This window comes from Peromyscus californicus, unplaced genomic scaffold (assembly GCF_007827085.1).
Source record: "Peromyscus californicus insignis strain IS unplaced genomic scaffold, ASM782708v3 Scaffold_2__1_contigs__length_46816999, whole genome shotgun sequence".
NCBI lineage: Eukaryota > Metazoa > Chordata > Mammalia > Rodentia > Cricetidae > Peromyscus > Peromyscus californicus.
This window is the reverse complement of record NW_026294540.1, coordinates 9,955,815-10,098,687: the sequence shown is the minus strand read 5'-3', so window position 1 is coordinate 10,098,687 and position 142,873 is coordinate 9,955,815. Positions and strand designations below refer to the sequence as shown.

At 49.5% G+C, this 142,873-nt stretch overlaps 1 protein-coding gene and 1 long non-coding RNA gene across 3 annotated transcripts; one reads left to right on the top strand and one right to left on the bottom strand.

Moving 5' to 3' along the window:
• Positions 1-35,811: 35,811 nt before the first annotated feature.
• Tbx3 (T-box transcription factor 3) lies at positions 35,812-49,839 on the bottom strand. Of its 2 annotated transcripts, XM_052755197.1 has the most exons (8): positions 48,133-49,839; positions 46,182-46,449; positions 45,205-45,264; positions 44,783-44,929; positions 42,823-42,899; positions 41,648-41,805; positions 39,405-40,075; positions 35,812-37,916 (listed from the first exon to the last, which is right to left on the bottom strand). In XM_052755197.1, the coding sequence occupies exons 1-8, from the start codon at positions 48,519-48,521 to the stop codon at positions 37,455-37,457; spliced, it is 2,232 nt and encodes a 743-aa protein (XP_052611157.1). In that variant the 5' UTR covers positions 48,522-49,839; the 3' UTR covers positions 35,812-37,454. The 2 variants fall into 2 exon arrangements, with proteins under 2 accessions (XP_052611157.1, XP_052611156.1); XM_052755196.1 differs by lacking the exon at positions 45,205-45,264 and having other exon boundaries at positions 48,133-49,838.
• Positions 49,202-102,747, top strand: LOC128120942 (uncharacterized). Its single transcript, XR_008222016.1, has 3 exons — positions 49,202-49,307; positions 82,255-82,355; positions 102,266-102,747. It is a non-coding gene; the product is annotated as an uncharacterized LOC128120942 (long non-coding RNA).
• The last annotated feature ends 40,126 nt before the right edge of the window (positions 102,748-142,873 follow it).

Genomic DNA, 142,873 nt, shown 5'->3' with positions numbered 1-142,873 from the left:
CTTGGTATTTTTACCACTTTCTCTGACTTGTGAGCAAAAAATTTAGCCGGGCGGTGGTGGCGCAAGCCGGGCGGTGGTGGCGCACGCCTTTAATCCCAGCACTCGGGAGGCAGAGCCAGGCGGATCTCTGTGAGTTCGAGGCCAGCCTGGGCTACCAAGTGAGTCCCAGGAAAGGCACAAAGCTACACAGAGAAACCCTGTCTCGAAAAACAAAAAAAAAAAAAAAAAAAAAAAATTTAAAAAAGAAGACCGCGCCTAAACGAGGTGTGAAGGATGTCTCCACGTGTTCCCATAGCCCCATGAGAGAGCTTTTGGAATGTTCTAGGGAGGAGGATTTTCAGTGACAGTTGCCACCCCGCCTGCTCTCTATGGAAAGAAAAGAAAAACCTCTAGCCTGTTGGAGCAAGTCCTAAGTCTTTATTTAGTTCGCTTTTATAAAACGAATTTTCAGAGGCGTTGGCTTGACCTAAGGGAGGTTACTCCCGACTCTGGTGTGCAAACGCAGGGCCAGGACAGTCATTAACCGAAGCTGCTCTGCCCACCGCAGTCACTAAAACAGACAGAGATACACAGCAAACCTCTTGCCTCAACCCCCACCCCGCACATTTCCCCTGCTTCTCACACCTGCAAAATTATAACCAGGAACCATGGACTCTTAAACCACCCACACACTAAGCCAATTTCTTATGCCTACCTGTCGGACTACCACCCTGGCTCCCCCACCTCACCTTCCTGCAGGGACAGAACAGGACAGAAACTCCCTTTTGGCCATCTCATTCCAAGATATACCCTGTAGCATTAGAAAGGAAATCTGGTCTCCTAGCATCAAAACCTTTTAGTAAGGAGAATGCCACATTCCCAGTTTTATACGTGGATTTTTTTTTAAAACTTCCTTCAGTGCATATTTTTATAGAGTCAGGGTCCGGTTATATACACATCTGTGTGTATGTATACACACATATATAGAATTCACTGCAGTTATATATGTGTCTATAACATTAATTGGCATTATTATACATTTAGGTGCACAGTACGATAACCTGATACCCATACACACCATGTAAGGGTAGAGTCAGGTGAACAGGGGTTCTTTGTATTAGGAAACCTTGATTTCCTCTTTCCTGGTTATTTCAAGATTCATGATAAACTATTATAAGTTTAACACAGTGGTACAAACCTATAATTCCAGCAATCAGGAGCCTGAGGCAAGGGGATTATGAGTTCAAAGGACCAAATAAATATAGAAATAATAAAACTAAAAAGTAAATCAAAGAGAGTTTTGTTTTGTCGTTTGATTTTTTTTTCTTTTTCTTTTTCTTTTCCTGTTTTTTGAGATAGGATCTCTCTATACAGACCTGGCTGTTCTAGAACTCACTAAGTAGAGCAGGGTGGCCTTGAACTCATAGCGATCGACCTGCCTCTGCCTCCCGAGTGTTGGGATTAAAGGAGTGTGCCACCACTCCTGCCTGGGGGAGTTTTCTGTTGAAAACTTCCATTTTTATAACAAAGGATGCCGTAGGCACCATCCCTCTGTAACTGATAATACAGAAACGCCACCTGGCCACTGTCAGCAGCAACTGGCAAACCAGTTTCATGAAAACCTTAGGGTGAGTTTTGTCAGACTTCTGAAGGCCAGTAAGACAACACAATGGGTCAAGGTCCTTGCCACCAAGTCTGATGGCCTGGGGTCCATCTCTAAGACCCACAGGGCGAGGAGGAAAGAGCCAGCTCTTCCAAGATGTCCTCTGATCGCCATGTGCATGCCTCACCACACACACACACACACACACACACACACACACACACACACACACACACACAAATACAAATGAATAAGAAGCTTTGTGCACACGAGCCCAGACATGTGCAGCAATGATTAGCCCACACTAGGGGAAGTGAGAGTCACACACACACACACACACACACACACACACACACACACACACACAAATACAAATGAATAAGAAGCTTTGTGCACACGAGCCCAGACATGTGCAGCAATGATTAGCCCACACTAGGGGAAGTGAGAGTTTGCAGCAGCTGATAACCTAAGGAAGGGAGAAGGAAATGGGTAAAGAGAATGGGCTTGGCCCACGAATAATGGGCCAGCTCTTGGCTGTATAAGAGTATATCATCTTCCTCAAGGACACAGGAGAAGATCAAACTCCAGGATGCTTTGTGTGGAAGGAAAAGACTCTTCTGGTCGGGGCGGGGGGTTGGGGGTGGAGGATGTCTGTGTGTGCATGCATATGTACGTGTGTGCACATGCCTTTATGTGCACGGAAGCCAGATAGGAGCATCAGGTGTCCTGATCCATCCCTCTCTACCTTATTACTTTGAGACAGGGTCTCTTCACTGAGCCTGGAGCTAGACTAGCAAGCCTAGCGATCCTCTTGTCTCCACCCACCCACAGCACTGGGGTGACTAGCAGCACCATGCGTGACTTTTTTACATGGGTGCCTGGATCCAAACTCAGGCCTTTATGGTTGTGCATCAAGCAGGCTCCTCCCTTTGGGGGATTCTTGGTGCCGACGGTGGTGCATGTTAGGACAGGGCTATGTCACTATGAGGGCATACACCGTGGAGACCAAAAGTTCACAGTTGGACTGTTCCCGGGAGACTATGCCCGCCAGGCCCTGCAACAGATGCTCACCAACCATCTCCCCAACCTGACTCAAGGAGCCACCAGACGGAACATCCCACTGAACCTGTCCACCCACCCGCCTTTCTCTTGGCTTCCTCCTTTCCAGTTTCCCCCACTGTGGCTTGGCTTTGGCACTCGTGGGGATGAATCCTGTATTTAACAAACCTGTCATCGGACACTGCCTACCTTGATAGGCACCTGGGACATGGTGGCTATCGGAGGTCACAGAGAAAAATATGAGGTTTCGGGATATGGTGGGAGTTTCTGGGCATCGTGATGGGCGAGGCTTCTTCCTGGGCAGTGAACACAGGTGGGTGGATGGAGTGAGTGTTTATTTCAGGGGAGTCCTTTTTTTTTTTTTTCAGGCATGAAGTTTATACAGCTTCGGAGAATTATTTAGAAGGAAATAGGACCTGCAGCCTGCTGTACCTATGGCCTTACCCACCTCGCTTAGCTCTGCCCAGCTGTGTAAAGGAGAAGGCGTGCCCACCTCCTCGATGGACCCGCCCCCAACAGAGCCACCGCCCACCTTCACATCTCCCTAGTAAAAGTAAAACGTGCACAGAGACGATTATGCTGCAAAGGCCTCTGTGTCACAGGCTCACGTGGCCCCAGTAAAGGATGGAAGTAACTTTCCAGAGGCGTGGACGAGTCTGAGAAGCCAGGGAGTCTGGCAGTAAGGCCGGGGACACACACACTGTGGGGTGCTAAAGTGGAAGAGACCTCATCTGCCCAGGGTCCCTCACCTGTGGTGTGATCCTGACCCTCAGTCCTCCCCACTCAGAAACAGAACAAAGGACCAAATGTTCCCCCAAGGTTCCTCCCAACTCTCACCTTGCATTTCAGGAAATAAAACCCAACAGGGGAGGGGCAGCAAGATGGTTTGGTGAGCTAAAGGAGCTTGATGCGAGGTCTAAGGGTCCGAGTTCTGTGCCCTTGACTCACATGGTAGGAGAGAGCTGACTTCTGAAAGCTTTCCTCCAACTGCTACCCAACCTCTACACGGCTCACACACACACACACACACACACACACACACACACACACACACACACTCATGCACACACTCATGAATGCACACACATTCATGCATGCACACACACTCGTTCTCACACATACACAGGCATGCACATATGCACACACACACAAATGTGCACATACACTGACTCGCTAATAAATACATAAAAACAAAAAAACTAAGAAATTACCTCACCCCATGGAAGGCTGTTGCTCACATTTAAGGTGGATGGTCAGTGAACCTAATCTAGAAAATTCCTCACAGACAGAGACTGGTCTCCAAGATGAGTCCAGATCCAGTCACGTTTAGTGTTAGCCCATGACAAGCCATGTTCTAGCTTTAATGTGAAACCCCCCCCACCTCCCACATACCCACAGGCTCATGTGTTTGCACTGGGACGCTGTGGAACCTTCTGGAATTGGGGCAGTGCTGGAGGAAGGGGGGGTCACTGGGGTCCAAACTCAAATTGCTTCTTCAAGCGGGCACTGCCTGTTTCCCAATCCACCAAGATGTCCCAGCTCCAAGCTCCAGCCCCTTGGAAACTGACATGCCTTCCTCACCATGATGGACGGCTGCCTCTAACCCTGAACCAGAATAAACCCTCCCTTCTCTAAGCTGCTTCCAAGTCAGGCTTGTTGTCATAGCAACAAGAGTCAGCTGTAGTAGGAAGGACGGCCCCTCGAACACCTCCATGTTCCTAGTTGTGAGTTGACAACATATGAATGAGGGCATCGATAGGGACATCCAGGAACCTGGCTGCTCTTGCAGAGGACCTGAGTTCTGTTCCCAACACCCACTGGTGGCTCGGGTGATCGGCCTTGATTCCTGGGGCACAGAGACCACAGACCGCAACTCTAACTTCCCTCTCCAAACTGGCTCACCACCCCAGGACACCCGCTCTGCTTTCACACGCAGCCCTCTTCACAGTGCACATCTCCAAGAGACCGAACTTGGCTTGGTTTCCCGTCCATTTTCATCTGCTGTAACTATTTTGATTGCACAGGCGCATACTTGTCATAGCTGAGACAGAAAATAGTCAAGAAGCTAGAGAGTGGGGGAAGGTGACTCCTGGTCAGGTGTGGCACGGTGACACGGACAGGCCTGTCACCCCAGTGCTCAGAGGATGAGAAAGGCCACTGGTGGGAATTTCAGGCCAGCCTTGGGCTACATGGTGAGAACTTGTCAAGGACGGAGGGGTGGAGAGGAGTGAAGGGATAGATATCATTTTTAGAGTTCAAACCCCAGAACGCTATAAAATGGATGTCATGGTACAACCTGTGATCTCAGCACTTGGGAGGTAGAGGCAGGAGAATCAGAGCGCTCCAGATCATCCGTGGTTACACAACAAGTTTGGGGCCAGCCTGAGCTACATGAGACCGTGTCTATAGAAAGGAAACTCAGATCCCACACTCAGAGGTAAGTGTCGATAATAAAATATTTAAATCTGAATGTACCACGTGATCCTTAGTAAAGAATGCTACTCTCTTCTTACCATATTGTGTTGGGGCTGGCCTCAAACTTGGGGGTGAGCCTCCTGCCTCTGCTTCTAAGGTGATGAGACAACAGGCCTGGACACAATACTTGACTTTTACCCAAAACTTCCTTACTTAAAAGCCAGGCAGTGGTGGCGTCTTTAATTCCAGCACGTGGGAGGCAGAGTCAAACGGATCTCTGTGAGTTCGAGGCCAGCCTGATCTACAGAGCAAGATCTAGGACAAGCACCAAAACTACACAGAGAAACCTCGTCTCAAAAAACAAAAATACAAAAACACAGAAAAAAAGAGAAAAAAAGAAAAAGAAAAAAAAACAAAAAAGAAATTTCCTTACTTAAAATATTCTAACTGTATTCATAAGTCAGTAATTCAGCTGAACAAGTTTTTTATTTCCAGCCAGTATTTCTTCTTAACAGACTGATAGTTTCACTTGTCCCCACCTTCTGGGCATTGTGTTAGCATCATCGCCCTGTGAAACCTATGAATTCCTTTATGCTGCTCCTGCCTGAGCCCTGAAGGTGGGACAGGCTGGCAGGCTAGCGGGGCCTCTGTGGATGCTTAATGCCTAAGACTTTGATTCCGGCCCCACAGGGGCTCCCAGTTGTTGCTTGGGGACATTCTCACCTACTCTTCATAAACACAGGAGGTCAGAAAAGGGTCACCAGAAAGCCTGTCCCGATGATCCTGTTGGGGCTGGCTGGCTTTTTAGAAAAGAGAAGGGGTCATTAGTCACCAATAACCTACCATTTCCTGGCGATTCCCGGCAAGGCAGCCGTAGAAAAGGCCCCTGGTAGTTAATATAATGAAGAGCCTGGTGCACTCTGTGGATGTCTCATGCAGGAAGTAAACAAATAAAGCCAGGAAAGGGAGCTTTGCCCTGGCGCTCCCCCCACCCCACCCCCGTCCTGGCACTCCCCCACCCCCATTTTCCTCTCTACCGAGAAAGTGGGTGCCTAGATGCCTCGCCAGCCTTCCCCTCCACCAGAGGAGCTGTGTACCACCCCGGCTCCTGGACACTCTGACCCACTTCTCATGGTGCAGCCTGGATGGGAAGTGGAAATCAAGCCACACAATATCCATGGAGGACACCCAGAGCAACCTCTCACGTCTCCCCCTGTGTGATGCACACAGGGCTCCCTGGAGGAAACAGAATGTCAAACCCCTGCTCCCAGTGAGTCCAGTCTGCAATGGATTTTTTAACCCTGAGTGGTAGTGGCGGACCCATACTGTGTGTGTGTGTGTGTGTGTGTGTGTGTGTGTGTGTGGTGTGTGTGTGTGTGTGTGTGTGTGTATGCATGCGCGCGTACAATGTTCAGGAGTCGGTTTTTTGCCATCTTCCACCATGGGAGTCCTGGGGACTGAACTCAGGTCATTGGTTTAGTGGCAAGTGCCTTTACCCACTGAGCCAGTTCCCTGGCCTCTGATTTTTGTTTAACTTTTGGTACTTGAAACAGGGTCTCATGCAGCTCAGACTGACCTTGATTTCCCTATGAAGCCAAGGATGGCCTTGAACTTCTGATCCTCTCGCCCCTACACCCTCCCCTAGTGTTGGGATTACAGATGTGTTGCCTTCATGCTCAGTTTATATCGTGGGGTGATGAACCCAGGGCCTCCTGCGTTCTATGCAAGCTCTCTATCAATGGGAGCCGCATCCCCAGTCCCTAAACTGCCTCTCAAACACATGGCTTTGCATGTATGGACACACACACACACACACACACACACTGATGATAATAGTAATTTTTAAACTTGATATTCATCCCCTTTACTGAATCCTGGCCATGCTGTATTCCAGTGAGACCTGTGGGAATGCTGACCCCAGCAGGCCTCAGCGACCTCTGACCTCTGCTCTTGGCTTCTTTCTCCCTCAGCAGACATCTCAGACCCTTCCACAGGGACTTGGCAAACTGCCTCTTCCTAACACAGGTCACTGGGTCCTGGTCCCTGGTCGCTCTGTAGAGGGGTAGATGTCAGGCACCCGGCAGTAAATTCACACACAGAGAATAAATGAATGGACAGGAAGGACAAAGGTTCAGTGAGTGAAAACCTGCCCGTGGGTTTGTGATTGAGGGTAGTGGGTACAGGGGATGTCCTCCTCGGAACTGGAAATCTGCGAGGACAACCTTAGATGGGACAGCCTTCCAGAAGGAGTCTCAGCAAGCAGGGAATGGTGGACGTTGAGGGGACTCAAGAGAGTTATCCATAGGACAGCCAGAGAGAGAGAGACGGGGGGAGAGAGAGAGAGAGAGAGAGAAAGAGAGAGAGAGAGAGAGCTCATGGAGACAATGAACTTATGTGAGAGACTGTGTCTCACAAACCATTCTACTAACCTGTCATCCAGAAATACACCATTAGTTAGTCCCAGCACTAGAGAGGCAGAGGGTTCCAGGACAGCCTGATCTACAAAGTGAGTTTCAGTACAGATAGGAATACACAGAGAAACCCTGTCTCAAACAAACAAACAAGGGCCAGAGGGGTGGCTCAGAAATTAAGAGCACTGGCTGCTCTTCCAGAGGTCCTGAGTTCAATTCCCAGCAACCACACGGTGGTTCACAACCATCTATAATGAGATCTGGTGCCCTCTTCCGGCCTGCGGGGATACATGCAGACAGAACACTGTATACATAATAAATAAATCTTAAAAAAAAACAATGAAAGATGAATCATGAAGCAACAATACAGCTTTGTTTTTGTTTATTTATTTATTTAAGGCAGACTCTCGTGCAGCCCGAGCTTCCTCAAACCCACTGTATTATGCAGCCACTGATTAATCTGAACTCTTCCTGATCCTCCTGCCTCCACCTCCACCCGAGCGCTGGGATACCAGGTGTCCGTCACCACACCTGGTTTATGTTGTTCTCTCGAGATGGGATGCAGGGCTTGCTGCGTCCTGGGCAAGCTGTCTACGCACTGAGCTATTTCCCCGGGCCACGCAGAATTGTTTATAGCCAACAACAGCAAAAGGAAGCAACCTCCATATCCATCAGCTGGGGATTTATGAAACCAACTTTAGCCTGCACTGACGTGGAAAGATGGGTGCTATACACCGTACACTAAAAACCACAGGTTTTGAGAAAGTAAGATTATGTAACGTTTTCTATCTCTAAAGATTTAAAAAAAAAAAATTAAGGGTCTGGGCTGTAGCTTGGTGGCATCCTGCTCATCTCACACTCGTGAGGGTTCCATCCTCAGCACTTCCCCTCCCCCAAAGGAAAGTCATTAAACACAAAGACAGCCACTCACAAAGTTAGTGACCCTTGTTTCCTCTTGGGAGTGAGGTTCTAGAATGTGGGAGAAAATGTTTCTTCAGTCCTTTGTTTTACTGGGTTTTTTGTAGCAAGCCCTTGTTATTTTCCTGGTAAAACCAAGGCAAAACCAAATCTGTAATTAAGAAATAAATAAAATAAAATGAAAACACTCCAGACAGGGCATGGTGTGGGCTGAGCAGACATCTGCTCTGAGGCCAGGTGACTTCAGGTAGGAGGCAACCAGGATACCTGCAGGTAGGTCCCCCCAGCCCGTGGCTGTTGGGAAGGTGAGGGAATGTTCCATGGGCAGCAGTAGAGGACACAGCCTGAAGTCAGTGCTGACTTCCCGGCCCATCGGTGCCTCCTCACCATTGGTTTCTGGTTCCTGGTTCTCTGGATTGGGTCTCCTCTGCAGCTCACACATCAGCTTTGACAATAAAACAACTTGATCCCCTGGCACTTTAGGGCCTAAACCATTTGGGCTGCAGCCTGGCTGCCGGGTTTAAATCCTGGGAGTCTGTGAACTAGCTGTGTGATCCCCTAGGCACGTGGCTTAACCTCTCTGCACCATCTACAAGGCATAGAAGGCCATGCTAGGCACTTCTTATGGCTCTGAGGATGAGCTGCAGGGGTATCCCCCAAACCATTTAGTGACCAGTTCACGTGTTCCAGAAACTTCTCGTAGATGACTTGTAATTTTTCTAGCTTCCCTATGAAGCAGGCGTTGTTTTATTCTTGTCTTTGAAATAAAGAAATATATAGATGATAAAAAATATATGGTATATGCCGGAGTCCCCACACTTGGGAAAGCTGAGGCAGGAGGACTGTAAGTTGGAGGCTAGCCTGGGCTACATGATGGGACCGTCAAATAGAAAAATAAATAAGGGAAAGAGAAGGGGGAAGGAGAGGGAGGGACAAAAAGAGGGGGGGAATTTAAATAAGTAAGAGGAGAAAGATGTGATATCTTTGTCTTTCTTTAGCTTTTACAAAAAGAAACATTTGTATTTTTTTTTCCAAAAAATGGGTATACATTGTGTCACTGAGAGCCCGGAAGCAAAGAACATATAGGAAGGGGTTGGGGCAGAAGAGTCCCCAACATATGCCTCCAACACACATCTCACCCCAGCTGGGTCCTGTCACCCACCTTCAGTCAAGTCGCTAGGCCATCATGTCATGAGCCAACCTAGGGACAAAACCCTTGATTAGGTCAGAGCTCCCCCACCCCACCCCCGCAGCTGGATCATCTCCTGATGTGAAATCCCACTCAGGGGTATCCTCAGCTAATTCCCTATGCACCTCTCAACCTGACCACGCTGAGTGACCCAAGCTAGGTCAGTCATGGTGGGCAGAGTCCCTGCCTTACATACACAAACAAGGGAAGAGGAGTTACCACCAAGATGGCAAAAAATCCCCAAGATGATCAGTTTACAAGGACAAAAGGTTTGTTCCAAAAGGTTCCTGCTCATGATCAGATGGTATCATTGTTTTAGGGAAGAGCTCATGCTGGGAGAAAGCTGGTCACTCCATCTTGAGCCTGGGACAAAGGATAGTAGAGAGAGACAGAAGCCCACAATCATCCTCTGTGTGTGTGTGTGTGTGTGTGTGCGTGCGTGCGTGCGTGCGTGCACATGGTGTGCATGCATGTGGTGTGCATGCATGCACATGGAAGCCAGAAGTCAACCTTGGCTGTCCTTTCTCAGGCTTAGCCACTGACGGGGAGTCCTCAAGATGGAGGCTACAGACTTAGTCATTCATCTTCCTTGGGACTTATTCTTCCAGCTTCTGGTCAATGAAGGAGCATCTTGGAGTCGCCCTACACAGTAGGACTCATTTGGGTTCCCTCACTCTACTATTCCTTGGAGAGGTCTAAGATTGTGGGAACTGGCCTTGCTGAGTGTGGGAAGACATTGGCTGGAGGCCTTAGGGCTTATGGGGATTCTGTCCTCTCTCGGGACACACAGCAGTGTCCTGAGTCCCTGATATCCAAGCTGATTAACCTAGAGAAAGGTTCATGGTGGGAAAACTCAACCCTAGGCATTTCCTTCTCCAGGCCACATCCTCTCCTGAACCTTGACCATGACCTTAAAACTCCTAGGGGGGAAAATAGCCTCGTGAGATAAAACCTATTCACCAGTATTGAGAACCTGCCCTGTCCCAGTACTTAGCAGAGTCACGTCAACCTTCGCATCCTGGTATGGTGATATATTGTGTACCCTTATAAAATATGCCTGAAAATCAGAGATCAGAACAAGCCACTAGATTAAACATAGAGGCCAGGCAGTAGTGGCACACACCTTTAATCCAAGCATGAGGAAAGCAGAGATCTGTCTGGATCTCTATAAGTTCAAAGTCACCCTGGACTACATGAGATTGACTCAGTGTAGAAGAGAAAACAGCCAGGCAGTGGTGGCACACACTTTTAATCCCAGTACTGGGAAGCACACATGCCTTTAATCCCAGGAAGTGATGGCTGGGCCGAAAAAGGTCTGTAAGACGTGAGGAGACAGGAACTAAAAGCCTTTTCGGCTGAAGAGGCTCATGAGGAAGCTCATACGGCTAGAGGCCTATTGGCTGAGCTCTTTCAAACTGAGGAGTTGTTGAGGTGGTGGCTGTGGCTTGCTCTGCTTCTCTGATCTTTCAGCTTTCACTGCAAAATCTGGCTCAGGGTTATTATTATTATTATCATAAGACCATTTAAAAATTCGAACAACATCCTGGGTACTTACCTCTCCTGTTTTATGCTTGGGGAAACTGAGGTTCTAAGGCTTTCGTGGTTTAACCTGAAGAGACGGCTGAGGGGGAGCAGGGCTCTGAAACTTCTGCTCTCCGAGGTGAGAGCCTTTTTTTTTTTGAAGACTATAAAACTGATTCCTTGTAGGTAAACCAAGTAAAGAAGCAAAGGCAGAAAGATACAAAACCAAGGTGGACCAGGCTTTACCAGTCTAAAGATGAAAGCCACAATGGTGGGCCACGCCTGTCAGTCACATCAGCCCTCTTCGGAGTCAGGGGCAGGAGGATAGGGAGTTCAGGGCTATCCTTGGCCACTTAGGCAAAGTCAACCCAGCCTGGGCTGCATGAAACCTTGTCATAAACAAAGCACAGTGAAACAAAATGTTAGAACACAGACACAGTAATGATGATGGAGAATTCATTCATTAAACCAAGTGTGCTCACAAGGGAAAGGCTGAGTGAGACAGGGGATCCCTGTCAAACAGAAATGTAGGGGAAGGCAGAAAAAAAAGCAAATGCCAACCATTCAAAAAAATCCATAATTATTAATATTATGATTTTGCTGTCTCGTTATTAGTATTCTATCTCTGTGTATAATTCGTAGGCACATCGGAGAAGACCCATGATTGTAAGTGAAAAACAAACAAACAAAAACCCATCTCGAACAGTCTGGGAACGGCCAGGGCCTCCCTGGTTTCGGTCCAGGCAGCTTCTGCACTGTCCACATCACTGATCCTCAGCGGAACTTCTCTGGGTCACAGCATGTTGACATCACCGCAGCCAGCACCCCCAAACTAAAAGAAGGTAGTGTTTCCCTCCAGGACCCAGGAACACAGTCCCTTGGGTGTGAGGGCCTTCCTAGAGCCAATCACAGAAGCCAGCCACAGAAAGCTTTCGGTTGGAGCCTGCAAGATGTCTCAGCAGGGAAAGGGGCTTGGTGACAAGGTGAAGGACCGGAGTCCAATCCTCAGGACCCACACCGTGAAATGGAGAGAAGAGACTTCTGTATGAACATCGTGGTGTGTGTGCACCCACATGAATGAATGAATGAATGAATGAATGAATGAATGAATGAATGAATAAAGAAATGTAATCAAAAATTTTTTATACATTTACTGAAGGTTTGTTTTTGTGACAGGGTTTCTCTGTGTAACAGCTCTGGCTGTCCTGGAACTCACAGAGATCTACCTGTCTCTGCCCCCCAACTGCAGGGATTAAAAGTGTGAGCCACTATGCCCAGCTGAAAGAAAACTTTTAATTGGCCAAATCCCAGTCACGTGGAGGCTTTGGGGCTGTAGCCTAGATGTTGAGTGCTGGACTTGCACATGGGTGAATTTGCAGGTGTAATCTCAGTACAGCAAAAAAAAAAAAAAAAAAAAAAAACAAAAAAAAAACGGCCTGCCTCAGCAGGAACGAAGTGATACAGGTTTGTAATCCCAGCAGTTTAGAGACTGAGGCAGGAGGGCTGGAGAGAGTTCAAGATCAGGCTGGGCTAACCTAGCTCTAAGCCAATCTGGGCTCCAAAGTGAAACCCTGTCTCCAACAAACAACAATGAAACAAGTAAATAAACAACCGTAAAATATACGTTTGCTCTAGCCAGCCACGTGACCTTGAGTGACCTTGTGATTGCTGGTGTGCGGTGTCAGTGGAGGCTTCTGGAAGCAACAGGCTGATGCTGATTTCTCTTTTTCGTCCTACCCAGAGCGTGCGGAGTGACGTGGCCACGCGTGGCCACCAGGGGGCAGCAGAGCCCCGGAGGCGAACGCCCGCCTCGGCCGCTGGTGGCCGCCTGTCCTCCACGGCAGGAAATCGCAGGCGCCTCTTGGTTTAAGCAAAGCTAATTGTTCAAGAGTCCCAGACTTTGCTGGGATCAGATAAAGCTGGCTGTGTGACTTTGAACAACTCATTAACCTTTCTAAGCTCGAGCGGCTCCTCATCTTAAAACCACAGATAATGGCCACTGCCTACGCCAATGGCATTGTCATAAAAGTTAGGGGATGCCGGGTAAAGTGCTGCGTGCACAGAGGAGAGGATCGAGAGGAACCGGTGGTCAGGACCGAGGACTTGATGCTTTTCACAACAAGTTTATACAACTGAAAGCAGCAGCAACAACAAAAATCTTAGTACTTGCTCAGAGACTTAAGGAAAGTGGAGTTGTTTCTGGGGAAAATGGAACCTGGAGACCCGATGGGGGGGGACACCAACCAAATGGGGTTGTTTACACTAACGGGTCTGAACGCCAAAGAAGGCAAGCCAAGGAAGCCGGGAGACCCTGATGCACAATGTGAATGTGCTTGATGCTGGTGTGGAGAGAAAGCAATGATGTGGGGGGTGTGGGTGTGGGTGTGTACGCGTGTGTGCACATTCATGTACGTTCTTTTGTGTGTACATGTGCATTCATGTGTGAGTGTGTGCAAGTGTGCACACATGTGTGTGCATCTGAGAGTGTGCATGTGCCTGTGTGTGCACAGGGGTGTGTACTTCAGATGTGGTCATCTCTCTGGCCACCTTGTTTGAGGCAGATCCTTTCCGTTGTCAGTCACTGTGTGGCATGCCCCAGGCTAGCTGGCCTGCAAACTCCCCAGAATTCTCCCGTCTCTGCCCCCTCACCCTGGGGAACTGGGATTATGAACACACCAGGCATTGTGTGGGTTCTGGGGAATTCAAACTCAGGTCCTCACCCTTACTTTACCCACTGAACCGTCTCCACAGGCTCTGTTTGTTGTTTGGGGATGGCCTTGAACTCATGGTGCTCCTTCTTTGGCCTCCTGTATATACAGGATTACAGACAGGCACGGCCCAGCCTGGCTATGGTGGCTACTTCACAAAACTATTAGAAAGTGGATTGAGACCATCAAGGTGGGCACGCCTTTGATCCCAGGAAGAAGTTGAAGTAGGAAGCACAAAAGATCCCAAGAAAACAAAGCAATGCGAGCAGAAAGATCACTGTTGGGTCCCAGCATGGGATCTCAAATGATACTACAAAGTTAGAACAGCAAAAACAGTGAATAGGTGATTTGCCTTAACGTATGCCTGTGTATCATGTGCAGGCAGTGCCCACGGGAACCAGCAGAGGGCATCAGATCCCCTGAAACTGGAGTTAACAGACAATTGTGAGCTGCCATGTGGGTGCTGGGCATTGAACCCTGGGTCCTCTGGAAGAGCATCCAGTGCTCTTAACTCCTGAGCCATCTCTCCAGCCCCCCTTCTGTTGTTTGTTTGGTGTTGTTTGCAACAGGGTCTCATTCTGTAGGCCTGGCTGGCTTGAGCCTTGCTATATTGTAGCAACGCCTGCCTTACTACCCCTTCACCATGTTCAAGCGAGGGGCTGAGGATTTAAAAAGAGAGACAAGACAGCAGGTCATTCGTCTCAGTAGAATGCCCTTTATTGAAGGAGGGAGGAGGCCTTAAGTACAGACTTACAGCACAGTGGAAGAACCTGGGAAGGCAAAAATAAGCTACAGATGTTTTACATTCTATCATTACACCAATATGCAGGGTACACAAACAAGGAACCTCCGGTAAACTGGTAAGCTGTTTAGGAGGAAGGAAACCCGCAGGGAATTAGCATAGGGGGAACATCTGATCAAGGTCAGCAAGCAAGGCAGCAGCTACCCAAGGAACGGAGGGCCAGGGCCCAACACTATGTAGACCAGGCTAGCTTCAAACTCACAGAGATCTACCTGCCTCTGCCTGGACAGTCCTGGGATTAAAATGTATGGCACCCTTTTTCTGGCCTCCTCCAGCACCAGACACCCACGTGGTACACAGACATACATGCTGGCAGAAGGCCCATACACATAAAATAAAATAATAATTTTTAAACATTGAAGAAATAAGGCAGTACAGCAAATGAGGTGTGGAAGCTGAGGCAGGAGGATTGTAAGATTGAGCACAGCCTGGGATATATAGGAGAGGAGATGAGAACTTGTTAGAAAGCAAGACTTTGGAGGAGAAACTGAAACAGAGAAAGTACTGAAGGTCCGGAGCCCCTGAGGCTGGAGAGGTCACCTTCCAGGCCTGCAGGAAAAGGAATTTGCTCATCTCTCTAAGACCCCGAGGCCAGACGGGAACTGTTAAGCATCAAGTGCTGGGAAATCAAGCCAGGTGCCTCTGCTTCCCATGCAAATAAACAAGATTAGCATATAAAAGCCTCGGTTTCTCTCCTGCAGCGGTCATGCCCCGGGGCCTGACCCTACTAGAAATTGCTAACCACTGACATTCCAGGCTTCATGCCCTGCCCTCTGTGTGACTAGGGATAAGCTACCTACTTTCTCAGTACCTCAGTTTACTCAGGCTTAAAATGGGTGGCATTGGAATGCCTGTTTTATAAACTTGTGAGGAAGAATTTAAGACAGCCGGGTGGTGGTGGCGCACGCCTTTAATCCCAGCCCTCGGGAGGCAGAGGCTGGCGGATCTCTGTGAGTTTTGAGGCCAGCCAGCCAGGACTATGCAGAAAAACCTGGTCTAGAAAAACAACCAAAAAGGAATTTAGAATAATGTTGACAGTTTTTATTGAGTAGCATTTACAGCTGAGTGTCAAGCACCATTCGAACCTGGCTCAGCCATAGAACACTTCTCTGGAATCCTCTAGAGAAGGTCTGGGTCCGAATTTCAGGGGTAGAGCACTGGCCTTGAATTCAGCAGTGAGGCTGGGGGGGCTATGGGCATCTGAGGCCCTCTTCTTGGCCTCCATGGTCACATTCAAGCACACACACGTGCACACACACACCTCTGAGCAAATGTGTATGAGAGCACACTCTCTGTGCAAAGGGCTTCCTCCTGTTTTTGTGAAGAAAAAAAAAAAACCCTTTGAGGATCCAGGACAACCTGCTATTCTCTCCCCAGGGATAAGCAAAATCCCCAAAGGTAGGTGGCACCCCAGTTCAAGGCAATTCCTAGACCTCCCACCCCAAACCCAGCAGTTGATTCCCTGGGGTACACAGGGTGGGAACCCCAATGCTGTCACTTCAGGGTGTCTTTCTCCCTAGGGTAGCCTGAGCTACACAGGATGAGCATGCCTTTCTCTCCCTGCCTTCTGTATCTGTAAGGAGCATCTTGGGTGGCCGTACCCAGAGGGACAAGGTCTGGGTCGGGGTGAGAAGGTGTCAGTCCGCTCTCTGCCAGCAGCCTCTTGCTCGCTCACTTCCTGGTTCTGTTTCTGGTCTTTGGTAAAGGGAGCAGCAGAGACCCAAACATGTCTGTCTGGCCAGGCGGTGCCCATAGGGTGAGATTCTTCTGGAATCAGTGGTGCGAGCCCGTGAACTCTGCCTCTGGACTTAGAGCTTTTGCAAACGCAGTGATTTTTATAAATGTGAGCGCCCACTCCGGGTGAGGGCACAAAGCTAGGGAGATAAAATTCTGGACCCTGGGGCTTTGGGAGCCCACAGATCACACAAGATTCTAAGAGAACTTAATCTCCAGGTGGCAAAGACCAGAGTTTGAACTCAGCCTCCAGGAAATGCTGTGTATTCTTAGGGCGATGACTTAACCTCTCTGCGCCCGCGTTTCCTTCTGAAAGTAAATAAAGAGGAATCACAAGGGCTTAATAAGAGTAACATTAGAATAAATAAGGAAGGAAGGTGTTCTCCCACCTGACACCAATGCCGGGCTGGGGTGAGGGCACCGCCCCTTTCCACACTGGCTGTGCAAGGACCTAGTCCGTCTCTGGCAGAAGGAAGGCTCAAGGAAAGACATCACAATTAAATGGAGAGAGGGAGGGTCTCATTACTTTGACGTGGTTTTGGGTTTTTTTTTTGTTTTTTGTCTTCACCAACTGGTGGGCTGGCTCGTGACACCCCACCTTTAACCCCTGGGGTCCACCAGCCATTGTTTTAAGAGATTTCCAAGGGGTGGGATGGCTTTCCTTGGTCCAAGGTGTCATTTTGCATATCTAAGCCCAAGGCTCAAAAGGTGCCTTTCCTCACGTGACCTACTGGCCTGGGGAGCTTGCCCAACCTAAGGTCAACAAAGTGCAGCTTCGTTTCGTGGTGCCCACTCATTCATCCAAATGCAACCGTAGCCTGCAGAGGCCCTGCTTGCCTGTAATTCCAGCACGCCCGCCCAGAAGAGGGAGGCAGGAGGGTGGAAAGTTGGGGGCCAGCCTGGGCTACAGAGTAACCCACTGTCTCAAAACAACACAAACAAACCATAGTTGGTACATTTTCAAGACAAAGGGGAGGAGGGTCTCCAAAGTCAGAATGATTAGGACATAATATTGTGTGTATGTGTGTGCGTGTATGTATATATGTATGTGTATGGGTGTGTATGCATGTGTGTTGCCTAAAAATAACAACAATTGTGAAGCTGACCGATAGACATTGGGTGGGAGCCTGTCATTATGTTTGGACACGTTCCAAAATTTTATGGTCCCAGTTCCAGGTTGGCAGGCATCCTTTGAAGGGGGTTTGAATTCCTGGTTTGAAGACTCCCTCCCAGTCACTTCCTCCGATCACTCAATCTTGAGGTGGTTCGAGATCTTTGCAGACAACCCGAAGAATGAGTAAACAAATGTTTGTTTTCGCCTCTTTTAAAATTCCTGGAGGCACGAGGCAGTCAATGAATAAGTGAACAAGTCTTTGGCCCCAGTGGCCCCAAAGCGGCTGCTGGCTCCGGCAGTCTCTGTCCTTTGTTTTCCTAAGACTCTGGACTGTTGTCCTCACCGGTTAAAAAGCCATCCCGGGCCCTGCTTTCAAAGACAGCCGGGTGCATTTCAATGTCCCCTTCCCAGGCGGGGATTCCCCGACGCGGTGGCGTCTAGCAGTCCTGAAAAAGACGCGAAATCATTAGCCCTAATTAAGTCCTCCCGGGCTGGCTGGCCGGGTCGGCGACTGCATTCTCAGCCTCTTCAGAAGGAAAGAGGGTGAGGGGGTGGTGGTGGCTGGAGAAAGGGCTCCCCAGCTTTCTCCTTTGGGGTTAGTGGGAGTAAAAAGCTGGGAAACGCAATTTGGGGGCCAGGGTCTTAACCACAGGCTTGTCTCCGGTCTGCGCAGGCTTAGGAGGGGAGTTATCCCTAAAATAGGGGAACCTGGCTGAGAAGAGGGATGTTTAAAGAGTGAACATCTGCCCACTACGGTGAAAATTAAACAACCATTCACTTCCCCAGAGAGCAGGCTGAAGGAGCCACACAGGGCAACATTTTGCTAGATTTTACAGGTTTTTAAATAGGTCAAGGAGGGCATTGTAGGTATGGGGGCACGAAAAGACAACAAGTTAACATTATAAATAAAAATTCAATTACAAAATGGTGAGCAGTATGTTTTTTGTTGTTGTTTTGAGATGGAGTATCATGTAGCCCAGGCTAGCCCTGAACTCCAGTGTAGCTAAGGATGACCTTGAACTTCTGATATTCCTACCTCTGCAACCATAGTGCAGGGATCCCAGGTGTGCACCACCACACCCAGTTTTGATATTTTTATTAACAATGAAAATATAGGGAGCTGGGGGTGTGGCTCAGCGGTTAAGCACATATACAGGTCTGGCAGAGCATCTGAGTTTGATTCCCAGCACCCCCATGGTGACTCACGATGGCCTGTGACTCCAGCTCCAGGGAGATCAGATGTCTCTGGCCTGTGAGGGCACCTGCACAAAACCTCTGCACAGACTCACACATATGCATAATTTAAAACAACAAAATAAATCTTAGAATATACATATATGTGTAAAACAAAATATATACTTGGTTAGCCAGTGTCTTAGCGAATGAGGTGCTGACCAAGCCTGATGACCTGACTTCATTCCCTGAGCCCACAAGGTAGAAAGACAATGGACTCTCAGGAGCTGAGCCATCATGGGCATGCTGGAACACATACAAATGAAACAAATAAATGCAAAGATATTAAAATTAAATATAGAATTCACTTTGGTAAGGATGACAGGCAGATATATGGAGTGTTCTGCATTTTTTTGTTTGTTTTTGTTTTTAAAGAGTTTTTTTGTTCGTTTGTTTTTAGTTTTATGTGTATTGTATGTCTGTGTACCATATGAGTGCCTGGTGCCCAGGAGGCCAGAAGAGGTCTTTGGATCCCCTCAGACTGGAGTTACAGACAGTTGTGAGGCACCATGTGGGTGCTGGGAATTGAAACCCAGTCCTCTGGAAGAGCAGCCAGTGCTCTTAACCACTGAGCCATCTCTCCAGCCATGTGTTCTGTATTTTATTTTTTAAAAAGATTTATTTTAAATTAATCTTTAAATTTTTTAAATTTAAAATAAAAAAGATTCATTTTAAATAAACCTTTAAAATCTTTTAAAAATGTTTTTAAAAGATTTATTTTTTAAAAAGATTTGTTAAATATACAGTGTTCTGCCTTCACGCCAGAAGAGGGCACCAGATCCCACTACAGATAGTTGTGAGTAACCATGTAGGTGCTGAGAATTGAACTCAGGACTTTTGGAAGAGCTGTTAGTGCTCTTAACTGCTGAGCCATCTCTCCAGCCCATGTTCTGTATTTTAAATAACAGGAAACAAAATAAAATCTAGCTGGGGGTGGTAGCACAATACCTGTAATCGCAACACCTGGGAGGCTGAAATAGGCGATTACTGTGAATTTGAGGCCAACCAGGGCTGGAGTGAGTGAATGCATGGCCAGGTGTGTGAAGGGCTATTAGTACAGATAACAGCTGATCTAAGTAGGGGTAAAGATGAATAAGAAAGCACACACCTTTTATCCCAGCACTAGCCTTGAAGCAGAGTCAGGAAGATCTCCGTGAGTTTGAGGCCAGCCTGGTGAATTCCAGGACAGCCAAGGCAACACAGAGAAACCCTGTCTTGAAAAGCTAAATAAATGAATAAATAAATAAATAAATAAATAAGAAATTAAATTAATTAAAACTGGGTATAGTGGCGTACACCTTGAATCCCAGCACTTGGGAAGCAGAGGCAGGCAGATCTCTATGAGTTCAAGGCCAGCCTGGTCTATATAGAGAATTCCAGGACAGCCAGAGCTACGCTCTGGGAAGGGAGAGTCACATTTTTCCTTGTGTTTATGACCCCTGGTTGGTTGCCCATGTTCCAGTGGATGGCCTCACACCCAAGTGCACATAGGGAGCACTAGATAGACTCTGTGGTTTATTAAAAAAAAAAAAAAAAGAGGGATGGTGAGCTGAAGAGTTGGCTCAAAGGTTAAGAGCACTGGCTGCTCTTGCAGAAGACCCAGGTTCGATTCCCAGCACCCACATGGTGGCTCACAACCGGATGTAGCTCCAGTTCCTGGGGATCCAACACCCTCATCTAGCCTCTGTGTGGTGTATCACACAGGTGGTACACAAACATGCACGCAGGCAAAACACTCATGCGTGTACAGAAATCTAAAAAGAAAAATTTCAATAAGAGCCAACAGGGAAGATTCTGAATGTCAAAGTGTCTCTGTGCAGATTGCATTTTGACATAAAAAGAGTAAGATTTTTTGGCACATTCCCCCACAAGGGGGAGAGAGAGAGAGAGAGAGAGAGAGAGAGAGAGAGAGAGAGAGAGAGAGATATATATACTCAAACTACTCCCTCCACCAACTACCCACTGCCCCATCCTGCTGCTCATCTAGTTTGAGGGTCCAAGGAGAGATACTGCATCATCCCCCCACCCCACCCCCACAGTCAATGGCTTCCAAAAGGTGTTGTGTCTGATGGCACGATCAGTATTTCTGCTCGCATAGCCCTGTTTGTCCGTCCTACCAGCCATTCCTCATATCCCAGTCTGTCTTGAGATGATGGGAGTGGAGGGAACACGACTTCCCAAACAAAGTTGATGCTCTTATTTATTTAATTACAGATTTTTCTTGCTTCCTGGCCCTGCTGGCAGCTGGAGCCCGATTGTGATGGTACCCCGCTTTCCACTTACTTCAATGAATCCCTAGAATGCAGGGTCTGTCTGAAGTAGTCCACAGGCATTGACAGAGGTCCACTTGAGCCTTCCAGCAGGCACAATGGCCCTACATTCTTATCCTGTTTCTGCTGGCTGGGGCCCTCTTCTGACCCTCAGGAAAGGGTGCAATAAGTTTTACTGGAGGGTTCGGTGGCTTTGTGGTCTCCCAGAGTGAGAGAGATTTGTCCCCATCTCCTCCCCAGCTCTCAGATACTTCCTCTCAACTGTATGGACTGATGTTGGCTCCAGAAAGTTTAGAGGAGTTCAGAGTATATGGTATGAGTCCCTGGGTGGAGGAGGAAGAGTCTACCACCAAGGGACGGAAACCCATTAAGACCCCATCTCAGCCCCTATCAGGACTCCGCTCCCAGCTCCTACTGTTCAAGAACAAAGTAGGGCGAGGCATCTGCTGTCCGTTCTGGGCTCGTAAAGTGAATCCTGCCTCGGGAAGGAAGTGGATGGCTCATGTGTTTTGAAACTCAGGGGGAAGATCAAGTAGGGTCCTTGGACTATAAATGGACACTTGTTTTTCTCAGAGGACCCCATGGCTCTCAGATGATTCATAACTATGTAGTTCAAGTGGTGGGCACGCTAACCATGAGACATCTTCTAGAAAGAACAATGAAGTCTGTAAGATGCTTGGCCTTGGGATGCTATTACCAAGGGCCTTGATGACGTCACTGGGCCAAAGAGAAAATAGAGGAAGGACCCCAAGTCAGGCCCGATAGTGAAGTCTCACTATACCAGGTGGGCTTGAACTCAGAGATCTACCCACCCCTGCCTCTGCTGAGGTCACAAACATGCATAGCCACACCCAGCCAGTACTGGAGAGTGAGTCCAGTGCCTCAGTTGTGCTAGGCAATCACTATACCACTGAGGTATATTACCAGCTCATGTCTGAGCTTTTGTTTTGAGATGGGACTTTACTAACTAATGCAAGCTGGCCTTGAACTTGCTATGCTTGAGTGGCTACATTAGGATGTTTTTACCACTAGCCCTGGATACTTTGCTCATTTTCTTATTTAAAGAGTCCTTGCCCCGGCTGAGCACGGTGGCACATACCTTTGATCCTAGCAGGTAGATCTCTGAGTTCAAGGCCAGTCTGGTCTACAAAGTGAATACCAGGCCAGCTAAGGCTACCTAGTGAGCAACCTTGTCTCAAAAAAAAACCATTATAACAACAATAATGAAAGTAAATAAATACTCTCTCTTCCGGAGACTATGAACTCCATGAGCTCAAGGATGGACCTCCATTGGATCTGTTTGTGTTTGAGGTGCTGGGAATAGAACCCAGTGCCTCTCACAAGTGTTAAGCACTCTACCCCTGAGCTACATCTCTAGGCTCACCTCTGTGTTCTTTTTTTATTTCTTCCTTCTTTACTTATTTTTTTGAGACAGGGTTTCATATAGCCCAGGCTGGCCTCAAACCCAAGGTGTGTGTGTGTGTGTGTGTGTGTGTGTGTGTGTGTGTGTGTGTGTGTGTGTGTGTATGTATATCCATATATATATCCAAGGATAATCTTGAACTTCTGATCCTCCTGCCTCAACCTCCCAGTACCAGGATTACAGATATGTACCATCATACCCTGACTACATGGAGCTGCGGACCAAACCCAGGACCTCATGCAAGCTAGGCAAGCACTCTACCAAGGGAGCCACATCCTCAGTGCCCACTCCCCAGACTTTTGCCATGTGCCATAGGCTTAACACAGAAGAGAAAGTGGGTTAGTGTCAGTCAACAATGCAAGGCTGGAGATGGAGCTCAGAGGGGGCAACCTGTGCTCAGCTGGAGCCAGGCCGGTTGCTCTCTCCTAGCAGTGGAACAAAACAGCATATGACACCAGAAGTAAAAGGTAACCTACATAGTGGGTTTGGGGCTAGCCTGGGCTACATGAAACCCTAACTGAAAAAACAAAATTGCAGTGGTAAGAGGGCACAATGGATTCAGGTTGAATAGACTGTCTACCCTGTCCACAGTTTCTACACACAGGTACCACCAGGCCCAAGCCACAATTATTTGAAAAAAAAAAAAAAAACCAAACTGTCATACTGAACACAATATACTTACTTGAACAATTGATCCTTAAACAATATTTGTTCCCCTTATATACATTTGCATGTATTTTGCATGTCATTATAGAGAGATAATATATATGGAAGGATGTGTGCAGACTGTATATGAATATGCCATTCTGTGAAAGGGGCACAAGCATCTGCAGATAGGTGTCTGAGGAGGTCCTGGAACGAGTCTGTCACAGAGATAAGGGTGTGATTGTACTGTGTCACTACAATGATGTTAAGTGCAGATGCCTAGTTGGTCCTTGGCCTTGGAGGTCCTACCCAGAATAGAACATTTGTGTTGATCTGTTTGTTTTGAGATAGGGTCTCACTATGTAGCCCTATCACAGAGATCTCTCTTCCTCTTCCTCTGTCCCCCTAAACATCACTGTATTTACACTTATAAAACTGGTCCCTTAAAAGCTAGAGAGATGATTATGGGATGTCTCAGTTAGGGTTTTATTGCTGTGAAGAGACACCATGACCATGCAACTCTTATAAAGGAAAACATTTAATTGGGGCTGGCTTGCAGTTCAGAGTTTTAGTCCATTATCACCATGATGGGAAGCATGGCAGCATGCAGGCAGACATGGTGCTGGAGAGGGAGCTGAGAGTTCTACATTTGAATTGGCAGACAATAGGAAGAGAGAGACATTGGGCCTGGCTTGAGCATCTGAACCAAAACTCAATACCAGTGAAGCACTTCCTCCAACACGGCCACACCTGCTGTGGGATGTTCTGTATGGCAAATGTGTTGCTAATTAGTCAATAAATAAAACACTGATTGGCCATTGGCTAGGCAGGAAGTGTAGGCGGGACAAGGAGGAGAATAAAGCTGGGAAGTGGAAGGCTGAGTGAGGGAGACACTGCCAGCCGCCACGATGAGAAACAGCATGTGAAGATGCCGGTAAGCCACGAGCCACGTGGCAAGGTATAGATTAATGGAAATGGATTAATTTAAGCTGTAAGAACAGTTAGCAAGAAGCCTGCCATGGCCATACAGTTTGTAACCAATATAAGTCTCTGTGTTTACTTGGTTGGGTCTGAGGGGCTGTGGGACTGTCAGGTGATAGAGATTTGTCCTGACTGTGGGCCAGGCAGGAAAAATACCACTCCCTAAGCATTCAAATATGAGTCAATGGGGGCCTTTCTTACTCAAACCACCACAGGGGTTAACATCACTTGCTGCTCTTAGGGAGACCTGTGTTCTGTTGCCAGCACCAACACTGCAACTTACAACCATCTATAATTCCAGTTCCAGGGGATCCAATATTCTCTTCTGACCTCTGTGACCTCCAGACACACATGTGATTCATGAACAAAACATTTATACACATAAAATAAAACTTAAAAATCTCAAAATCTCAGAACCTCAAACCAAAGTCTGACCCCTTAGCTAAGCATGGTGCCACAGGTTTATAATCCCAACACTTAGAAGGCAGAGGCAGGAGGAGCTTTGAGTTTTGGACAAACCTGATCTACACAGTGAGACCTTATCTCAGAAACACCCTGTTAGAATTCCTAGCCACTCCCCCAGCTACATGATCTCACATGCACTGTCCAGTAGCCAGCCAGACAAGATGCTTAGTCATCCCGGGGCCTTACGTCCTACATAATCCATGCACTGCGTGATCACGTAATTTGGGAGCAGCATGATCATGCAATCTATGCGCATGCGTGGCATAGCTATGTGAGTCCATTTGCACATATGTGAGGGGAACCTATAAGAGTGGATTCCCCTTATTCCTCCCCTCTCTTCCTGCATGGTCATTCCATAGGCCTATGCACACCCCTTCTATTCCCTTCCCTTAATCAACTCTTATAGTGGGTTTTGTTGTGCCTCGTGGCTTCTCTCAAATGGTAAACAGCACCGCTTAATAAGTAACAGCGTGCCATTTAATAAGTAACACATCCCCCACCGAAAAAAAAAAGCCCAAAGATGTCAGAGGAAACCCAGAGGACCATGGAACCTTAGGAAATGAGGATGGAAATACATTTCAAGGACACATGGGACCAATGGAGGATAGAAGGACCCTAGAAAGTGACCTTGTGACCTTGAGCAGTTTGGGCATGGTGCCATCTTCATGGCAGGGATGTGGGGCTATGAGTCTCATCCTTAGCCTCTTAATGTCTCTCTTGTACTAGATTTGTTTTTGTTGATGCTGTAATGGTGACTTCTCAACTTTTAGAGGCAGAGGGGAGGGGAGAGAGCTCTGGGCTAGCCTGGGTTACATAGGGAGACTGTGACTTCCACGAGGCAAGACCAAACAAAAACCTGAGCCCCTCCCCCAGTTTTCTTCTCTTTTGCTGAGAAGTCACAGAAGACTTTTTTTTTTCAGATCCCCGTCTCAGTGTAGATCTGCTTAGTTTTAATCTCGGCATCCACACGTGCCCGTTGTCGCTTTGATATTTTGCATGTCAGGCGTGTTTTCGAAGAGCAGACACATGAGGGGCTGAGTGAACCCCCTGGATGGGGGGTTTGTGGAAGCACAAAGGTTAATGACCTTACAACACAAATTGGCTGGCTGGAGTCCGGCCTGCCTCTCTGCCCCTAGGGGCTTTGTTCTTGCCTCCTCTGCTTAGCTACCAAGACCTTGTTCTGTGGGGACAAAACAAACAGGGGCTGTCAGGACGGAATTGGTCTCTTCAGCCACACAATGAGAAGTGGGAGTGGAAACAATTACTCCCGACACAGCCCCGAGGTTTACCTAAATTATCTGGGTAATTGCCTCCATTTTCAGCTTGGATTTGGGCTCTGAAAATCCCGGGAGCTTCAAAATGATAAATAATGAGGTTCTCATTGAGGCCAAAGTCGAGAGGGAGCCAGGGGCACCGAGGGACCGAGGGGCAGGCTGGGGGAACTTGTGATGAGGTCATGCTTGGATGGGAAGGCTTGGATGATTCATGGAGCGTTCTAGCCTTGGTTTCCCTGGGTTGGTCCTCAAAGGAATGGCTGTTATTTGGAACAGGGGAGGGGAGAGGAGAGAAAGAAGGGGGGGGGGAGGAGAGAAGAGAAAGGAGATGAATGGTATCAGGGAGGAGAGGGGAGGAGAAACGGAGACAGGAAGGAATGGAGAGGATGAAGGAAGGAGGAGAGAGGGATGGAGAGGATGAAGGAAGGAGGAGAGAGGGATAGAGAAGGAGCTCTGAAGAAGTCAGCAAAAGCTCTTTGTGTGCTCTGACTTTGGGTAGGGTGAATTATAAACTTCAGAAAGGAATAAACACGACCTCCTGAATCCTCCGCTCAGCCTAAGGAAAAGTGCTCGCTCTGTTTGTACACACACACACACACACACACACACACACACACACACACACACACACATCACATACACACACATACACATACACATACACACAAACATACACACACACATACACACACACACACACACAAACAAACATACACACACACACACACACACACACACACACACCAGGAACCTCAGCCTTTGTCTCCCTGCTTTAGGCTAAACTAAGCACCTCCCTTCACTTCCATTTTCCACACTCTCTTATTAACCTTTGGCTGTGTTGTTATAAACAGGGTACAGTATGCAAATGTGTATTGTCCATTTAAAAAATTTCCCCCTGGTGGTGCACACCTTTAATCCCTGGATTTAGGAGGCAGAGGGAGGAGGGTCTCTGTGAGTCTGAGGCTAGCCTGGCCTACATAGGGAGTCCAGGACTACAAAGAGAGACTCTGCCTTACAAAGGCAAAACAAAATTAATATCCCCCATACATTGGGAAGAGTAAAGTTGAGGGTTCAGATTCACACCAGTGGCCCTTGTGCTTAGATTGAGGCCAGCTGGGCAGGAGAGAGAGAGAGAGAGAGAGAGAGAGAGAGAGAGAGAGAGAGACAGTCTCCAAAATGAAAACGCTAGAGTACAGTTTTAACTTGATCTACGGTCCCTGAATAAAAACAAAACAGTAAGAGAAGGACTGGGGACCCAGTCAGTAGAGTGCTTGCCTAGCCCTGGCCTACACAAAGCCCTGGGTTCCATCCCCAGTGTCACATAAAAACAGGGTGTGGGAGCAAATGCCTGTCATCGAGCTCTCAAGACATGGAAGCAGGAAGATCAAGAGTTCAAGGTCATCCCCAGGTACATACCAAATCTGAGGCTGGCCTCAACTATGGGAGACCTTGCCTTTAAACCAACCAAGCAACCAACCAAATATAACCTTCTTTATCGCATGTGAAAGCAAGTGGTGGGTACCCTTGGCCTGTAGGTCATGCTCTGTCCATCCTGTCAGTTCCTCCTTGTGCCCACAGGGAGGACAGCAGAGCGTGCTAGAGGGACATGTGGAGACATTTCAAATGACCTGATGGTTTGAAGCAAGAGATACATTGGGGACAGATGTGGAGGGCAGCCTTGCCCCATAGTATACACTCCTACAGGAAGCCATTACTGTTAGCACATCATGAGCAAGGCATCTCAGCTCACTCCTGAGGTTCAGCAAGAGCATTGTGGATGGCATTGATGTCCCCAAGGGGAGGTGCTTGAGGGACACAGACTAAGGCTGTGGTTCTTAACCAGGCTGATGCTTCCAACATGGTTCATGGCAACATCCAGAGACATCTTAGCTTGTCTCCTGTGGTAAAGATGCTTCTGGCATCTAGTGGACAGACGCCAGAGCTAAAGGGTGCTACCCCTCCCTGAATGCACTGACAGGGCAGCCCTGAACTCACAGAACCAGCCAGTTGACAATGTCACCAGTGCCCAAGTTTCGAAACCTAGGCTGAGGGAGCATCATCATGGGGAGTTGGGAGAAGGAAAGTGGCAATTTGGCCTGTAGAGTTTGCTTTTGAGGAATCAGGTGAAGCCGGGTGGTGGTGGCTCATGCCTTTAATCCCAGTGCTTGGGAGGCAGAGCCAGGCGGATCTCTGTGAGTTCGAGGCCAGCCTGGTCTACAGAGCGAGATCCAGGACAGGCACCAAAGCTACACAGAGAAACCCTGTCTCGAAAAACAGAAACAAAAACAAACACAAGAAAAAGAATCAGGTGAAGAGCAGTTGGGAAAGAAGGGGAAGCCTGCCTGCCCAAAGAGGCTGTGGAAGGTGACACTGTTCTATGACCACAGGAGTTTTTGAAACATGCCTTTGACTAGGGCTTTGGGATCAGTCCCACTGTTGGGAAATTGGTAGATGTGAGTTAAGGCGGATGGCAAACTTGGGGAACTCCAGAGACTAGGATTATGGAAGATGAAGTGTCGGGGATAATTAGGGCCATCCACAGGAACCTTGTGGTCCAAGGAAGGACCTCGAGATGATGATGAGGAAGCCACCTACCTGCACATCACTCATTCTACAAGACCCACATCCTCACACTGGCTCAGAAAATTCTCGGCCACCGAGTTACATCCTGGACCTTGGGCTATTTTAATTAATTAATAAAACAGTTAGCCAATCAATGAGTGAGTGTATTGTGCATGAGTATGAGCACACAAAATGGCGTGGGTATGCAGCTCAGAGGACAGCTTCCGGGTTGGTGATCTCCTTCCACCTTCTTGAGACAGAGTCTCTTTCGCTCCAGCTGTTTCTGCTTAACCGAGGACCCCAGGCTGGCTGGACTGTGAGTTTCAGGTAGTTCCGTTTCCTACCCCCACACCCCACCTCCCCACAGGAGTGCCGTGATTGCAGATACATGCGGCCTCACCCGGCTTTTAAAAACATGTCTTCTGGGGTCAAACTCAGGTTGCCAGGCTTGCTCAGCCGGTACTTCACACACTCCTCCACTTCATGGCCCAAGAGAAATTATGCAACTTACCGAAGGTACCGGGCACATGAATAAGCCAGGACTCTGGTCCTCCACATTGTAGCTTTGTGCCTTGGCCCCGTGTTCCCCCCTTCCCTTGCTTTAGCTTTGAGGAATTGGGCCTAGAATCCAGGGACCGGCTCATGCTAGGCTAGCCCTGTCTCATACACCTCCAACCTTCTCCTTTCCAGAGAATTGTTCCAGGCGGTTGAAAAACTCCTGCGCTTCTCTGATGCCACCAGCAGATGGCAGCAAAGGAGCGGCCTAGCGAAGCCCTGGGCCCCTGTCTGGCTCAGACTGGCTGCAGCTTGCTCTCTGGCTTTTTCCCAGGGGAGGAACCCAGAAACAGCGCAGGTAGAGTGAGGTTCTCGGGTCCTGTTTTGACCTGAAGGCGAATGCGCATGAAGAAATCGAGAAGCGCGGCCCGGAGACGCTCACTGCGATGCCAGCCATCTCTAACGTGATCCTGTTTAAGGACAGAGCAAAAGCCCTGTGCGCTCAGCTTCCAGGCAGGCAGACATCCATTCTTGCATTCTTGCTTGTCATGAAAAATGACATGCCTTCGAGAAAATCCTGGGGGCAGGCTTGGAGTGGACTAGAGGTTGGTGTGGAATTTGTCTTGAGGGGCTGGAATGGGGTGTCTGGTGGCAGGCTGGAGACTCTTAGGTCAAGCAGGCAGCTTCCTAGTTCACATTTCACGGATGGTCTTGTTTGTAATAAGTCTCGTGGCTGAGCAAGTAGGGTTCACTGAGGCTGGGCTCACTTATGGGGTAGTAGAGGGGCCTCCCCAGTTGCCACTAATCAGAAGGAAATAAAGAAAAATGAACGATGGCCCCTTTGCTTCTTGATCCTTCTACCAGTGTCTAGGGTGTTTCAAGTAGGTTTGCTTGGACAAAAGCGAAAAAAGACACAGGATGGGAGAAAGGTAGAAAAACGTTCCCAAGCCAATCTCCGCCTTCCAAATGAGAGGGGTCCCTGGACATGTATAGACTGGACCCATGCACAGGTCTGGGGCAGGTGCCTGCTTAGTTTCTAGGCAACCAAGGTTGAAAGGAATGACATCCTATTGACAGGGGTTCTAGCTTTTTCTCTTTCTCATTGCACAGATGATGCCCCCAGGCCCCAAAGTAACCTGCCCCCAACATGCACACAAGTATTCTCCCCCAAAAAAACAATCCCAGTACACATCTCAGTAGCAAACGTTTTGGGGGCCCACAACTCTGACACAAGAGGATTGAGATGTTGGGGTCCACCTGGGCTACGCAGGGCATGGCTGTCACAAGCAAGATGATGCCCAACAGAAAATTTGAATTTCCCCGAGGACAAGAAAAGCAGAGGAAATTTGGCTCTACCCTAATCTTGTCACTGTGATTGGACAGAAGCCAAGTCCCTCCCCCCAGATGTGACCCCAATAGTCCTCCCCCATCAAAAAGACCTCCCTTGCAGTTAGTTCCCTATGCCCTCCCTCCATCCTGGCATCTAGTAAAAAGTAATTTTGTTTTATGAAAAGTAGTTGCCTTTTATTGCCTGTGATCGCTCAGGGAGGGTGCCCCTCCCAACAGGAAATTAACCCAGAACTCATTGGGGGTGATAATGACGGCTCATAATCATTTGGCTGATAAGTTAATATAATTGATTAATCAACTAATTATACGGTGCCTGAATACACCCGGTTCGCCAGCCTTAGCTTCAAAATAGGCAAGGGTGTGGGAGGGTGAGGAGAAGGAGGAGCAGAAAGTTAAATTCAACCTAGGCAAAACCAGGGCTGTAAGGGACTCTCTCTCGAGTCTTCAAATATCCCCAGACTCATCACTTATTGTCCCCGGAGCAGAGAGTGGGCCTTTCTTTAGACTCACACATCTCTGAGAATCTGAAATTCTAGTGTCCTTTTGAAAAGCTGTGCACATCTGCAAAATACATTTTGTGTATGATTTCAGGGGATCCTTGACAGATCCCCCTAGAGAATGGCCGGAGCATTCAGCGCAGCTGGCCCTGGGGAGAATGGGATGGGATGGGCAGGTAGGGGGTTGTTTGTCCTGTGTAGTGGTGCCTGAGCTATTTGGATATGATACCGTGGTCACGGGCCTTCCAGACCTACTCTCCCCAAGGCTCTCTGTCCGGGAGGCAGCTAGAGCTACTATGGGAATGAAGAATGCCTCTTCCGGGCACAAAGAGATTGAGATTAAAAAATAAAAAGCAAAAAAAAAAAAAACAAAACAAAATGAATGTCCAAGATGCTGGTGCTGGGCGCTGAGGTAAATGACAGCCTGCAAAGGTAACAGGAAGGAGGGTCCCTCCCAAGTGTCAGTTCAGTGCCCGAAGTGTCCTTGACAGTTGGGAACTTTGGAGAGGGCAGAAAAACTCTGATGCGAAAAGAACACAAGTCTAGGTTTGGCTCTGCGGGGGAGGGGGGAGCAGACGGGGCGGGGGAGGGGGGATCAAACCAAACTACTGCTCTGGGGACCAGACAACTGGGCAATCGGGGACCAGACAACTGGGCAATCCGAAACCAGAGCCCAGGTCGCTAGCAGATAACCAAAGCGCTGGGGAATCGCATTTCTAAAGTGCCAGTACTGCACCGGGGCAGCTGGGGGGTGGGGTGGGGTGAGGTGAGGGTGGACTGGGTGTGGAAAGCAGGACCGAACCGTCTGTCAGTCGGTACCGGGTTCCAAGGACCCTTCCCAGTCCTCCTGTGTTCATCTCCTGTTCTGGAAGCTAAACCGAAGCTGGGAAACCCAGGATAAAAAGTCCTCAGTCTGGGTGCCCGGCACCTTACGCTCAGGGCTCAGAGCTCAGGCTGTATTCCCCACCAGGCAAGCAGTTTGTTTACAAAGCTAGCCAGGCTGCAGAGGACCTGGACCTGGGCTCTTTGAGTGCGTGTGGCCTATGGTTTGCCCAGGGGCTGGGCCTCTGCCCAAGATCTCTGGCTTCTCAGCAGAACCCCGGCCTCCACTCCCTTTCCTCCGCTTCCAACTGGAGTCGCATAGTTGCAAATAGAAGACCTGAAAAACTGCCTAGCAGAGGTTTCTAGAAACCGAACAGGATGAACCAGCAGAGAATAAGCACTGTCCTCTCCGAATCCCCCACCTGCAGCGTCCATCCAGCCCCTGGGCCTTTGCTCCGGGCTGGAGAGAATGATTGCAGACACTAGGGATTCCAGGGGAACTGGGGCTGGGAGCCTGGGGCACACTGATTGTCACTGACCTGGCAGGAGAAGGAAGCCAGGTTGTTAGCACTGCGCCTGCTCAGATAACCTCTCTAGCGTTTGGCTGAGGACCGATTAAGCGCGCGTGGGATTCCATCTACGTGGAATCGTAGGCCCTCACCCTAAAGTCTTCACCTGGAGGGAAGAAGTCGACATTCCAGATCAAAGCCGTGCTTTGACATCACACCACAGATTTACACCAACGTTAGCAATACTGCCCTCTGAAGAATGGAAGCGGCCAATCCCAAACACACCCACGATTTCTCCGCATCCGGGACCGCAGGTAGTTGGTGACACCTGGAATTACCAATGACGGTTGCTTTGGTTGGTTGATGTTCGGGTTCCCTCCATCCACCGGAGCTCGGGTCAACGACTTAATCATTCGGCGATGTGTCTGCTTTGTGCCACGGGGTTGGAAATCAATCGAACGCACTTTACAGGGTTAATTGCGAGAGCGACTAAGGTCACTTGATGGGGTGATTTCCTCAGAGTGCCAGGGCCCAGCGCCGCCGCAACTCCCCCCCCACCTCTGCCAGCACACGCGCGCGCGCGCCCCTTGCACGCCATCGATTTCTATCGTGGTTATTATGTGCGCTTTGAACGCCCACATCTGCAACATATATTTCTTGATTATACGCATCTTGATTATAAAACAAGCAAGTGCATTTTACATCCGGAACTGTCTTGCGAATGAAACTTCTAAATCCAAATTGGAAGAGACGTCCACAGATGGAGCACACACAAGTACACGCAAACACACACATGGTTCTCTAACACCTGCGGCTCCTAGCCGCAGAGTATCAGCACCCCGCAGCTCCTTGTGGGTACTAAGGTCTGCGGCTACATCTAAAAGAGCCCAAGCCACCACTGGGGAGGGGGACAAATACTAACCCCCTCCCCATAGCCATTCTCTTGGCTGGCTGCCAAGAGGCCAAATTTAGAAACCAGCGAGGCAGAAAGTGTGCTGATGGGAAGGTTACAAGCGTCTTGTAGAGCCCCAAGGAGCCTGTCTCTTGGCTTAGGGGAAAAGTCGTAACTAGGGTTTTCCTTGAATGGAATTTTTTGAAAGGCCTACACATATTTCGGGCGTATGAAAAGGTGGGTCTCAGGACAGTTCCGGTTCAGAAACAGACTCCGTGCGAGCCTACACACCGGTGCAAACACCCCTCACTACTTGAGGACAACTTAGACACGGGAGCTTGGGGGGCGGGGGGAGATGCAGCAAGGTCCCGACCCCTGCCTGTGCCCAAGCACGCCCTTCGGCCCCTGCAATTAGCGCCGAGAGGTCAGGAAGAACTCGGACGCCTCTACCCGCAGCTCAAAGACCAGCAAAGGTGACCCCGGCCCCTCCCGTCGGGTCTCAGACGCCAGCGCAGCCTGGAGCCGATCTTCCCTACGGGCGGGCGGGCGGGCGCCCAGAGGGCTCCGGCCAGTTCCCGCGTTCATCACCGTACACCCACCGATCTGCAAGTTGCTCAGCCCTTCAGGCCGCAACAGCTGACCACTGCCGGGGGCCAAGAGGGCCTGGTGGTTCCAGGAGCTCTGGCCTTCCTTTGTCCCTGCAGACGCGACCAGGAGAAAAAAAAAAAAAAAAAAAAAAAAAAAGAACACCCCCAAATTAGGAGTTTATACATCTCCGCAAAGGGAAGTTGGTTCGAGTTGTGTCTATGTGGGTAGAGTTCGGGGTGGGTGTGGGGTTTCTTTTTTATCTGCTGCTCTTCAATCCAGGTTCCCCTCTCCTGTGTCTACACATTTCTAGCCAGAGAATAAGGAACCACGGTCCTCTCACTGAATTTCCAAAAATCCCTTGGAAGTCTCATCTGAGGCCCAAACAGGGATGAAAGGATTGGCTCTTCTTCCGATAGGGGTGAGGAGGTGAGGTGGGAAAGGGGCGGGGTGTCCTCGGGGGAGGGTAGGTCAGATTCTGGGTGGTTCGGTGAGAAAGGGGCGCATCGGTGAAGCCCTCAAGTTCCAGACGCCCAAAGGCTCTGGAGTACCCAGTCGGCCGCTGTTAGGCAGGGCGCAGTCGTGGGCCAGGCAGATAGGTGGCACTCGAAGCCTGAGAGAGAGAGAGAGGGAGGGAAAAAAAAAAAAAAAAAAAAAAGACCCAGGCGCCGGCCCCTAGTGGCCTCGGCAGCCGCCGCCACCACCACCATAAAGCCCGCGGCGAGATTGCGCCCGGCGCCAGGTGAGTAATCGGCACAGAAATCCAGAGAGATTGCGAGCGGGTCACCCCCGGTCCATCAGCGCCACAAGAGTTATACATTAACAGCGCAATATATAAATAAGATACAGAGGAGATTAAAAAGAAGACGAAAAGAAAAAGAAGAAAAGAAGGGAGGGAGGGAGGAAGCTCTTAGGAGGGGCCGGGGACAGGTTCGGGCACTATCCCCAAATTTGGGGGGATGGAGAAGGGAAAGAGAAAGAGGAAATCTGACTGAGGAAGCCAAACAAATCCTGTTTGGTTTGGTTCGGTTTCTGCTTTTCTCCGCATTTGAAACCGAGCTATTTTCTCCCCAATTTGGGAGCTCGCGCAGCGGGAGGCTATGAGCCAACTACACCTTCCCCAAGCGGGCGGCGAGAGTTTTGGTCCAGCGGAGGACCGGGCTCTCGGGTCCCCTGGTCCCCCTAAGCACTCTCCAGTCCCTAGTTTTCTCCCTCCTCCCTAGACGGCTGCCGGGGGCGGGGGGGGGGGAGGAGAAGCAATGGGGGTCCCCACGTGCCTAGGCTCGAAAAGGGGTTTTTGCCCACCCCTCCAAAAGGTCTAGAGCTGGGTCCTCTTCCAAACCCCGGAGGAGGGAGGGGAGGGGCCCCCCTCGTGACCCGCCGTTCAAGAGGCCTGAAGGTGACAGAGACGTCAGTCCGGGCTGGCGGGCTCCCGGGTGGGGGTTGGGGGGCCGTCAGCCGCCAGGCAGGCTCCGGCGGGGTCTTTGAGTCAAGGCCCCCAGGGCATGAAAGTCCTAAGGGCTAACTGTAGAGAACATTCCCTTCCCCGCCCCCAGAGGAGCCTGGAGGGTGGGGAGGCCGAAAGACTGACAGTGAGTGGTTCCATCGTTTTTGGGTTTGTTTGTTTGTTTTTTTTGTTTTTTTTTTTTTTTGGTATTGAAAGATTCAAAGATAAATTGAACTTCAAAAAGATAACTTGCCTAACTGCCTCGGGACCTTAAGGTTAAGGAAAGTGTGTGGCGGGTGATGCCAGCTTCCTGGGTGACTTCTGCCTTGGAGGTTCCATGTGGGCTTCTGAATTAAGTGTGTACACTGTGGAGTGGGTATCCTCCCTGGCCTTGTCCCAAGCCTGAATGTCCGTGGGCAAAGAGACACGGCTTAGCCTTTTCCCGTGCCAGATTCGCGGGTGTAAAGAATTGTTATTATGTAATCCATGTCAAAAAAAATGGGAAAGACGAATTAAAATCGAAAACCCTCCCTTGCTATCCCAGTTTATTTCTGGTCGGATTCCTGTGGGGTGGAGGGGGGGGAAGCCGACTTTGAACAGGGTAAATCTTACCCTATTAAAACTGAAGTATATGAAGTTCCTATTTACGAAATTTAATCAGGCCCTTCTCCTCTCCGGCTCCCTAAATTAAAGGGAAAATACTTTCAGACCGATGTGGCCCCCTTCGCAGGAGCAAGGGACTTTTGTTTTTTGCTTTGTAATTTGAGTGACATCTCATTTTGGTTTGCTGGGGGGTGGGGTGGTCTTAATTATTATTTAAAGACGAAAGGAAAGAGCAGGCTGGAAGATCATCCCCCTTCTAGTTTTCCAAGAGACACTCTTGAAGAAACCATTAACACGACTTCAAACTCATTTCAATAAAAATTTATTGAAATTTCACTGATGTTTTTAAGGAGGGGGAGGGATTACAGAAAATTCATCAAGGACTAAACACAAAATATGCCTTCATATTTTTTTTTTTAGTTTTTTGCTTTTTTGTTTTGCCTTTCATGGTTGTTTGAATGAGTACCTCTCTGTACACCAATCCAGAACAGCATCAAGATGAATAATAGCAAGAAAACCTCACTTGGATTAGAAGATGCCAGAGCCCAGTGAGTTTGAAAAGTTAGGATGGTTAAATGGCCGCCTCTGCTCCCAAGAACCTCAACCTCTCCCAGGGTGCCAGAGTTTAGGGAGTTTCACGTGGAGCCTGGAAGGGCCAATACCTCCCCAATTTTGGTGAAAATAGGAAACAGTAGTCCTAATCCCACCCACCTCCCCCTCCACCAGCTCTTGGACATTAAAAAACAACAACAAAAAAAAAAATGCAGCCAGCTCTACTTGAAAGCGTGTAGATGGAGGTACAGACGCCTATGCTTGTTAGTGTGAATTAAGCCATCTCCTGACCTGAATTAAACCAAAAGGCAAAACAAGAATAAAACCTGACAGACACACTCCTATTTACATCCAGCTATGTACAAGTCAATAAATTAAAGTTTAACTTTCTGAGCGGTCATATTCCACCTATTTACAAGAGATATCAAATAATTACATAAATACTTTGTCCAATAGTCGTGTTTTCCTCTTTTATTATTTCTTTTAAAACCTTGTTATTGCATATACAGTTAAGAGAACTAATATCCAACAGGCACACGAAGCCCCTCTACAGCGCTTAGGTAAAATAAACTCCGTTGATTTCACCCCCCCCCCCCCCATCACTTCGCTCTACTCTCACCCCTCCCCCCACTTCCTCGGGGTTGCCGATGTGAGCGGGCTTGAGGAGGACAGGGGTTTGGTTTTGTTTTTCCGTAAAAGCCAAAAAACATCCAAAATAAAACCCAGAAAACTGTAACATGCAAAAAAAAAAAAAAAAAAAAAGACCGGTATTCTCCTTTCAAATTTCACGATATTAAAAAGACACGGGATTCCTTTAATATAGACCAGGCAAGGGCAAGGCCTTCTCCCTTCCCCAGCAAAGGTACTCAGCAATTGATTGAGTTTTCAGTCTTCCTAGACAGTTCCACGGGACTTCGCTTGTCCCAGTGTGGGGTTGGTTTATTAGTTTGTTTAGGGAAAATAATTATTTTTGTTTCCACTTGACACACACGAAGGGGGGGGGGGAAGAAAGAGATTCGGGTGTAGTCTCTCAAACACCCACTCTTGTGGCCGGGGGCCTGGCTACCTTGTTCTTCAGCCCCAACTTCCACACCAGCCTTCCACAGAAGTCGTTCTAGAAACAGAAGCCAGTTTGCCACCCCCTACCCCCACCCCCGCGTCTCAATGCAACAGCAGCCTGTTTCCACGGCCCAAGAAGACCAGGCCTGTGGTCTCTAGCGAAGTCTCTGGAGAGAGCGTGGTGCTCCTTCCCAGACAAAACTGAAAGGGTGGGGATCACCCCCACGTGGAAAGCCTGTGGTTTATTTTACATCCAACAAAGTGCACTGGCAGATTTGACCGAACTGGAATGGAGAGACCTTTGGGGGAGCGGTGTGTTTTGTTTTTGTTTTTGTTTTTAAGGGGACCCGCTGCAGGATCTGTCCGGCTTGGCTTCCAAGCCGCTGACCAGCCGCTGGATGCTCTGCAGTTCACTGGTAGCCGCCTCCTTCTCTGAGCAGAGTTTGGGTGACAAGGACACTGAGCTGGAGGAGAGCGTGGAGGAGCGGCTGTTCAGTTCCGACCCCGAGTCCACGGCCACGGAGGCCGGGCTAGCCGCCAGAGCGGCTGCCTTGCCGTCTAGGGGCCCCGCGGCGGACGCCATGGATGGTAACGCAGTGGCCAGCAGGCTGCTGCTGTCAGGCACTGGAACTGGGATGGAATATGGACTGTAACGCAGCCGGGGACGCATGCTGTTCAAGTTGAGGAACGGGTGGCGGTGCACGGAGCTGGAGGCGGCCGCTGAGGAGGCCGCAGCTGCTGCAGCCATGTACGTGTAGGGGTAAGGGAACAGGCTCCCAAAAGGCGACATAGCCAAGCCCTGGGGAAGGAAGAGAAGAAACATGGGAGTCAGAGGATGGGAGATCCCTCTCATCCACCTCCTACTATCTGGGGCAAACTACCTCTCTTGGAGGAATTGGGCCTGGGGGGGGGGGGACAGTACTGGGCTCTGTCACCCTAGGCCACAGATCTCTTGCATGCTAAACCAAGGGGTTAACACACTGGGAACTTCGAAGCCATTAAATCTTCTGCAATATGTCATCCATGGTGCCTGACCCTCGGGGCTATTAGCAAGTTCCCATGAGGGTGACTAGTTGCACCTGTTGAGTGGACTCAGGGAGGGCCTCCATGAAAGGGGCTAGAGTTAAACTCTGGTGCACACATTATCGTGAAATCTTCAATCTTGTCCTTCTAGATCTTTCCCAAGTAGGAAAAAATAAGGATGATGTGAAAGGGGGGGGGGGCGTTGAAGATGTGTTAATGATTACTATAAAGCCAACAAGCACTCGGCCTCTAAGGCTAGTGCCCCAGGTGGGAGACTGAGGCAGAAACCCAAACAGAAGCAGAGTTTGTACACAAGAGCACAGGGCATGTGCCCTTCCCTTGGAGATGCCTCTACACTTGTCTGCTCAGGCTGACCCCCTTCACCTGTCACCTGCCTGTCTGAGGGAGACAAGCCGTGAGGTAGGAAGGTTGGAGGGAACTTAGAAGTTAGCCCTTTTTCTAGACTTCCTCCTCCCCCGCCCCCGGGGGGGGGGGAGAAGGCTGTGTGCCTTTTGGCTCAGGCAAGGGAGACGAATGTGCTCAGACAAAACAAAAGGTCAGAGTAGGCTGAAAAAACCCCAGAGAGGCTTCCCACCGGGTTCAGAGCCTTCTTCTCCCCAGCCTCTCAGTGCCCGGGCACAGCTGTCTGAACCACACACACACTCACACACACAGGCCTGCCACAGCCAGGCCCTCTCTCCTTTGACATTTTTCCCACGTGTGCACAACCCATTAACCCTTTGGAGATAGGCTGGCCTGTTTGGAGTGGGGGTGGGGAAGAAAAGCTTTGAACTAGGTGGAAGGCTGGCTGACTCCAGACCAAATTCTCACCCAGGGAGTCAGCCACTTCCCCTCCCCACACCTCAGTCCCTTCCTGGGGGAGTAGTGGCTACGGGGCCTCCAGAGGAACAAGTTGGCTAGCTAGAAGACGAAATCAAAGAGGTCCGGTGAGTCAGACAAGGCTCAGCTCCACCAGAGGGCCTGCTGTGTGACCTGAGCCAAGGGAACATCTCTGGGCCAGAGATGATACATCAGCTGATTCAAACTTGTCACAGTGTTAAGTAGTGTGGCGCTAGCAGTTTAAGGGGGACTTGAAGGGGGAGGGGTGGTCACGATTGGCTCAGAGAGATTGGTACTACACCCTGCAAAAGGTCAGTCAATAAAATAGTATGATGGTTACTAGCATGGTTACTAGGCAAGGGACTGGGATTCAGAGAGAGAGGCTGGAGTGAACCGGGGATGGAAAGGCAGGCAGGAGTATTACCTGGGAGGCCAGGACATGTTGTTGAAGGTGGAAGGGCAGGGTGGCAGCCGATGCCCCGGACAGTCCCTGCGCTGCGGCTGCAGAGGCCATGGCTGTGGAATCTAGGCCGGAGACGCCGGTGGATGCCCCGGATACTGTGGCCAGCAGGGGCCCCATGCCCGCAGCCATGCTGGAGAAGGCGCCGCCCATGGCGAACTGGCCCGGGTGCAAGAAGAGAGGATGCCCGTTGAAGAACTGCTGGCCAGCTAGGCCTGGGGCGAAGCCCAAGCCGGGAAGGGGCCCCTGCGCCAGGTGGGCGGCGGCGTCCGTCTGCACCGACAGCGGCGCGAAGGCGTCCTTGGCGGGCAGCGGACGCACCTCATCCACCTTGACAGCGCCCGGACCCTCGCGTCCGGGGCTCCTGCGCTCGTCCGCTCCCGGGACGCGAGTGCTGGATGAGATGGTGGCCGGGCTGTGGCGCGAATCTGGCGATGCCTTGTCCAGGCGCGCAGTGTCTCGGGCTCGACCGGGTTCCGCGGGGAACAGCTGCGCCCTGGTGGCCGGGCTGCCCTTGTCTCGGCCTGGCTCCTCGGCGGTGGTGGTGGAAATCTTAGCCGCATCGCAGGCCTCGGGGCCCTGCTCCTCCTTGCTTTCGGCCTCGGCGTCACTTTCAGCTTCGCTGGGACACAAATCTTGAGGAAGAGAGGAAAACGCCAGGGGTAAAGCGGCGATCAGTCTTGTTTCCGTTTAAACCCCACCTCCCAGCCCGGCGCGGTGGCGCAATGCCTGGCATGCCACTACTGAGGCATCGGAGACAGGAGGACAGCCTGAAGTACAGAGGGAGACGATCTCAAAAACGAGATTCCCAATTGGGAGCTTATTGGCTGTGTAACCCCGGCGCCAGGCCCTCTGCACAGTTAAATTCAACCTCCTCCAGCCAGGCCCCCAACGTGCAGCTTTTCTTACTGTAATGATTCTCCTTTAAAACAAAACAAAACCAGAAAGAAAGCTACTACCCGAGTCAAAACTTTCTCTCACAGTTCTCCCATTGGATTGCAAATTCGCTTTTTAAAGATGAAAGCTCAGAACTCTGCTGGAATACATTCCCGTCACCTTCAGAGTCTTTGGCTCCCAGGGCGGTGGAGGTCAGGTGCTTCCACAAATTGGTGACTATTTTGGATTTGTTTGGAAAGAATCCTGACGTCTGAATGGGCACAAGCACAACCTAGCACCCTCCCCTCCCCAGGAGCCTTCCATGTTCGCCCCAGTTCCTACAAAGATGGGTGGTGGACAATCAGATCTCTTTTATTTATTTATTTGGGTCTCTCTTCCACCACACCCTCCTCTGTGGGTGTCCTACCAGACCAAAAAAAGAAAGAAAAATGAACCCCACTTTGTGTTAAAAGCTTAAATGGATTGAAGACAGAAAGAACTTTCCATTTTTTTTTTTTTTTTTTTTTTTTTTTTTTTTTTTTTTTTTTTTTTTTTTTTTGGTTTTTCGAGACAGGGTTTCTCTGTGTAGCTTTGCGCCTTTCCTGGGACTCACTTGGTAGCCCAGGCTGGCCTCGAACTCACAGAGATCCGCCTGGCTCTGCCTCCCGAGTGCTGGGATTAAAGGCGTGCGCCACCACCGCCCGGCAGAACTTTCCATTTTATTTCACTTAAAAACAGGTTTCTTCCCGTTGAGAGCTGTCTTTCTAAATAAATGCTACTTGCTCTTTAAACAGAAAACTGGCTCAAGATTCAAACCACTTTCTCTACTTCTACCCCTACCTCCCAAAGCTGATCCCCAAGGGCTCCTCCCCCAGGTCAGCTGTGGCTTTTCCTCGACCACCTCCCCTGTACCAGGTGGCTGAGAATCCCCAGCCTTCTCCCAGCCCAACACATTTTCACCCAAAATTCAGTTGGAGGTCGACCAGCAGCTGGTTATTGTTGATGGGAAAGAGCAGACAGAAGGGAGTTGAGAATAAAGGACAGACAGAAATAGAGGAGTGTTTCAGGTGCTTTGTGCAACTGCCCTTGCCAAGAAAACACACACACACACACACACACACACACACACACACACACACACACACACGCCACATGGGATTATGGGGAAGGTGTTCCAAATTCTCCTATGTTACCCCCTCTTTCACGTAACTCTTGTTTGCAGCTTCTAGAAGGGCCTGCGTCTTCTAAAGTGAATCTACTGGCTCAGGATCTTTCCTTACTCCGAAGGCCTCAGGGCCAAGAAGACAAGAGAGGATGCCAGGCTTACTTACCTTTGAGGTTGGATGTCCCCACAGTGGACACAGCTGGAGAGGAGGCCTGGGCGAAGCAGTTGAAGGCTGCCTGCTCGCTAGAGGACTCGTCTGAGGTCCCAGTCTCCTTCTTGTGTCTCTCATCAAACACCCTCATGGACTGCAGGGTGAGCTGCTTTCTAAGATAGAGGCCCACACCCATCATTAGAGAATGCCACATACACTTCCCTTCTTTGTTTTCTTCCCCCCACTTTCCGGAGTGGCATGCACCTCACCCCACTGGCCAACATGAAGTCTGTGAAATGTGCTGGCCCCAGGGTGACCACACAACACAGACCCCAGCATTGTTCTTGACTGTGTAACTGGGAGGAGGCCTATGCATTAGGAGAGAACTTGGCTTGGGAAATCTTGTTTAAAACTTTGGGACAGAGGCTAGAGTTGGACAGAGACAGTTACACTACTGGTCTTATTGGGGAGGGGGGAGTGCTGTGTACACCCAGTCTGCCAAACCCCTGCATGGGCACTAAGATGGGCAGGAAGCATTCATTAGATGGTACATGCAACCGTAACCAGTCCCCCAACACATTAATTGGAGTTTAAATTTATTTCAGTGCTAGAAATTATTTTTAATGCACAGCCCCAAGGAGATAAAAAATTGCTAGGTGATTTTTCTGGATTGTAGAAAATCTTTGAAAAGGGGTGTAGAGGTGCACAGCTTTTTCTATGGTCTATTTATAGCAAAAAAAATGGATGCAGATACCCAGGGATGAAGGAGGAGGGAGGAAGGTGCCCTGGATTTCTCAAGGGGCCTCAGCTCCAATCTGGTGCTATCTGAGAGACCAGGTTGCAAAGACTCAAGAAGAATTTGGTCCCTTCTCGGGTCTTGCTCAGGACAAATACCAATTAACTAACAATTAATAGGCATCCCTGTCACCTGTTACCCCTGCCTGAGACCATTTTCTGGACAGAACCGCAGCTGTTGCCTTAGTTCCCTAAAGAACAAGCAACACAGAATATTCTCTACCTGGGCCACCACAGAGCAAGGGAGAAGACGTTGACTCTCTCCCCCACCCACCCACCCACCCCCACACACACTCAATCCAAGTCTCTTGCACCTCATTTCTAATACTTCCAAGTTCAAGTCCAAGAAAGTAATTTCCCCCAATTATCTCCCGAAATTAAAAGTCTCAGCTCACCTTTTTTCTCTCCTGCCATTCCCAGTGTCCCGAAAACCCTTTGCAAAAGGATTGTTGTCTATTTTTAACTGAGTGATCTAGAGAAAACACACAAGCAAGACAGACTTTAGCTTCACTTTCTAGAATGTTCTAAATGTGCCCCTCCCCCACTCCTCAGTCTCTCTGTCTCTGTCTCTCTCTCCCCTAGAGATGTGACTGCCCAGGGCGTCACAGGGATGGACCAAGTAAAAGCCAGAGAGGAGATGGTGGCAGAGAGCTAGGAAGGGGCTGAAACATCCAAACAGATTGCAGTAACATTGAACGCTTCTGGGAGCCAAGCAAGGATTCCACACTGAAATTATCCAAAGAAATTCCCTCCTTTGGACACTTTAGATTTAGAAATGTGACTATCCCAATGTGGCCAAAAGGCACAGCCTAAAGATCTGAGTTAGTAGGCTTCTGTTTTGATTTTTTTTTATACAGCACAATTAATTATAAAGTATGTTAAAATGCAATTTCCTGCTGCTTTCCAACTCTCATCACAGATAGGTATGTACACACACACACACACACACACACACACACACACACACACACACACACCCTATACACGAAAACCTTTTCTGTGAATCTAATAAAATTAATTATGGGGTTTCGATACCTTGTACTACAGTGACCCCCCACCCTACCCCAGGCAAGAGTGGAGTTGGAAGAATTATAATACTGAGGATTTGCAGATTTAAAAGGAAGAAACATCACTGGCAATATTTGTTTTCATTTATGTTACTTTGTTGTTTTTTCCCCCCACCACCATTAGGTAGAGCAGGACCTCAGCCTCTGATTTGTTTAAAGTCATTAAAGTAACAATCTAATTGATGTAACTTTCACAGGATTCTGGGTCTAAGAGCCAGGCTTGAAGATTGTTATCTTTAAAATCTCTCTGGTAGAGAAACTATGTATCCAGCTACCAGAAGGTAGAAACCTGTGCTTTGGTTTGGGGTTCTGCTCTTTAAAGGATGTCAGACACCAGGTTTTGCATGAGGCAAGGAGAGGAGCCAGTGGTGACTTAGCATTCACACTAGGAAATGTGACAGGGACCAGGGACTGACCATGAGTTCAAAGTACAAGGTGTTGCCAGGTGAGGTGGACTCTCCCTGAGGTCCAGGGCTCAAGTGAAGAGCCAACAGGGGTCCTCACCTCCTCCCCACCCATCCACAGTTGCCAAGCTCCATGCTGGGGAACCACCGTCAATGTCAATGGACACTCTTAGCTGGGCCCCTGTGTTCAGTTCCCCTGACCTTCAGGCCAGGAGAACTTCAGGTGTGGCCTCATTCGGGAGCCCTTTTAATCCCCAGCTTCAGGCCCAAGGGAGCAAAACCTTAAGATGAACTAGTGACTATGAGCTAGTGACTATTCCCACCTTTAAGTGGGAAGCCTCAGACAGCTCAATTAACATAACCCTGTATTAGAGTGCATCTTTACACACCATCATCACCACCACCACCACCACCACCAGCAGCAACAGCAAAAGTAATTAAAACCAATCATGTATTCAGGATTTCTGGCTGAGATGAGCTCCCATCTCTACTCAGAGTCCTAGACACTGTTCATCTTAAATTGCTACCTGGTTCCTTTCAGTACTGATTTTTTTTTTTTTTTTTTTTTTTTAATCCTTCCTCCTGAAGACGATGAACTAGGGAACATTAGGAGACAAGCCCCTGGGGCTCCAGCAGGGACTGGAATAGCAGTTTAATACAAGTTTAAGAGTCCCAGCTGAGAGGAGAGTTTTGTCATTCCCCCCCACCCCCCACCCTCACCCCCCACCCCCCCCCACCCCCCCGCCTCAGGAATCAGCCTTCTCTCCCCCTAGAAGGTCAAATCACACAATGAAATTCCAGACTTTCTGCCCAAATGCCCTAATAACTTTCTCATTGATAGCAAGCAAGCTTAAAGGGGTAGAGGAAAATGCCCTGTGGGTTACCTTGTCATTTTGGTAGGCAGTCACGGCAATGAATTCCGTTTCCGGGAACAGGTATGTGCGAAATGTACTATAAGGCAGCTTCAAAATATCATTGGCTCTGACGATGTGGAACCGGGGCTGGTACTTATGCATAGAGTTGAGTATGGTCTGTAGAGTGGGGGAGGGGGGTACGACAACGACACACGCACATTAAAAGAAAGAAGGAAAATGATTTAACAGGGACAAATGAGATCTCAGGTCCCCTGCCAAGCCGACATCGTCCCCACTGTTGGGTCCAAAGCCCCACCTCCTTGGGTACATTTCACACCACAGGCTCTATCTTCTGGAGACTTTCAAATTGTTCCTCAGCTTCTAAAACAGAGCGCCCCCCCACCCCACCCTCACCATCTACATATTCATTCGTACCTTGAACCCTAGCCTACCTGGGTCCCAAAACTATAATTCCCCTGCCACGTTGCGTGATCGCTTGGGAAGGCCAAAGTCTTAAAAGATAGAGAAAAACATGCATTTTAATTTACAAAATGATTCAGTACTTTTAAGCGCCCACTAATTGACAAGCCCAATCCACTTAAGGCCTTGAGAGGCTGCGCTCTAGAGAGGAATATTTATGCCCTAATCAAATCAAGGGCTTCAAATGCAATCCCTGTCCGCTTTAGATATTTCCGAACCATTCGAGTCTTCCTGGGCCTAATCTTTCTGCTTATCCCTCGCTTATCACTTTGTTTATTCTATTGAAATGCTGGGGAGGGGCAGAGGACAGGCAAAGGTCCCCTGGCCTGACTTTCACAGGCGACCCAAGTCTATCCTTAAAGTCTCTAAGCACATTCACTCACGGAATCCACATGCATTCCCCAGGACACACACACCGTTTCTTTCTTAACACCACAGATTGAAGCTTGTTCCGATTACACCTGACTTTCACCCAAGCCCAGATCACTTTCAGCAAAAGAAGATACACTTTTAAAAATGTAGTCACAGCCTTGGACCAACACAGTAAAGGCTTCGAACATTCAACTCGCCCAAGATAAGGCATGGCTGATTTCAAAGAAATAAAATAATATTTCTAAGCAAAACGAACCCTGTCCAAGTACAAAACTTTAAAAATTGATTCATAACTTTTTATTCCTGGTATTACTCTACACGTCCAGGTTCAGCACCCACCCAGGACACCTATTGCTATTCCGGTAAATTCTTCTAGAATGTCAGGCCTCCCATTATCCAGGAAGCAACACCCCCCCAATCCCCCCAATCCCGAAATCCACTCTGCAACTAGGTTGCAAATTGAACAAAGTTGGCTATGTGTGGCAACCAGCAGCCAAAGAGGAGTCTGGGCCCAAATTCAGTTTACCAGGAAGCCATACTTCCCCGGAGAGTCTTACTGATAGTCAATGAAACTTACAAATCCGTGTTTATCCGATATGTTGTTGGTGAGTTTCAGTTTGTGGAAAGTGACGACTTTGGACATCCACTGCTCCCCTGTGGCGGGGCTGTCCGGGTGTATGTACATTCTCTTTGGCATTTCGGGGTCGGCCTTACCGGCCACCATCCACCGAGAATTGTGAAATTTGTATCGACAGTCATCAGCAGCTATAATGTCCATCAGTAAAATATACTTGGCTTTTTTATCCAGCCCAGAGCACCTCACTTTAAATGGAGGGAACATTCTCCTACAGAGAGCAAAGCACACACAAAAAAGGGAAATAGATAAATAACGTGGGGTAAATGGCTCAGGACCTGGGACTTGTCTTCCAAGTTGTTTGGCACCATCTAAAAGCATAAGGCTTTCTGCCGGGACCAGGGAGTCTGTAAGGCAACTCTGAGTCAAACTGTTTGCTTCCACACTGACATTAAAAACGCTCAATTTCCCATTGTTTTTCTATCCCAAGCCTCAAGTCAAATTAATTACAGCAACCTCTTGTCTCTAAAAGGACGACTATTTCTTTAAAAAAAACAAAAACACGTTTGCCTGTGTGGCTGTTTGGATTGCCCTCAGTTAAGAGGAATGAATTCTTACCTAAGTTTTTTTTTTTTCTTTCTTTCTCAGTGTATCTAGTTTGAAACAGCTAGAGGTAAGTAGGGCTTTAAGAAACAGTGGTTAATGAAGGTTAGGCTTTTCCACTCTCCCACTGGTGAGAAAACATTAAAGCTTATCGAGGAAATAAATACCCAGTTTTGGCGTGAACGGGTAAGCCCGAGGCTGGCAGAGTATTACAGTGAGTTCTCAGAACGGAGGTTGGAGGCAGGCAAGCACCCGGGCCTGGTAACCCATCCGTGGATTTAAGCTATAAACCGCATTCCTCTACTCCGTAGGCCACTGCAAGATCCTGCTGTTTAATCTCACAGAAGTGCTGGCTTTCTGTACTTTTGACTTAAAAGGAAGTACTCAGTTATGAAAACCAACTAAATGTCTTGTGGGTTGGAGGAAGATCTGAGGCCAAACTTCGGCCTCAAGTAGTTTGGAGGGAGACGGATAAGTGTGTGTGTGTGTGGGGGGGGGGGGTATTTTCATGCCCTCTCAACTGGTATCCTTATTGATAAACCTCAATGCTACAGACATTTTCTTTTTTCTCAAACAGTGGTTTTAAATGCTGGTCCTGGGGTCCTCTCTTAGAAGCTTGTTTCGGTCAGGCAAGGACACCAAACGTTATGTAAAGTATTAATATTCAAACACAAAAACAGGGTACACAACCTCCTCGGTTCCTTGGGTCTACACACATAACCTTAATTATCGAGAGTGCCTGCTCGGTTCTCCCTGGACTTGCAGACCTGCTAGACGGCAATGGGAAAAGAAGCCCAATCGTCCTTCGCCCTTCCATTGATTTCTCTCTGTCCCAGACCAGGCAGGTTTAGGCCCCCTTCAGCGCCAGTAACTAAACTGAAGGAGAGAAGAGGCCGGAGAAACCGTACAAGAGGGGCTGAAAGTGTCTGTCCTGGGAAATACAACCAAACAGACAAAAAAAAAAAAAAAAAACAAAAAAAAAAAAAAACAGAAATAAAGATATTTCAGAATGGCTTTACAAACGGGATTTCTGCAACAGGGTGCTTTTCTCGATTGCTGCAGAAGTCAGTGTGCGTCTCTTTCAAAGGAAAACACCCTCTTTCCTGTAGGGAACTCCGGATACAGGTCCCCAAGAACCCTGCAGTGGGCCCAGGTAGGCTGAAATATCCTGATCCTCAGGCAGGGCCCAGGAGTCTCTAGAGTTTTTTTTGTGGGGGTGGAGGGGTCAGGGGAGAGGAAGTTTTCGTCCCAAACGTAACAACCAGGCAGAATCTACGGTTTTCAGAGACAGACAAAAGACATGAAAAACTTTAGCTCGTTTGGGGAGGGGGGATCCCCACTGATTTCTTACCTTCCCGACTTCGTAATGACCATCTCTGTACCCCGCTTGTGAAACTGGTCCCAAAGTTCCTTGGCCTCCAGGTGCACTTTGGGGTCGTCTTCCACGTCCTCTTCGGGTTCCATGGTCTTCAGAGGCCTCAGATGTGCCTGGGGTCCCAGGGATGAGAAAGGAATGCCGGTCTCCGCGGCCCCCACCAACTGATCCATGATGGGCTTGGCCAGGGCTCCCGGCAGGGAAAGCGCTGCGGCGCCGTTGGGAGGCAGCGTTAGCGCGGGGAAGAAAGGCGGCTGGTGGCCCAGCACCGCGCTCATGGCGAAGTCCGGCGCCCGGTGAGGTAGGAACGGATGATAGGCCATGCTTGTCCCAGGGATAACCGGATCTCTCATGGAGAGGCTCATCCACTCCAGACAGGGAACCAGTCCGCAGCTGCTGGCTTGGCTCCGCTTTTGTGTTTGCTTTTCAAAAACAATAAAAAAAAAAATCAACAGCAACACATAGTTTTGTTTTGTTTAAAATTTAAAAAAAAAAGGGGGGGGGACAAATCAGGACTAAAGCCTTTGAAAGGGAAGGGGGAAGTGTCTTTGGGGGAAGAGAACGCGGCTTTTAAAGAGGGCACGGAGGCGACAGCTCGGGAAACATTGCCGCTGCAGGGGCTGTCCTGGCGCGTGGAGTGTGTTTGAAAAGCCGCTCCTGGAAGTCGGTTTCCGTAGGGCGAGCAGCGAGCGAGCAGGGGCTCGACCGGCGCCCGAGCCCTGTGGCTTAGCTGGAAATAGACACACAGCCTTTTCCCGGGGTGGCTCCCGGCTCCCACGCTCTTTGTTGCCAAAGCGCAAGGTTCTCCGAGACTTTTTTTTTTAAACCTTTTTTTCGTCTCCTTCCCCCGCCCCCTAGCTCTTCTCTGGCTTTCTCGCAGGAGGCGTCTTAGTTGAGCTACAGAGACTCTTGCTTTCACAGGCAGCGAGATCAAGGGGGAGGAAAAGTCTCTCCTTTAAAAAAAAAAAAAACTGATTTAAGCCCCTTTCCAGCGACGTTATCAAAACTCGTAACTACGAAGCTGGCTTCGGTTCGCGCTCCTCCTCTTCTCTCTGGCTCCGAGCTGCGCGCAGTGTCTGGGTGGTGATCGGAAGAGTGCCGGCGATCTTCTGCCTCCGGGACTCGGCTGTCTTCCTTATGCTAAAAAAAACGTGAGCGAAATCGCTTTCCTAAAAATAATAAATTAAAAAAAAATCAGCGTCCGGGAGCGCAGGGCGAGCGAGGATCGAGAAAACGGGTACAAAAAAAAAAAAAATAGGAAAGGAGGAGTGATTGGGAGCTGGAGTAGGGCGAGTAGAGGGAGGGAGAGAGAAAGAGAGTGAGCGAGCACCTCGCCACCCTCCTCCGCCTCTAGAATTCCCCGGGCGTCTGCTCGGCGGCTCTGGACGGTCGGGCTGCGCTGTGGGCTGCGGGAGCCCGAGGCTTGTTGATTGGCTCTTTGACGCTTTCGGACCAATTGTGTGGCTGCATAGGCGTGGTTTTCACAGGTCGAGTGCTGGGGGAATAGAGCCGAGTTATAAAAAGAAGGTGTCGGAAACTGGAACGTCGCTGCGCAGCGCGGTACTACGGCCTGTCCTGCGTTTATGTCAACATGATCAGAGGGGAGGGCGGGGAGCCACCAGGGCGCCGCGCGCGCACCAAAGTCGCCTCTAGGTGGCTGTTCCAGAAGAGAGTTCTCAGCAGCCAGAGGAGCTCGCCCCGGCTCCTTCTCAGCTCAGCCCAAGTCTGAAAGGCCTCAGCCATCCAAGCCCCGGGGATCCGGGGAGGAGGCAGGGCTAGGGAGGAAGGGGGAGGGAGCGAGGGCGGGAGTCAGGCAGCCTGCCCGGCAACCGAGGCGCCGAGCAGGGGCGCTCGCCTCTCGCGCGCTCGGAGCGCTGCAGCTCAAGCCCGCGGCCGCTTCTCTGTGCAGATCTGCAGCTTCTTCCCTTTGCCGGGCCCCGGGCTAGCCAAGCCGGCCGCGGAGCCTCCCATTCGGCCAATGCGCGTGAACAAAAGCTCCAGGCTTGCGCAGCTCTGCAGCCCCACGTGGAGACGCCCAGCCGCCTCTAAGTCGAGTCCTTTAGCTCGCGCGCCGGGGTACTCCGGGTTCCCAAGCTACGGGCGCATGGGATCCCACAAATCTTCCTCTCTCCCCGGAGCGTGCTCCCCAGCCGCAGGCACGTGCAGAGACCCACACCGCCCCCTGGGTATCTGTACCTGAACCCGCGCCCACACACTGGGACCGAGTCCCACGCGGAAAAACACACGCAAACACGTACAAGGCCTGCGTGCCCGGCCCAATCTAAACTCGCTCTGCTATATGGACTACGGTTTTTTGTTTGTTTTTCTTTCGTTTTTTAAAAATGTATTTACTGACCCTTTTGAGCCCAGTCCTCTTCCATTCGAATGCGGATACCAGTGTTCCACCCGGATGGGGGTGTGGGTGTAGAGAGAACGAAGCCGCTGGAACAAGTGAGTGCAGGGACTGCAGGCCTGACTTCTTCAAGCCTGTCCACACCTCCGGGCCAGCTCGGCGGGGAGCTGCCGACCTGGGTGAGGAGAGTTGGTTGGGGGAGGTGCATCAGTCTGGTATCTTCCCTAGGCATCGCACTTATCTCTTGGTGTCTCAATTCCTTCTCCACCCCGGGGACTTATCTTAGCAGAAGTTGGGGGCGAATTTGTAAAACAAACCGTGAAACGCACCCCTCTACCCCAGAGGTCGGGAGACTCGGTCCCTGCTCATCCCAGGGTGGGGAGGAAGGCAAACTGACTGCTGGGACTTTGATCCAGTAACCCTGTTACGGCAACCCTTGCTGGGGTCAGAGGAGTCCCCGCCAAACCCATAGTCCTTGAAGGTGGAGGAGCTGGGCCACCCCAGTTTAAGTAGAGGGCAATCTTTGCACATTTTTTTTTTCGTTTTCCTGGGACAAGACCTTTTTTGCCTGGAGAGGGAACAGAAAAAGGGCTGGTTTCCGGGCCTAGAGATTAAGCTTTGAGTGTTTTTTTTTTCCCTGTGGACCTTTTGCACCTAGATTTTTCCCTTGAGGATCCCCCTATCCCAACACACCCTCTCCAACTGCAGGTCCGAACTGGCAGCTACTGGGTGAATAGGCAGTTCCCTCTCCCAGATAGGGAAGAACATCTGAGGCCACGAGCTTTTCCAGTCTCGCATGTTTTGATGTACAAGGTTAAGAGCGTTCGGCGCCAGCCCTGAGTTTTCCTGATGCGGCCAATGAGAACAGAGTCGTTCTGTGAACTTGGTCCGACTCGCCATCTCGCCCCTTTCTTTCCCCATCTTAGCGGGTCTGTCTCCTGTGTCCAACGGTCGAGAAGGAAGGGAGAGAGGGGAGAAACGAAAGAAGAGGTGATACCCCAGGCGGTGGCTCATAACACCCCTTCCCCGGTCTCCTGTTCCAGATCACCGAGGGCGCAAGAGGCCAGGCCAGGCCCCTCTCCGCACGGGCCACCGAGGTCACCGCTGATTCTCTGCAAGCAGAAGGCTCCCCTCCCCCTCCGCGCCTGGCCACTCTAGCCCCAGCAGCCCCTAGAACCCAGAGATCCGCTTTGCCTCCTTTGGAGGGCTAATCTCGGTGCGCCCGCGTGGAGTGCAGGAAAATAGTTGTGCAACTGTGGTGTGTTTGACCCTTCCTGGTCACCCACGCGGTGCCCTAAGGTTCCACGGGCTAGCCAGAGAGACCTTGGCAACGGATACCCAGCCTTCTGGCCTCGGGGGTCTGCCCTGCAAACGCGAGGCGAGCTCGCTGACTTTCCATGCAAATATCTGGCCTTGTGTTTTTGGCTCCGGCGTGGACCCAGAGCAATTTCTGACCCTCACGTCACCCCCCACACAAACACCCTTCAGTCGCCTATTTTTTGACTGTAGCTCTAACTTAACCCTGGGGTCACCCCAGTTTGCCGCTTCTGGCTTCCACCCCTCACTCCAGTGCGCTAGGGAAAGGAGGGTGGGGGGGGGGCGGGGGAGGGTGTGGAGGAAAGTTTGCGGGATTCTGAATCGAAAATGTCTACACGTTGCTAATGGTCTACAAACTTCCGCCAATTACGACTGACCTCCCAGACGCTGCCCCTGGAGGCTCGTGTTCTGTTAGGGAGGCCGCGGCGATGGAAGGATCAAAAGCCGGAAGGTGCGAACTCCTCTTCGTCTTTGCGTGCCGCCGCGCCCCCCTCCTAGTGGGTGATAAACCCACTCTGGCGCCGGCCGTGCGCTGGGTGATTAATTTGCGAACAAACAAAAGGGGCCTGGTGGCCACTGCATTAGGGTTAAACATTGGCCAGCGCCTTCCTCAGGCTTATGGCAGGCCTGGCCTCCCAGAGAAGCCACAAGGTTAGCGCGCCTTGAGCCCCCTCGTGAGCCTCCAGCTGCTGACCCCCGGTGCCGGCTCATTCTCTTTCTGGACTCCTTGATTAAATTTAGCCAGTCTTTTCCTACAGACCTGCTGAAAGAATGGAATCCGGTGTCCCTAGAAGAAATGTCCCCCCGCCTTTAGCGATAGGAAGGTTTTTTTTTTTTTTTTCTTTCTTTTTTTTTTTCCGCCTTTGCACTACAGGGACTGGGATTTTGAACAAGATAAAAAACTTTGCAGCTTTTGAGGCAAAAGAGGAGATACGGGGCATCAAAGTGTGTGTGTTGGGGCGGGGGGGGGGGGAGACAGGGATCACACGCCTCAGCCAACTGTCCCGGCGGCAGGCATTAGCAAGCCCCAGAAATAGGAAGGCGTCTCTGCAATATTCCATTTTCCCTGTGGCACCTCCCGCCTCACACTCTAAAGGGGACACACTGACCCTTTGTGACCGGATGGTGTTTATCTGAATTTTACACACACACACACACACACACACACATACACACACCACGGAGTGGCGAGGGAAATGGGAGGGTGTGGGCGGGGGTGGTTGGCTTCGGTAACTTCTGCTGTGCTTGCGTGAGGTCTGGCGGGACTCGGGTGAGAGACACTGTTACACTCTTAAACATTCGCCCTCCCGTTCACCGCGCAGCTTTATTCAGTCCGAGGTGTCGCTACATTGGACGTCTTGTTGACAGGAGAGCAAGGAGCTTCTCCTGGGGGTCCGAGGCCTGATTATGAAATTGGAAGAAGTCAAGATTATTAACTTTACGGGGGGAAGGAGTTCTTGGTAGTCTGGCAGGGTGGAAATGGCTCTTTGGGGCCCTGATGCCCTGGCTGATTTGATCCTGGGGTCTCAGCCTCCTTTTCCATTCTCCCGTGGGGAGAAGAGGTTTCCTTATGGTAAGCCTTATGGTCCAGCCTGGTCTCTTTGGACATCTGGACTACCTTAACCCTTCAGGTCTCCTCCCCACTAGCACCACTTATACACTCTTGAGGGCTCCTGTCCACTTCAGCTGCACACTTCGTCTTAGAAGAAGCCTGGATTCAAGGTCTCCCTTATCTTTGGTTTCCCCAAACTTGTTGGAAGAGCTTGGTTCTCTCTGGGCTGGGGGCTTGGTCCCTTTGAGAAGGGGCACATTAGTTTTCTTGACACTTTGTCAAGGCAGAAAATACCACCTCACTTTCCCTTCCCTCCCTCTAGCTTCTCTGTTTTTCCCTTCCTCCCTCTCTCCCTCCCTCTCTCTTCCTCTCTTCCCTCTCCTTTTTCTCCTTCCTTCTTTTCTTTCTTTCTTTCTTTCTTTCTTTCTTTCTTTCTTTCTTTCTTTTCCTTCCTTCCTTCCCTCCCTCCCTCCTTTCTTTCTTTCTTTCTTTCTTTCTTTCTTTCTTTCTTTCTTTCTTTCCTCTCTCCCTCTTTATCTCCTGTCTCTGTTCCTGTCCACTCTGAGTTCTTTGAATTGCACACATGTGAGCTTTCTCTACATTTCCTTGCATGACCCTGTTTTTCTCATCCTCCTCGTGGATCTCATGTTCCATTTCTCTCTCTCTATCACCCAGCCCTTGCTTCTCTTGTTTCCTCGTGGGTTTTAGTTTTTAATTTGCTGTCTTGTCTACTATTTCTTTCTTTCTCTTTTCCCTGGCTGTCTTGGCTCTTTCTAAATTCCTCCCTGTTATTCTACGCCCGCCCCCCCCCGACCCCCGCGCATCCCCCCTTTTCCAGTTACCTTGACAGACTAGAGGGACCTCTTCCCCCGGGGTCCTAACAAACACCTTTGCCTCCTTGCTTGGGCTGGGAGAGATGAAAACACTTTGGCTTGGCCCATTCGCTTTTACCTTTCTTCTTCTCTTCTTAACTTCTCGAAAGTCATCATTTTCTCGATTTGGCCAGTATCCCTGATCCCTATGTCCTGGGGTTCCCTCCCCCACTCTAGGGCAAGAGCTCAAGGTGAGGGGCCAGGTTCTAAAGCCCAGCTCCTCCTCACTACTTGCCCCATCAGGACATGGCTTTCCTGTAAGGCATTTTCCTCTGTCCTCTGACATCCTTTTAAATTATTGATCACGGAGATCCAGCACAAGAGTCTGAGGCTGTGAGGGAGATAGACAATGGTCAGCACTCTCCAGGCTTGCGTGGGTGCCGCTTGGTTTGTGCTGTTTCTAGGGTGTGATTCTTTATGTATTTATTTACTCCGTGTTTATCATACCTCCTGTTAACGTAGATATGGTTCTGGCAGAGATTTCAAACTCCACATTATTCTTATTAGCACCCACTTCCCATCAAAGAGGATCATCTCGGCAAAATGGTGAATTTGGACACAGCTAGTAATCCAGATAAGCGGAAGTGGGGGCAGTAAGGAGGGAAATGAAGGTAGTTGGAGAGATGATGCTTCTTACACACCTTCCAATGCCTCCCGCTTGAGAAAAGGAACTGATTGCGGCTTCCTAATTTCAAGCCCACTAGCATCTTCTAGATGTGTGTGTGTGTGTGTGTGTGTGTGTGTGTGTGTTTGTGTTTTACCCAATTTTTTAAAAAAAGGTAACACAATGGATATTACTTACTCTAGCAGAAATGAATTCACAGGGAAAGACCTGGGTTTTTTTTTTCTTTCCTTCTTTCTTTCTTTTTTTCTTTCTTTCTTATTTTAATCTAACCTAGAATCTACAAGATACAGGCCAGAGCTGACTCTTAGCCCCCCAGGCATTTTGACCACCCCACACCCCTCTTTCTACAATACCATCTTTCCAGCTTAGCATGTAAACAGTTCTTCACTGATCCATGCCAGGGTATGTGTGTGTGTGTGTGTGTGTGTGTGTGTGTGTGTGTGTGTGTGTGTGTGGCCTTTTAAGAGAATGAAAGGAAAACCAGCACATGCTCCAGCCTTCACCTGGAGACAGGCGGTGGCATTCAGGAGAGCTCACTTTGTCTCGCTTCCTCTGGTGTTGCTTCTGCCATTAAATGCCAGGGTTATGGAGGTCTTGGAGTCTTACCCCCTGGGAGCAGATGGGGCAGAGGGGACCAGAGAAGACTGTAAGGGAGAGAGCATGGCGAATTCAATGGCTGCTACTGTCAGGAAGGTTGACAGGCCCGAGAAAGATGGGTGCCTCCAAATCTGCTGAACTAACTGTCCCCTGGTTGCCTGGGACACGTTTTCTTAATCTGAACACAATATCCATTACTGTGCTCCCTCCCTTTCCTGGGTTTCAATTATACAGGGCCAGAGCCCAGAGTTCATGGGTGCCCAGAGTTACTTCATTTATCTCTCAGCAAGACAGGAACGAAAGCAGCAGAGGGTCTTGTGTCCTCACCCAGCTTGCCCAGGGACCCAAAGGTAAGGGCTGTGTGCCTCTCAAAGGTGGTTTGTGTGACCACAGAGCAGGATAGTCTGTGACACCAGGAAAGCCCCCAAAGATGCAGCTGTGTCCTAGGGTAATCACAGCTTCAGAAATGAGATGGGCACAGTCATCTGAAGGGTACCACTGGTCTTTCTCCCTTGCATTTTGCCTATGAAAATCATCATTATCATCATCATCTTTCCCAAAGTTCTCTTTTTGTAGTCCTGAGACAAAATAGTTGTGAGCCCTGGTTTGCTGATATGCCTGGCAGGTAGGGGCCTGGAAAAATGACTTAGATTCAAGATCCTTATTCCAGGCCTGCCTTGTCCAGAAACAGCTCTCCCAAAGCCAGACAAACTGGCCATACTTACTCCTCACAAACACAGAATCAAGCAGCAGCCCTAGGCCACCTCTGCCTTCTATGCCAATGGACACTGTTCAGCAAGGGGAGAGTCACATGCAGATCTTGGGTGAGACTTACCCCCCTAACAATGTTTTTCACACATGCTGCCCCCCCCATCCCAAGAACTAGGGTCCTCTACAATGTGTTGCTATTTTCACCCGGCCACCCCATCTTGCCAGGGTGCACACTCAACCCTGTGTATTTTAGCTGCCCTACATTTCGTGTGGCATGGAAGGAATGACCAGTCCCCACTGGAGGCCTTAGACAAAATCCTAGAATCCCTTAAAGGTTTTCGCTGGTTTGAGGTTTGAATACACACACAGCCTAGAGAACTCTCTCATTTCTTCCTTCTTGGGGGAGGAGGGCTGTCATTTATCTTTTAGAGGAAGAAGAGGGAAAAGGATGTAAGAGAATGTTGGGACTTGTGGGGGAAATCCATAGATTCCATCTCCTGCAGTTGAGAGGAACCTGTGCTCTTTCCTCCCTAGGGAGAGTCTGTGGGTGAAGCAAAGCACCCCAGAAGCGACTTTCAGTAGTTTTAGTCGAAGGTGGGGGGCTTTACCGAAGGCCCCCCACCTCCTTACTCTGGCTCCCAGCTCGGAAGGGAAGGTACACGGGACTCGGTGCAGATGCAGGCCTTGCGGAACGCGGTCCCAGAAAACACTCCGTCTCGGATTCCAACTACACCCGAGGGTGGAGCCGGGGGGGCGGGGGGGGGCCTTGGCTCTCTCCCCAAAAGAGGGGCCACAGCACCTAGCTGGCCTTCCCCAGTGCCTCCGATCTCGACAAGGTCCAGATGGGCCGGGGAACCCGCACAGGTGACTAGCTGCGCAGGTTACCTGCCTGGTCCCCACAGCCGCGGCGCGGCCGGCAGCACCAGCTCTCATCAGCCTGGTAAACTGGTCTCTTTTTTTAATCCTTGGGAACAAAAAGTGACCTTGCAGTGATGCAGTGGGAAACCTCCCCCAAAGACTGTTATCACTTTTTAAAAAATCATTTATTTTAATTTTTTCCCCTTTTCTTGTTTGACTCCAACCTCCGCTTGCAAAGAACAAGTCGGGGTTGAGTGGAGAATATCTTGCAGGGTGGGGAGGTGCGATAATTAAAAGAAAATATTGGAAGAAACACAGGATCTCCAGGCTCTCAAAGTATTGGATAAGCAACCATCCCGTGGATAGAGACGAGCTGGGGTCGGGAGAGAGCCGAATGAACCGCAGAATGGGGGCGCGTGGGAAGCGGTGAGGATGCTGGGGAGGGAGCGTCCTTGCCCGCTGCTGCTGCTGCTGGGTGTTTTTACGTTTTTTTGTTGTTGTTGTTTTTGGTTTCTGGAGGCCGCTCATTCTAGAAGCAAGCCATCCTTACAGCCGGAAGCCCAATAGTTGCTGTATAGACGCCCCTAGATCCCTGCTCTCTGCCCCCCACCCCCACCCCAGCCAAAGGTGCAGAGGGAGAAGGAGAAAGGGCTGCCTCGGCTACTTTTGGCTTTGCTTTTGAAACATCTCGTGGTCTTCCGTCCGAGGTCTCCACGTGTCTGATGGTGCCTCCAGCCTGGTTTGGGGAGGGGGGCAGGGATGGCTGCTCTAATTACCTCTGAGCTGGGTGGGGGTGGGTCGGGGGGGGGGATTGTCTCTTTTCAGCTAGGCCTTGGTGGGGGTGCCGGGGGACGCATTATTAAACCCAGACGCACGGGGTTCAGGAGTTGGGGCCATGAGGAAAAGATTTACAATTAAACCAATTGGGGCCCGAATACAACCATCCAAAGTTCGCAGGTGTAAATATCGCCTCGGTTTTTTTTCTTTTTTTCTCTTTTCATTCCAAGTGGCTTGCCCTCCCTCGCCCGCATGTCCACCCCCACCCCCACACACACTGTAGTTCTTTTGAAAACAGGAGGAAGAGGAGGAAACATGGTCCAGTGGAGTTAAGATTTTTCTATTAGACAAGTTAAAATATGACGGGTTTTGTTCACTTTTATGTTCATGCATTCATGCCCCGAATAACCCCAACAGGCTTCTCTATTTCATTTCTCCATCTAGAATTTAAGAATTGTTGAAGTGGGTGAAAGGCCTTTTGACTGTAGGCTATGATGTTTTTTGAAGGACTGGAATAGATTTTTTTTTATATATATAACAGATATTAGAGTGAAAGACAAACTTTTGAAACTTGCATTTTTTTTTTATTTATTTTGGTGGCAGAAATGGGGGAGAATAGAGCCTTCCTGGGCAGGAATGAAGAGAGTGGGGATTGGGGATCGGGAGAATTCTCCTTGGTCGGGATATCAGGCAAAGGCTGCAGATTCAAATCTAGAGCAGCAGCAGGTCCAGCTTTCGGAGTCTGCATCCTTCTGGAACTTCAGCGTAAATATGCCTAATGCATGCGGAGTTTACCAAGATGCGCTTCGGTGCAACTGGCGGCTTGTGTTCCATGGTGCTATCTGAACGTCCACATCTGTATTTCTCAAGTTCTTTGTGGGTACAAGTGTATACATATGGGCTTTCTAAGTAGCTCAGAATATGAAATTAAATCTCTGATTAAAAAAGCTCATTGCAATCTCACCCCACGGGCACACGCCTATTTGATCCATCTAGACGGAGTTAAATTAACGCTGTAACTACACACTTACTCTCTCTCTCTTGGAGCAATAAAGTCTGTCTGTTACAAATTACCAGGGAATTGGAGAATATGCCCTCCTCGCCGACCGTTCGATGTTTTTAAGTCTCCTTCTAACCCGCTCAATAATATATGTAATGTGTGTGTGCCTAGGCACGTTTCCAAAAAAATTAGCGATAACATCCCTCATGTATGAAAGTAGTGTTTTTCCGCCTTTGCTTTCGGCATTAGGTGCGGGGAGAAGCTGCCTTTTGGGAAGCGCTGGAGCAGGGGCATGAAGTTTTCCCAGTCTGCATTGCGTGTGTAAGGGCAGGGCGTCTAGGCGCCCGACTTCAGCCAGTAGAAGGTCATAGGTGTTACAATTATGAAGACAAGACTTAACCTGTCCGCGGTGCCCGGAGCTGCAAGCGTCACCCAGCCCAGGCTGAATCCCCAGGGAAGTCTCTAGGGAGTGGTGTTGCAAACACTTTTTTACCCCTTCCTTTGAACCATTCCCTGCCGGCTGTACACATGGGGTGTAAATAATAGGGGGGACTTGAACGCGCGGTGAACCCCAATCAGCCCTAGGCAGAGCAAAGACAGAAGTACCTTACTTCAGGTGAGAGGAGAGGGCAAGAAGCCCTTGCCCACTGGGGACCACGATCTGAAGACGTCAGAAGAAGGTGCCGCTGGATGGCGCTGGGGAAAACGTGGCGGGTCTCTGGGTGCCTCCCAGGGCCTGAGCGAATCACTGGGGACACTCAGAGTTGTGGGGAAAGGCTTCACGTTTGAGCCTCCCCAACGGGCTGTTCTAGAGGCCAAAGCCAGGAAGGCCAGGGAGGAAGAGGGTCATCTAGTGAGTGACTGATCTGGAAGGTGAATCCTCTGGGGAGTTGGGAAAGACCGGGATGCACGGAATGGGGGTACGGGGGGGGGGGGAAGCCTGGTCCCTGAGAGACTCTACTTGCTGTGGTTCCACACGGTGGAATGGTGGGGGAGAGTCCCGCAGGAGCCGAGGCGCTTGGTTTCCAGGTTTCCAGAACACTAAATGCCTTTTTGCAAAGTTTGATTCCCCCTGCCCCTCCTCACTTCCCACCTCTGGGCAGAAGTGAGGGATCTACACGAAGTGTGTCAGGAAAGCGGAGGGAACGAGAGGAAACGGGAGGGACGCTGGACTGAGTGCACCCACTCCAAACTAGGGATCTAGGATGTCTTGGGGTCTGAACACTGCGGGTTGCCAGATGGCTTCAGTCGTCCTGGGAACGGGATTCCCTCAAAGTGATGAAAATCTCAGACTATATGCTGGCCAGATGCCTCAGTGGCAAAGAGTACTCCTTGCTCTTGCAAAGGACTCGGGTTTGGTTCCCAGCACCCACACAATGGCTCACAACAATCCTGTTCTAGGGGATCTGACATCTTTGTCGTAGAACCCTACATACATGCAGGCAAAGCACTCATACGCATGAAAAAAAAGTAAACAAATAAATAAATATTAAAAGAAACATTTTTAAACCTCTGACTAAGCTAAGGGTGGCAATCCTCTTGCAATCCCAGCACTCAAGAAGCAGGGTCAGGAGATTTCTTACAAGGTCTTGGTCAGCCTAGTCTACATCTACACAGGGACTTTAAAACCAGCCAGGGCTACACATCAAGACCCTGTCACAAAACCACGGCTGCTTCACGTGAAGAGGGAAGCTAGGTCTACCACACTGGAAAGACTTCCTGAGCATGTGCAGAGCATCCGGTACTTTCTTGAAGTCAAAAGGGATTTAAAGAGCAGGAGAGAGAGAGACAATCGCCCTTGCTATATGCAGTTCTCAGTTTCCTGTGGTCTGGGGTGGGGAGACCTGGCTTTCCTATTTCAACAGTTTCATCAGAGCCCGGTCTCAGCATTGGCACTTGTTAAGTATTTAGTAAGTGGCCATTTGGTGCTGGAATGAAAGTCAAAGGAGAGAGAGACAGAGACAGAGACAGAGAGAGACAGAGAGGGGGGCAGCTAAAGGGGGAATTCTCCTTTGGGTACTCGTGGTGCTCCAAGATCCATTCTCAAAAAAAAAAAAATAAATAAATAAACAGCAGCACCACCAACAAAAACAATAAAAGGTCAATGTCTCGTTCCAAAATGCATTTTAAGGGAATTAGTACTGAACAATTATGGATTTATCCAAATGGTTTCTAACGTGCAAAACAAGACTAGGAAATGCCTATTCCAAGATGGTAAAGAGAAATGAAGAAGCTTGTTATATGGGATGGAAAAAACCCACCAGAACATTCCACAAGTGTTCGCTGAGCAGATTCGAAGTCCCAGACACTTCACTTCACACCGTTGTTCTGGAAGCTCTCGGGGAGCAAGGATTCCTACGATGGTTGCCATCCTGAGCTTTGTTTGCTGGGGTTAAAAAGAAATACATATCTTAGCCCCTTTTGAAAACGAGGGAAGTTAAGATCTAGGAAGCATGGGGTGGGTGGGTGGGAGGGTACTTTCTGTCCAAGGTCTTTAGAAAGGCAGCCCTAGACTGTGGAGAGGTAAGGCTGCTCGGTTTTCACTGCTGGGGAAGATAGCTTCTGGGAACTTCCAGAAACTGGGTCCAGCAGCCAGGTCCCCACAAGGTACAGGGCAATAGCAGATGCCACAGCCCAGACTTTCCCAGAGCTGCTTGCCCCTAGACTTGAGCTCGAAATGCCCTTCCTCCCACCGTGTGCACTTGGCTTACGCAGTGGCTTTTCATTAGTGGATTGAGACCTTCTTCTCGATGTCTAAGGAGGCTCACTCCACAGCACACTGTTAAAATAGCAAAGGAGTTCTCCTAACCCTCTCCCCACTCGCCATCGGAGCCCCAATGCCTTAGAGCAACCTCTAGCACACGTGACGCGGATCCTCAGATAATTTGTCGATAGACCGGATAGACAAATTCTTCTTTAATTTTTGTTTTAGGTAACAGATGGTAGTTTTTAAATGAATGAATTAAGAGTGAGTTATGATGGTTGAGGAAGAAGTGATTTTGATGCCTTCGGGTGACTGACCGAGGCCACTTCCCAACAGCTTTGGGAAGGAAGGCATTTTGACTTCCTTTGTCTATGTTTTTGTCCTAGACTTGGTTAGGATGATGGATGAAGGAGACAGACCACCCCACCGTGAGGTCAGCCTAATAGACTGGGACCTTCTCGCTCCACCGAGAAACCGATAGATCTTCCTCATGGCTGCCTGCTGAGTTCCATCCAAAAGGTGGCTTTTCAAGTCTAGCTCCCCAGGTAGCTGAATGTCTAGCCCCATTCTGAGCTTTTAGGCAGCCAATGCTGGGAAATCACACACCTCGCTTCCACCCTGGGCAAAGGGCTTCAATGTACCACCCGGTCCTGAGGCCTCCCAAGCATCCCTTTAGAGTCCCTTTCTGGACCATCCCTTGGCGTCTCAGCTCCCAGTTGCTCACCCCAGAAGTCGGTTTGCAAGTGCCAACCATTTGAGCAATCCTCATGGGAATGGGAATGGTCTCAGTTTCCTCACACCCCTGACACATTTGGTGGTCCTTGGAGGAGGCAGGTAACTTCACAGTGAACCTCATTTGTCCCAGGTGACCAAACGGACATAGTGGGGCACCATCCCAGAGCTGCACAACCAACCTGTTTCCGGAGTCTTTTTTTTTTTTTTTTTAAACCTCAATGGCTTTTGCTTATCTGATAATGATTGGGCATTCCTCCAATGGCCTTAGAATCACTCACTATACAGCAAACTTGAACTTCTGATCCCTCTGCCATCTCCTCAGCGCCGGAGATCAAACCCGGGGAGTCTCCTGCATCCTAGGCAAGCAGTCTATCAATGGAGTGACACCCCAACCCTATCTCACTAGTTCGTGCATCACCCAACATGGTGATGGAATTGGTGGGGGTCAGGCACGCGGCAGGAGGAAAAACTCCAAATTTTGGAAGTGGAGATCTTCCAAGATTTTTTTAAATGGAAAGAAAAGTGTGTGTGTGCTTGCGCGCGCGCTCACTTGCTCGCACAATCAATATAGCCCAGACAACCCTTCACAAAGGGGCTCCAGGCGGCGCCTCCTCAGCACAGCCTCTCCCCACCGCCCGCGGCGAATTAATTGAGCCCTGAAAGAAGGGACCACGGAGCTTCAGATAATTAGTCAAGAAATGAATCAAGCCTCAGCGGTCTGGCTAGGACTCCTGGGGCGCTGGTTTTGTGCGAGCCGAATGGGTCAATGGGTCGATGGGGAGCTGGTTTTGGGCCGGGTGGGGCACGGCGGGAAGCTCGGCTTGGACGCCTGGGCCCGGCGCCCTGCGCGCAGCACTCCTCCTTCCGTCTGTCTGTTTCGGTCTGTTTCTCTCCTGGTTTCTTTCTTCCTCTCTGATCTTGGTCATGGCCACCTCTCTCTCCTTTCCGGTTCTCTCCGGTTCCGGGGACACGATCGGGATTATCTTCTCCTGGCCCTGCTCCCTTTCCCAAACTCCTCGCTCTGAGTCCTCAGCCTTAGCCCAGAGGCACCTGGGGCTTCGAGATCGAGCGGAACGCTGGAGATGGTCCCTAGCTCCCTGAGAGGGACTAATGGTAATGGTCCCCCACCTCCTCCAGCTTTGTGTGTCAGAGCATGCTGTTTGCCCCTGGATAGAGCCCTTCCTTTTTTTTTTTTTTTCGAGACAGGGTTTCTCTGTGTAGCTTTGTGCCTTTCCTGGATCTCGATCTGTAGACCAGGCTGGCCTCGAACTCACAAAGATCCGCCTGACTCTGCCTCCCGGGTGCTGGGATTAAAGGCGTGCGCCACCACCGCCCCGGCTGAGCCCTTCCTTCTTGAGCCATCTTGGATCTGAGAACCGAATTCAAGATTCCACAGCCCTCCTGCCTCAGTCTCGTACCAAATGTTTAGGGCCAAGAAGAGTGTCCCCAGAATTGTCTTAACTCCTCCCAGTCTCTCTCTCTCTTTCCTTTCTTAGTCTCATTCTCCTGTGCCATTGTCTTTCCAACTCTCTTTCCCCAGGTGCGCAAACTCAGATTCAAAAGCCAAGGTCAGAGTCCCAGTCACTCCCTTCAGGCATCCAGGTAGCTAGCTGTCTGCCCTTCCTCCATCTCCTGGAATACGCTTAGTTACCCATCTCCCCTCCTGGCTGCAGAAGCAACCCCGGTCTCAGACTGCAGCCTGAACCAGGTCATTTTCTTCCTTTGTTGTTTTGGCTCAAAGTTCCAAGGTGCTTGCGCAGTGCTGGGTTGAGCTTCCTGCCTCTCTCTGGAGGCTCCAGACTGGGTCTCAACTCCCTCAGAGGCTCTGGAGGCTTCTGCTGTGCTTGGAGCCTCAGTTTCTCTGCTCCTTTGGAAGGGGAAAGGATTGAGGCAGGGGAAGGGATTGTGAAAGGGCTGGCTGGTGACAGGACTTCAGTGTGTGGATGGGGTTCAGGATTGGAGGCGGCCACTGGTTGCTTCCCAAAGGCTCACACTTGCTTCTCAGCTCTCCTTGTGTCCAGGGACACACTGGACACTTCTCCCTTTCCACATCTGGAATGGTATTCACCAACTTCGGTGACTGTAGTGCCCCACAGGTGGAACCCACAACTATTTGTGGTCATTAACTGGCAGCCCTCCCAGGGCCCATCTGGCAGGTAGACACTCTGTAGTAGGCAGAATTGACTCTGTATGCTGGTGGGCTCCAGTTGATTGATGCTTTTGTAGACCCAGCCTGTGGGGTCTAACAAGATTCTGATACACCTCCTTCAGTGAGTGTGGGGTCTAGAGCCCAGGACTTCTGAATGAGTCCCTTCACCTTTCTCCATATGCCTCAGTCGCCTTTCAAAAACGGAACTAAGAGGCCCCTGCTACAGGTTACATAGCAAGGAGTCTCAGATCACAAAATTAACTTGGGGCATATCGTGAGTGTTCAGTAATTAAATATTAGGTTTTGCTGTTGTTTTGAGACAGGGTCTCACGTTTCTCAGGCTGGCCTGGAACTCCATGCGGAGCTGAGGATGACCTTGAACTCCTCCTTTGTGCTGGGATTACAGGTGTGTCCCACCACAGCCCATCTGGTACTGGAGTTTGGAAGCAGAGCTTCGTGCATGCTAAGCAGGTGCTCTACCGACTGAGCTACATCCTCAGCCCTTGGGCAAGTTAGATGACTACGATTGCCTTGTTTGCCTTCTTTTCTTCCTTCTTTTTTCAAGATTTTTTTTGACATCTGATTATATGTAATAATGAGATATTTTGTGGATGGGACTCAGGTCTAAAAATAAAATTTATTCATATGTTGTCTATACAGCCCAAAGGTAATTTTGGGTAGGTTTGGTTCTGGCTTTTTTTTTTTTTTTTTTTTTTTTTTTTTTTTTGTTTTGTTTTGTTTTTCGAGACAGGGTTTCTCTGTGTAGCTTTGCGCCTTTCCTGGATCTCGATCTGTTGACCAGGCTGGCCTCGAACTCACAGAGATCCATCTGCCTCTGCCTCCCAAGTGCTGGGATTAAAGGCATGTGCCACCACCCCCCAGCTTTTTTTTTTTTTTTTTTTGAGACACTGTCTTATGGTGTAGCTCAGGTTGGAATGGAATTTGCTATATAGCCCAGACTGACTGAACTCATGACCCTCCTACATCAGCCTACTTGGAAGTAATTTTTTTAATTAAATTTTTGGTGTACTCCCAACAGCTGAGGCAGGGGAGACTTTGCCATGTATGGTGTCATGTTTGGGTAGAAGGGGTGTGTGTGTGTGTGTGTGTGTGTGTATGGTGATATTTTATTTGTACTAAAATGTGATTTTAATTGTATGTTAATAAATAAAGTTGCAGCAGGTGGGTAAGGCTCTTAGCTCTGATCTCTTGGCTTTCTTCTTTGCATTGGTTCTGTGTTTCTTATTTAATAAGACGGTTGGTTACATCTACGTGTGTGTGTGTGTGTGTGTGTGTGTGTGTGTGTGTGTGTGTGTGTGTGACAGGTTTCACTCTAGAGCCCAGGCTGGTCTGGAACTTCCTATGTAGCTCAGACTGGCTTCAAACTCACACACTCCTTCACGTCTAACTTTCCTTTACATTTTGATATTTCTGTTATTGAACATCATCTTGCAAAGTCTTTTTAAAAAAGATTCATCCAGCTGACAAGGAACTGCATGCCTGTCGTCCTTGTGTGTGGAAGGCAGAGGCAGAAGGAGCTCACGCTTTAGGTAGGCCTAGGCTACAGAGTAAGACCCTGTCTTAGTGGGACCTATTACATAAAGAAACCAACTCATTGACCTGAGGAAGCATCCACAGAGACCTTCAAGTCTGCCCACGTTGTCCACGTCTGGAAAAGGCACGGAGGCATTTGCAGGATGGTGGAGACAAGACAGCTTAAGGCTCAAGCTGGGATGCTGAGGTACAAATAAACTCAGAGTCTCAAAAAACCTAAATCTGAACACAGGACACCCCACCACCACCACCACCATCCAGTAAACACCGTAGAAAACGCACATGAGCCAACTCACCCGCAAAGCGCCACCTGCTTCCTAGGGCACCAGGCTCCAGAAGAAGACACTTCTGCTTTCCCAGTCAGTCCTTCTGGAGTCATCCAGAAGTTCATATTCCTCCCTTCGCATGGTTCTGCTCTTCCCCCATGACCGGAGTCACGTGCCAGACTCAGGCTCTCCTGGCCGTGGCTTCCTTTTTTGCTGTCCCTGGTTTCTTTGTCCTCATCTCTACGCCAGGCTCTCCTGTCTTCCAGGTCTGCCATGGTGGGTACATGGGAAAGATTGGAGAAGCAACGGGGTAGCAACTGGATGCATAGAGAACACACGACAGTTTATCATCTTTTTATTCCCTAAACAGCACAAGGTTTTTTGTGGTTTTTTTTTTTTTTTTTTTTTTTTTTTTAGCTTTTCAAGACAGGGTTTCTCCCTGAATGCTGGGATCAAAGGGTGTGTGCCACCACACCTGGCAACAGCTACCCTTTCCATTGCGCTTACAACAGTGGTTCCGAACCTTCCTAACACTGTGACCCTTTAATACAGTTCCTCATGCTGTGGTGACCCCCCCCCCAACCATAAAATTATTTCCATTGCTACTTCACAACTGCAATTTTTCTACTGTTATGAATTGTAACATTATTATCTGATAAAAAGGATATCTGATATGTGACCCTCGCAAAAGGGTCATTTGACCCTCCCCAGGGGTCATGACCCACAAGTTGAGAACCACTGGCTTACACGTTATTACATAACTTAAGTCAGCTAGAGGCCACTTGCAGAAGCTGAGTGTGCATCTCAGCGGCGGAGGGGCACACTTGCCATTCCAAAGACCCTGGGTTCCGTCCTAGCATCAAAATATCAATACCAGTTCTTATGAGGATCTTGGAGACAACTAACCTGCCACAATATCCAAGGAGACTTGCCCACGGCTTTCATTGTCAACTAGCAAGAGATGGCTCTGTGGTTAAGAGCACTGGCTGCTCTTCCAGGGGCCCCAAGTTGGGATCCCAGCACCTACATGGACCAGCTCACAGCTGCATATATATTCAGCTCCAAGGGATCTTATACCCTCTCTGGCTTCTATGGGCACCCACACATGTGACATACACACAGACACACACACTACAAAAGTAATTTTTTTTTTAATATATGTGTTGAGCAACTGAGACACCCATAGTGGGCACCTCATGGTCCTTCCACCAACCCCTCATCTTACCAATGAGTCAATGGAGGCTGGGCCATCTCTGATCCTGCAAAGTATTAGCCCTCCTGCTGTGTCCTCTCTGGTATCTAGACAGTTTGTAATCTGCCCCCCTCTCAGCCCTCCTAGACCTCTATGGAGCCTGGGGCAGAGAGTCGGGGACTCAGAGTCCCCAGGGCAGGTGTCAAACATCCCTCTGAGTGCCCTGGCTCCAGGGTCCCCATCCTGAAGGGCTCCGCTGAGTGGGGCTTTCAACAGCCTCTGAGAGGTGGCAACAAGTTTCAGGCAGGGTAGTGCCGCCCAGGCTCCAACTCCTGCAGGCCAGCAGTGTGTGGGGACCAGGAGCAGGATTCCAGGGACATCTGGGTATTGTCAGCCACTCATTTGTCTGGACGGTAGGCCAGGGCAGCCGATGGCAAGAAAAGGAGCTGGCTGGAGTGGGGCCAGACCCAGCTCCTGGGGAAAGAGAAGAGTGGCCCACGAGCTGGCTGCTAGTCCTGCATAGAGCCTAGCCCTCAGTGCGAGTGAAAATCAGTGGTGATATCAGTTAATAGAAAAGGAGAGGGTCTAGGCTGCCTGATGGTGGGGAGGCTCAGCTCCGGGGACCCTCATGGGGGAGGCAGGCAGGCATGATGGGACATGGGGGCTGGGCTGAGCTTAGCCTCCTGCCCACTTGAAGATTCTTGCTTCAAAACTCCTGCTGATGGCTTCCAGACAAGTCGGCACCAAGGGTCATTTCTGGAGGCCGTAAGCATCCTCATAGTAGCTGTGAGGACAGGTGTAAATCTGCCCTCACATTCCTCCCCATCCCCGCCCAGCTGTCTGTACCTGAAGCAGGTCCTTGTTTATTACCTGCTGGAGAGGCCTGGACACACACACACACACACACACACACACACACACACACACACACACAGCTAGTGCTTATCTGTCTGCCCTGCAGGCACCCTTCCCTCCGTGTTCTTTTAAAACAAACTATCTGCTGTTTATTAAAGAAAAACAAACACACGTGCTTGAGAGAGAAAGAGAAGGAGTAAGAGAAAGAGGAGAGAGGAAGAAGAAGTGAAAGGGTCCTTTTATTTGCTACCAGTAAAATGTCTCATTTAAAATACCTTTCTTGGGGCTCAGGTAGACATTTGCAGCCAAATCTGATGACCTATGTCCCTTCCCCGGGACTCATGTAGTGGAAGGAGAGAACTGACTTCTGAAGGTTGTCCTACATGTGCACATATATGCACAAAAATAAATAATGTAATTTAAAAGAATTTAAATAAATGGAATAACTTCCTTGGACCTATGAGATGGCTCCACAGATAAAAGGGATTGCCACACAAGCCAGATGACCTGAGTTCAATCCCTAAGACCCACGTAAAGTTGGAAGGAGAGAACTTACTCCATGAAGTTATCTTCTGACGGGTGTGATGCAGCACCCTGCCCCCACCACACACACACACACACACACCAATGAATACGTAAATACTTTAAATCATAAAATGCTTTCTTGGGGTACAGAAGTAAAGAGAATAGGGCAAGGGTTGGCTCTCCACCATTTCACCCCATTACTCTAAAAGGAGCCCCTGGGGAGGTAGGCATCTCCTCTCCATCTGGCCAAGTGCACTCTGGGAGAACACTAGGGGAGAGCCCTCTTCTGAGCCATGCAAGGGCTCCCACAACACTGCCTGAGCTGGCACTGGCGGAGGAGAGCAATTCCAGTGTGGCGGTGTGTGTGTGTGTGTGTGTGTGTGTGTGTGTGTGTGAACCACAAAGGGAAGCTGGCTCTCCCACCCAAGCACATGCCCCATACTCCCTGACCCTCTACCCCAAAGGCCAACTTGGAGGTACCTGGAAGTCCCTCCCTGTCCCCAGAGTCAACCCACCCCAACCGCTTTCTGAGTTACTGGCATTAGATGCTCTTGATGATTTCCCAGGGATGGAGGCTGCCTGGGGAACCCGTGGGTTTGGCAGCTCAACTGTGCTTTAACGGAGGGGATTACACCCTGCTATCTAATCTTCGACCTACGTCTGAGTGTGGAGCATGTATCCTGCTGCTCATGTGCTCTACCCGAGCCCCGTCCCCGCCCCCCCCCTCCCCGCCCCCCCCCCCCCCCCCCCCCCCCCCCGCCATCCTGGTCTGGTGCTCTCTTCCCACTGCCTTCCCAGACATCTTCCTTGGTTGACCTGCCTGCCTCTCTTTCTTCCTTGTCTCCATCCCTTTTCTCTGCCCTGACCTCAGGTCTCTCCTAGTCTCCTGGATGGCTAGTGGCCTCTTTCTGTCTCTCGGTGTTTGTCATTCTCTGCCCTTCTCTCCAAGTGCCCTCTTTCTCCCATTCTTTTCGTTCTCTCTCTCTCTCTCTTCCCTGCTCCCTGCTTTCTTTCCATCACCCCATCTGCCTCTCTCGTCCTTCACCTTCACAGCTCCCAGCTCTTAGTCAGGGACCAGAGGCCGTAGCTCTTACGTCTGAGGGACTGCCATGACCCACAGGATTGGGCAGGGGTAAGAAGGCTCCTGCCGGGCAGCGAGCCGGGCGGTGGTGGCACCACGCCTTTAATCCCAGCACTCGGGAGGCAGAGACAGGCAGATCTCTGTGAGTTCGAGGCCAGCCTGGTCTACAGAGTGAGTTCCAGGAAAGGCGCAAAGCTACACAGAGAAACCCTGTCTCGAAAAACAAAAAACAAAAAACAAAACAACAACAAAAAAAGAGCTGGGCAGCAGTAGTGAGTGGCCTCCTGGGAGTGGGGTGCACAGCTTTGCACAACTGCCTTGGGAGACAGGAGGCCCCCAGGATCAAGGAATCTGAAATCCCTGTCATTGGAGGGGTCTCCTGCTGGCCCTGCTTCCCAGGGACAGTCCAGGGCTGAGGAATGACCCTTCATTCCAGAGTTCTTTTTCCTGGATGGATCTGATAGTCGGCTCCTTCTTACCCTGAGGGGCTGGAGAAGATATGGGCAGACAGGGGGTGGGGGAAGAGGGCAGAAAAGGCCTCAAGTTGGACTTGGAATCAAACATCTAGACTCAAAAGCCAATGGGGGTACTGACTCCAAGGCAAGGAGAGAAAGGGACACCTTATCTCTGGCTCTCCTACAGCTTTTGAAGTCATAGGATTGTGATAGAGAGGGTTCTAATATATGCTGGGGGAGATGTCCTTTGAGAGAGACAAGAGAAAGGCCCAGAGAATGATGATAGAGACAGAAACAGGCTGGAGAGATAGCTCAGTGGTTAAGGGTGTTTACTGCTCTTTCAAAGGATACCAATCTGGTTCCCAGCACCTGCACTAGGTAACTCATAACTGCCTATAACTCCAGCTCCAGGGGGATCTGATACATCTGGACCTCAGACTCTCATGAAAACACTCACGTGTGCACACACACACATACACATAGTTGAAAATAATAAAAAATAGGGGCTGGAGAGATGGCTCAATGGTCAGGGCACTGTCTGCTCTTCCAGAGCACCCAGCACCCATGTGGCAGCTCACAACTGTCTCTAACTCCAGCTCCAGGGGATTCAACACCCTCACACAGACATACATGCCAGCAAATATAATAAAATAGTCTGTGGACGGGGCTGGCCTTGAACTCACAGAGATTACCTGCCTCTGCCTCCTGAGTGCTAAGAGTAAAGACATGTGCCACTGCCATCTGGCAAAAATAAATCTTAAAAAAAAAATAGAAAAAGTAGTATAGGACACACAGGGGACACACACACACATACACACACACACACACACACACACAAAAAAAAAAAAAAAAACAAACAAACAAACAAAAAAAACCCAAAAAACAAAAACAAAAACCCAAAAGCAAGAAAATGGAAAAAAAAAAAAAAGGGCTAGGGGTACAACTCAGTGGTAGAGTGCTTCTTTAGCCTCACGCAACACTGGAAAATAATACAGTATGTCTAGATATCTCTATACAAACAGGAGCTAGGCTGGAGGTGTAGCTCAGTTTGTAGAGAGCATGCCTAGTAGGCAGGAATCCCTGGGCTCCATCCTCAGAGCCATATACACTGGATATGGTGGTCACACCTGTAAGCCCAGAACTCAGGAGATGGAAGCAGGAGGTCATTCTCAACTTCATATCGAGTTCAAAACTAGCCTGGCAAAGCGAGATCCAGAAAAGGCGCAAAGCTACACAGAGAAACCCTGTCTCGAAAAAACAAACAAATAAACAACAACAAAAAAAACAAGAAAACTTCCTCTTAGCCGGGCAGTGGTGGCACACGCCTTTAATCCCAGCACTCGGGAGGCAGAGACAGGCGGATCTCCATGAGTTCGAGGCCAGCCTGGGATACAGAGCAAGTTCCAGGAAAAGCACCAAAGCTACACAGAGAAACCCTGTCTCGAAAAAACAACAAAACAAAACAAAAAAACTAGCCTGGCCTACATGAAACCCAATCTCAAACAAACCCAAATAAACCAAATTCGAGAGCTGGAGATGGCTCAGTCATTAAGAGCACTTGCTGTTCAGGTAGACAACCTAGGTTCAGTTCCCAGCATCCACAACAGGTGGCTCACAACCACCTGTGACCCCAGCTCAGGGGGATTTCCACGCTGCTGGCCTCCTTAAGCACCAGAACTCACATGCATGTGCGTGAGCACGCACAGAGTTCAAAATAAAACTTTAGATCCGGCCAACACGGCGATACACACTTAAAAGCCTAGCACTTGGGAGGCTGAGGCAGGAGGATGGCCAGTTTGAGACCAGCCTGGGGCTGTATGTATAGTTAAGACTCTGCCTCCAAAGCAAAAGATAATGCAACTGAAAATTCCACCCCAGCTGCACCCCCGGAGTGAGTTCTGAGTGTCCCTTCTCAATCTTTAATTTTCTCTCTTTATGCAAGGCTAGCTTAGCTCCCCCTGCCCCATCCCCCACCAAACACCTTTCCAGAGCTTTTTGCCCCAAAGGATCTGCAGACAAGTCCTGCCTTAGCTCTGTGTAATCCCTTCACAAAGACCAGGGTCTGGCTAAGCCTTCTCCACGGCCAAGCTCGTTACTTTAGTCAAATGCCTTTTCTGTACAGAGGGTTGGAAATGGCCCCAGGACAGCAATCTTAACTTCCAAGGAGAGATAGCAGTTTAAACAGCCGGGGGAAACAGCGGAGGGGAGACAGGGGCAGGCTTGGGAGGCTGGTTTAAGGGATCATTAGAAGTTAGAAGGAGGGAAAGTAAATGGATCAGGGCTCCAGAGAGACACCCGAGGAAGCTACTCCTCACTTGCCCTGGCGTCACTCTCTTGTTTATTTCCATGATGGAGATGGAACCTGGGCAGGGTGGGTGCGGAAGGATAAATTCTCCACCACTGAGTCACACCCCAAGCCTCCTCCTCTCCTTTCTCTCTCTCTCTCCCCTGCCCTCCCTTACCCTCCTCTTCCTGCCTTTTCTCTCCCGCTCCTCTCCTCCACCCCCTCTCTCTGTTTTTTCAAGTCAGGGTCTCAATATGTAGCCCAGGCTGGCCTCAAATGCAGATCCTCTTGCCTTAGCCTCCTCAATGTACAGATCACTGTGCCCAGCTACACTGTCTATGTGTGCACATGTACACATTTGTTTGTGGAGGCCAAAGGTCAACATTGGGATCCTCTTCAGTTGTTCTTCACCTTTTTTTTTTTTCCTTTTAAACTTCCCCACCGTTTGTTTACGTGTGTGTGTGTGTGTGTGTGTGTGTGTGTGTGTGTGTGTGTGTGTGGAGAGGTCACAGGACAACTTGTGGGAGCCAGAGCTCTCTTTCTACTCTGGGTGGGTGGGTGGGTGGGTCCCAGGAATCAAACTCAAGTCCTCAGACTTGGTGGCAAGCACCCTTACCTGCTGAGCCAGCCAGTCAGCCCTCGGCTTCATTTATTTATTTATTTATTTTTAATCAGTTTATTTATTTATTTATTTATTTATTTATTTATTTATTTATTTGGAAACAAGGTCTCTCACTGAGCCTGAAGCTAGACTGGCTAGCTGGTGAGCCTCAGGGACCGCCCCTCTCTGTGCCCTTCCCCAGTGTTGGGGTTACAGACAGGTGTTGCCGGATGGATACTTTTTTACACAGGTTCTGGGGATCAGGCTCAGTTCTCCAGCGCTTGGTGTGGCAAGCATTTTACCAGCTGAGCCCATCTCCATAGCCTTCAGACTTTCTTCTTTTCAAGACAGGGTTTCTCTGTGTAGCTTTTTTTTGGAGTCTGTCCTAGAACTCGCTCTGTAGACTGGACTGGCCTCGAACGCACAAAGATCCACCTGCCTCTGCCTCCTGATTGCTTGCTGGCTCTTTCTTTCTTTCTTTCTTTCTTTCTTTCTTTCTTTCTTTCTTTCTTTCTTTCTTTCTTTCTTTCTTTCTCTCTCTCTTTCTTTCTTTGTCTTCCTTCCTTCCTCTCTTTCTCTCTCTCTTTTTCTCTCTCTTCTTTCTTTTCTTTTTTTTTATTGCAGTGTTTTCAACATGAAAAAGTAGAGTGGTTAGAGGAATGAACCCCTATATACCCATCATTCGACATTAAAATTACCAACTCACCCCATGACTGATCTTGTCTCCCTGGTATTTGTCCCCAAAGGGTTGCCATGATGTAAAGCCACACAGGCATCGTTTTATCTGAGATCCTTCAGTGCGCATCTTCAGACGAGGAGGATGGTGCTTTGAAGGAACAGAGCCGCAGTTATCACAGGCAACCTGGAAGATAATGATTGTGTAACTGTATGAAATACCCCAGGAGCATCCCCTCCACATGGCCCCAGTGCCTCCTCTGCCTCTGTCATTAGATCAGTCCCAGCCTAGATGCAGACAAGGCATCCACACTGTGTCTCATTCTGTCTCTTCTTCATCTACCTGCCTCTGCCCACCTCCCCGAATCCTGGTGCTGGGGAGGCCAATAAGCACTTGGCCGCTGAGTGACTTTCCCCATCACTCTTCCCTCTTTCCTCCTTTTTAACTGAAATTTGAAAATAGAAAAAACAAAACAAAACAAACAAAAAACAGACTCCAAGAGCTAAAGTCATAATGACTCTAGTCATTTGTGTCCCTACAGTGTCCTCTGTGATGTGCCTCTGATTTCTGTAGTCAGTTGAGTTCCTTGCCAAGCTGGGCAACATACTGAGACCATATCTAAACCACCACTAACAACAAAACCCAAGATGGATATTAAGAAGGATAACACTAAAAAATAAACGTATAAGCTGGGCATGGTGGTGAGGCCTGTTCTATCAGCACTTGGAAGGCTAAAGCAAGAGGGTCAGGAGTTCAAGACCAGCCTGGGAAACTCAGCAAGAGTTTAAATTAAAAAAAAAAAAAGTGGGGGCAGATTGAAGATGTAGGTAAGTTGGTAGAGTGAATGCTGAATTTGATGGATTCCCAGAACTGCATAAAAGGGGTACACTCCTGTAATCCCAGCACTTGGGGCTTGGAGGCAGGAGGATGAGAAAAGATAAGTTCGAGGCCAGCCTGGACCACATGAGACCGAGTTTCACAAAACAAAACCAGGAGCCGCAGAGGTGGCTCAGCCTTTAAGAACACTGGCTGCTCTTCCAGAGGAGCCAATCCCCAGGCCCCACAGGGTACCTCACAACCCTCTGGAAGTTGGTTCTGAGGGACCTGACATCCTCTTCTGGCCTCCTCAGGCACTAGGCACACCCAAGGTGCACAGACATACATGTAGGCAAAACACTCGTACACATTAAATAAATCTTTAAAAAAGAAAAATAGAATTTGAAAAAAATGAATCAATAAATACCTAAATAAGCATATATAGTCTCCCAGGCTCTGGCCTGCCCGTAAAGTGCCTGGGCTTGGTGAGGACCTCCCTCTCAGGTCCTAACTCTAGAGACCGGTAGGGATTCTAGGTAAAGGCAACCTCTGCGGTTCTATAACACTGTCTCCCTGTCCCTCCTCCTCCCTGCCCTTCACAGGTCCTGCAAAAAGCAAAGGCAGACTCCCCTGGCCCAGCACCCCCCCCAACCTCTGTCCATTTGGGGGATCCAAAGTGATGATATTTACAAACCGGAAACTGCCTTAGGGGAGGGGGACGGTCTTTTTTGTTGTTGCTCATTTTCAATTTCAAGTCCCCACTCCCTGAGAGCAAACGGGGAGGCTCCAGCCCTGGCTCAGCCAGAGACTTTAAACAAACCACATAGCCCGCAGCTCTGCCTCCTGAAGGAGGGGATTTACTCCTTCTGCCTGTGCCCCCGAGGAGTGTTAACAGCAGAATTAAAGCTGGGGGATCTGGCAGGGGCTTGCTTTCTGCAGGGGAGGTGTGTCTGTACCTCTTCGAAAGGTATTAATGACCTGTTTATACAGCAGAAAGAAATCGCGGTGCACACCCAGGAAGAAGGACTGAAGGCTTCGCAGACAGCGGTGGTGCCCTTCAACTTCTCTCATTCCTTAGAACTACCCCAACTCTCCTAGACCCCTGTGGGGTGAAGGCAGACCTCAGGAGGGCAGGCAGGGCTGCCAGGGGGTCGTGTGCCATTTCCTTCTTTTGCTGGGGACAGAGCCTGGGGCCTTGGATGTGCTAGGCAATCAGTCTACTGAGCTCAGTTATCTGAAGCATATTTTTCATGCCAAAGGGTATTTTTTTTTAAATTGATTCTTGTTTCTGTTCATTTGTTTGAAATTTTGACACAAGATCTCTCTAGGTAGCTTTTGTCGTCCTACAACTTGCTATGTAGACCAGAGTGCCTTTGAACTCATAGACATCTGCCTGCTTCTGTTTCCTGAGTGCTGGGATTAAAGGTGTTGCCACCGCCCCGGGCGATGGTGGTGCACGCCTTTAATCCCAGCACTCAGGAGGCAGAGGCAGGCAGATCTCTGTGAGTTCGAGGCCAGCCTGGTCTCCAAAGCGAGTTCCAGGAAGGACGCAAAGCTATACAGAGAAATCCTGTCTTGAAAAACAAAAACAATAATAAAGAGGTGTTAGCCACCATGCCTGGCTGATTTATTCTTATTAACCTTTTTAAAATTTTTTTTAATGTGGTGCATGTTGTGTGTTGTGTGTGAAGTATACAAACTGGTTAGTGTGGGTATGTGTGTGCGTGTACATGCATGTGTGCCTGTGAAAGGTAGAGGTCAATGTTGGATGTCTTTTTCTCATTGGCTCTCCACTAATAATAATAAATTATTATTATTATTATTATTATTATTATTATTTAAAGGAAACAAAATAAAAACAAGGTTTCACTTTGTAGGCCAGGTTGATCTTGAGCTCAGAGATCTGCGTGACTCTGCCTTGAGTGCTGGGATTAAAGGTGTGGGTCAGTCAGGTGGTAGTGGTACATGCCTTTAATCCCAGCACTTGGGAGGCACAGTCAGGCAGATCTCTGTGAGTTCGAGGCCAGCCTGGTCTACAGAGCAAGATCCAGGACAGGCTCCAAAGCTACACAGAGAAACCCTGTCTCAAAAAACCAAAAAACCAACTATTTACAGATGTCTTTTAATTGTTCATTTTGATTCAATAATTAAGGTGTGTTTTCTTTTCTTTCCTTATTTCTTTTTTCTCCTCCTCCCTTCTTTTTTAGGCAGTTGCAGGCTGGTCTCACTCTGGATCCCCAGCTGGCTTTGAACTCATGGTCATCCTCCTGCCTTTGCCTCCCTGGTGTTAGGATTACAGTCATGAGCCACTGTGCGCCACAGAGGACATCAGCTTTATCTTAAGAAGAGAGATGGAGTTAGACAACGTGGGCAGTCTGGAGGGTGATGGCAGCCAGCGAACAGCAGCTAGAGCTAACTGCAGATATCTACCCCATAAACAGTAACCGTGTGGTGTTATTCAGATTTGAGCTAGTTTTGCCCCCCTCCCTCTTCATCAATAATAAATGTGGTACCCCATCAATCAAGACTTCTGCCTGCACTGCAAACAGATCTTGCTAAGTGGACAGAAAGGGCCGGGCTGACCAAGAGCTACCGAGAACATTTTACATCTTAAAACCCTCAGCAATTTGGCCATGTGTTTAATAGCGCTGGCCTCCGAAGGTTCCAGCCCAATCCTTCTTCTTCTTCTCTGGCCAAGAACACCACTTTACTGTGTCCATGATGTTGGATGGGTCTCTTAAAAAAAAAAAAAATGAGCCTTCTATGGCCCCTCTGTGGCCAGCGCAGCCGGCTACCCTACTGTCTCGAATCCATTTGAAATGGCTGTAAAATACGGCTGACTAAGCCTGGCAGTAAATCTTCCCCCTTTCATTCAGAAAGACTGACAAAGAGAAGTGTCTAGGAGAGATCTCTCCAGCTTGCAGGTTTCCACTCCCCGCTGGGCTGGCCTGCCTTCTCTGGCTTGACTACCGCATATATTTCCTACCCTGTTTCTCCCTGACCAGAGCAAACTTAAGGCAGGTAGTCTAATGTGTGGTGTCTCTGTGATAGAGTAAGAATACGAGGCTGTACTTACTCCTGGCTCCCAAGGGGGTGCGGGGGCGGCGCGGGGCGGCGGGGGGGGGGGGGGGGGAGTTTCGTGGTTGTTTCAACCACTCAAGTGCCACTCTTTCTGTGTCTTGGTGGAAAATAGTGAGGTTCAGCTGGAAAACAGGTTTTTCTGGCTGATTAGCCTTAAGATGGATGCTTCTCTCGACAGAGGGAAGCCAGGGACTGTCAGGAATGTTTCCAGGCAAGAAGGGTCGGGCGGTGATGCCTGCGATGGAGACACAGGGCATTCGACTGTGTTTCCGAACCCACCAGCTCTGAGGATAGTGGTCTCCCCACCTGGGCAAGAGCTTTAGAAGACCAGCACATCCCTTAGTCTTATTGATTGGAATTTCATGGTCCAGGCGAAGGGACAAGCTGGCAGGAAAAAAAAAATGAGCTTTTGCGTGCTGAGCGGAAAAATAGCCGCTTCAGACTCATCCATTCTGATGGAGTGAGCAAAGGCAGCCAGAGGCTCTTCCCAGTCCTCAGCACCCAGGAACCGAGGCCAAAGCTCCCGGCTCTCCCTCCGGGTGGGGGTGGGGCTTGGAGAAAAATCCTGGGCTTGCTTGAAACTGTAGGGTGTTTGGAAGCTGTTATTCTTATATGGTGATTATGACAATGAGGGAGACACCTCTTGGGAGAGAAATTAATTGATATTGGCAGAACACGGCAAGTCTCTCTCCTCCGCTCTCCAAGCTGGAAAAAGTGTGGCAGGGAGTTTGTGAGGTGACGCAAGAGCATGGATTGGGCCGGTTCCGGCAGATGATAGATAAGCTGCTCTTCTGGGGGTGCTGAAAGACAGACTTAGGGTGTCCCGTTCCTCCTCCAAGGAAGAGCCAACCGTGGAAATGGGAAGGAGGACGTAAGTGCGAGCTCATACACATTCAAGCAGCCTCAGATCAGAACCCACGTGTGGCATTTCCATCCTTTCTCTGATGTGTTTCCACGGAATGGCTAGGGATCATTTTAAAGTTCAGACTGAATCATCATCCGCCATTAGGAGGAATTTTTTTTTTTTTTTTGTGTGTGTGCTTTTGTTTTTGTTTTTCGAGACAGAGTTTCTCTGTGTAGTTTTGGTGCCTGTCCTGGATCTCGCTCTGTAGACCAGGCTGGCCTCGAACTCACAGAGATCCGCCTGGCTCTGCCTCCCGAGTGCTGGGATTAAAGGTGTGCTCCACCACCGCCGCCGCCGCCGGTGGGAGGAAGATTTTAAAAATAATAATTATTAGACTGGGCGTGATAGCACACACCTTTAATACCAGCTTTGGGAGGCAGAGGCAGGCAGATCTCTGAGTTCAAGGCCAGCCTGGTCTACAGAACGAGTTCCAGGACAGGCTACACAGAGAAACCCTGTCTTGAAAAACAAAACAATAGTTATTAGACTTGGGAGGCCCGGCAGACTCTTACTACTGCCTTCTGCTTTGGATCAGTTTATCTCATTATCTGTCTCCCCCCACACACACTTACTTTCACCTTTTGATAATTTGAATTGTTGCTCCTCTCCCCCTCCCCCTCCCCAGTCCACGCTCCTGTGCCTTGCTCCTGGTGGGTAACTTGGTAACCCCACACCTGACTTTGGAGCTGAAGGTTGATGTTGCAATCTGCTTGGGTTCATTAAAGCTGGGCAAAAAATGGCGGCAGACCAGTTCTCAGCCGAGGTTGTAAGGGACAGAGCACAAAGCTGCTTGTCCTCCATGTCTCGGCTGCTCTTTTTTTTTTTTTTTTTAATTACGTTTACCTATTTATCTATTTATGTGTGTGTGTGTGTGTGTATGTGTGTGTGTGTGTGTGTGTGTGTGTGTGTGTGTGTGTGTGTGTGTCTCAGGTGGGGGGGCATGTGCTGGCTACAGAGCACACACGTGGACGTCAGAGGATAACCTGTGAGAATTGGTGTTATACCACCTTGTGGATCCTGGGGGGAACTGACTCAGGTTGTCAGACTTGGCAGTAAGCCTCTTTACCTCATGAGCCATTTCTCAGGCCTCAGGACACGGAATGGAGCCCAGGCTGCAACTATAAGCTGACAGAAGAGCCTTGATGAACTCAGCCAAGATCAGCCCAAGTCTGAAGACAGTGTTAACAAAGGCCTCTGATTGAAAGCCTTGATTTTTTTTTTCTTTCTTTCTGGCTGTTTGTCTCACAGCAGTAGCTGACCAATACAAGATGTTTGGTCTTCCTTTTTTTTTTTTTTTTTTCTCGAGACAGGGTTTCTCTATGTAGCTTTGGTGCCCTGTCCTGGATCTCGCTCTGTAGATCAGGCTGGCCTCAGACTCACAGAGATCCGCCTGACTCTGCCTCCCGAGTGCTGGGATTAAAGGCGTGCGCCACCACCACCTGACTTGTTCTTCCTTTTGATCGTGGTTTGTCTTTGTGAGTTCAAGGCCAGCGTAGTCTTCAAAGTGAGTTCCAGGACAGCCAGCTCAACACACAGAAACCCTGTCTCAAAACAACAACAACAACAAAAAAAACCCACCCAAGCAAACAAACACACAAACAAAACCCCCCAAAGGGCTCATGAGTGGTAAAGACTACTCTTGCAGAGAACCCAAGTTCAATCCCCAGTACCCATATTAGGTGGCTCACAACTACCTGTAACTTCTGTACCAGGGGATCTGATGCCTCTGGCTTCTTGGACATCTGCATTCACATGTTCAGACCCACACACTCATACATATAATTAAAAAGGAAATCTTGCCGGGCGGTGGTGGCGCACGCCTTTAATCCCAGCACTCGGGAGGCAGAGCCAGGCGGATCTCTGTGAGTTCGAGGCCAGCCTGGGCTACCAAGTCAGTTCCAGGAAAGGCGCAAAGCTACACAGAGAAACCCTGTCTCGAAAAACCAAAAAAAAAAAAAAAAAAAAAAAAAAAAAAAAAAAAAAAAGAAATCTTAAAAAAAAAAAAAAAAGAGGTCTCAGAATAGATGGTAAATCACCTGGTGGCTTGAACTAGGGGAGGTGAAGCAAGGTACACATGTCCCCACCTGATGCTGCATTGGCACACAGTGATGGTTCATTTTGTTTTTGCTTTGAGGCAGGTCCTCACTATGTAGCCCAGGCTGGCCTTAAACTCCTGATCCTCCTGCGTCCCCCTCTGGAGCCGTGGGACTACAGGTATGAGCCACTACTTCTGGCTCAAACATTCCTCTGTACCATCACTGTGGCCATGTCAAACACTTGATTCACAGTCATTAACGGTGTCATTCCAGCCTTACATCCACCACCAAGGACACATGGTGGGGGGGTTGTTTTTATTTTACAGACCAGGAAACTAAAAAACAGACCGGTTGGGTCACTTACCCCAAGTCACAGATCCAAGAAGTCACAGGGTCAGGATTGGTCACTCTGGGGTCCTCTGTTAGGAGACCATATCACCTGGGACCTGCTGATCCCCGGGCTCAGAGTCAAGCAAGACTCTGATCTTGAGCAATGTCATGCTGTGGAGATGTTTGTGTGGGGGACCAGGGTGGCGGACTGTGGAAGCCACACGACCTGGGTGTGGGATGGTCATCCGAGGCACGAAATGGCTTAGAGTGAAAGAACAGACTTCGGTTCCCAGGGGTGATGAGTCACCCAATAGAGAGGTCAATTTAGCAAGCACCCTAGAGGCTCTGTTCAGTTCTCAGAAGTGGAGAGGAGATTGGCAGCTTGTGGGAGAAGCGGAGAGATGCTCAGCGGGAGATAAGCGGGACTCAGCAAAGGTCTCGGCAGCTCAGACCTCAGGGCTAATGGGAAAACACCCAACTCGGGGTTACAGCGCATAAGTGGGGAGAAGGAGATGAGAGATAGAGGCAGTCGAAGTAGGGCTAATGGAAGACGAGGGAGACTTTAAAAGGCAATAAATCAGGCTTGCCTGGCTGGTTTCTACCCAGGAATTCTGTAGTGGGTGGTTAACTCAGCAACTGGATGGGGTCTCACCAGGCTCCCAGCAGGGGCAATGGACTTACCTTGAGGGGGATGTCCTCCAGGCTTGGCTCTGGGCTGGGAGAGGCCCTGGGGAGACTTTGGAACCCCAACAAGTGGGAGTTTGGGCTGGTGGTGGAGCGCTCTCTCACAGTCACTGGGGAACAGTCTCAGCAAGAGTTAATCAGCCCACAGGGTGAGGAGACCACAGGACATTGTTTATTTACCTACTTCTAACAAAACCCTTCCCAGAAGGCCCGGGTGGTGATTCTCTGTAATTATATCTCTAGTGAGATTCCGCAGCAGGTTCGCCAGCCTGTTAACTCGTTAGTGCCCGAGGTGCACCTGGAAGAAGGGCCAGGCAATCTGGAGCGATGCCCAGCTTCCACCTGCCACCTGGAGGGAAACTGAGGCACTTCTCTGGCTTCTACAGCTTCTCTGGCTAAGGATGCAGATCAGAGATGAGTTAAAGGCATGTTTTCCCAAGTACTAAGTGTTGAAAAAGAAAACTATCGCACATCTAGGCATGAGGAGTTCAATTCCTTTACTATCCAGGTATGCTGTGTGACGTTGAAGAAAGTTACTCAACTGCTCTGAACTTCGGCTTGACGGACCAATGAAGACCAGTGGCTGTAATGGGGTGCACGGACTTCCCGGTGAGTTATAGAGAGACCTCAAGTTCGTTGTGACAAAGAGAACGGAGTTAGGTTAGACTCTGGGTTCAACTTCACGTTTGTCCACAGCTATTGAGAGATCTAAGATTAATTAGCCCCACAAGCACAGTGGAAGCAGAGGTGAGAGTCCCACTTTCGCAACTCACATTGAGTTACCAGTCCAGGCACAGGAAGTAAACTTGGTGGCTTTGAGAATGGTAGCAGAAATTCCCAGCATGCCCCTCTGCACTGAACTTCTGGCTCCTCTGAAGGGCTGGAGTCTGTATCCCTTTTCCTTGAATTTGGATGGATCCTGGGACCTAACTGTACCAACAGGACATAATGGAGATGATGCCTGGAGTCTGGAGGGAACCTGCATTTGAGGCTGTGGCTCAGTGGGTAAAGAGCTTGCCTAGCATGCATGAAGCCCTGAGTTTGATCCCCAACACTGCACACATCAGCAGTTCCAGTCCTGGGGAGGGGGAGGCAGGAGGATTAGAAATTCAAGGTCATCCTCAGCTACACAGGGAGTTCAAAGTGAGTCTGAGCTACATGAGACCCTGTCTCATTGAAAAATAAATACAATGAGGAGCAGGGATGCCTTTAATCCCAGCACTGGGGGGAGGAGCCATCTTGTGGGACACAATCATTCTGCCTGAGACCAACCTAGGGCCCAGCTGCCAATCCTGCGAAACCCAACAACTTGGAAGTGTTGGTGAGATTGCCCTATTGATCAACCTGCTCAGCTGAGATCCATTCGGGAGAGGTTTCAGAAGCCTACAGTCAAGATCAGCTGAGGAGTTGACAAATGAGCAAAACGCGACCTGAGAAAAAATAAATACAATGAACCAGGATGTAGGTCAATGGTCGAGTGCTCACCTAGCCTGCAAGATGCCCTGGGTCCATCTTCAGCACAGCAAAACTCCCAAGAGCCCTCACTCAGCACCATTACATTCTAGTTGCAATTTTAATGTATGCCTTAGGCTGGAGGCAAGAAACCATCCCTCCCCACCACCCATTCAGCTTGGGTGGATGTAACACAAGTTTGCTTTTCTCAAGCTAGCAACAGTGGGGGCGCCCCTCACCCTTGGACATCAGGGGCTTGATAGTAGAATGTTTAGATATACATGTGATGCTAGGCTGCCCAATGTGGAGTCCTGGTGCCTCACAGCCCCTCTAGGGAAATAGCAGGACATGAATGCCCAGCTCCACCTCTCCTTAATCTGTACTCCTCCCTTCCCATTGCCATCAATACTTCAAATCAACTGAGCCCAGCAAGAAGCTGGAAGCCAGGCAGGTGACTGACTCTCTGTGAGTTCGAGGGCCAGCCTGGTCTACAGAGCTAGTTCAAGGGCACACAAAGAAACTCTGTCTCATAAAAGAAGAGGGAGGAGGAGGAGGAGAAGGAGGAGGAGGAGGAGGAGGAGGAGGAGGAGGAGGAGGAGGAGGAGGAAAAGGAAGAAGTAGCAGCTGGAAGCCTGGGTCTGCAATGGTGTGTGTCCTCAAGGTGACCGCCCCCCCCAAGGTGTGTACTCAAGGGCAAGGAGTAGAGAGACTGGAACATACATGGGGTCTGGGAGCTGGGATGCCCCCTTGCCCTCCAGGAGTCTCCTCTTGAGGTCGTGGGTCTTGCCCGTGACCTTGGGACTGTTTTCCTCAAACAGAGAGAACTTGGGCCCATTTCAGGAGGTGCCCAGGGAATTTCCTGGAACAGAGGCATGGTTCCCCAGCCTCCCGTCAGACACTCTTGGCGCTGTCAGCACCAAGATAGCCTCAAGGGTGCTGCTGCAGCACTTGGAGAAGAATTCAGAGCGTGTGTCTCCCGACCACTCTCCAGCCCCTCCCCCTACCGCAGTCTTATTTTAAAGGAAGCCCGTATTATCTCAGTTAGTTGATTTTCATGATTTCCCAGCTGTAGGACTTTGGAGGCTGGGGTGTGGGACAAGGGGACCTCTTGGGGTTTTCGTTTTTCTCATCTGTAAACTAGAAGATTGCTGTCTCAGTTTGCTTTCTCTGTTGCTTTGATAAACACCAGGACTCAAAGCAATATGGAGAGGGAAGGGTTTATTTGGCTTCCACATCCAGGTCACAGTCCACCCCTAAGGAAAAAGGAGCAGGAACTCAAGCAGGAGCAGAGGCAGGGACCATGGAAGATGGCTGCTCAGCGGTTTGTTCTCCCTGCCTGGTGTTCAGCAGCCTTGCTTACACAACCTAAGACCACCTGCCAAGGGGTGGGTTGGTCCCTCCTACATCAACCATCAATCAAGACAGTGCCCCACAGACATGGCCACAGGCCCATCTGATCTGGGCCATCCCTCAGTTGAGATTCCCTCTTCTGAGAAGACTCTTAGTTGTATCAAGTTGGTGACCAAAACTAACCACAACTGTAAATGGAATTAAAAATGTCTACGCAGGGCTTGGGGCGCAGCTCAGCTGGTACGTACTCACCTAGCGCTCATGAAACCCCAGGTTCCACCCCAAGCACCACATTGAACAGGCATGGTGGCTCTTGTCTGTAATCCCAGCATTGGAGTGATGGAGGCTGGAGGATCATAAATTCAAGGTCAGCCTTGACAATACGGGGAGTTTGAAGCCAGCCTGGGCTACCAGAGACCCTGTCTTAAAACAACAGCAGCAGTGTAATTGTGCTTAAATCGTTTAGTTTGCTGTCTACATTCACCATGATTGACTGCTCTTTGTGTCTTCACCATCTTCCTTTTTCTGGGTCTTGAAGCATAAACCTTGTCCTTTTTCTAGTGGTGCAGAGGAGGCCTGTCTTAGTTGGGTTTCTATTGCTGTGATAAAGACCATGACCAAAGGCTTTATTTGGTTTATGCAGCCAGGTCACAGTCCATTGAGGGAAGCCAAGGCAGGAACCTGGAAGGTAGGAACTGAAGTAGAGGCCTTGGATCACCTGCCTAGGGGTAACACCACCCACAGTGGGCTGGGCCCTCCCACATTAACCAAACATTAGTTAAGAATGTTCCCCCATGGGCTAGCCTGGCTTGTGTCAAATTTGCAAAAGACTAAACAACGCCAGGCTTTCCCGTGGAGATTCCTTTGCAAAAGCCAAAATAAACCTTTCCTTAGATTGCCTCTGCCAGATAGTCTGTCTCAGCAGCAGCAAAGAAACTAAGATGATGAAGAGACCATGGTAGCTCGGCGTGGTGGCGAGACTTGGTGGTGATGGAGCAAGGAGGTGAGGGCTTTGATTTCTCTTTGGATGTGTGGTCTGCTCTTTTAGAAATGCAGAACACTGTGCTGTCTTACAAAATGCTGCAGATGTGTGGCTAAGATGACACACATTTCTTTTCCCACAGTCTAGAGTCCAGAAGTCCAAGAACAAGGTCCCAAGAGGGTTGTTTCTGGTGGGGCTTTTCTTCTTGGTTAGCAGACAGGTGTCCACTGGTCACTTCCAGTGGCTGTTCTGCTGGACTCTACGACCTACTGTCTCTCCACACATCCCAGTTTCCTCCTACAGGGCACCCATCAGTTCTGAGTAGGGCCTGCCTTATTTATTATAATTGGACCTTCTTCTTCTTCTTCTTCTTCTTCTTCTTCTTCTTCTTCTTCTTCTTCTTCTTCTTCTTCTTCTTCTTCTTCTTCTTCTCCTTCTCCTTCTCCTCCTCCTCCTCCTCCTCCTCCTCCTCCTCCTCCTCCTCCTCCTCTTCTTCTTCTTAATCTCCTCCTCCTCCTCCTCCTTCTACATAACCTCATTTTGAGACATGTAGGATTGGGGCTTCAAATTAGGATTTTTTTGAGACAAAGTAATCAGTCTATAATGAACTTCTTTGGAATTCTTTTTTTAAATATCAAAATTATATGAGGAAAGGGACTGGGGAGATGGCTTAGTGGATAAAACCCTCTCTGTGCAAGTCTGAGGACCAGAGTCACCCACATAAGAACTCAGGCAGTCGTGGAGGATGCCTGTCATCCCAGCACTGGGGAGGCAGAGATGGGAGTTCCGGGGCAAGCTAGTCATCTAGACCGGCAGATTCCAAGTGCTTTGGCTTTGGAGACAGGTTCAGCCTCAGGAAGCAGAATGGAAGACAATCAAGGGGGCCACTCAACATCAACCTCTGGACAAACACACACACACACACACACACACACACACACGGCAACACACATGCACACAAAGAGGCCAAAGATTTGTGAATTTATCAATAAATAATACTAGTGGTTGGTGGTAGCCCATGCCTTTAATCCCAGCAGTTGGTAAAGGCAGGCAGATCTCTGAGTTCCAGGCCAACATGGTCTACGGATTGAGTTCCAGGACAGCAAGGGCTACACAGAAAAAAAAAACAAAAACAAAAAAAACTGTCTTTTTTTTTTTTAAGATTTATTTATTTATGTATTTTATGTATGAGTGCTCTGTCTTCACACACAGCAGAAGAGGGAATCAGATCCCATTACAGATGGTTGTGAGCCACCATGTGGGTGCTGGGAATTGAACTCAGGACCTCTGAAAGGGCAGTCAAGTGCTCTTAACTGCTGAGCCATCTCTCCAGCCTGAAACTCTGTCTGGGAAAAGAAAAAAGAAAGAGAAAATTATCCATTGTCAACTGTTTTTTTTTAAATAATGTTTTATATTTATTTATTTTTATGTGCATTAGTGTTTTGCCTGTATGTATATCTGTGTGAGGGTGTCAGATCTTGGAGTTACAGGTGTGAACTGCCATGTAGGTACTGGGAATTGAACCAGGATCCTCTGGAAGAACAATCAGTGCTCTTAACCACTGAGCCATCTCACCAGTTCCTGTCAACTATTTCTAACCCATGAAAACGGTCATTTTTTTTGGATCCCATTTTGGGTTCCCTGAACAGGGCAGAGGAGTGTCACATGATCCTTGTGTGCAGGTTCTGTTGAGGGGTGGCGGGGTTCCACATGCCAGTCTCCTCCTTTTCTTCACCTTGCAGGCTTTGTATAGAACAGATCCAATCCACGTGCTTTGTGCTGGTGGCTTGTGTTGGCCTTGAATTGATTCTTTTACCTCTGCCTCCAGAGTGCTGGGATTGAGCGAATCCCCTGGGGAGCCTGGCTTCACCTGAGTTTCTTTCCACACACAAGTTTTGTTTTGTTTTTTTCCCTATTACTTTTACCCACTCCTCTACCCTAGATAAAAGCTCTCTGTGTATGTCTCTCTGTCTCTCTCAACCCAGGGCCTTCAAACACTCTACTACTACTGAGCCATGTCCCAGTTCAAATAAAACCTTTTACTAAAACAACCAAAAATTCCTTAAGCTAGGCATCATGGCTGACCCCTACAGAACCAGTAGTTAGGACTGTGGCAGACTGATGGAGAGGTCAGTCTGGGCCATAGAGACCCTGCCAAAAAAAACCAAAAACCAAAAAATGCCATGAATGGTGGCATACACTTTTAATTCCAGCACTAGGGAGGAGGAGGCAGGTGAATCTCTTGAGTTCGAGTCCAGCCTGGACTACAGACCTAGTTCCGGGACAGCCAGGGCTACATAGAAAGACCATGTCTTGAAGCCTAGACTCCTACCCCAATAAAGGGAAGAAACAAGAAAATATTCCCTGCATTGGAGGAGCAGGAAGCTGTTTGCAGAGCTGCGGGTTTCCCACCTCACCCGTGCAGTCCCTCCATTGTTAGGACCGTCCTAGGAAGGGGTGTCGCCCATGTCTTCTGATCACAGGTGGAGGAGGCATTGAGGGGTCATGTCACTTCTCTTGAGAGAAGTCAGAAAGTGGCAGAGCTGGGCTCTGCGTCACTCCCTAGAGAGAGGCTGTGCCTCTAACCACTGCTCCCCCCTCCCCTGCTTTTGTAGGACTAACCACATATCAGTGCCAGGACACAGTGGACCCTGAGCCAGACAGGGTACTGGGCACAGTGGTTGAGTTCTCTGATCCCTGTGTCCACTCAAGGGATAAAATTCTGTATCTTAGGCCAAGAATCCTTGAAGTACTTGCGACCTGGGTATCTGTGGCCTCTTCTAAGGGCCTCGAAGTGACAGCTGAGACCTGTCTAGTGATATAACATCATGGGAATTTGAGGTTGGCTTGGTGGTGGTAATGACTGGCTTACAGCCTGACAGGGGAGGATGGATGAGATAGAGCATGGAAAGGGGCTGGCCCAGGGCCGGGCACTCTGAAGACAGGCTGGGTGGAGCTTGTGGCTGGATACCGCTTGCGTGCTTTGAGGCTAGCCGATGGGATAGCTGTAAGAGCGCAGATGGACAGAGCATAGAGCCCTCCCAGGAACCAGAGCTTTGGATGCACAGAACCTTACCATCCTGATGGGAAACATCAGGGGTCACCACATTCGTGGGTCCGGGTGGAAAAGCTGAAGTTCTGAGTCAGCCTGGTTGAGGTCACCTAGAATGAGCAGTGGAAATAAGTTACAGTGTCTTTCTCACGGCGGTGCACCCGCAGTGTGGGCCATGTTGGAGACTGCACAGAGGGTTTACCCATGCCTTGTCCAAGATCCAAGGTTTGATCCCTCAGATTCACTGGGTATCTGAGAGTGGTCTTGAACTTTGGATGTGTCTGCCTCAGAAGTGCTGGGATTACCACCTTGTCCAGCTGTGATTTTTTTTTTAAATTTTATTTTTTTTAATGTGTATGGCTGATTTGCCTATAAGTAAGGCTATACATTAAGTTCATACCTGGTGCTCACGTGTACTAGACTGAAAAAAGGGCATTGGGTCCCCTGAAACTGGAGTCGAAGATGCTGGTGAGATACCACGTTGGCTGTGGTTCTTTTTTTTTTTTTTTTTTTTTTTTTTTTTTTTTGTATTCTTGACTCTAGCACAGTCTGGAATCATGTGATCTATAAGAGTTCCATGATCTGGCTTCTGTTTTATATACAAATGCTGGGCATGTACCCACACTATTCACTTTTCTTGTGAATTTTAGGCATTTACACTCCATGTTAGTTAGCTACAGCCTCATAACAAGTAATTCTGAATTTAGAACTTAAAATAACCATTGTGAACTTTTCTCTTTTTGATGGGGGTCGGGGGAGTGCTGGAAACCCAGGGCCCTGTGTGTATGAAGCAGGCATTTTGTCCGTTACCTTCGTTTACTCCAGCCCCTGGGATGTAGTCTTGATATTGACCAGGCCACAGTTGCCTGAAGGTTTAGCTGAGGCTGAAAAGTTCAAAGGTAAGATGGCATGGTCCCCGCACCAGATCTCCCAGTACAGGGAGAGCTTGCTTTTCTGCCGCCATGGCAGTGTCCTAGGAGCTGGGAGATCAGCAAAGGGGTGAGAACAAAGCCACTGTGTCTTAAGGCATGGTCTTGGAAAGCACACTTCTATCATTTTTAAAGATGCCAGTCTTAAGCAAATTGCCCTCTCTGATGAAATGGGTTCCTGTAAATACTCGGAGTCTTATGAAGTGACATACGCTTTTAATCCCAGCACTTGGGAGGCAGAGGCAGGTGGATCTCTGAGTTCGAGGCCAGCCTGGGCTACAGAGCTAGTTCCAGGACAGCCAGGGCTCACAGAGAAACCCTGTCTCAAACAAACAAACAAACACACAAAGAAACAAAAAAAAGAATCACGGGGCCATCTTGGAAGTGACCTCAAGTATCCATTCCCCTCAGCATAGAACCCACTCTCCTTTTGCCGTTATTCTCCAGTTTATTATTTTTTTAAATTAAATTTGTTTGTTTGTTTGTTTGAGACAGGGTCTCACTGTATAGCCCTGGCTGTCCTGGAACTTGCAGAGGTCCTCCTGGCTCTGGCCCCCAAGGGCTGGGCTTCAGAGAGATGCTTTGAAAGCCCCAGTCAGCTGCAGACAGGCCCCACCCCTGCTCCAAACCCTCCGGTGGCTCCCATCTCCCAAGCAGCAAGCAGAAGAACCCTCACAGGGGGTCCCTGACTTTCACACCCTCTCCCCTGCTCTCTGCCTCTGTCAACTAGACAGCTTCCCTCCTGACAGGCGTGCTCTCCTCTGCCTCTTGAAAGTGAGATGTCCCTCCTTGGGCTGCCCGCCAAGCTCTTCCCTCAGGCCACACAGCCTGCTTCTACCTGAGGGTGGTATCCTTGCCTCTGTGGCTTTTTTTCTCCTGGGCCCCTGCAGTGCCCAGCACCCTGAACTGGAAGCCTTCTCTCTTCCCATTCTGTTGCCTCCTTGTATTTTTTCTTTTGTCCTAGCTACCGCTTCCTGCTTTTCAATGAACTATTCAGGCTGAGCATGGTGGTGTATGCCTGTCATCCCACCACTTGGGAGGCTGAGGCAGGAGGTCTGAGAGTTCTAGACTAGCCTGAGCTACAGAGTAAGACCCGGTCTACAATAAACAAACTCAATCCTTCCCCTACTCTCTCTTTCTCTCTCTCTCTCTGTCTCTCTCTGTCTCTTTCTTTCCTCCCCCCCCCCTCTGTCTTATGTAACCCAGGCTGGACTTGTATTCACTACATAGCCAAAGATGACCTTGGACCCTGATTCTCCTGCCTCCATTTCTCTGGTGCTGGGACTACAGCACTGAGCATCACCAGGCTTGTTTTATGCGGTGCTGAGAAGTTCAAACTCAGCAAGCACTCTCCCACCTGAGCTACATCCCCAGCCCCACATGGAATCTTTAAACCTGTTGGGGCAGTTTCTTTTCAGGCCTCAGTGTATCTGGTCATATAGTAGTACCAGGTAGGTGGACCATGGATGGGGCTAAAGAGGTCCTTGCAGCTTGAGATCAGGGACAAGGTCTGCCCTCTGGATGGAGGAGGGCCTGGGGGGCCATGATGACATTGATCCGATTGTATGTCCTGGCTAATTAAAGCGCCTGGCCAATGGGAGGTATCCTTATGCTACAGCATCCACTGGGGGTTGGTGCAACCCCAGAGGGCCACACACAGACACAGACAAACAGAGGGCTTTCTGAAATGAATGTTAATTGTCTCCAGGCCAAGGAGAACCACAGAATGAGAGTTTTCCGGGCTGGCCCAGGGGACAGGGAGGTAGAGACCCTGCCTCTACCCCCTGGTCACTCTCATTTCCTTATTGGCTTTCCAGAAATCCAGGTCGTTTTCAAAGCCCGGGGCTGCAGTCTATCGCCAGAGCATGGGGTCGCTTCCGGGGTCACCAGCCGGACAAGCAGGTCAATTTTAGCAGGAAACCGATATTTAAGTGGGGCTGGCGGAGCCAGGGTTCGGAAATGTGGCTCTGACCTTTCAGAAAAGCCGGGTCTTTCCACCTCAGTGTACACCTGGGGGGCACACACTTCCTAAAATGTGAACTTACTAAATTAAATTCTCGAGCACACGTGTGTACCAGGCGTGCGTGGGGGAGGAGCCTTCGGAGGAGTCATTTGAAAATCTTTACAGGTCGGTGAGAGAGACTCAAACTCCTCAGTTCTCATTTCACAGACGAGACCACTGAGCCTGGGAGGTATTAAGAGGTTTGCTCAGGACCCCTTAGTTGGGTACCAACTACTGAGGCTTAATTGTCCTCTGTCCCTGTGCCCTATTCTTTTCATCTTTAGCCTTGAACCTCTGACCTCCAGAGCTGAGGGAAGGTCCCTAGGAAAAACTGAGAGATGAGAAGTCAGGACAAGTTGACTGCTGTTCCCCTCCCTTATCGGGCTTGCTGCTCTGCAGAGGAGGAGGGAGAGGCCTCTCCCCGACCCACCCAGCCACCCACCCGAGGTGCCATTAAAGTTAATTGTTTTTACTGCCAGTTTTACATAGTCTTGTAAATCTTTTTACGATGTGGCCCTGGAACAGCGGACTGCATGCAGAACTCCAGGAGACTGAAGGTAGCTGGAATAGAGGGTGCTCTGGCCCCCTGCTACCCCAAGGCTTTAAAGAGTAGGGAGTGAGGGGACTCCCCAGAGACATTTTGTCCCCTCATCACAGGATAGCAAATTTTGTCTGGGTCATAGACTTCTCTCAAGTGAGGCTACAACCAACCTCCCAGAAGTCCAGCATCCTTTACTGGCCCAATATACAAAGAGGTCCTCCCTCTTGACCCTTGAGGATGCGAGATGCCCAGGAACAGAGGTGAGGTCAAGTCCACAGCCTTTGGAAAGTTAGGAAAAGACACCAGGAAGAAAGCTGGGTACAGTGAGTTATGGGCCTCTTCCAGCTTGGGTGTGCAGGCCACACTGGCCACAGTGTCAAGGCAAGCCGGTAAACACGAAGTGATGTGCATGCCACAGTGTGGGGACCCTTTCAGCTGCAAGTCCCCTGCTGGCATCCTGCCTTCTTGCCTCTGTTACTTACCACAAAAAACGGTGGCCATCTCTTGATGCCCCAGGTCATCGATGGGGGTCACTGAACATCAGGATTTCCGAGGTCTCTTCTTGCCCTCCCTGCTATTCCCATCCACATCCTCCATTTTATCTGGCATAATAGGGAAACCTTAGCTTTCAAGGCTGTGCCTAGCTGGTCAAGGGCCCAGGACACTAAATATACTCATTATCTGCATCTAAACTCAATTTTTTTTTGTAACTGTCTTACTATGTAACCTAAGCTAGCCTCCAACTGGCCATCTTCCTGCCTCAGCCTTCCACATGCACCCCATGTCCGACTTTGTAGCTATTATTATTATTATCATCATCATTATTATTTTGAGACAGGGTTTCTCTGTGTAACAGTCCTGGCTGCCCTGGAACTTCATTTGTCAATCATGCTGGCCTTGAACTCACAGAGATCCACCTGCCTTTTGGTTTTTTTTTTTTTTTTTTTTTTTTTTTTTTGAGCTGAGGATCGAACCCAGGGTCTTGCGCTTGCTAGGCAAGCACTCAACCACTGAGCTAAATTCCCAACCCCGATCCACCTGCCTTTGACTCCGGGATGCTGGGATTAAAGGGGTGCACCACCATGACTGGCATAGCATTTATAACTAAGCCAAGTATCTGCTGGGTAGCTAGAGTGTGAGGTGTGCCTACCCTGTGGGTGGCTTACCTGCTTGGTAGTATGTAACAATTTGTTACCAGAATTGGAAACTGTAGGACATCAAGACAATGAGCTGAGCAGATAGTATGTAACAATTTGTTACCAGAATTGGAAACTGTAGGACATCAAGACAATGAGCTGAGCAGATAGTATGTAACAATTTGTTACCAGAATTGGAAACTGTAGGAAATCAAGACAATGAACTGAGCAGCAACCCCCCACCTCCAAAGAAGATTTTGAATAAGAATCCCTGGGACTGGTGTCTGGAATGTTAGGCAAGCAGTGGGCCACCACTGAACCCCATCCCACAGACCTGCTAGTGATTTTTCTCAGTGCTCACCCAGAACCAGGAAACTCCTAGAGTGATTGTAGACAGAGGCCCGGTGAGACTCAGGGGGTTCGAACCCTTTGCCACCATGCTGGTGGCTTTGGCCAAGAAAAGGTAGGAAGTTCAATAGGGCCAGAATGGGCAGAGAGGAGATGAGGGAGCTGGGATGCTGATTTCAACTCCGGGAGGCTGGTGGGGGGTGGAGTGAGGTGGGGATGGAGGTGGGGGTGGGGAAACAGCCCTCTTTCCAGCAGCACGCCCTGCATCGGAGAAAGAATTTTTTTAAAACAAATTTTCAATGCAAAGGTAGCTAGAGCCCTGCAAACTCACCTTGAGGCCAGTTCCGAACGTCAAACTTCCCCAGTAGCCGGGTCCCCATTTGAGGGCGGGCGCGGGGTGGGGTGGGGTGGGGTGGGGGTGGAGGTGGGGTAGGAGGGAACTAAGGATACTCAAGTTGGGTTAGAGGCAGCCAAGAGCACCTTGGAAGCTAGAGCCCTGCTTCAGACCTGCGTTGCTTCCTTGCTCCGGTGGGTCAGTGGCTTATAGGAAAAGCATGAGTGAGGGAGACCAGCCGCTGTTGGCACACACCGGAGAGGGGCTGCCGGGATCCGGGAGCTGGCACGGCCCTTCTGTTCCGAGAAGGCTGTGTTTGCGGTGGCACCGGGCTGCGCGAGCCGGCCGGGAGGTTAATGACCAGGCTTTTCTCAACGCGTCCGGGAACTGAGAACACGTCTGTGAGGACAATAAGGGTTAGGGTGAGGGACTTGGGCCAGGGCCCCCGGGCCCGGGGCTTCCCCAGAGAGACCGAGGTTTGAGGTGTGCACTCTCTGGCCTGATCCCTTCTCCGCGCACCATGGACAGAGAGGTGATAAAAGAATTGGAGACATGGCTCAGAGGTTAAGAGCATGGACTGCTCTTCCAGAGGTCCTGAGTTCAATTCCCAGCAACCACATGGTGGCTCACAACCATCTGTAATGAGATCTGGTGCCCTCTTCTGGCCTGCAGACATACATGCAGGCAGAACATTGTATACATAATAAATAAATAAATCTTTAAAAAAAAAAAAAAAAAAAAAAAAAGAATTGGAGAGGGGTTCTACAGAGGCCTGTCCGCATTCTTCTCTGGAAAGTCCAATCAGATTGTGCCACGACGCTAAATTTAGTTTTCCCAGTGATTTTTTTTTTAATCTTACAGTTGGAGGGGGGATAGGGGAGACAGGGTCTCATGTAGTCCAGGCTACCTTTAAACTCACTCAGTAACCTAGAATGGCCTTGAACTCCTGATCCTCCCTTCCCCACGTCTCAAGTGCTGGGGTTACAGGCTTGCACCCGGTTTATGGGGTGCTGGGGATAAAATCCAGGGCTTCGTGCATGCCAGGCAAACACTACTCACGACCTACAGTCCCAGCGCCAGAATGTCTTTGATAGGACTCCTGATCTTATTCAAAAAGGCCTAGGTCGCACATGCCAGCATCCTTTGAATTAAGCCTCACTAAAACGCAGTCTTCAAGGAATCATTGATGTGGTCCTTATAGCTTTTCTCTGGGTTCCTCCCGCGACCTCCATCCCCCTTGGGGTTACCCTCCTCCAGGGACTGCATGCAGGTCTGCTTTGGGCCAGGCTTCCCTTCCCAGCATCCTCTCTCTGCAGACCCCACGACGGCATCTGGGGACCTGTCTAGGCTTCCCACACCTTCGCGCCCCCCCCTGCCCCCCGCCCCCATGTCCTGCAGCGTGGCCCCAAGCTTTTCTATCTCGCTTCTGCAGGCTGTCTGTTCTTCCCATTCACCTCCCCCCCCCCCCCGCCCGCCGCCGCTTTTTTTTTTTTTTTTTAACGAGCTTCATTGCTGATCCCAACGTTCCTCCCTCCGTACAATTTCAATTTGAGCTCTCCCTGAAGCGGCCTTTCCTCTCTTGTGGCCTGCCAAGTCGTTTGAAGGCTGCGCAAACATTCTTCCAGCCTCTGGTCCCCCGGAGTCTCTCGGTCCTCACACACGTGAGGGAAGCTGGAGGCGGCTCCCCAGCCAGATCCAGGGACCCATCAGGAGGAGGGGGAGGGGGACAGGAGAGGAACTGCCCTCCCCACCTCGCTCTGCTGCTCTGCTCCGGGACCCGGGACCCTTGCATCTCTAGGATTGTGGGGTAGGGGGTGTGCCGGTGTAGACTCATGGGAACATTCCCCAACCCACTTTAGAAGCCTCAGGCAGGAAGATGGTTGCGGCCTAAGCTAGTGTTGAGTTTGGTTCTGTGACTTTGCTCCATTCTCTGGCACTTTTTGAAGCTAGGAGATGTTCACTCCATTTTACAGAGGAGGGAAACTGAGGCTGAGCCCTGAGGTCTGTTTCTAAGCCATACGATTGGGGTTCAATGATGTAGTGACTGTTCTTCATAACCCCCATTTTTAAACGGTGGACAATTTCAACCTACCATCCCAGCCCTCTGGAGGCAGAGCCAGGAGGATGGCTACAAGTTCAAGGCCAGCCTGGTCTGGGCAATAAGTTCCAAGCCAGTCAGGGCTATGCAGTGAGGCCTTGTCCCCAAAACAAAAAGCAAGTCCCAAATAGTATCATTCCATTGTGTGGCATGATGTAGTGACATTAAATACTTAACTCCTCCTCCTTAGGCATCCCTGTGTTCTGCTATTGGGCTAGGGCAGCCAATTTTCTATTTTCTCACAACGCCTTTACACATTAGGACTTTCTACAAGATATAAGAAAAGGAGGCACAGAGAAGGCAAGTAACCTACCTAAGGACACACAGTTCAATAGATTAGGGCTCAGGTAGAGGTACCTGTGGCCCTCCACATCTGTCTCTCTGCTACCCCAATTCGCCTTTGAGTCACATGGAAGAAACCCCCGCATCCAGGCTCAGCAGCTGCTGAGTGGCAGCTTTCTTCCCTAAGGTTACTCTGGGGACATGTGAAAAGAGGGGAGGGGACAGGGGGGTTACATAAGGCGGGAGACTTCAAAGGCGGCCTCCACTGGAGTGCAGAGCCTTGGTGCTGGGCAGTTAGCCAAAGGAGCCACTAGGCAAGCTGAGGACTATCCACCCCCATCTCCTCACTCCAGCGACTGGCCAGGAGGTGATGGGGGAACCACAACACCTGGATGGGAGAGTTTGGAGTTAGGGAAGGGAGGAGAGAGGCATCCAGCGGTGGATAAGAAGAAGTTAAATCAGCCAGCGTTTATTGAGCACTTACTGTTTGCTATGTGTGATGTTAAGTTCTTTTCCAATGCCATCAAAAACTAGACAAGGAGTTTCCGTTATTCCCTGGTTTGAAGAGGCCCAGAGAGGGTCACACAGCCTTTAGAGTCACACAGCCTTGGAAGAAGCTCAGAGTAGGAGGTAACTTGGCAGGGACTGGGTGAATTCTGGTGGACTGTGGCTTGACGGGGGCCAGGTAGGGATGCTGAGGCTTGGCGAGTTTTGTGTGTGTGTGTGTGTGTGTGTGTGTGTGTGTGTGTGTGTGAGAGAGAGGGGTAATGAAAGTGGGCATCACATGGTCTGAGGCCCACACTCTTCTACCAGGCCAGGGTACTTTCACATAAGAGTTACATACAGGTGTGACCTCAGATTGACCCAGAGGTTTCCTTCTGTCCTCTACTTACTGTGTGACTTTGTACAAATTACTCTACCTCTCTGAGCCTGGCCTTATATGGCGCTAAGTTAGTTATCTACTTGCTGAGTCTCTTGATGATCTTGACACTTTAAGACACTCAGGAGGACACAGCCAAGCGGTAGGCACAGGACCAGGCACAATCGGTGCCTAATTCCAGGGGCTCTGGGGCATCAGGCTTCCCAGATTTCTGGAGCGGGTGGCACAAGGCCCACTGAGGCTCTTTGGCAGGTACCCACAAGGCCTTTGAATCCCAGTGGACCCGAGCAACAATCCAGATCAGAGAAGAGGATTATAGCCCCACCCCCAGGGTCTGTCTGTGGTCTTCCTTTCTGAAGACCCCGGGGCTCACGTTTCAGTTTGGTGAAGGGGTGGGCTGGAATGATGAAGTTTGGCCTAGGGGTCTCTAAGACCCTCTGGCTCTTTGTTAAATGTCTGTAGTTAAACCAGATGAAAACCTCCTGTATATGCCGTGGTTCTGGATCCAGGGAGACGTGGTTCTTTGCGCCCCCCCTGCAGCCTGCCCTTTACCCCCGTATAATTAGTCCGTTATTACTGTTATTGTTAAGTGCGGTGCTCTGCTGTTCCCCACTGTGAGCCAGTAACATCTGAGGTTCAGAAAGGCAAAGTGCAGAGCCCGGAGCAAGGGAGAGACTGATAAGATGGGGAAGGGAGGGGGGACACGCAGAGATTTGTGGTGGAAACGTACATCGAGTCCTGTTCTCAATATGGTATTAAACTGGACATCCTTGTCAGGGCCACAAATGCCGGAAGCCAGAGTCCCAGGAAGTGGGTCATTCATTCCGGCAGTGATTGCAATCATCCGTTTTTTACAAAAAGTGGCTTCAGGAAATGATAGATTTAGATGCCTGCTTTGGGATTGATTTCCCCAGGTAGTCCCATTCCTTGTCACTGGGTTGGGGAGCTGACCTTCTAGAACATGCTTTAGGAAGTGGGAGAGGTAAAAGATGCTGAGGCTGTAGGGGTAGCTGGGACCATCCTCTCTCTCTCTCTCTCTCTCTCTCTCTCTCTCTCTGTGTGTGTGTGTGTGTGTGTGTGTGTGTGTGTGTGTGTGTGTGTGCGCGCCCATGCTGGGGTGTGGTAAAGAGTTAGAGCCTGTACCCCTAACCCAGCAGGGCCAGGCACCCTACAGGAAGTTGGGCAGGTATCCTGTAGTCTGAGGAGGCAGCAGACAGTATTGTGTAGACTCAGCAACCTGAGCTGATTTGGCTGTGGCTTGCCAAGTCAAGTCACGGATGGTGTCTGACCTCCAACCTTGGCATCTTATGGTATGAGTGCCTTTGATGATCTGTGCTGCCTGCAGGCCAGGAAAGATTCTAGGGTGGAAGGAATGGGGGTGGAGGGGTGGCCCAGCTCTGATCCTCATCCTTCTCCTCTACCTCGTCTCCTCCCAGCCCTCCTGGGAAAGGACCAGTGTCCATTTTTCCATACTGCAGGATGGGGAGAGGCTCAGTGGTCCAGCTGGCTGCAGGACCAGGGAAGGAGGGAGGGACGGCAAAGCACATGGTGTAGTGGGTGGGTGGGTGGGGAGTGCAGGATGGGGGCTGCAAACAAAGGGACCTGGATCAGGAAGGACTGCTGAGTGACAATCCCCAGGCCAGAAGGAGAGACACACAAGAATATAATAATGGGGAAGCAGATTCAGAGATCACACACACACACACACACACACACACACACACACACACACACACACACACACTGCTTTGGCCACCATACTTGGAAGCCCAGACTCTAAATCAGTGGTTCTCAACCTGTGGGTCACAACCCCTTTGAGGGTCGCATATTGGGTAAATAATATTATGGTTGGGGGTCACCACAGCATGAGGAACTGTATTAAAGGGCCACAGCATTAGGAAGGTGAGAACCACTGCTCTAGATTATGAGGGAAAAGGACTGCCTCTGGGAAGCTGAGTTGGGACAAATCTGGGGACACTCTGAGGATAGCTGCTGCCCCCCCCCCTTTTTTTCACCCTTAAATGCCTCCACTGACTTGAGCAATCAGAGATTCTGCCTCTCCATGTCCTATTACTAAACTTCAAAATTGTGGGGTGCGGCTCTCCATCAGTGGATAGAGAGTCCTTACCCATCGAAGGGGAGGCCCTGGATTCCATCCCCTGAACCACGCAAATGGGACATGGTGGCTCATGCTTACAGTCCTAATATCAAGGAAGTAGAGATAAGACAATGGGAAGTTCAAGGGCATCCTTGGGTACACAGTGAGTTCAAGGCCAGACTGGGATCAGAACTACCTCCCGTATCTGTTTCTTCTGGCATCAGTCATGGGAGCCTGCTTGTGTTTTTGTTTTTTTTTTTTTTGGAGACAGGATTTCTCTGTGTAGTTTTTGGTACCTGTCCTGGATCTCACTCTATAGACCAGGCTGGCCTCAAACTCACAGAGATCCGTCTGGCTCTGCCTCCCAAGTGCTGGGATTAAAGGCATGTATGTGCCACCACCGCCCAGTACCTGCCTGTGTTTTAAAATTCCACGCTGATGGCACCATCCTCAATCCCAAGTTGCACCAGTGAGGGAAGGGATAGGGCTAATTGACTTTAGTACTTGCTCCAGCCTCGAGGGAGGGGGCAACTTTCTTTGGGGGGTGGGGAAATGATAACCATATTTCCATTTCTGTTCCAAGGCTGCCTGGTCCTTAAGCTTCATGTCAAGCCTTCTTTGGTTACTGTGACAGCTACCATTTATGGAGCACACACCATGCCCGGGATCTTGCTAAACACTCTGGAGATGTTGCCCCATGAAATGCTTAGAAGGGCTCTTCTGCACTATAGAACCCAAGATCTCAATGCTCATTTTTTGGGTGCATGGGGTGTAGAGGTTTTCTTTTCTTTTCTTTTTCCCTAGACAGGATTGGTTTCTCTGTATAGCCTTGGCTGTCCTGGAACTCACTCTGTAGATCAGGCTGGCCTTGAACTCACAGAGATCCACCTGCCTCTGCCTCCTGAGTGCTGGGATGAAAGGTATGCACCACTACTACCTAGCTCCTAAGGCCCATTTTATAGATGGAGATACCGAGGTCCCGGGAGAGCAGGGCATTTGCCCAAGTTTATATGACTGAATTCACAGCTAGGCATGCTGACTCCAGGGGTTAAGCTCTGAAGAAACAATCTAGAGTTGGCCTGTCATCCCAGCCACTCAGGAGACTGAGTCAGGAGGATTACAAGTTTGAGGCTTACCTGGGCTACCGCCAAGTGAGTTCAAAGCCAGGCTGGGCAACTTAGTGAGACTTTGTCTCAAAATAAGAAAATGTGAGCCTGGTGTGGTGGGACATCAATGTAACGTGCCACTAATAGCCATTCAAGTGCATTAGACTCAGGAATGTGTCCACTGAAACGACGGTTCAAATGCGCGTTCCAGAGCCAGCACTCCGAGTCGCTACAAGCAAGACATAAACGTATTACATGCAATAAAATGGAGGCAGGGAGCCTCAGGAGTTCAAGGTCATCCTCACAGCCAGGGCTGGGTGAGACCTTGCCTCAAACGAACAAAAAGATAAGATGTGGTGATGGAGTGAGTGTGAGAGTGTGTGTGTGTGTGTGAGTATGTGTGTGAGTGTGAGAGTGTGTGTGTGTGTGTGTGTGTGTGTGTGTGTGTGTGTGTGTGTGTGCCTGACCGCATGTCCACAAGTATGTATTCACATCTGCGTAGTGTTGAGGACAATGTCTATTCCTGGAGTCAGCCAGGAACTACATTGGTATTAAAAAACAACACAGGCCTCAGCCAGGAGAAGAGGGATCTTTCCAGAAGAGAAGCCGCTTCCTCTGACTGCAAAGGGGGCCTGGGCCAAGCCCACCAGCTCAATATGCTTTGCTTTCCCGCTGTAGCAGGCTCCTGGCCCAGCCTGCCTGCCATGTAACCGGATAGTTTATCTTACCCCGCCAAGCAGAAATAAAACTACCGAGTCAAACATTGCAAACAGATGCCACTGTGGCCAGAGCCCAGGGTGCAGGGGCCAGATGCTCTTGTGAGCACCCAGGGAGGGTAGAAGCCGTGAGCCTGGGTCCCTCCAGACCCTGTCGATTTGGAGAGTCAGCTGTTCCCGAGATTGGAACTTTGGGGTCACTAAGGGACTTCCAGAACCAGAAGAGGGAGGAAATAACAGAATGGTAGGCCCCCCCCTTCTCCCCCACACACATTTGAGGCTTGCCAATTCTCAATGGTAACAGCCCTGCCTTCCACAAAGAGGGGGAAATTTAGGAAGGGTTGAGTTTAGCCTACTTGAACTCCTCAGGAGTTCGCTTAAAGGGCCTCGCGAATAACAGGCTAAATCCCCTAAGCTTCCTTTTCATGAGTGTCTGCATCTAAGCTCACGGGGGAGATTTGGAGCCTCACATGGCTCTTAACTAGTCTCTCTTTACCCCTTCTCCATAAATCCTCTCGATGGCTGCCGGCTCTGCCTTCGTCTTCTGTTTTCAGAGTCATGCTATGGTAAATTGTGTGTGTGTGTGTGTGTGTGTGTGTGTGTGTGCGCGCGCGCACGTGAGTGCAGGTGCCCTAGGAGGAAAAAGGCACCTTCTGCTCTGGACCTGGAGTTGCAGGCGGTTGTTAGCCACCTGACCTGGGTGCTGGGAACCAAACTCTGGGCCTCTGCAAAAGAGCCAGGTAAGTGCGCTTGGAACCTCCTAGCTGGTTCTTCTTCAAACACAAATGGGGAAAATCATGTTTTCCCCTTCAGTTCCCTATAGCCATGCCAGGCAGCTCACAACTGCCTGTAATTCCAGCTCCGGGGGATCCTACGCTTTTGGTCTCTGTGGATACCCGTACTTATGCACACATACCTACACACACAATAAAAATTATAAAATTATAAATTTATCATTGCACTTATTGATTTTGTGGTGTGTGTGTGTGTGCGCGTATGCACATGTGGGCATGCCCTAGCATGCTTCTGGAAGTCAGAGGACAACTTATGGGAGTTGGCTCTCTCCTTGGGTCCTTGGGCTCCCACTCAGGGCATCAGGCTTGGCAGCAAGAGGCTTTATATGCTGAGCCCTCTCTTATTTGCCTGATCTCCAACTCCCCGTGCTACTGGAAAGGAAATGTTTTCAATCCTGTTTTGTGATTTCCCACCTCAGAGCAGAGTCACCCCTGCGTGGAGCGAGGATCCTTCACCCTATGGCTCACCTGCTTCCTATCTGGCCCATCTCCAGACGCCTTCTCAGGATGGTAAACACCACTGTCCACAGAGGGCCAGGGTCTGCTTCTTCCGGGTCCTTGGAAGTTTATAAACGGAATTCCGAAAAACCAGATGGAGGCTGCTGTAGTCACTTTGGGTTCCATGTCTTCAGGATGGTCTCCCAGTCTGCTCACTAAAGACAAAGCAATAAGACAAGCAAGTGTATGGGGCACAGGCTTCTAACCACGGCCCTCAGGAAGTAGGGGCAGGAGGATCAGAAATTTGAGTTCAGTCTTGGCTGCAGGTTTGAAGCCAGCTTGGGCTACATGAGACCAAGGTGGGGGTGGAGGAGAAGCTGGGATAGCAAGATGGCTCAGCAGGTAAAGACACTTGCAGCCAAGCTCGACATCCTAAATTCAGCCCTCAGGACTCCAGGAGTCAGCTCACATGGGAACTGTGCACACACAAATAAATGCTATTATTATTAGTTAAGAAAGGAAAAGGAGCCAGGTGGTGGTGGCGCATGCCTTTAATCCCAGTACTAGGGAGGCAGAGGCAGGTGGATCTCTGTGAGTTCGAGGCCAGCCTGGTCTACAGAGCGAGATCCAGGACAGGCACTAACACTACATAGAGAAACCCTGTGTCAAAAAAACCAAAAAAAAAAAAAAAAAAAAAAAAAAAAAAAAGGAAAGAAAACTAGAAAATGCAGAACCTTGATGGACCTGCTGCTTGGCATTCTTAATCTGGAACCTAGAGCTGTGATCGACTTCCTCAAAGCCCCCGGGTGTTTCTCTGGCACTCTGGAAATAGTGGCTGAATGAGGAGTGAAAAAGGACAATGGCTAATGAAAGGGGAGAGAAAGTTTACAAAGGAAAATCAGAACGTAGAAGGCTTGACTATAAAATAAAGTCCTGGGTTTGATCCTCAGTACTGGGCAGAAAAGAGAAAAAGAATAAGGAGGAGGAAATGGACCATTGTTTTCCTAAACGTCAGAGGCGATTGGAATGGGGTAGAAAGAATGCACACCTGTGTGTGCACATGCACTTGCACACTTGTGCAGAGCCAAAACAACTTTGGTTAATGTTCATTTATTCTTTTTCCAAACCCATTTCTTCCTCTGTATACAAACAGGCAATGCAAACACACACACACACACACATGCACTATATTAAATGTAAAAAGGTAAGAGGAACCAGGAGAGATAAGCATGTCTGCAATGCTAAGACAGATGTATACACACACACACACACACACACACACACACACACACACACACACACACACACAGGATCCTTTCTCCAAAATGCCTGTGTGCTCAGGCTCAGGGCCCCAGCCAAGCATTTGCTCTGAGACTTGGCGGCACCAGCGCCCATCTCCGGATATTCCTTCTTTCCCAGCCTCTTATGGTCTGGTCTCTATCTTAGGCCTGCTTGTGACAGACAGGCCAGGCCAGGCACCCTAGAGGCCACTCCTCCTCCTCAGCCTTGGTGTGTGTGTGTGAGTGTGTATGGGGGTGCTGTCCCCTCTGAAACTGATCCCTGATCTCCTGTCTTTGGATCTAATTTGTTTCTCTGTCTGTTGGGGATGGGGTGGGGGTGGGGGGGTTGAGGGGTGGGGTAAGGGTCTTGCCAGGAGACTCAGTGGTCACAGGTGACATTAATCATGTCTGCATCCTGAGAGAGGGACAGGGATAGGGATAGGATATCAGAGAGGTGACCAAGCTTTGCCACATGATTCGAATCACCTTCAGCAATGATTGAGTTCACCCTGAGTTTCAGAATCTCCACAACTGTTTTTCTCCTTCATATAATGTCAACGGGCCCTTAAAGGGGCAGGATCCATTTACACCAGGCATGGGGTGCATTAGCTGGGTCCTCTCCCATTAAATGTTAACTGCTAGATGTGGCTTAGACAAATTCGATTTACTGAAGATCCTTTTCAAAGGTACTGAGTTGATTAGCTGTCCCGTCTCTTCCTCTGGGCAGGGGTGGGAGAAGGGGGGTACTTTCCTGGTTTGGTCCCAGTCTCTAACCTGTAGAATGAGAGAATGTGTGGGCTGACAGAAACGGCCTTGGATGGGGTTTGATGGGAAAATCCCCACGGTTGTTTCAAGGAGACATAGTTTCTGAAAGTGTAACAAGGCAGACAACGGATCTTCCTCTGCAGTCAGAATGACCACCGTGCTTCCTGCCCGCCCCGCAATGAGAGAGAAAACAGTATCCTAAGCCCAGAATACAACTTTCTAGAGAGAAAGTTTGTTTGTTCGCTGGGGTGGTTTCAGAAGCTTCAGGACAGCACACACCCAGTCTGTTGCAAAGAACACTCAGGTCCTGTCCCCAAGACAGGATTTTGATTTGTATCGACAGTTGGGGGTTACAGGTGTGCCCCACCACATTCAGTTTCCAAACCCAGCTGGGGTGCAAACCAGAGAGAGAGAGAGAGAGAGAGAGGCGGGCCAAGGGCAGAAATAACTGAGCTCAAGATGGTTCTCTCAGTGGTTTCCCTAATATGTGGAAGGTGGTGAGTAGCCAGCCCCCACCCTGTGGCCACAAGGTTTGGAAAAGCTGCATTACTTAATGCAGAGCACAGGCTTCCCGTTCCTCATGGTGGGACTCAGCATTCACTTGTCTCCTGGGACGGTAAAGCTGAATAAAGACATCTTAGTGCGTGCTGGGGTCCCAATAACACTTGATAAGTGTATGTGGGCTGGATTGGCAGCTCTGCTCTGGCAGATCTCCAGTGTGTGAGCCTGCTTGCTCCGAGAGCTCTTTAGAACGTCCATGAACCCCAAGCTCTATGCACGAGGGGTGATAACTGGGACACAGGACAATTGAGAGTCAATTTGCAGCATGAACGTGAGGATGAGGGGTGGACAGTTGTAAACCCAGTACCACCCAGGAAGCCAAGCAGGAGGATCACAAGTTCGAGGCAGGTGTGTTTCAGAGGTGTGTGGCTCCAAGGTAGATGCTTGCCCAATATGCAAGAGGCCCTGGGTTCTATGCTGGGAGCGCAAGACTAGACTCAGCTACCCACAAAACAAAACATCTCAAACATCAGTGTCTCTTCTGATGGGCATTATGGACATACTTGTAATCCCAGACTTGGGAAGTAGAGGCAGGATTACACATCTACACAGTGAGACCCCCCCCCCTCAATAAAATAACATGATGTAAAATGAAAATTTAAAAGGCTGGAGCTATAGTTCAGGGGGATAAAGTGCTCACTTGCCTGGCATGCGTGGAAACTTCTGTTTGCTCCCCTGCTCTGCCTAGCCAGGTGTATAAGGTGCCTACCATACCAGCACCGAAGAGGAGGACTCCAGGAAGATCAGGAATTCAAAGTCAACTTCCACTGTAGTTAGTTCAAGACCAACCTGGGCTACATGAGATCCTGTCTCGAAAAATACAAAGTAATAGCGACTCTGGGCTGGAATGAACAAGAAGACAGGAGAAAATGAGAGGAAAAGAGAAGAGAGGAAAAGGAGGAGGGGGGGTGATCCGGAGCATTGGCAGCAGAGACAGAGACAGAGAGCCGAGAGCCCGGAAGAGCACAGACACAGGCAGAAGGAGGTGACAAGGAGAACCCAAGCCACCATGAAAGGTGAAATGTGAAGTCCCTGGCCGGTGCGTCATCTCTCCCACCACCACCACACCACACCACCCTGCCCCCAGAACATGGAATCCCTATCAGCTGCAGCAGGCCCCAAGTCCCTCTGCTGGTCTGGCGCCCTTGGGGACACTGTGGTGGGGATATCACAAATTAGACATCAGGCCTGCAAGGCGGATTACATCAGGGAGGGCTGGACTGCGGAGAAGATCAAAGACTCGCCTGGCAGGGCTCCCAGTGGGGCCCCCAGGCCTGAATTCCTGGCTGAACCCCTAGGAAACATTCTGATGTGCAGATAGAAGCCTGGAGTCCTTGCAGGCTGCCTTTTCCTCCCTCCCTCTCTCCCTCCCTCCCTCCCTTCCTCCCTCCCTCTGAGGCTGGTCCTCTTCCCCTGTGGTCTTCCCCGGCCATCTCACATGGGTGAAGGGATCCTCAGAGCCAAGGGATGGCAGGGCAGAGCCAGGCATGGTGGCACGTGCCTGTGACCCCCCCAGCGCTTGAGACTGAGGCAGAAGGATCTTGAACTTGAGGCTAGCCTGGGCTATATATTGAGATCCTGTTTCAAAGAAAGCAACACAACACAAAAACAAATACAATGAAATGAAAAAAAAAAAAAAGAACCAAACTAGGCCTGGCATAGTGACACACACTTGTAAACCCAGCACTTGGGAGATAGAGGAAGGAAGAGTAGGAGTTCGAGGCCAGCCTCAGCCACATAGCAATTTTCCAAGCCAACCAAGCTGGGCCACCTGAAACCCTGTCTCAAAACCTTAAAAAAAAATAAATAAAATAAAAAAAATCCCATACAAATAAAAACTGTAGAAACAGCAGGCCATGTCCTCTTAGGCCTCAGCTTCCTATGTGCCAAAAGAACATTCTAGCAACAGCAGGGAGTTCCTGCTTGCAGAGTTGGGAATATTCCCTGGGATAAATAAATAGATTTATTTGTTTCTCCAGCCCCTAGTCTCCTGGGTGTAAAACAGAGAGCATGTAAACACCTCTCTCCCGCCTCCGCCGCCGCTGCTGCCACCACATTGCTCCTGGCTTTCAATGTGATGATCACAGATGCACAAACCCCCACCAAGCCCAGATCCTGGCACCCAGGAGAGCCCTCGGCACACGGCACACCGCCGTGTTTGCGAGACACAAGCCAGATCGCCATCGCAGACAGGGGCTAATATATGGCATCTTGCTCTGGCTGGGAATTGGAACATTGTGATTAGAAGCAAGAAGAGAAGGGACAAAAAGAACCTGTCCTCAAGTGCACAGTGACAGACCACAGACGCTCCTGGCAGCCCGAGGGGCTGAGGAAGGACAGAGCAGATCATATTAATAACAATAAATTATATCTACGCCGTGATTCATGCTTCTCATTACGCTATCTTACAGTGCCGCAGGAAGGGTGTAGCAGGCTTCTTGTTTGTCTCGGGCATGTTAACGTCCTGTGGTTATTTGAGAGGATACCATTTTTTCATGCTATTGGATATAATTTCCTTTACTGTCCAAACTGGGGAAAACGGAGTCTTGGAGGAAGCTAGAGGTTTACCCAAGGAAAAAGTTGGAGCCAAGATTCACATCTGGGAGTTGGTGGGATGGCTCAGTGGGTGAAGGCATTTGTGGCCCAGCCTGATGACCTGAGTTCGATTCCCCAGGACCCATAAGGTGGAAGGAGAGGATGGACTCCTGAAAGTTGTCCTATGACCTCCCCACATGCCTTGAGAAACACACACACACACACACACACATACACACACACACACACTAAATGTTTAAAGCAACAACAACAAAAAATTGCTGTGTTTTCTAGTTCAGCATTTCCATCACCACCCACCTCAGATCCTTCCTTTAGTCTGTAAAAGGAAGCATTTCCTGCTCTACTCTGCCCCCGTGGGTGGGGGTTTGGGGTGGAGGAGTCTTAGGATCTTGGGTTTCTTTCTTTCATGATGAATCCACTTCTCTCTCCTTGTCAGCTAAGGGTAAAAGAATCAAGGACCCCTCCTGGGTCTGGACCTAGAGATAAAGGCCTGTAATCCCAGCTACTCAGGAGGATGAGGCAGGAGGATTGTGAGTTCCAGACCCCTCTGGGCAACTCAGAGACTCTCAAAAAGAAAAGAAATGAGAAGGAATGAAAACCACAAGAAAGAGTCACAGTGCAGAGGAAGAGCAGCTGCTTGGCTTAGGTGGGTCCCATCTCTAGCACTCCAAATAGGCAAGCAAAACAAAGCCCCTACCTAACCTTCCCCTGCCTCTATTCCCATCCCCAGAGTTCCATAAGAACCCGCAGACCCCACAGGCAGTTGTCCTTGAACTGCGGGCAGGGTGGGGTGCTGCTGACCCCATTTGGATATTAGCTCTCTCCCACCTCCACCCCCACGCCCCTGCCGTGTCTTTGAAGCCAGCATCGGCCTAGTTGGCATGGTCCACTGGCTCTCTCCACTCCCTGCCTTCCCTGTTCTGAAACCCAAAGCCTGCTCAGGACCCACTTGGTTCAGAGTTCAGGTTCATGAGCTTTTGGAGTGAGTTCTGTTAGTCAGGGAATTGAGTGCAGCAACCAGTAGGCAAGAGACTGGCTGGACTTCTGGGAGGGTAGGGGGTGGGGGGACAAGGCACACATGAGCCCCCTCTGCCATTCCCCATTGCATGATTTCCTTTGTCTCCTGTCCCAATCCCCCCCTCCCTCCCCCAGCAAAGGAGCCTGGAGGCTTCCCAATAAAACAGTATTGTAACTTTATCTAAGGCGAGTGCAGTCCGTGTAGAATGGATAAGGTGTAATTAATAACAGAAAATAATGCTGCCCCTCCTGATCTTTGACCCTCGTATAAATGTCTTAAGTTTTATGACAGCTGAGCACAAAATTAGTGCGCGCAGGCGTGCGCCCATGTGTGAGCGTGCTAGCATTAGGGCTGAACCAATACCCTGGTCTGGTGAGTGTTCTCGAAGCCCTGGCTGGAGCTGGTTCGTGTTTCTGAGGAGAATGGCCTCTCGCTGAACCCAGGGGCTGCCTCAGAGCCATCTGAGATCTGAGAATGAGGATTCTGCCTGGGTCTCCGAGGACCCTGTGTCTACAGACATGTATGACTTTCGATGAGGGTTATGTGAGCATCCCAGCACTCCAGAGGATGAAGAAGGCAGACTGGGAGCTAGTTACAGGCCAGCTTGGACTACAGAGGGAGACTCTGTCTCCAAAGAAAGTGGCTGCCTGTGGTGGCGCACGCCTTTAATCCCAGCACTCAGGAAGTAGAGGCAGGTGGATCTCTGTGAGTTTAAGGATAGCCTGGTCTACATAGAGAGAGACCCTAAATAAAAAAAAATTGTCTTATAGGCAATAATACACATACACACACACACATACACACACACACACACACGTATGAACACACTTCATTTAGCTCATTGTGATATTTCCAAACCCTAAGGGATGCTGGAGAAGGTCACCAATGTGTGTCGCTAGCGGTGAGCTTTTCATTGGTTTGATGCTATAATCCTTTGGGTCTCAGAATTTCATGGCTAAGACACACACACACACACACACACACACACACACACACACACACACACTCCCAGAAGCCACAGCAAGGCACTTATTCCAGTGACTTGTCACTGTGGTTGTCCATCTAGGGATGAATAGAAGTAATGTGTTCAGCCAGTCACGGCCGCACAGGCTGCCCTCAGGAGGCTAAGGTAGGAAGATGGTGAGCTGGGGGCTAGCTTGGGGTACATAGCATGACCCTGTCCCAAAGAAGGAAAGGAAGGAAGGAAGGAAGAAATGAAGAAAAATAATCAGCATGGTAAGTGGGGGGCTGGACAACTGGGAAAATGGAGTTGCCACAGACTACCGTCTCCCTGGAGTTGAAGGAGAACCGTGTAAATGGAGCCGCTGTCTTGCGCAGTTGAAGGATGCCGTAACTGGTGCTGTTTATCTTAATGGCTCCCCACTACGTTCGTTTAAAGTAATATTATCTTGCTTTAAAGGTCATTGTGCTGGCCGGAGCTATTGGATACCCATGATTCATTCCATGGGGATGCTCAACTTCTTTTTGTGGCGTCCTCAGCACCAACCTCTGGGTTAATGGAAGCCACACCAGCCACGAAGTCAGTAGCTTTGAATCCTCCAGGCCCGAGGAGGCCTGGGCAGGGTGGACCAGCCGCGTCCTTTTGATCAGCAGCGATGAGTGAACCAGAGGTCACGCATGTCTGGGGCCTGTGCTTTGGCTCCTACCAGACAGCAGCAACTGGGCCCTGTCCTGTTCCCTCCCTCCACGGCCCTGGGAGTTGAGTTTCCTAAGCTTGCCGGTCTCTGGGTAGACGGTCCCAGGACCCCAGGGCAACAGAGGGACTTTCTTATGGAAGATCCCAGCCCTAAATCACTGAAGGAGACGCCTTTGCCCAACCCTAAGCCTCTCCCCCCCCTTCCCCACCTCCCACCCCCCTTCCAACTTTGGCTCCTGCAGACATGGATAAACCGATTCCTCCTTCCCCGGGGGAATTCCTGCTCTTGGATGTCAGGTGACAGGCAAATTTGGGAGGAGATCTCTTTCTCCAGGGGAGTCACTGGGTTGGTGAGTTCTTTTATGGGCATGCCTGAACTCTGGAGGGCCCCCAAACTGACAACCACCTCTGCCTGCTAAATTGATCATATATTTTCCTGCCATTATGTCACTCTTTGACAAATGCGTTTGTTGGTCATATTTTTATGGTACTTCTTCCAAGGTGGGAGGGGGGGAGGACTCTCCAGAGGGCGGGGGTGGCTGGGATTTATCTGGAAGGAGAGGGAAGGGGATTGCTTGTCCCTGGCATCAGAGGCGGGATTTCCCAATTGCCACTGTCTCCCTTTTGTTTGGGGGCTGAAAGGCAGTTTCGGCTGATCTGATTAAAGACCTTCTGAGGGCTTTGCGCCTCAGAAAGCTGACAATGGTCAGGACATGGCTACCTCTTAATTTGACATCCTCCTGGGTATTTCACATCCCAGTAGGTGGGACCTGGAATTTGTTGCAAAAAAAACCCAAGAGGGTCTTGGCTGGTATTAAGGCATTTCCCACTAGAGGGTTGAGGTTTGGCCATGTAACGAGTTGGTCAATCTCTTAAACAATGATACTTCAAAACAATTCAATAGGCCGGGTGGTGGTGGAGCACACCTTTGATCCCAGCACTCGGGAGGCAGAGAAACTTCCAGATCCCGTCTGGCTCCTGTGTGGAAAAGGATGCACTTTCTGGTCCTGATGGTCCAGTCTCCACCCCCAGTTGCTGCAGGGGACAGGGAAGGGAAAGATGAAAGCTGTCATGAACATAGCAGTGAATTCAGCTGGTGTGTGGGGAGCAGGACCCTCAAAATATGATTACAACCCTGTCAGGCTCCGGGAAACTGCATTATTGCCCCCGAATCAAGCCAGTGAGTACATGTGGTGCAGGCAGCTCCCTGGGGAACACTTCTTCCAAGGGCTGTCATCAATGGCACTCATCTCCCAACCCCCACTGCAGCAGAGCCCTATGGGGCCTGTACCTCAGAGACGGGATTCCTGGTGGAGGAAGGAACCCAGGGCCCATCTGCGTTGCTGTAGTGTGTGTGTGTGTGTGTGTGTGTGTGTGTGTGTGTGTGTGTGTGTGTGTGTGTGTGTTGCACATGGTGTATGTGTATGTATGCAAGTGTTCATATGAGCCACAGTGCATGCATGGAGGTCAGAGGTCAACTTCTAGTATCAGTACACTGCTAGTTTGTTTGAGAGAGGATCTCTCGATTGCGGCTGCATGCTACATTCAGGTCCTAATTCTTGTGCTGTGACAAATGATTTACCCACTGAGACAGCTCCCCAACCTTTGTGCCTGGTCTTGTCTTGTCTTTTCTTTTCTTTCCTCCTCTTCCTCCTCCTCCACTTCCTCCTCCTCCTCCTCCTCCTCCTCCTCCTCCTCCTCCTCCTCCTCCTCCTCCTCCTCCTGTTTGGTTTTTCCAGACATGGTCTCTCTGTGTAGCCCTGACTGTCCTGGAACTCGCTCTATACACCAGGTTGGTCTCAAACTCAGAGACTCACCTGCCTCTGCCTCCCAAGTGCTGGGATTAAAGGTGTATACCACCATTGTCTGGATCTGTTGTGTGTTTTCAACTCTTGATGTGTGTGGATGCTGAAGAGGATGGATAGGCTGAACCATCCTGATGTCCGCTGAACAGAAGTGGCTCACTCATCCAATCAACAAACATTTCATCTGAGGCTTGTCTCTGTACACTGTCTGCCGGGAGTCTGGGTAGTTCATACAGATCATTTTAGCTGTCAGGAGTTGGGGTCTGAGTAGTTTGTAGAAGCCCCCCAAATGCAGCTAAGTTATGTTGCCACACGTGGGAGGGTCTGTAAGTGGTCATCAAATTTTATCTTAAAACAAATTAAGGGTCTGGGGAGATGGCCCAGGGGTAAAACAAGTGTGAGAACCTGAGTTCAGATTCTTTCTTTCTTTCTTTGTTTTTTTTTTTGATTTTTCGAGACAGGGTTTCCCTGTATAGCTTTGCGCCTTTCCTGGAACTCACTTTGTAGACCAGGCTGGACTCAACTCACAGAGATCCTCCTGCCTCTGTCTCCCGAGTGCTGGGATCAAAGGTGTGCGCCGCCGCCGCCGCCGCCGCCGCCGCCGCCGCCGCCGCCGCCGCCGCCGCCGCCGCCGCCACCCGGCCCTCAGTTCAGATTCTTAAAACCACGTACAGCTGAACATCATACTTTCTGTACCCAAGGCGCCTGTGGTAAGATAGGAGACAGAGACAGGGGTGTTCCCCAAAGCTCATGGGACAGCTAGCCTGGTGTACAGAGTGGCTAGCAAGAGGCAATGCCTAGAGAAAAACAATGACAGCATGAGGTTTGCAGGCAAATGGATGGAACTAGAAAATGTCATCCTGAGTGAACTAACCCAAACCCAGAAGGACAAACATGGTATGTACTCACTCATAAGTGGATACTAGATATAAAGCAAAGAACAGTCAGACTGCAACCCACAGAACCATGGAGGCTACATAGCAGGGGGGACCCTAAGATGACTGTGGCTTATAATCAGTTTTGGTTTTACTCAATCACTGAGCAAGCCTCAGTGAAACATTTCACTATTAGGATAAGAATTTGTACTGTATCAAGCTGATAATAATAATAATAATAATAATAATAATAATAATAATAATATAAAGAGGCTCTGCCTCAAACCAGGTGGAAGGTGAGGAGTGACCCTAGGTTTTCCTCTGACTTCCATATATGTGCCTTGGCATTCATGTGTCCACACTTAGCTGTATGACCTCACTCACACACACAATGATAAGGAAATAGTGATAAATTAAAATGAAGGGGTGGCACACCCTTGTAATCACAGAACTTGGGAGGCTGAGGCAGGAGGATTGCCATGATTTTTGAGGCCAGCCTGGGCTACATTGTAATACACTATCTTAAAACAACAAAAGTGACTTAAAACCTTTAATCCCAGCACTCGGAGGCAGAGGCAGGAGGATCTCTGTGAGTTCAAGTCCAGCCTGGTCTACAAATCGAGTTCCAGGACAGCCAGGGATACACAGAGAAATCCTGTCTGGGGGGAGGGGGAGCAGTAATTTAAAAAATTAAATTCCCCAAAATGGAGAACACAAGAGACGAAGGATTTACTTACTTATTTGTTGTAGGGAAGTGTTTTATTTTGAGAGTGGGTCTTATGTAGCCCAGGCTGGCCTCAAACTTACTAAGTAGCTCAGGACGACTTGGAACTCCTAATCCTCCTGCCTCTATCTTCTGGTGCTTAGGACACAGACGTGCTACCATGCTCAGCTTTTCCTCACAAAGCTCTGCCTGCCACTTCCGCATGAGTGCTGGAGTTAAAGGGGTGTGCTCTACCACACCTGGCTGCTCTTCTCCGAGACAGGTTCTCACTAGGTAGCCCTGGCTCACCTGGAACTCCATAAGCCAACCAGATTGGCCTTGAACCCACAGTGACCCTCCAGCCTCTACCTTCTGGGTGCTGAAATCTCATACCCATGCCTCTGTGTCTTGCTGAGGAGGATTTAACATTTTGTCTTGGCTCCTGGGTTCAGTTCCTCCCTGTGTACAGCTTTGGGTTGGTGAAGAGGGCATGATGACCTGATGGGACAGAGTCCCTTCCCTCCCAGCAGTCAGGAAGCAGCAACCAGAAGGAATGGGACAAGAACCATCTTTCCAGGGCCCGAAGCCCATGGCGAGCCTCTTCCTCCAACAAGGCATCCACCTCCTCACAGTGTTCCTCAGAGTCCCCTGGCTGACAGTCAGTCCTTGAACACAGGAACCCGGTGGGCTGCAGGGGCAGTCCCCATCGAACCAAGGCACCCCATGACAAAGAATTATCGGCAGTGCTAAGGGTGACTAACCCTGGCTGCCAGCACAGAGAATATGACAGTGACTGAGACAGATGAGAGATACAGTCGTGGTCCTGACTGGGTTCCTTAAGTTGCTCATCTCTGTCCTTTCTTCTTCTCCCTTCTCCTCCTCTCCATTCCCCACCCCTCCCCTCCATTCCCCTCTCCTTGGCTTCCTCATTTTTCTTTCTCAGGGTCTCATGTAGCCCAGGCTGGCCTCAAACTCACTATGTACCTGAGGTTGACCTTGAACTCTGATCCTCCTGCCTCCACCTCCAGAGTGCTGGAAGTGGTGTGCACCACGACACCAGGCTTATGCGTTGTCAAGGATCGAATCCAGGGCCCTGGACATGCTAGGCGATCACTCTACCACTGAGGATCAGCCACATTATCAGGCCCATTTTTGCCATGCCTTTAATGGTGGGACCTGTGTGGGGGCCCGTTTTCAGGTTCCTCGTGGCTTTACCCAGCAGGTCTGCATAGAGAGGATGATTGGACCACAGGCCTGAGTGCAGGTGTCTGAGAGGGTCTGCACTTGGCTGTGCTGGGGGAGGAGGTCTTTTGCTCCACCCCTTGGCATCTCTATGAATACCCTGGGGCAGAGAGGGTCGGGGCCCGTTGGAAAAGGTTCCAGACCCTCTTGAGGCTATCCTTTATTTTCCATCTGTTTATCTCCACACTCTAAATCCTTCTATCTAATATTTTCTGCTGCTCTCACTCAAGAAAACTCTGGGGAGCTGTGGGGTTGGTGGGTAGCCACCCCACAGACCTGGAGAGGGGTCCCTGTAAGGATGCCGTGGGTTCTTTCTCTTGTCTCATCCAGCTTGGACCTGCTGAGCCTGCTGCTGCTGAGGTTGTGTGTGTGTACGAGGGCCTGTGCGTGTGTGTCCAGAGTGGTGAGGGCCGTGTGTTTGGACTCATGTGGTCACATCTGTTTACGTCTGTGTGCCTCGGCGTGGCTCTGCTCACAAGAGCTTTACAGTCATTTCCTTCCCTCACTTGCCAAAGAAACGCATGTGGCTGGCTTCGGACTTGACTTCATCCGCGGAGGAGATTAAGGAACGAGTAGGGTTGACCTTTCTTTGTTGGTTTCCTCTTCCTGGTCCCCATTCCAATTCCTCCCGACTGTCTTCCCCGCCCCCACCTCGGCCGTAAAAGCGGAGCTCCATAAACTTCTTGGTGCAAGGAAGCTTTAAGCTCGAAACTTTGAAGTCTAGTTCTGCAAACTTTGCTTGGGGGGGGGGGGCATAAGTCTGCAGGAAGCATGAAAAAAAAAAAAAAAACCCTGCTTCAGGGCCAGTGAGTTGGCTTAGTGGATAAAGGTGTCTGCCACCAAGGCTACTGACCTGAGTTCAATCCCCCAGGACCTACACAGTGAAAGGAGAGAGACCGACTCTCCCCCCTCTCCCCAAAAAAATTGTCTTCTGACCTCCACACATGCTCAGGCACAACAAGCATGCCCAGAAACCTACACACACATATTTTAAATTTTGGCTTCAAAGGGCACCATAGCTGAATGGTGTGAGGTGGGGTATGTGTGTGTGATCTCATGGGGATTCTCAGCCTCAGTGTTGTGGACATTTGGGTCTAATCATTGGGTCCATCCAGGGACTTTCCTGGGTAACAGGACATGCCCTGGTTATGACAATCCAAAGTGTCTCTAGACATTCTTGCTTAAAATCCCCCAAGGCAGGCCATGAGCCCTGGTTGAAAGCCATTGGTCAGGATGGATGTGTGCAGTGCCAACACTAAGGATGTGGAGACAGCAGGATGAGAAGTTCACGGTCATTCCCTGCCTCATAGATACTGCAGCCTAGCCTGGGCTACTTTAGACTCTGTTTCAAAACAAAACCAACCACAAAGCAAACAGGCTATAGTGTACTAGGGCATGATTCCATGATTCCCCCTGTGTTTCTCTTTTTCCAGACAGGGTTTCTCTGTGTGGCCCTGGCTGTCCTGGAACTCACTCTGTAGACCAGGCTGGCCTCGAACTCTGATCCGCCTGCCTCTGCCTCCTGAATGCTGGGATGAAAGGTGTACACCCCCACCGCCCATTTCAGTGGTTCTGTTTGTTTGGTTGTTTTTAATTTTGTTTTAAATACAGGGTTTCACTTTGTAGTTCAGGGTAGCCTGGGATTTGTAACAGTCCTCCTGGCTCAGTCTTCTAAGTGATGGGATTACAGGTGTGAGCAGCCACACAATTTATTGGAGGCATTTGTGAGTGCCATATCATATCAGCACCAAAACCTTCTATATCCCATTAATTAATTGACTAATAATGGTGTTTTAGTTTTAGAAATATTTGAAACAGTTACATTGATTTTGGTACACACTACGTACCCACAGTCTGCAAAGCATGTGTGCACATGTGTGAGCGTGCACAACATGCTTTGCAGACTGTGGGTACGTAGTGTGTACCAAAGCCTTCAGAAGACAATTTGAAAGTTTGTCCTCTCCTATTATGGGGGATCTAGGGGGTCAAACCTGGGCTTGGCAGCAAGAATCTTCACCCTCTGGGCGATCTTGGCTGCCCAGTTTTGGCATTTTTAGGCAGGGTTTCATGTAGTTCTATGTAGCCAAGGATGACCCTGAAAGACTCCTGTTCATCCGGCTCTCACCTCCCGAGTGCTGGGATTACAAAGGTATACCACCACGTTCAGCATCTGTATTTTTTTTAACGTCTTGGGGATGGGGGCAGGAGGAGACTGAGGAAGTGTTTGAAAGCAAGCAGGTCACAGGATGTGTCTGAGAGACCCCCAGTGTTCATCCCGGAGGCCTCCTTAGCTTTGGTGTTTGGAAGAAGCTACGTGCATGCTTAATGCATCCTCTCCAGCTGGCCAACATTTACAAACTGGGGCACATCTGTTCTTGACAGTCAGCATGGAGAAGGGGAGGGGTCAGTGAGACAGAAAACCCCCAACCCTAGGATGGATCCCACCCAAAGCCAAGATTCCTAAGTCAGAGCCTCGAAGTAGAGTTCCATAAAGGGATTGAGGCGATTCACCAAAATGCCACTTCTTGGCTGGGCATAGTGATGCACGCCTGTAATCTAGCATTCAGGAGGCAGAAGCAGGGGGATGGCTGTGAGTTTGAGACCGGCTTTGGCTACAGAGCTACAGAGTGAGTTCAGGGCCAACTTGGGCTACAGAATGAGACCCTGATCCCCCATCCCCTCTAGACCACCTAGCCTCCTCTTCTTCCTTTCTGAGGTTCCAACTAGCTGGAACATCACAGCTTTTTTCACCCTGTGAACCTCGGATTGCACATCGATGATGAGCTGAGGACTTTACAGAGAGGCTACTGGGTGGAAAAACTATAAAGTAAAATGAACACAAAGGATTTCCAAGTACTCTACCACACGTAGTGCCCCGTGCATAGGAGCCCATATGCTCCTGTGGGCTCCACACCCATGTGCTCCCCGACACCCTCCCCAGACCCTTGCACACATGCTCCCAACGGGCAAAAGACCCCCAGACATGCAAAAAACATGCCATGGGACAGCAGGTCCATAGCAACAGAGAAACATAGGGACAGATGGAAACCATTTTTAACTGCAGACTCATGGGGCTGCACACCCCAACACACACACACACTAAAATGAATGAGGTTGGAAGGGCCCATTCAGATTCCCCCTTGCATTATAAATGTCCTGGATGGCTAGGAATCTGGGGCCACACATTGCATTCAACTCCTGCTTTGGATAGGAGCCCCAGGGAAATGAACCCCCTGAGTTCTAAGCCAGGGCACGGCTCTAGATGGTTTGGATAACATCTTTGCCTGTGCCTCTACAGTGACTGCAGCCACTTCCCGGAGGAGGCTTGACCTTGCAAGGGGATTTCCCAGAGAGGCAAGCAAAATTTGCTGCACAGAGTGATGGGCCGAGGACTCCAGATGAGTAAGACTCTGGATGACCAGGACAGGGGGTGACATGGGGGCCCCCGGAGAGACCAAATAAAAAACTGGCCCCAGTAATCTTCCAGCCCCTCTCTCCAAGGTCTAATTACAGATGCCTCGACATTCCTCCTGCACTGAATTTCCTTTAAAACAGTTGCCAAGAAGAAACATTTGGGAACTGTGTTTTGGGTTCAATCCCGTCTGGGAGTCACCCTTACTCACTTTGTCCTTGGATGACAAAACACTTAATTGCAACAGGCGCAGCGCACACCACATTGCCACACTGAATCCTCGCCCCACATCACATACCCGGGGCCGACAGTGGCCTTTTGTAAAAACCAAACGTCTCTGATCTTACATTAATTACAACACAAATATACTCATTGTGGGTACCGCGCTCACAAGATGGAGTCCTCCTGACACATGTTCACAATAAAAACACATTTTTCCGTTCCCCTCCCCTGACCCTAAGTGCCAGAGTGGGGGCCGGGCAGGGACAGACGGGCATTTTTTCAAGATGCTTTCCCTGATTGTTCTTTCCCGCCTTTTATTAAAGAGCCCCCCTTAAACCCAGCATTCCTGGCTCCGAACGGCTCTCTTTACTTTTGCTTTTATGCCCTGGGAGAGACAGATTAGATTAGATTAAAGACCAGGAGACACCTCGTGAAATCCATCCCATCTAGGCCATTTGGCTGATAGGATGTGGGGGTGGGGTGGGGGTAAGGAGGTGGAGGGTGGTCTGTGCCTCTGTGTGTCTCTCTGTGTCTTACTGGTGGTCTCTTAGCAAATAGCTTGTGCTGGTTGCTATAGATGCATTTACACACACACACACACACACACACACACACACACACACACACACACACCCCACACACACACCCCGGGGCCAGGGAGATGGTTCAGTGGGTAAAGGTGCTTGCTGCCAAGCCTGATGACCTGAGTTCCATTCCTGGGACCCACGGGGTGGAAGGAGAGAGCTGCCATCTATAAGCTGTCCTCTGACTTCCACAGGCAACATGCCATGACATGCATGAGCGCCCATCCCCCACCGCGGTAGTCAAATAAATAAAGTAGAAAGAGCAGATTAATAGCCTTTGATTGTGGTCTGATTTTTATGGCCAGTGACGTGTTTTAGAGGGACCTACGTCTTCTCTTTCAAATTCACAACAGTTCCAAAGAAGGCCAACCACAGATGAAAAAGACAGCTCTCTCTTTCTGAGCCCCCCACCCCCAGGCTAGTCTGATGATGTCATGGCGGTAACCAAGGCAACGCACTGTGACATCACAGCTCAAAGAGTACCCCTGACCTTGGCCTGAAATTCAAAGGAAAATCAGCCCATAAAGTTCTAAAGCTAGCAGGAGATATATATCCTTAGTCATAAAAGAACAAACGAAGTTTGGGGTGAGGGGCCTGAGGGGAAGCATACTGTAAAAGTCTGTGCCAGATTTTCCAGGAAGTGCCAGCGGCCTTCTGAGGGTGAACCGAGGCCTTAAGACCGAAAGGGAGAGAGCAATCCAGCCAGAGCGCTTGCCCACGATCCTAGAAATAGCTAGGTGAGGTCCCTCTCTCCCGAAACCATAATCTTTAAAATGGGAACAGAGGTGTGGATCCCAGCAGAGCAAAAGCCAGCAGCTCTTGGAGGGAAAAGGTTTCCATGCCAGGCTGGGCCCAGGAACAGAGGGACGATGACGCAGGCGCCCATAAATTCTGGGGGTTTGGCTGAGGAAAGGATGTGACAGTGTTGGGGTATTTGCTTTGTTTCCTTTTTCTTTGACTGTTTTACTATACAGACCAGGCTGGCCTCCTGCTCACAGGGATCCGGCTGTCTCTGGTGAGGTTTTAAGGGCCACTACTGGGGCAGGGAGTTGGTTTTAGGGTCTCACGGTTGCTCAGGCTGGCCTTGAATTCTCGGGCAATCTCTCTGCCCCCCGACTCCCAAGTCACTGGGATTACAGATGTGAGCCACCAAGCCTTGCTTGGCTTCTTAAGTGATTTGTTGGACGTTAGGGAGATGGGAGACCCTGGGCACAGAATCGCAAGGCCTTTCCTGTGGTGATTATGCAGTTTTTCTGTCAATCTAAAATTATTGGTGGAAGCTGAGGTGGGAAAATGTCAAGGTCAAGGACAGCCTGAAATACTTGGCGAGAACCTGGTTTTTGCTTTTTATTTTGTTTTTCAGACCTGGGTAACACTTGTCTGACATATATAAGGCCCTGAGTTCAAGTCCTAGTACAGGGGAAAAAAGATTATATTAAGAATAGTGCTTGAGGGTTGGGGATTTAGCTCAGTGGTAGGGCGCAAAAAAATATTGGCTAATACCTTCAATCCCAGCACTAGGGAGGCAGAGGCAGGCGGATCTCTGTGAGTTCGAGGCCAGCCTGGTCTACAAAGTGAGTTCCAGGTCAGCTAGAGCTGTTCAACAGAAAAACCCTGTCTCAAAAGACCAAAACAGGGGACGGGAGGGGGGAGAACAAGGGAATCCGTGGCTGATATGTAGAACTGAATTGTATTGCAAAATAAATTAAAATAAATTAAAAAAAAAAAAGACCAAAACAACAAAAAAGATCGTTTGAGCTCAGGAGTTCTAGGTCAGTCTGGGCAACATAGATCATGTCTCAAAAACTTTCTTTTAGGACAGACAGGCATGGTGGTGCACATTTTTTTTTTTTTTTTTTTTTTTGGTTTGTTTGTTTGTTTTTTGAGACAGGGTTTCTCTGTGTAGCTTTGGAGCCTGTCCTTAAAGTCACTTTGTAGACCAGGCTGGCCTCGAACTCACAGAGACTCACCTGCCTCTGCCCCAGGAGTGTTGGGATTAAAGGCGTGCACCACCAACACTCGGCTGATGCACACCTTTAATCCCATTACTTGGGAGGCAGAGGCAGGGGGTGGGGGGGTGGGAATCAGTCTGATCTACTTAGTGAATTCCAAGACAGCCAGGGCTGTACAGTGAGACCCTGTCTAAAGGGGAGAGGGATAGAGTTGGGTGTGGTGGCTCAAGCCAGGAGGCTGAGGCAGGAAGATGGCTTCGAATTCAAGGCCAGCTTGGTCCACATAGCGAGTTCCAGGTCAGTCAGGCCTATATCGCAAGGCCAGGCCTCAAGCCAACAACCAAAAAGAAGACAGAAATTATTGCCAAGCAAAACAATGATTTGTAAGAAGGGAAAGGTGAGTTACCATCTCCCATCTCTTCTTGGGTGGAGGGAGGCCTGCATCCTTTCACAGTTAAGGACTGGAAGCTGGATGCGTGTGGAGGTGACAGGAAGCCCAGGCAAGAGAGACCCAAGGTTGACTCTGGGCAATTTAGAAAACGGGAAGAAGTAGCTAGGAGCGGTGGTCTGTAATCCCAGGTTTTGAGATGGGAGAAAGAGCATAGGAGTTCAAGGTCATCCTTGGCTATTTAGTGTGAGGCCCAACCTGGATTACAGGAAAGGGAGGGGGAACAAAAGAAAAAAAAAGGAAGGCAAAAGACAAAAGAAAGGAAGTGTTTGGGCCTCTGAGGTGACCCTGAGGCTCCGCATCAGCATCATCACGGACTTGGTGTTTTCAGGCCTTCCAAGAATCACCTGTCTCCTGTTGCAAGGGTGTCACATTCCTTAGACATCCTGGGTGTGGGCTGGTCACACAGCCTGAGGAGTTGGGCTAGAGGATCGCAACACTGTCCCCACTGTCAGGAAGACTTGTCATGTGACATTTCTGAGGTCTGTTTTCCTGACTTTCAAACCAGGGATGCTTGACAGATCACACCAGAAAACAAAACTCTTGTCGGGCCACGCTTGGATCAATTCTTAGACTGACTGGAACCCGGTGCTGAGGAACCATTAGGAGTGTTGGCGATCCATTAGTGATGTCTGCTGAAGACAATGGGGAAGAATGGACAGGCATCTATTACTCTGGGTCCCGTTCCTGAATGGGATTCCGATTCTGGATTTCCTCCCCAGATGTGTGGTTGTGTAGTTCACGTACGCAGACACGTAACCCTGTGTGTGTCCCTGACATTTGGAGGAGACGGACAACACACTTGCCCCAGTGCTCAGGGCTGTGATGACAGGCTTAGCCTTGGAGTACTGAGCAGGGAGAACTGACCCACAAGGGAGGGACAGGCAAGGTGGACTTCCTGAAGGAAGTGGCATCTAAGCTAGATTCTAAAGGATGAACAGATATTACCTTGGGGAGGGGGCCAGACACGAGGAGAATGGAATTTGGCCAGGTTTGGATTGGGTGGATTGCCTTGTGTGGAATCTGATAAGTATGGGGAGAGTAATAGGGAGCCACTGAGGAATTTTATGCAAGGGAACGTCATTATCGACAGGTGTGGTAGTGCATGCCTGTTGTCCCGGCACTCAGGAAGCTGAGGGAGGAGAATTGGGAGTTTCAAGGTTAGCATTGACAGCATAGTAAGTTTGAAGCTAGCCTGGGACTCACATGATGGTAGGAGAGAACTGACTCCCACAGGTGGCCTTCTGACCACCATACGAAAGCCATAGTGTGTTCTCTCTCTCTCTCTCTCTCTCTCTCTCTCTCTCTCTCTCTCTCTCTCTCTCTCTCTCTTCTCAAAATAAATAATACAGCCAGAAGTGGTAGCACATGACCCCAGCATTTGGGAGGCAGAGGCAGGTGGATCTCTGAGTTCGAGGTTACCCTCCCTACAAATTTAGTTCCAGGACAGTTAGAGCTACACAAAGAAACCCTGTCGTGTGTGTGTGTGTGTGTGTGTGTGTGTGTGTGTGTGTGTGTGTGTGTGTGTCAGTTTAAATAAACAAATAAATGAATAAGTAAGCTAACAAATGAGAAGAAACACAGTGACATACAGAAGACCCCAGGAACGCAGAGTTGGGGATCAGGCTCATACACTAACAAAGCCAACAAACCCTGAAGGTGGCCAGAATACCCCCGTATCGAGGTGCCCCCTCTCAAGCAGCTTTTCCCCTGGGGCCTTCAAAATGGAACCAACTTGCCAAGCCAGGTGGCTTAGGCCTGTGTGACCGTAGCATGTCTAAGGCTGAAGCAGGAAGAGGGTCAAGGGGACGTGCTGGGTAAAAAGAGTTCCTGGGAGCTGGGGCAAATATGAAGGATGACTTCCACCGTCGCCTTGGCATGCGACCTGGTTTCCTAAGAGACTACGTCAGTTGTCAGGTCTGTCCAGCCGGAAGATGAAGTCTTTGTCCCCTTTGATTGAGCCTTGAGGATGACAGGCCTGCTCCATGAATTCATCTGAACAGCAGCAGAGCCTGGCGCTGGCCCAGCCAGGGGTGTGGTGGCAGTGACAGGGGGGGTGAATGGTATAACGACTTCAAGAACAGATATGTCACCTTCCGTTGTCCTACTCCCTGCCATCTGACGGAGCCACCATGGTCCCCCAGTTCCATGAGTAGCTTACCTCTCTCTTTCCCATCATGGTGGGGGGGCTTGTTTTCCCTCAACATGTGTTTTCTTCTTTATTTTATTTTATTTATTTATTTTTTTAGCTGAATAGCCCAGGTTGGTCTTGAACTCAAGGTTATGTTCCTGTCTTCACGTCTCTGGGGCTGAGATGATAAGCTCACACCTTGAACTTCTGGTTCCCCTGCCTCAAGTGCTTGAGTTACAGGCATGCTCCACTACCAGGTTTGGGGGTTGTTAGTGATCAAATCCCTTAGGCATGTGACATGCCTAATGGTTGCTTGGTTGGTTTTAAGACAGAGTGTGATGCTCTAGGCGCTGCTGGCTTGGAACTCACACGACTGAGGCCGAACTTGAGCTCTAGGCAATCCTCCTGCCTCAGCGTCTTGAGTGCTAGGGTTGCAGATGTGAGCTCTCAAGTTGGGCTCAAATGTCAATATATTTTTTTTTCTCCTGTGGAAATAGTTCTCTTTTGGGACAAATATGTAAGAATATAACTGATGAGATGTACAGAGTGTGGCAAGTGGAGTGTCTATCTAACTCATATATCCGACCTAAACTACTTGAGTTATGACTAAACATAACAGCAATCACAATATAACCCTTAGCAGAAAATAACTTAAGACTGTCTTTGTGCACTTAAGCTAGAGAAAGATTATTAGGTTAGGATACAAAAAAGCATATACGATAAGACAAAAATAATGACACTAAAAAAATAAAGATTTAAAAATCATCTTCTTGTTGGGTGGTGGTGGCCCATGCCTTTAATCCCAGCACTCTGTGATCTCTGTGAGTTTGAGGCCAGCCTGGTCTACAGAGTGAGATCCAGGACAGGCATCAAAACAACACAGAGAAACCCTGTCTCGAAAAACAAAACAAAACAAAAAAATCATCTTCTCTGAAAGACCCTGTTAAGAAAATGGAAAAATCAGGAAATAGTGGTGTGTGTGAGTGATTTGTAAATCATTTGTCTGACAAGGGACCATGGATCTAGAATATTACAGAAGTCTTTGAAGTTAGTCATCAGAAGACAAACGACCCAATTAAAAACCGGGCAGAAGATTTTTTTTTTTTAATGGATACTCCGCAGAAGGACACACAACAGTAACTGTTCAGTCTCAGTTGCCATTAGAACACTAATGGGAACTATTAGTTCATGGTCATCCCCATCCTTGCCCATGGCGTATCAGGTTCCAGGTCAGCTTGGGCTATGTCAGACCTTGTCTCAAAACAAAATAGGGAGGGGGTGGCAGGGTGGCCCAGTGCTGCCAAGCTTGATGACTTGAGTTTGGTATCCTGATACCCACAAGGTGGAAGGAGAGAACCAGCTTCCACAAGTTGCCCTTCTGACCTCCGCATGGGCATGGTGGCATGCCCATGCCCACCCATAGAGTCTTGCTTGCTTTCAAGATGTGAGTGCTGCGTGAAGAAACCATCATGGCGCCAGCATGTGACAGATCTATGAGCCGAAGCCCCCTAGGGGAGTTATCTCAGTATCCATTTGGCTGCAGAAAGGGTTCCTAGGCTATTTAAGCACCCGGGACGTGTCTGGACTTGCAGGTGTTATTGACTCCGAGAAGCCCTTGATTCCAAGGAGAAAGTTCCTCAAGATGCCTTCATACAGCCAGTAACTTTATCTCTAGAATAATACCGCTTTCCTCCAGGGCCCAGGGCGGGACGCAGGAATCTTTGGCTTGTGAGCCCCACACGCCCCCTTTCTCTTTAATCTCATCTGCTGTGTGTCTGGGAGATAGGCCAGAGTGATGCTAATGTCCCCAGGACCTTAGGGGGAATGATCAGCTGCTGGCTTCAAAACACTCCAGCCAGCAGAGGAGGGATCAGAGAAATCTCCAGGGCTTGAAGTAGTCGGGAATGGGAGATAGGGAGAGATGTCTAGGTGTTCATCAAAACAGCTAGGGAGTAGCTGGGGGCACTGGGTCTGCTCAGCTGCCTCAGTCACCTGAGAGGGCTTCCAGCAATGTGGCTCAGCTCCTGTCTGGGGACGGGGATGGCAGTGGCTTGGGCTTTTCTCTGAAAAAGAGAAAGGAAAAAAAAAAAAAAAAAAAAGAAGGTTGCTAAGTGAACCGGGAAAGTGAAAGAGAATTCATCAAAGAGAATCAGGAATCAGGAAGGAAGAAGGAAGCTGGGGACTTAGTGAAGTTCCAACAGTGTTCTCCCCCAGGCTCCAGGAGGTGGGGACATTTGGCAGATAAGGACACAGACCTTCTGGGAGGTTAAACCTCTTGCCCTCGGGCCACAGACTGTAAAGATAAGAAATCAAAGCTGGACTTTTCCATTCCATTCCTTCTGTCTACACTCATTTAAGAGATTTCATTTATTGGGTTGGTTGGTTAGTTACCTAGTTTTTCTCTCCCCCTCCCCCCCCCACCCCCAAATACAGTCTTGCTTCATAGCCCAAGCTAGCCTGGAAGTCTCAGTATCCCTGGTGTGGGATTACAGGTGCACACCGCAGCCCGCCGCTCCAGGCTTCCCTCCTTGTTTGGATTTGATGTCTGCTGTGTGGTTCTCCCTAGGGCTCCTGACCTCTCTGAGCTGGCCCTGTTTACCACCAGAGCTGGTCTTGCCCTTTCTGCTTCCTCTTGTTCCCTGCTCCTTTCTCCCCTCCCCTCTCTCAGTTAAGACACGTTCTCCCCAGTTTGGCTGACTTCCAGACTCACACATCGAAGGAAGCTGGTCCCTCCTCCAGCCCTTTCATCCCATCACATGGGAGGCAGGAGGCACTTGGCTCACTGTGAGTTTGAGGCCAGCCTAGTAAGTGAGACCCTGTCTCAAACACTCCCCTCCTGCCCCCCCCCCCGGCCCCCCCCCCCCCCGCCCCCCCCGCCCCCCCCCCCGCAAGCAGGAGTCAAACCAGCAGAAATCACAGGCTGTCTTGTCCATGGAAGGGTGGGGATGGAGAGGATTAACACACACACACACACACACACACACAAAGAAGGAAGAGCCAGGAACTGGGGAGCCTCCAGCATCCCGCCTCCCCCATCCTTGTCCCAGCTGCTTGGAGTCCAGGCCAAGGTGAAGGGCATAATACTCTACAGACTCCTGCTGTGCAGCGAGCATGTATTTTGTGTGCCTAGTTGTTTATATCTCCTCCTTTGAAGGCTGCTTGGGACAAGCAGCAGTTCTGGAAGGAGGCAGCAAACATATTGCCTTCTCTTCTCTGGCCAAGAGAAATTTTAATCACCCTGCGGAGTAATGGGCTCAGAATAGCATAATAGAAACAGTCCTTAAAATACTTTCTTGGGTGGATAAACACAGCACAGGGAGAAAGGAAAAAAAAAAAAAACACCACTGGGAGGCTGCCTCATCCTTTGCACCAGCTTGTACAGCCAGAAGGAAAGAGAGGTTCCTGGCCTAGCTGAGGAGCAATGATAAATCGCCAGGATGCATGTATTTTAAACTGAAGCCCCTCCACCCCCCCACCCCCCCCACCCCCGCACCCGCCGTTCCGGGAGGGGGGAGCCTCCATCCTGAGGGTGCTCCAGCTGGGCACTCCCCATTTTGACCCTGTCACAAAGCGAAGAGAAGCAGCTCTGACGTAACTAACTTCTAGGTCTTTGGGTACGGTCTTTCTTTAGCAATCTTTATTTGAGGCAGGCTCTCACTATGCAGCTCTGTAGATCAGCCTGTAATGGAATTCACTCGATAGACTTCCCCTGGCCTGGAACTCACAGAGATCCACCTGCCTCTGCCTCCCAAGCCACCACTGCTCCTTAATGTCTCTTTCTCTAGCCCAGGCTGTTCCCAAATGCATGACCTTTCCACCCTTGTCTCCCAAATGCTGAGATTACAGGCGTGTGCTACCATGCCTGATCTTCAAATTAGCCGTACCCGTAGAACCCAGAGGGCAGAGGTGAGTGGACTTGCTGGGGTAGGGGATGGCTTGTGAATACACAAGCTTGGGAGCTCATAAAATGAACATATGTCTATTTCAGCTAAAGGCAAACCCAGAAAGAAAATGCCAAAACTCAGAGTTATGACATTCAAGATGCAGGGGCCAGTAAGATGGCTCAGATGGGAAAGACACTTGCTGCCAAGCTTGATGACCTGAGTTCGATCTCCGAGACCTCCACATGTATGTTATGGTACGGCTGCCTCCAAAATAAATAAATGTAATTTTTTTTTGGTTTTCCGAGACAGGGTTTCTCTGTAGCTTTGTGCCTTTCCTGGATCTCACTCTGTAGCCCAGGCTGGCCTCAAACTCACAGAGATTCACCTGCCTCTGCCTTCCGAGTGCTGGGATTAAAGGCCTGCACCACCACTGCCTGGCATAATATTTTTTTGAAAATTCAAAATGTGGGGCCTGGAGATGCGTCTCAGTTGGTTGAGCGTTTGCCTAGCACACACAAGGCCCTCAGTTTGATTCCTGGAACCACGGAAACCAGCAGTTGAGGCACAGGCCTTTAATTCCAGCACTCGGGAGGCAGAGGCAGGCGGATCTCTGTGAGTTCGAGGCCAGCCTGGTCTACAGAGTGAGTTCCAGGACAGTCAGGGCTATAGAGTGAAACCTTGTCTTAGAGACAACATGACACACACACATACACACACATACACACACACACACACACACACACACACACACAAATAACAGCAAACCAACAAACAAACAAAAAGCCAAGTTGCCTTCTCTTGGCCAAGTTACTTGCTCTCTCTGAGTTTTACCTTTTCCTTTCTATAATGGGGAGAGGGAGACACTTCCCTTCAAGTGACAAGGTCCTTTCCTTGCTCAGAACACTGAACCCAGCTGGCCTAGGAATCAGAATTGTTCAAGAAGCCCCAGGAAGTGGATAAAGGAAACAGACACAGAGACTGCCTCTCCTCTGTGGGAGATTCCGTCCTGACCACTATGCTGGGCCTTTCTTTCATTTTTCTCTGTGTTTCTTACAATAATGGCCATTCCAAGAGGTCCAATGATCTCTACTCTCCAGTTAGGGCCAGTGAAAGAGTATTCAAGTAGTCTGCCTGGCCAGGGTCACCCAGCACTTGGCCCAGCTCAACCAGGGCAGGGTGTACACTGTTCAGCCCACCCAGGCCCCACCAATAATACTTAGCACGCAGTACATGCTTCATGCACGGTGGTATCAACAGAGGTACTTTTGACGTCTCGAAGGCCCCTTTCATTGAACCAGGCATGGTAGCACACCCCTGTAAAAACATTTACCAGGGAGGCTGAAGCAGGATGCTTTCTTGAGCCTAATAAGTTTGGGTCTAGCCTGGGCATTACAGTGAGTCTCCCTCTCAACAAACAAACAAACAAAGGAACAAACAGAAACAGGGCTGAGGAGGACTCAGTGGGTGAAGGTGCTTGCCCTGGGAGCCTGAGTTACTTCCATTATCCCACTGAACTCACCCAGCACATCTACTGCTATTTTGACTTCTGAAGGAGGTGTAGAAAAACTAGACAATTTAAAAAGATAGAGTGATTTCTCTAAAAAAACGAGTCAAGTCTGGGGAAAATCTAATCCACTTTCTTTTTTCCTTTCCTTTTTTTTTTTTTTTTTTTTTTTAAAACAAAACAAAACAAAAAACAAGGGGTTGGGGATTTAGCTCAGTGGTAGAGCGTAGCAAGCACAAGGCCCTGGGTTCGGTCCTCAGCTCTGAAAAAAAACCAAAAAACCAAAAACAAAACAAAACAAAAAAAACCCCACTGAATTCCAGGATCTTCTCCGTTTGCCACAGGGTAGAGAACTGAGTCTCCAAGCAGGATGTGAACGTGTCCTTGTCACCTTCAGACCCTAAGTACAGACACACCTAGCCTGAAGTACGGGTGGGTGTGATAGAACATGCCTGCGATTCCAGCGCCAGGCAGTCTGAGGCCAGAGGATCCTCAGGGTGTAGTGAGTCTGGGCTAGGCAGAGAAACTATCTCAAAAAGTCAGACCCAAACAAACAACAATTAAACCAAGCCCCAGATGCAAGGAACTTTGGAGGGGTGGGATTTTCAATCTTGGGATCGCCAAGGACTCTTGGTGGCTGTGGGCTCCAGTCTCCAGGTTGGACTGCATTCTTGGACTTTCAGTAGTAGACTTCCTGCTCCAGGGACTATGTGGCCTTCCAGATGACCTGTGCCCTTCAGCAACCATCTTTGTGGTGTTTACCCCTTATACACAGGCTTCTTTAGTCGACCATGAACTAAAAACATCCTTGTCATGACCGTATCAACCTGCTCACCTGGGCAAACATACCGATGTCCACTGTGGAGTCTTGGTCATGGTGGCTTCAAATGCTGGAAATGGTGACTGGGAGGTGGGTGAGGAAGGTCAGGAGTTCAAGGTCATCCCGGGTTACATGAAACCTCTCAAAAAAAGAAAGAAAGAAAGAAAGAAAGAAAGAAAGAAAGAAAGAAAGAAAGAGAGGAAGGAAGAGAAGGAAAATCATGGTGGGGTTGTGACTATGTCTCAGTTGGTAGCAGGACTGACTAGGAGGCACAAAACTCCCTCAGCACTGCATGGAGATTCACACCTGGAATCCCAGCATCTGGAAGATGGAAGCAGGAGGCAGGAATTCAAGGTTATCCTTGGCTGAATAGAGAATTTAATGCCACCCTGAACTGCAGGAGCAGGAGGCCGTCAAGATGGCATTTGCTACCGAGTCAGACTATGTGAGTTCCCAGGACCCACATGGTAGGAGAGAATAAATTCCTGCAAGTAAGTTGCTCTCTGAATTCTACTCAGGCATATGCACACTGCACACATACACCACAACACACACACACACACACACACACACACACACACACACACACACACACACACACTATATCTATACATATAAATGAATATAAATTAAAAACATGAGTTGTTGCTAGTTGCTCATTTATTCCCATATTGATCAATTGATCAATTGATCAAGCTTATGGATGCTCTTGTCTTCCAGAGACCATCCTAAGTGTTGGCATACTGGGAGAAACAAAGTTTCTTGTCTTGGTAAGTCCTTGTCTTGGTAAGAAGGGGTGAGATATTGTACCCAAAGCAAAGAGGGGTGTGTGTGAGAGAGAGAGAGATGACAGAGGACCTGGTGTTTACAAAGAAACAATTTTGGAGCCAAGGCCTGCAGATAATGGGGCTAGGCTGTGGGAAATAGTGTCTTAAGAGAAGGGAACAGCATGTGCAAAGGCCCTGAGGTTCAAATGTGCTGTGTGTGTTCATATGCATGCATGCATTGGTGTTTTGCCATGTGGGTGCTGGGAATTGAACCCGGGTCCTCTGGAAGAGCAGCCAGTGCTCTTAACTGCTGAGCCCTGTGCTCCAAATATTTTAAGAGGTCCAATGGGAGCACTTGGCTGAAATCGTAATGGAAGAATACATTGACATGAGGACAGAGACTTAGGGGTGGGTGGACCCAGAACTTGTAGAGTTTCTGTAGTTGGTCTAAGAATTGCAGCTTTGTATCCAATTGAAAGGGGAATCCCCGGCTGAGGGCAGGAGAATCAAAAAATGGAAGGTCTGTCAAGGCTCTCATAATAAAAAAAAATGTGGCTGGGTGGTGGTGGCGCACACCTTTAATCCCAGCACTCGGAAGCAGAGACAGGTGGATCTCTGTGAGTTCCAGGTCAGCCTGGTCTACGGAGTGAGTTCCAGGACAGCCAGGACTACATAGAGAAACCCCGTCTGGAAAAACCAAACCAAACTAAACCAATAACAAAACTGAAGGGGCTGGAGAGCACTTTGTGCTGTTCCTGGGGGACACAGGTTCGATTCCTAGTACCCACACGGCGGCTCACAACTGTCTGTAACTCCAGTGCCAAGGGATCCGATATTCTTTTCTGGCCTCTGAGGGTACCAGGCACATGTGTAGTGCTCAAACATACACATGCAGACAGCATGCTCACACATATAAAATAAAAATAAACAAATCTCGAAAAAAAAAATTGAAAAAGTGTTGCCTGGGCAAGACTGGGCCTGTTATTCATCAGTCATGGATTGGAGAGCAGTTCCTGGGTCCTTGCCTCCCTGCAGAACTGTTAGGTGACTGGTGGATGCAGTCACAGTCTCCAGCTGAGGACCCACAGGTGAACGCACTGGCCTCCAAGGAATCGTGCCAAACCTGTGGCCCAACAGAGCAACAAGACATAAATGTGAGTGACAGAAGGATTTGTAAGGGGCGGGGGTGGGGGGGGGGGGGGGGTGTCAAAGGGTGGGAAGGTGACTGTGGCCAGAATCTAGAATTATATACGTAACAATTATCCATTATATACATGGATACATTATCAAGAAACAAAGTGAATGATTTAAAAATATGTGTGTACGTATGTGTGTATGTATGTATATATATAGATAAATTGTGGGTCAGCCAGATGGCTCAGTGGGTAAAAGGTGCTTGTGCACAAGCCTGATGTCCTGACTTTGATCCCCAGGACCCACAGGGTAGAAGGAGAAGGCCAACTCCAGCAGGTTGCCCTCTGATCTCCCCATGTGTGCCAGAGAGGCACACGCCACCTCCCCAATCAATCAACAAATGTTATAATAATAAAAAAAACCAAACAAACTGTGCCGTGGCCACTCATTGGCCCATGATGTAGATTCCTCACATTCTTTGTCGGTTGTATGTGGCTTTAATCACCCATACATCGGTTCATAGGAGGGTTTTCCTGCATCTCAGTCAGTTCGGAGTACCAGCTTCCTCATTCCCCAGCACTTCAGCAATGCACATCACTAGCTAGAGTTCAAGGTTTGCTTGTTTTTGAGCGAAAATTTACACACAGTGAAACCCCTGAAGCTTAAGGGCACCATTCTCTAAATATTGACAAGTGCACACAGCGGCTGTAGCTAGAGCCCTTATCAGGAGAGATAACATTCTCGCCTCCCTTCCTCCTGCCCCCAAGCAACCACAGCAGTCTGTCTGTCCATCCTGTCTGTTAGCTTTGCCTCGTCTAAAACCTGGGCGGAAATGGAATCAGAGGTGGCCCCATGTTTTCACTCTATTTCAAGGTAACGCGTTGAAGAGTGAGTCAAGATAAAACTTTTACCTAGGCTTTCTTTGCTTTATTACAGCGAAGTACTAGTTCTTTGCGGATGAGACAAGACGCAAAGCGGTAGAACCCAAGATTTGCATGCAAGCCGGGCAAGTGCTCTACCCCCCCCCCCCCCACCCGGCCCTGCCTTCCGTTCGGCTGCAATAATAAACCAGGTAGACTCTGGGTTGTGATTGTTCCAGAAGGAGATAAAGACGAGGTGGGGTGTTTGGCTTTCTGCATTAAGGGCTTTGTGTGCATTATCTCCATCTTTAGAACTTAGAAAACTCCCTTCCCCTGGAGATAAACTGACACAAGCTTCAGGAAAAACACGATTGTTAAGCCATTTGATTCCAAGTGCTTGCATATTTCACATTTTGGTCCAATCTCCGCTGCTTCTTATTGGCGAAGAGGTACCTTGGAACCCTGCTCTGTCTGCAAAGGTGTCCCCTAGGGTGTGACAGGACTTCTCCTAGGAGCGGCCTTCAACTGGAAACTCCAGATTAGAGATTAGCTATGCTAAGGAGCTTGTGACTCCAGGAGGGCCACTGTCAGGTGGGGCCTGACGGAAATTTCTAATCATAGCCACAACTGGTTTCGAACACATAGTCTGGCTTAAGGTTGCTCAATTTACGGCTTGATTGTTTTCAGCCAGATGATGCTGCCACCATCAAGTACGGGCTGTAAAAACTGGGCTTTGCGCTTTCATGGCCTGGGCTGGACTCCATCCAAATTGCTAAGCAGTCGATGCTGGCCTTCAGTTCTTGGTCCCCCTCTTTCCACCTCTCAAACATTGGGGTTACAGTCGTGAATCACCACACCAGGCTTTTTAATTCTTCGCTTTTGAGATGGAGTCTTGCTCTGCAGCTCTGACAGAATTAGAATTCCTTGCTGTGTAGCCCAGGCTGGCCTTGAACTCACAGCAATCCTCCCGCCTCAGCCTCCCAAGGGTTGGAATTAGAGGCATGTGCCACCACTCCACACCTTGCTTGGAGTTTCAGCTTGTGGTCTTTCTGGCCTCGGGTTCGGGAGCCGCTCTCTCCCGGAGCCTGATGAGCTGGGGGACGGTGGCCGAATTGAAAGAGGCCTATGAGGGCAGTTAAACAGTCCAAGGACCTGCCCGGGCACTGTGCTAGAAGACCCAGGGAGAGGAGGGGTTTGGGCTCGGCTCTGGGGACCCACTCTTTTATTACTTTGCATAATGCAGGTTTCCATTGCTAGTTGTCAGTTAACTGACTCGGTTCTCTGCTCAGTGCCTGGCTCAGGCCACCTCTTTTTCTTTTTAGACAGTGTCTCATGTAGCCTAGGCTAGCCTTGTGCCTGTCTGTGGCTTCCATTCTTGCTTCCCCCTTCCCACCCCTGTAGCCTGAGTGTCTATCTATCTATCTATCTATCTATCTATCTATCTATCTATCTATCTATCTATCTATCTATCTATCTATCCATCCATCCATCCATCCATCCATCCATCCATCCATCTATCTATCTATCTATCTATCTATCTATCTATCTATCTATCTATCTATCATCTATCTACCGTCCATCCGTCCATCCATCCATCCATCCATCCATCCATGCTTTCTGAGACAGGGCCTTGCTATATAGCCCTGGCTAGCCTGGAACTTGCTGTATTAGCATAAGCTAAACTTTCACCTTTCACCTCGAACTTGTGGTGGTTCTCCTGCCTCAGTCTCCTTGCCTCCCATGTGCTCTCAGGGTAATAAACATCCAGATCTGGCCAGCCTCTCTTTCTCCATCAGCTCTTTTTTTTTTTTAAATTTTTATTTATTTATTTATTTTATTTATTTATTATATATACAGTATTCTGTCTACATGCATGCTTACAGGCCAGAAGAGGGCACCGGATCGAATTATGGATGGTTGTGAGCCACCATGTGGATGCTGGGAACTGAACTCAGGACCTCTGGAAGAGCAGACAGTGCTCTTAACTACTGGGCCATCTCTCCAGCCCTCTCCATCAGCTCTTAACACTCACTGCCTTCCAAGGGAGTTTAAATTGCTCTGGGCTCGGAAAACAGGATGGGGACCTGAGTTCAATCCCTAGCTTGGAGTGCTGGCACATGCCTTTAAAGTGATGGGAAGGACCCTTTCCTGGGGCTCCCTGGACAGGCATCCTTGAATCTATCACACACACACACACACACACACACACACACACACACACACACACACACACACACACAAGCAAACACTGTCCTTTGGAGGTCCACAAGGTTCCAGGAAGCTTTCAGGTTTCCACTTCTGAACACATCACTTTAGTCTCAGACGTGTCTTGGAGACAATGGGTGTGCCACTCACACCTCCAGACTGTGTCCTCTCTCATCTTTCGGAGGTTGGCATTTAACTGCTCAGGAAGGCAGGATGGAGAGACCCACCTTGAAGTTTGTGACTGAGATCTGCAAGGCAGCATGGAGGAGTCCCATCCATCCACTCTGCCTGGAATCCAGGGTTCCATTGATGTTGGGGAAACTCCAAGAGTCAGCTCTCTGAGGACAAAGTCTCTATAGCCTGGGACAACAAGCCAGGCCCTTGAAGCCCAAGGAAGGGACCCTTCTTTTTTTTTTTTTTCCCAATTGCTGGCTAATGTCAGTTGAATCGCACCCTGCTCCTGGCATGAAATGATGGCATGACTTTGCCTGGGTGATCAGGGACCCTTGTCACTGGCCACTGTCAAAAGGAGGAGAAATGAGTTCTGCAAGGGACATCAGCAACAGGTTAGAACCTCAGATTGGAACTTGATCAATAGGCCTTTTCTTTCTCTTCCCTCCCCTCACCTCCCTTCATCTTCCCTTCCCTCCCCTCCCTTCCCTCCCCTCCCCTCCCCTTCCCTTCCTTCCCCTCCCCTCCCCTTCCCTCCTCTTCCCTTCCCTCCCCTCCCCTCCCTTCCCCTTCCCTTACCATATCCCACATGAATATGATATCATGTGGTGCCTCAAAATCTCTATGTAGCCAAGGGTGGCCTTGAACTCCTGGGATTACAGATGTGTGCTACCATATCCAGTTCTCGAAGGCCCTGATCAATAGTCTCTACTGCCTTCTGGGGCCTGTGGAGGTCCATGGAAGGATTTATACTGGGCTTTCTGGGTTCATGCCCACAGAGACCTGACCAAGTCCTCCCGGGAGAAAGGAGAACAAAAGAGGACTGCGGAGGTAAACCTCACAGGGCAGGATGCCTCGAAAGGTGAATGAAAAAGAGGAAACAGCCGGATCAAAGCGGACGGCACCCACAGGGCTGCTGAGATGGTGATGCTCTGTCTATTTCTTTGCGTGGACGTGTAGCACCACTCAAATTGTTAAAGAGGACATTTATCTATCCGTGTGTGTGCTGGCGTGTGCCACTGCCCATGTGGGTGTCGGAGGACAATCTGTAGGAGTCAGTTCTCTCCTTCCACCATAGAGGTCTCAGGGCTCGAACTCAGGTCGTCCATCTTGGTGGCAAGCTCTTTCATCCCCTGAGCCCTCTCATGGGCCCCTAGCGTAGCTTTGGACAGATATGCTCTGCAAACCCGCCAGCAGGGTCGAAAGAGACTCCTTGACAGGACTGAGAAAATTTCAATTTTGATCGCCTTTTCCTCCTTTCAAGCCTTTTGTGTATTTTCGGTGACCTTGGCTTCTGGGTACTCTCAGTGCCAGGGATAAAGTTCACGGATCTTTGTCTCCTCTACTTTGCATGGATGTTGTTTATTGAATTGATACAAGAAAAGAAAAAGCAAATGAAATGATGAGGAAAAATGAGAACGGGAGAGGGCTGGGGGTGTGGCTCAGGGGTAAAGTGCCTGCCCAGCACGAACGAGATCATGGTTCCATCCCCAGCAACACACCCCTTACCCCCACGTAGAGCAAGAAGTGGAGTCTGGCTTCAAAGCCAGGTGTGCAGGACCCAGATGCACTCAACTGCAGAGTGATGCCATCACTCCCACAAGACCAAAGTCGTGGGCACCTGCATTTTTCTTCATCATTTTCCTTCCCTGTATGTTACCTCAACTTCCCCTTTAGATACTGATCCTGATCCTCATAATTAGGGAGGAAATTATCTATCTATCTATGTATCTATCTATGTATCTATGTATCTATCTATGTATCTATGTATCTATTTTTCTATCTACCATCTAACTATCACTGTTGGTCCTATCTATCTATCTATCTATCTATCTATCTATCTATCTATCTATCTATCATCTCTAGCTATCATATCTATCATCTCTATCTATCTATCTATCTATCTATCTATCTATCTATCTATCTATCATATCTATCTATCATATCTATCTATCTATCATCTATCTATCTATCTATCTATCTATCATATCTATCTATCTATCATCTATCTATCTTATCTATCTATCTATCTATCTATCTATCTATCTATCTATCTATCTATCTATCTATCTATCTATCTGTTTTTTTTTTTTTGTCAGTCTCCTGCATCCCAGGGTGGCCTTTGAACTCATTATATACCTAGGGCGATCCCAGACTCCTATCCTCAGATCCTACCTCCCGAGCACCGGGATCATTGGCGTGTACCCCCACAGCTTGCTCTGCAATTTGCTTTCCTATAGCAGCTTTGAGAAACTCTTTCTCAACAAGGCAACCGATCCTCAGTGTGCCCACAATGCAGGGTCTCTACCCTTCCCCTCCTGCAAGTGGCTTTTCACCCAGAACCTGGGTGAGTGTCCGGGCCTCACCGGTCCATCTGACTCTCATATCCAATGCTCAGGATTTTGATTTACTGGGCCTGAAAGAAGATTTGAAAAACAGCTGTGTTTGTGAAGCCAGATTTTGCATTATTCTGTGGAAAAAGACACAGGGTACTATTTAGTTTTTTCTTTTCTCTCCTTGCTTGTCAATTGATTGGCAGAACAGAGTAGTAGAGCATCATTGAACCCTCTGATCCTTGTTTTTCCTCATCTGAAAGGCAAGGTATATCCATCTCATAGTACCACCATGGAGGTTAAGAGTGCAAAAAATATTTGCCAGGAATTCAGTATTTATGACCAGCCAGGACCTGTGCAGGATTTCTAGGCTCCCAAGGATGCACTGGACAGCTGAGTGCATACAGCAGGGGCATGAAAATGCTCATTTCCTTGCTGAGGATGTAGCTCAGTGGTAGAGGAGCTAGCCTGCAACGCCTAAGGCTCCAGATGCAATCTTTAGTACTACAGGAAAGGAAAAAGCAAAGAGAGAGAGAAAAAAAACCTGGATACGGTAGGGAATCCTGCAATGCTAGCACCAGGGAAGAGGCAACAGGTGGATTAGGAAGGAGTTCAAGGCCAGCCTGGGCTACATAGTGAGTTCAAGGCCAGCCTGGGCTACATAGTGAGTTTGAGGTCAGCCTGGGCTACATCGTGAGTTTGAGGTCAGCCTGAGCTACAGAATGAGTTTGAGGTTTAGCATGGGCTATGCAGTGAATTTGAGGTCAGCCTGAACTACATGAAACTGTTTAAAAAATGTTTCAAAGTTAAGGGATCTTGAACAGGTTTTTATTTTATCTATCTATCTATCTATCTATCTATCTATCTATCTATCTATCTATTATTTATTTATTTTTGGAGACAGGGTCTCTCTATGTAGTCATGGTGATCTTGGAACTTCTTATTTAGATCAGGATGGCCTCAAACTCACAGAGATCCTCCTGCCTCTGCCTCCTGAATGCTGACGCTAGAGGAGTATGCCACCACACTTGACTTGAACAGGTTTTTCTTTAAAAAAAAAAAATAAAAAATGATATGTATTTTATGTGTGTGTGCCTGAGTGTATGTGCACCAAGTGCATGCAGTGCCCATGGAGGCCAGCAGAGGGTGTCAGAGCCCTGGAGGTACAGATGGTTGTAACTGCCATGTGAGTGCTGGGAACTGAAGTTGGGTCCTCTGTAAGTCCAATATATGCTCCTAACTAGAGAGCCATCTCTGCAGACCCTGATTTTGTTTTGTTTTGTTTGGCTACATGGTCCCTGGTAGCCAAGGGTGACTTTGAATTCTGATCCTGTGGCCTCTCTACCTTTTGAGTGTTGGGGATCAAGCCCCCAACACTCAACATCAAGCCTTTCTTTGCTTGGGAAAGAACTATGGTAACGGTGGATGTGTTTGAAACTGTCCAGCTGGGGGCATAGCTGGAAGAGACCAGTGTCTGTTTCTTCAAGCTGCAAATGAAAGGGTCCACACCTTAGGGGAAAAACAAACCTCTGTCCAGGCATCGCTGGGGAAAGGGCCCTGGAGCGGGAGGAGCTGAAAGTAGGTGGGAGACAGATGTAATCGGCATCTGCTCCTGGATTGGCTCTTCCTTTCAGAACTTAGAGGTTGTAACCCAGACAGGTGCAAGCATGAGTGTGTGAGTGTGCATGAGTGTATGTGTGTGCGAGCAGGTGTGTGTGTGTGAGTATACATGTATGCACGTGACAATGTGTGCATTTGTATGTGTGTGTGTGTGTGTGTGTGTGTGTGTGTGTGTGTGTGTGTGTGTGAGTGTATGTTTAAGAGACACTGTAAGAACCTGAGAATGGAAAGACTAACAAATGAACAGACAGGTGTGTGGTCAGGGACATAGGCGACGTGATGTCATCTTTTGTCTATCAGACCCGTAGAGAATAGTTGAATGTGGTGGTGCAGTCCTGTAATCCAGGGCTTGGGAGGTGGAGGCAGAAGGATCAGCCTTGGCTATGATAGTGGGCCAGGAGGCTAGCCTGGGCCACAAGAAACCCCATTTCAACCCACCCCTCCAAAAAAACAGGGGCTGCGGGGGGGATGGCTAGGGAAGTGCTGGTTATGCTACCAAGAGATCCCAAGTTCTATCCCCAGAACCACATCAAAGGTTATCATGTGCTGTAATCCTTTTCTGGGGCCTCGGGGACAGGTGGGTGGATTCCTGGGGCTAGCCTAGCCTAGTGGGCGAGTTGCAGGCTGGGGAGAAAGACCTGTCTCAAAAAGCCCCTGAGAAATTGCCTCTGACCTCTATACACCTGCATACACACCTGGAACTCCCCCTCTCCCCCAGTATAGAATTATTACAGGGATGGGAAGAAAGAGCTCATTTGTTTTCATTTTTGTTGTTCGTTTGTTTTGCCGAGACAGGGTTTCTCTGTGTAACAGCTCTGGCTGTCCTGGAACTCACTCTACAGACCAGGCTGGCCTTGAACTTACAGAGATCCACCTACCTCTGCCTCCGGAGTGCTGGGCTTAAAGGCGTGTGGCACCATGCCTGGCTGTTTTCAGTTTTTAATTACATTCATTTGTTTATATTTGTGTGCATGCCTGCGGCCAGAGGACAGACACATTGCTGAGGTAGTTTAGCTCTCTTCCCGACTTGGGTCCAGGAGATCCAGCTCAGGCCAAGCCCCTTTACCCACGGAACCATCTCACGGATTTTTTTTTTTTTTTTTTTTTTTTACTGTGTATGGCACAGGCAGCTGGGAAAATAAGAATTTAAGGATGAAAGAAGAGAGCGTGAGGAGAAAGATAAGGACCCTCACACGGTGCACAGAGGCCCTGGGTCCATTTGGCGTGGCTTGGCATGAACAGCAGCCTCTGCCACAGGCTCTCTCTCCTGCCTGTCCAGAAATAGTTTCCGGGAACCATGGTGCTTCCCCGCCAGCCAGCGGGGAGATAAAGCTGTGTCGCTTGTCTTGGCTGCCTCTCAGTTGACACCTCTGACAGGCCGCTTTGATCTCGGGTTATCAAGACCTAACCCCTGCCTGGCCCTGCTCTGCCAGCCCCCGCTCGCTCAGGGGAAAAGGGCATTTCAGAAGGTCAGTTCAGAGAGGGACAGGCCGCTCCCTGTGCCCAGCTGGCCTTGAAGCTTGGGTGCTGGATGCAGGAAAAGGTGCCCAATTCTACTCTGCGGCCGGCCGTGGCGGCTGGGGGATGGGCGAGCCTGCGCAGTTGTGGGGAGGGTAGTCCTGGCTGAGCCATGAGCTGCCCAAGTAGCGCCTGCAGCATATAGAGGGTTATGTCCTCATGGGGCCCTGAGCCTTCATCACAGATAAAGAGTGGCGAAAGCCAGAACTCCCCTGTTCTTGTCTCAAAACTGCCGCTGAGTCATTGGCTGGCAACGGGTAAAGCCTGCCGGCCTGCCTTCTCTTCAGACCCGTGTTTCCACCGCTCATCTGGTAAAATATAGAGGATTTAATAACGATGGCCGCCTCTTGTAAACAAATCCACACGTGGAGACCCAGCGTGCAAACTGGTTGGAGGCAGAGTAGGGGCTGGCTGAAGAGAGGGGACCCTGGGATTTGATGCCTCCATTCTTTTTAAAGTCATTAATTATTATTATCACCATGGTGTTTGAGACATTGTCTCAGTCCAGTCCAGACTGACCTCCAACCCCACCAATCAGCCTCAGCCTCGCGAACGCTGAAGGCCCAACGTACATCCCACCCCCTTCCAGGCTCTTGGTTCAGTAAGGTTAGTAGGACCGAGGCCCACGGTAGCCAAAGCTCACAGATTGGGAGTCTGAAAAATAACAAGGATGTCGGGAGTGGGTTAGACGGCTCAGCTCATAAAGGCACCCGCCACCAAGCTTGATGAGTTCTGTCCCTGGGACCCATGTGGTGGAATTTGAAGACTGACTCCTGCGAGTTGTCCTTGGCTCTCCCCACGCACTGATCGGTGGACACACCCCTGCTCCATACAAAATAAATGAAATGTCATAAGACTTAAGAAAAGAAAAGCAACACAGTAGTGCATAGTTGTGCAGCTTCAGAGGCTGCAATGTGAGGTGAAGATGGGAGCAGGCTCTGAGGCTGTAGGGGAAGTGGGAGCCTTGTTTGCCTCTAGTGTCAGATTGCCCCCATCCCCCCCCCCACCGGCCCTGTGTGTATTATTCATTTTTATGTGTATGAGTGTTCCTCTGTGTGTATGTATGTGCACCATGTGTGTGCAGTGCCAGAGAAGGCCAGCAGAGGGCATCAGATCCCTAGTAACTAGAGTTACAGACAGTTGAGAGCCACCATGTGGGTGTTGGGGACTGAACCCGAGTCCTCTGAAAGAGCAGCCAGCTCTCTTAACTGCTGAGCTATCCCTCCAGTCCCAGCTTGGAAGCCCCGTTTGGATGTAAACCCCTGCCACTTACAGGTGGTATGGCTTCGGGTCACCTTCCTTCTCCAAGCTTTTATATCCTGATCTGTTAAAAAAAAAAAAAAAAAAAAAAAAAAAAGACTGAATACTGGGGCATGGTGGTGCACACCTTTAATCCCAGTACAAAGGAGGCAGAGGCAGGTGGATCTGTGAGTTTGAGGCCAGCCTGGTCTACAGAGTGAGTTCTAGGACAGCCAGGGCAACATAGAGACCTTGGCTCAGGAAAAACAACAACAACAACAACAACAACAACAACAACAACAACAACAACAACAAAAACCCAGCAAAACCAACCAACCAAATAAGGCGGCAGCAAAACCCATAGACAAGATATAACTGTGGCCTGACTCACCCGGAGGGGCAGTGTGGATCCTGGCAAAGGCCTGGCAACTGTATGCAAATGCATTTGCCTGGATTTATTTTGTGACCCTCTCATGGCGTTTGGGTTTCCCTAGGCAAATGCTCGGATGCTCACTTGCTTACATGCTATGGAAATGATGCTTTTGAACTGTGCCCATGTGGTGAGCAGATGAGTCAGGCCCAGTTGGCGTTGGTTTTGGGCCGTTTTGACAAAAGGAGAGCCAGATGGGCATCCCAGAGGCTGACTGCTTCTGCATGGGAGATGCTTCCCTGGAGTTTTATATCTGGCTATTCCAAGTGTGGTCCAGAGACCAGTAGCATTGGCCAGGAAACTTGGGTCTCACTGCTCCAGGTACCACTGGCATTAATGAGGGGTTGTAAATATGTGCTTTCTTCTCTCCTCTCCTCTCCTTTCCCCTCCTCTCCCCTCCCCTCCCCTCCCCTCCTCTCCCTTCCTTTCCTTTTCCCTTCCCTTCCCTCTCCTCTCCACCCCTCCCTCCCTCCCTCCCTCCCTCCCTCCTACCTCCCTCTCTCCCTTCCTTCCTTCCTTCCTTCCTTCCTTCCTTCCTTCCTTCCTTTTGTTTTACATGTATGGACGTTTTTTCTTGCATTTACCACACACATGTATGTAATGCTCACAAAGGTCAGAAGCCAGTGTCAGATTCCCTGGAACTGGAGTCACAGATGATTGTGAGCTCCACGTGGGTGCTGAGAATGAAACCCCGGTCCTCTGGAAGAGCAGCCAGTGCTCTTAACTGCTCAGTCATCTCTCCAGCCCCAACAGGGACTTTCTTGAGAGTAAAGTCCAACCAATGTATGATATTCTCAGTCATGAGATGGCTGTGTTGATAGGATTCTGAGACTTAGGGGGAAAACATTGTCACTCGATTAGCCATGTCTGCCATGGGTAAAATGGAGGGGGTA

What these genes read in the sequence shown, in the direction of transcription:
- Tbx3 (XM_052755197.1), bottom strand. Translation starts at nt 48,521, where the DNA reads ATGAGCCTCTCCATGAGAGATCCGGTTATCCCTGGGACAAGCATGGCC. An exon ending in AATGGCAGGAGAGAAAAAAG is followed by an intron (nt 41,806 to 42,822) that starts GTGAGCTGAGAC and finishes CCTCTATCTTAG; the next exon opens with AAAGCAGCTCACCCTGCAGT. An exon ending in GGGGACATCCAACCTCAAAG is followed by an intron (nt 40,076 to 41,647) that starts GTAAGTAAGCCT and finishes CTCTTCCTCAAG; the next exon opens with ATTTGTGTCCCAGCGAAGCT.